This window comes from Anser anser (assembly GCF_964211835.1).
Source record: "Anser anser genome assembly, chromosome: 29".
In the NCBI taxonomy this organism is placed as follows: domain Eukaryota; kingdom Metazoa; phylum Chordata; class Aves; order Anseriformes; family Anatidae; genus Anser; species Anser anser.
Window position 1 is genome coordinate 1,735,059 of NC_139750.1, and position 140,184 is coordinate 1,875,242.

Sequence of the window (140,184 nt, forward strand, 5' to 3'; positions counted from 1 at the left end):
CTGTCTCTCCCATGCCTCACAGAAGCCCACAGGAGTTGGGATTCCTCTTGTCTTGCTTCACGTGGGCACAAACCAGACATGTCTGCTGCGTGTCTCAGCTGCCAGCACATTTAATGGAGGTGGAAGGCAGGAGGGAGATGTTCAGATGCAGACCCCTGGTGACATTGGAGGTGCCAGAGTGACATTTGAGTGACATTTGTGGTGTTAGATTTCTCTGGGTCATAAACAGAGATGATATGAGGAAACTGCTAGCAGCTGTAGCCCAATGGCAAAGAAGTAAAGGCAGGATCTATTCAACTTCTAAAGACTTTATTGCTCCCAGTTCCGTTTAGATATGAAATGTAGATGTGAAATATGACAATATGAACATGTTTGGGGGATATAATTTCTCCACTTAAGTTATTGGGAGGACATGCATTTTTGGAAATATCTATATAAATTTATATTTGCATAGAGGGAACATGTCCTCATCTTGCTAGGACATGTCCCAGACCAGTGAAAAAAACCATAAATCTTCTAGACAAGCTACAAAATTCTGAAAATGAAGACTACTTACACACCGAGAAGAACAACAACACAACGTCTTTTTATTTATTTCACAGAATCACAGAATTGTTGTGGTTGGAAGGGCCCTCCAGAGATCATCTAGTCCAACCCCCCTACTCAAGCAGGCTCACCTAGAGCATGTTACACAGGATCGCATCCAGGTGGATTTTGAATATCTCTAAAGAAGGAGACTCCACAGCCTCTCTGGGCAGTTTGTTCCGATGCTCTGTCACCCAAACTGTAAAGAAGTTCTTCCTCATATGGCAATGAAATCTCCTGTCATTCAATTTATACCCATTACCCCTTGTCCTATCACTCACCACCACTGAGAAGAGTTTGGCCCCATCAACTTCACATTGTCCCCTCAAGTATTTATAAAGGTTGATAAGATCCCCTCTCAGTCTCCTCTTCTCTAGGCTAAACAGACCCAGCTTGCTTAGTCTTTCCTCACAGGACAGTTGCTCCAATACCTTAATCATCTTTGTGGCTCTACGCTGGACCCTCTCTAGAAGTTCTATGTCCCTCTTGTACTGGGGAGCCCAGAACTGGACACAGTACTCCACGTGTGGCCTCACCAGGGCTGAGCAGAAGGGGAGGATCACCTCTTTCGAACTGCTGTCCACACTCCTGATGCAGGCTAGGATCTCATTGGCCTTCTTGGCCACAAGGGCACATTGCTGGCTCATGGCTAACTTCTCCACCACGACTCCCAGGTCCCCCTCTGCAGAGCTGCACTCCAGCAGGTCAGCCCCCAACCTGTACTGGTGCCCGGGGTTGTTCCTCCCCAGGTGCAAGACCCTGCACTTGACCTTGTTGAACCTCATGAGGTTCCTCTCTGCCCAACTCTCCAGCCTGTCCAGGTCTTTCTGAGTGGCCGCACAGGCCTCTGATGTGTCAAAAACTTTGACAAGCTTTGTATTGTCCACAAACTTGCTTAGGGTGCGCTCTGCCCCTTCATCTAGATCACTGATGAATAAGTTGGATGGCACTGGACCCAGTACTGACCCCTAGGAGACACCACGAGCCACAGACCTCCAACTAGACTCAACACCGTTGAGCATAACACAGAGCTCTGCCATCCAGCCAGTTCTTGATCCACCCCACTGTGCACTCATGGATCCCACAATTCCGGAGCTTGCCTAGGAGGATGTTATGGGAGGCAGTGTCAAAAGCCCTGCTGAAGTCAAGGTAGACAACATCCACTGCTCTCCCCTCATCCATCCATCCGTCCATCCATTCATCCATCCATCCATTTAGTCATCTCATCGTAGAAGGCTACCAGGTGGGTTAAACACAACTTCCCCTTGATGAATCCATGGTGACTGTTTCTGATCACTTTCTTTTCCTCCATGTGCTTAGAGATGGCCTCAAGGATGAGCTGCTCCATCACCTTTCCAGGGGTGGAGGTGAGGATGACTGGCCTGTAGTTGCCTGGGTCTTCCTTCTTGCCCTCCTTGAAGACTGGAGTAATGTTGGCTTTCTTCCAGTTCTCAGGCACCGCTCCTGTTCTCCAAGACATTTTGAACATGATAGAGAGTGGCTTAGCAATAATGCCTGCCAGTTCCCTCAGCACTCTCAGGTGCATCCCATTGGGACCCATAGGTTTCTGGGTGTCTACCTTGCCTAAATAACCTCTAACTCAATCCCCTCTAGCCCAGTCCCCCATAAGAAGCAGGGCCTGAGAACATGAGGTAACTTGTAGCTGCCTGCAGAAGTCCTCATCCACTTCCTCTTCCTGATCCGGTGGCCTGTAGTAAACACCCACCACACTGTCACCCCTGTTGGCCTGCCCTTTGATCCTCACCCATAGGCTCTCGACTTGCATTTCGTCCCCCCCTAAGCAGAGCTGCATACATTCCAGTTGCTCACTGACATAAAGAGCAACTCCACCACCTCGCCTTCCTGGCCTGTCCTCACTAAAATCACAAAGCCGTCCATGGCCACATTCTGGTCATGGGAGATGTCCCACCATGTCTCAGTCATTGCAACGAGATCATAACCCTGCAACCGCACACACACCTCCAGTTCCCCTTGGTTATTCCCCATGCTGCGTGCATTTACATAGAGGTGTTTGAACTGGGCTCCCAATGCGTCTGCCTTTCTGGATGGGGCAACTTTAACTCATCCATGTGGGCCTACGGTAGCTCTCCTGTTAAGCTCTGTTCCCTCTCTAGGCTCTGGGCATCCTTTGCCGGCTCTGGTGTTCAGCTGGCGTGAGCGGGATGGCATGTCATCCCGTACCTTATCCCCAGCATCCCTGATGATCTCCCCCTCCCCCATCGATACAAACTGGAGTCAAAGGCAGCCTACTGCTATGCCACAATTGATATCCCTAAAGCATTTTTCTCCATTCCTTTGCCAGCAGCATGCAGGCCACAGTTTGCTTTAATCTGGAGGGGAGTCCAGTCCACCTGGAATCAGCTGCCTCAGGGGTGGAAACACAGCCCTACCATTTGCCATGGACTGATTCAGACCGCCCTGGAACTGGGGGAAAATCCTGAACACCAGCAGTACGTTGATGGCATCATTATGTGGGGTTAGAAAGCAGAGGCTGTTCTTGAGAAAGCGAAGAACATGTACCAAAGCCTTCTGAAATACGATTTTGCACTGAAAAAGAAATAAGAGACCGGCACACTGGATCCTGATGCAGGCTGGCCATGGTCAAGGGGGCCACTGTAAAGGCACGGGCTGGGCATCGTTCAGCACGGTGGTGAGCAATTGCGTTGTGCATCCTTGCTTTGTACATATTATTATTATTATCATCATTATTCTCTCTTCTTTTTCTGTCCTGTCAAACTGTCCTTATCTCAACACGTGAGCTTTTGGGGGGTGAGGGTGAGCTGTGTGATGCTGAGGTGCCTGCCAGGTTAAAGCACAACATGCTTGACAACCAGACTCTAACAGCACAAATCACACTTCTAAAATGCGTCTCTCCCATGTTCAGAGAGGAGCAGTCGGTGATGACTTCAGTCTGCTTCAAACACCACACCCCAGGAGAGACCCTGCTGCCTTCAGGAGCTGTCAGCCCTGAGGCCTTGGGGACACCTCGAGGGAGCCCAACGAGTGATGTTATGGTGAGGTGCTGTGCTGCTGAGCTGGGCTGGGCTCCTGGGACCAAGGGAAGCTCTCCTGGCAAGCGGGCAGCGCTGCAGAGAGACAGCTCTGCCCAGGAGCAGCTCCTCTGCACAGCGCAGCAGGGCTGGGGGCTCTGACCGCAGGTGGCACAGGGAGAGGAGAGAAGGAGAGAGGGCTTGGAGGCAGTGAGGAGCGCAACAACAGAGGGCAGCTTGTGGCAGGACAGATCTACAAGCTGTTGGCACCGTGAGTCTCTGGCATGAGGGCAATGCACATGCAGTTCCCAGCGAGGTCTCCTACAGCTGGCATATCTGATGCCTGATATCATCTTCTGGATAGTTCTCTCTGTTACTCCAGCACAGAGTGGAAGATGCTTCAGAGAATGGAATTTATGATCTGATTTGTTCAAAAGGAACACCAAGGCAGGGGCTACTTGAAGGGTATGGCTGCATTCTGTAGCTTTCAGATTCCTGCAGTGGAGGGGAGGAAGGGATGGGGTCTGTGAGTATGGACAGAGAGGAGAAATGGGGACACAGAACCAGCTCCCAGCAGGGACATGGGCAGGTGGTGAGAGGGAGCTACTGCCAGAAATGCTGTGCAAGGGAGGGCTCAGGCACCTCCCTGCCATCCCCTGCAGGGCAGGCACCTTCCCTGGGACACCCCTTGATCTCCTCTCCCACCAGCAGAGCCTCTGCCCTCAAGCCCCGGGTGTTCCTAGCATGAGCTGCCTCCTCTGCAGGCAGAGCTGCAGCACAGGAGGGTCTGCTGCGTGTCTGTCCCACCTTGGCCTTGCCTTCTGTGGCAGCAGCACGCTGGCATTCCTCCTGGCTTCTCCACCTGGCCGTGCTGCTGCTGTTCTTGTTTCCAGGCTGGCAGGGGATGGGGCTTTCAGATGCACATGGAGTGAGCCCTCGGTGTGCTTGGCTGGTAGGGGGGTACAGGGACAGGGTGCGGGGTCTGGAGATGTGCCCTTTGAACCTGGATTCCTTTACTCCCAGCACTGTCATGGTTTTGTAGGCACTGGAACAGGCACCACAGGGAAGTGGTCACAGCACTGAGGCTGCCAGAATTCAACAAACATTTGGACAACCCCCTCAGGCATACGGACCAGTTTTTGGGTGTTCATGTACCGATTCAGGGCTGGGATTTGGTTATCCTTGCGGGTCCTTTCCATGTCAGGATATTCTTTGAATCTGTGCCTCTATGAACCTCTGAGTGCAATTGTCCTGCACCACAAAATGTTGCCAGCACAGGTCAAATGAGACCAGCCATAGCTGTCCTCTCTGAAGGACACTGCACTGAAGGCTCCATCCCCTTGTGTCTGAGGATCCACAAAGTTTCACTTGAAATGCCCAGGATTTATGCTTTAGAAAAAGTCCTCAGGATGGGGTGGGCAGCTAGACAGAAAACAAAAAAATAAATCCTCACAGCCCTGCCGTGCAGTTGGGTGAATTATGAGTAACAATATGGAAAAGTTCTTTATTATCAGGTGATTGAATCTGAGATTACCCTATGTTCCTCTTTACCTCTGGCTGTGGGGCAAGACTGATTCCTGCAGTGCCCACAGCAGAATCCCTGCTCCCAGGGACACCCTCAGGCAGCATCAAGCAGAGCACATGAAAGCAACCTGCTAAATATCTGCCTGAAAGGGGAAAAATATTTTCAGGGGAGTTATATGAGAAATGGAACAAGTTTTTCTCAGGTATGTCTTCTTGTTTATTAAAGCTTTTTTTTTCCAGGTATGTTGACTTTATTAATGTTTTTTCCTCCTTGGGAAGAACCCCATGCCCAACATCAGCTCAGTGAGCAAGTTCCTCCTCCTGCCATTCGCAGATACACGCGAGCTGCAGCTCCTGCACTTCGGGCTCTTCCTGGCCGTCTACCTGGCTGCCTTCCTGGGCAACGGCCTCATCCTCACAGCCGTAGCCTGCGACCACCGCCTCCACACCCCCATGTACTTCTTCCTCCTCAACCTCGCCCTCCTCGACCTGGGCACTATTACCACCACTGTCCCCAAAGCCATGGCCAATTCCCTCTGGGACAACAGGGCCATTTCCTATGCAGGATGTGCTGCCCAGGTCTTCTTTTTATTCTTCTTGCTTGGAGCAGAGTATTCCCTCCTCACTGTCATGGCCTACGACCGCTACATTGCCATCTGCAAACCCCTGCACTACGGGAACCTCCTGGGCAGCAGAGTTTGTGCCCAGATGGCAGCAGCTGCCTGGGGCAGTGGCTTTCTCAATGCTGTCCTGCACACGGCCAATACATTTTCCCTGCCCCTCTGCCAAGGCAATGCTGTGGACCAGTTCTTCTGTGAAATCCCCCAGATCCTCAAGCTCACTTGTTCACATGCCTACCTCAGGGAAGTTGGGCTACTTGTCTTTAGTCTTTCTTTAGCATTTGGTTGTTTTGTTTTCATTGTGGTGTCCTACGTGCAAATCTTCAAGGCCGTGCTGAGGATGCCCTCTGAGCAGGGCCGGCACAAAGCCTTTTCCATGTGCCTCCCTCACCTGGCCATTGTCTCCCTCTTTGTGAGCACTGGCTTGTTTGCCTACCTGAAGCCACCGTCTATCTCCTCCCCATCCATGGACCTGCTGGTGTCATTTCTGTACTCGGTGGTGCCTCCAGCAGTGAACCCCCTCATCTATAGCATGAGGAACCAGGAGCTGAAGAATGCAGTAAGGAAACTATTTGCATACATGCTTCTTCAGCATTGGTAATATGCCCATCATGTTAACAGTACTAACAGGGTTTCTCACAAAATGTTAGGAAAATATTTTGAAATTGTCTTTATTATTACTTTTTCCAACATGTGATAGTATTATTTTTATTTAAAGAAGTTTCTTCTTATCCTCCTACCTGTTGATTTTTGTTTTGAACCAGTCATCTACGGTACTTTAAGATCCAATCTTCCTGTGCAAAGTCAATAAAGAAGCCATGAGATATTCACTGGTCTCAGGGCCTGTCTCTTCCCATCTCCTCTGCAGCAGGGGGAGCAACTCCAGCACGGAGGAGGGGCTAAGGGCCAAGACCCCAGGGGCTGCCCCTCACTACTCGGTGGGGCAGTCTGCAGCTTCACTGACCTCCATTTCCTGAGCCATAGCTGGCCCCAGCCTGGGGGCTGCTGGGGAGGCCCAGAGCCGCCTTTGTCCCAGCAGCTGCGGTGCCTTGCGAGGGGCTGGGGCTGTGGTGGCTGTGCCCAGAGCCCTGCAGCAGCCCGCGGTGGGCACTGCCCTGGGGCCAGCCCAGCCTGGGCTGCTGGGCTGGGCTGGGCTGGGCTGTGTTGGGGAGAGGGCAGGGAGGTGGGGAGAGGTGGGCAGGGGTTGGGCTGGGCTGGGCAGTGCCTGGCAGAGGGCAACAGCAGCATCAGGAAGCGGTGGCAGCATGCAGGTGAGGGCTCCCAACAGGGCTTGGTGCTGCAGAGCCAGGGCTGTGCAAAGGGAGCCCAGAGCTGCAGAGGCAGGGGAGGGGAGGCCGCTCTGGGCCCTTGCTGGCCTGGGCAGAGCAGGAAGGGGGCCCAGGGCATTCGTCCCCTCACCGCAGCCTGTCAGGACCTGCAAGGCGGTCATGGAGTGTCCAGGGCCAGGCTCTGCACTGTGGCCACAAGTCTTGCCTGCCCTCCTCCTGCCATGCTCCGTGTGGTGGCTGCAGCAGAGGGGACCCCCAGCCAGCCCCTGCATGGGGCTCTGCAACCCACCCACTCTACAGCACCCTCCTTGCTGCTCTCTGATGCACGCCAGGACCTCCCAGTGCATGCTGGCCAGCACATCTGCTGAGGGCCCTTGCAGCCCCCTGCCCTGCATCTGCCTCTCCCCTTGCCCTCGGCCCGGGCCTTGTACCTGTTGGCAGGAGCGCTCTTGGCATGAGCTCCCAGGCCTTCCCTGACGTCCACACAGCTGCTGCCCACTCAGGCTCCTGGCACAAATGTGTGCTCACAAGCAGCACCACCCCTTGGGCTGCTTCTCCTGGCCTCCCCCACCCACTGCCTTGACTCCTTGTCTCTGCTGGGCCCCACCTTCCACACCCACATGTGCCCCTTGGCTGTCAGCTCCCTCTCCCCTGCCCCACAGGATGACAAAGATGGAGTAGGACTTATTACCGTTATGTGTGGAAGTGTTTTTGTAATCTGCATTGGTGATGGCACAAAAAGACAGTTCCTTCACCAGTGACCTACATCCTTCTTCAGGTGAATTTTCAGGATCTACATTCATCACAGGAGAAGAAATACTGATGTTCACCTGTACTTGCATTGTCATCGCTTTGTCCATCATGGTGTACTCCCTCATCTTCCAGGTACTTCCACCCATCTTGAATAAACAATCCCTGTTGAATGTCCCCTTTCCAGCTGCCTGTCTGGATCTATGCACTTCCCATGGTTCTCCTGGTTTGCCCTCACCTTACCCTTTGATCTTTCAGACTGCTCTCACTGACCCAGTTGCTGCTTTGAGCTTCATTGAGTTCAAGCTTGCCCATTTTTAGCAGTTGGCTTAATTGTTTCTGTAGCAAGCTCCTTGTCATTTGACATTGAATTAGGATCATATGGAATAATACATATCTTAATACTTATAATTTCCTATCAATCAGTATAAAATACTTAATTTACAGTCATCCTTTGGGGAAGGTAAACCTCACTGAAGACATACAAGATGAGGAGCTTGCTTTGCTGTTTTGGAAAATTGCTGCATGTTTTCCTGCTGTTTGTTTAAAAATAAGGAAAAACCCCTCTGTGCCTGTGTGCAGCCAGGTCTCTAAGAAAAGCAGGGGGAAGCTGGTGCAAAGGGGCTGTAACATCCAGCTGCAGATTTCAGTGCAGAAGTCTGGTGTAAGGAAAAGTGATGCAAGTGCCAGGTGGCCAAAGAGAGAAATGTCAGGGTTGGGGTGGAGAGGAGCAAGGTTGTCCATGCACTGTCAGACAACAAGAGTCTGCTTTTCCTCCCTATGGATGTCTCCATAGGAGAAGCCCTGGATTAATATCAATTGAAGAAAGATGCTCAAATCTGAAATGCAACAAAATCCACGCTTTAAAATGAGAAAAGATTTTTATTAGGTGCTTTTTGAAATCTTCCTCCTTAACTACACCATGAAAGCTCTCCAATTAGCTGTCCAAGTCTTGAAGACTTGAATAAAACTATGGGAGACATATGTTTCCTTAGGTGTTTCTGCATTTTAATGAATTCCATGGTGGATTTTGGTGCTCAGCCTGTGAACCTCAGGTACTGAGAGGAGAATGATGCAATTGCTTGAGAAAGTAAAGTCAGAAGGAAAAGTTGAAGTAACTTGGAGTATTAATGGGCCCCACTGAGGGCCATTACCAAGAGATTCTCCTCAGGGACTTGTTAGGGCAGATAATTGGAGGCCATGTTTACAGATAGGCAAAGCACTGTGCTGAGAAAACTCTGGGTTTGTTGTGGTGAAGTAAAAGGGCCAGGTCCTGACTCCAGCCACTGGGAGGGAAGATCCTGCACCCCCATGTCTGGCTCAGGGCTCTTGCTGGTGGTCTGTGGGATGTGGTGGGCAGTGTGATGCCACAAGAAGAACAATGGCATGACACCTCCCTGCCTCTGCACAGGGTCTCAAGAAAGTAATGAGGCCCTCTTGCAATGACTATATCTCATCTCCTCAGAAGCTCTATCCAAGGGGACAAAAATGTCAGGGCTGTTGGGGCCTTCTCTTCTTGGCAACACCCACCTCTTTGTCCTCTCCAGGCTTCCCTATGCTGCCCCACACTTTGCCCTATTGAAGGCTGCAGACACCCATCTCTGCTCACCACCTTGTTCTCATCCCGGCATTTCTGTGGTTTCACCAATGTCTCGTCAACCCTCACCAGCTGTTCCCTGAAACACAAAGCCATATTCTGATCACAGACACTCTTTGGGTGACCTCTAGAACCACAGCACAACGCTTTGAGGGACATTTCTTCCTCTTTATGGCCAGTGCCAACCTTCCAAGGTGCACTTTGTAGCAATTTTTTTCTCTCCTGCTCTTTCCTACTACCAAAGAAAGCTCCATCAGGGTGGAAACCACTCCTAAAGTAGCCATCCGAACCCATTGGCCTTCTAGTGGCCTGTCAGCCAACCAGACAGAAGTCACCTCACCAGCATCTTCCAAACCATCGGCCTGCTGCTGGCCTTGCAGATTCTTGTGTAGGCACAACGAAGCCTTGCGCCAGCTGCTGTCCAGTCATGTAATTGAGCAGAGGGGACAGGACAACCCACATTCAGGCCTTCTTTCTGTATGGGTCCTCCTGGGCATGTAGGCAGAGGGGATCCCACAGTCAGCATGCCAATCAGGTGCCTTCTGCTGGCCTTGCAGGACCACTGGCAGATGTCAGCTGAAAAGTACAGATCCTAGGTGAAAGCGTGACCTGTCAGCTACTTCAGACAGAAGTGACCTCACAGTCCCTTTCCGTGACACGTTGCTGCTGCTGCCCTATCAACTGCAGAGACAGAAGTGACCTCACAGTCCCTTCCACAGTCACATTCGTCCTGCTGGGGCAGGAGATCCTGAGGCAGAGCTGAGCTCATCAGAGCATTCCCACCCATCTCCTCCTTGTGGCCTACAAGCTGCTCAGATCCATGGCCCTTCGCATTCACCTTTGAATGCACCGCAATCTCATGATTCCTGCCCTGCCCCAATGGAACAAGAACCTAAAGTTAAGGGTTAGGAAAGGGGTTAAAGGTGAGAAGGTTAATGCACAGGAAGACAGGCTTTGGATGATAGTTGTTCATGTATGGCGTTAGGGACTATGGCGAACCTTTCTGGGTGAGAGATTAAGCAGATGTTTAGTGGGAGGTTTTGGTGTTCTGCTTGGGGTGTCAGGTCTGCGGTTAGGGTATGGGCAAGCTCTTTGGTTGAGGGTTTTGTTTGGGTCTGCAAGAAGACTAGGGTTAAATAGAGCATTTCAATGCTAGTGTTAAGGGCAGGGATCAGGGTGAGCAAGAGAGTAAAGGTAATGGAAAGGGGTTATGGACTAATTTTGGCTTCAAGGGATGTTGTGGTCAAAAGTTAGAGCAGTGGATTCCTGTCAGGGTGTGGAGTGGCTTTTAGATTTAGGTATTAACGTAACAGGTTAAAATAGGGTAAGGGCCTCACATGACTGCTTTGAGTCAGCTTTATGGTGGGATCGACATTACCTGAATATTCTTACCTCTCCAAAATCGTTAGCTTCTGCTCTCCAACTTCCTCTTTCCTCCCCCAAATCTCACATCTCTCCTGGCCAGGCTCCTCCTTTTCCCCCATATCAATCATCTATTTAGGGGCAGCTTTCTGATGGCTTTCATGAACTCAGAGTATCTGTCTCACCTCTGTTGGCTCCTCTGTTCCTGAGAAAGAAGCAGCTCCTAAGCCAGCATGGAGAAGGACACAAAGGCTGTCGGAGCACCCTGCACAATGTGCCCAGCAGCTCTGCAACACCACAAAAGTGCGCTTCCTGCCTACGTGGTTTGGTTCCAGAATGGCTCCTATGGACCCAGGATAAAGTTTTCCATGGCCTCATGAAGGCTTTGTGTTCTCCCAGGCATCTGGGAGGCAGTGGCCCCCTCTGTGTAGATAACTGAAAGCAGCCCTGAAGGATGAATGAGGCAAAAGCTGAAACCTCTGACATGACAACACCTGTTCAAAACCTCTTCCTCAATGGGGCCTACCAGGGACTTAGGGAGAGAGGATCTCACAAACTATGTGCAAAGCAGGTGCATCTGCTGGCCTGTCATGGAGACCAGCAGATGTGAGCCTAGAGGCACAGATCCCAGCCAGGAGTCAAGGGATGACCTGTCAGCTACTTCAGAAAGAAGTCAACTCACAGGCTGTTTAACAGCCATTCGCTTCCTACTGGACTTAGAGCTTCTGAGGCACCACTGCCGTCCTAATACCATACGTACAAAACACCCCCTTCTTGGGCCAGAGTCTGCCCAGGTAGAAGTGAGCTGGTTGTGATCCTTCAAGCCCATGGCACTGCTGCTGGACTCCCAGCCCCTTTGACAAACAGCAGCCAGTTCTGTGCCACTCCTGTGAGGTGCTAGGGCAGGAGGCACCTTGCAGGCAATGTTCCAGCCCCATGCCCGTTGGCGGTCTCTCAGCTCCTTGTGCACAGTGAAGATCACACTCACGTCCAGAAGCCATGTGCCTGAAGCTGGCCTAGAAGACACTCAGGGGAAGTGACCTCCCAGGCCCAGCCCTAGCCCCAACCCCAGCCCCAGCCCCAGCCCCAGCCCCAGCTGGCGGTGCTGCTCTGCAGAGCGAGGGGGCTGTGGGGCCTAAGGCACAGGGGCACTCTGCAGGGCCGTGCTGGGCAGGCTGGGAGGCAGACTCAGCTCATGGGGTCACTGCCATTGCCCCAGGGCTGCAAGGAATCACTCGCCAGACTCCTTTGCTGGGGCTGCTCTGTGCCCTGGGGCTGCAGAGCTCTCCTCTGCCTGCTCACACCAGATTGAGCACTTGAGCTCTGGTCAGTCCACCTTGGACAGCCTCACGCTCTGCGGTTGTCTCCCAGGTTCATATAGCCCCTGCAGATCACCTGGGCTCTCCTGGAAACTCCTGGTTCCCTCCAGGAAAAAAAAAAAAACTCATCTGCCATCAGCACCATCATGTTCTGTGGAGCCCGATAGTCTAGGAATTAGAACTATTCATCAGCTGCATGGCCACTAGCAACTAACAGGGAACTTGTGAACCAGCCCCAGATCCCTAAACTCCATGCTGGACTCTGCTCTCACCACACCGAGCCCATCTGGAAAGCAGCAAAGTACAGAGCCTCTTTGGAGTCTCTTCCTTGGGCTTGTTCTTGACAGCAACTTTGCAGGAAGGCCTCAGCCTTCAGGCAGTGCCCGGAGGAGATCCCCTCTTAGGAGGGAAGTGCTGCAGCAAGTGGAGGCCAGCTGTGCCACTGCCGTGCCCACTGCCTGTCCCTGCCTGCAGTCCCAGCACAGCCCCACAGCAGCACTGGCACCAAGCTACAGGAGCAGCCGGGCCTGACCCCACCAGCAGGGCTCAGCAGGAGAGGGCGGCAGTGGCAAGAGAGCAGCTCTGCAGGCACCAAGTGCTGCTGCTCCCTGGCCGTGCTGCTGGGATGGGGCTCTTTTTCTCAGCACCCCTGCACACAGGCACTGCCCCTGCAGATCCAGACCAGGTCTCAGAGGAAGGACGTCAGACAAAGAAGGCAGTGCAGGCTCCTTTCTTTTTTTTATGTTCACAGAGAGACTGGCTCATTGTGTGCAGAGTCTTTGAACTATGCTCAACAAGTAGATACTGAAACGAAAATGGGATGAATAATACAATTTTAATCTGAAAAATTAGCCAAATTACAAATAAGGAAAGGTTGTAATAAACATACACACACACACAGACACACAGAATATTGACCGTTCCTGTAATAATTGACATTATCATAGAACCACAGAATCACAGAATCATCTAGGTTGGAAGAGACCTCCAAGATAACCTAGTCCAACCTATGACCTAACACTTACAAGTTCTACACTAAACCATATCACTAAGCTCTACATCAGAACGACTTTTTAAGACTTCCAGGGATGGTGACTCAACCACTTCCCTGGGTAGCACATTCCAATGCCTAACAACCCTTTCGGTAAAGAAGTTCTTCCTAACATCCAACCTAAACCTCCTCTGGCGCAACTTTCACCCATTCCCCCTCGTCCTGTCACCAGGAACGTGGGAGAATAGACCAACCCCCACCTTGCTACAGCCTCCTTTAAGGTACCTGTAAAAAGAAATAAGGTCGCCCCTGAGCCTCCTCCAGGCTAAACAACCTCAGCTCCCTCACCTGCTCCTCACAAGACTTGTTCTCCAGACCCCTCACCAGCTTTGTTGCCCTTCTCTGGACTCGCTCGAGCACCTCCATGTCCCTCCTGTAGCGAGGGGCCCAAAACTGAACACAGTACTCGAGGTGAGGCCTCACCAGAGCCGAGTACAGGGGGACAATCACCTCCTTAGACCTGCTGGCCACACTGCTTCTGATACAAGCCAGGATGCTGTTGGCCTTCTTGGCCACCTGAGCACATTGCTGGCTCATATTCAGCCGACTATCAACCAGTACTCCCAGGTCCTTCTCTGCCAGGCAGCTTTCCAACCACTCATCTCCCAGCCTGTAGCGCTGCTTGGGGTTGTTACGCCCCAGGTGCAGGACCCGGCACTTGGCCTTGTTGAAGTTCATACAGCTGGCCTCAGCCCATCGGTCCAGCCTATCCAGATCCTCCTGTAGAGCCTTCCTACCCTCGAGCAGATCAACACATGCACCTAACCTGGTGTCGTCTTCAAACTTACTGAGGGTGCACTTGATCCCCTTATCCAGATCATCGATAAAGATATTGAAGAGAACTGGCCCTAATACTGAGCCCTGGAGGACTCCACTAGTGACCGGCCTCCAACTGGTTGTCACTAGTGGAGTCCTTCATTCACCACAACACTTTGAGGCCAGCTACCCAGCCAGTTTCTAACACAAAGAAGCGTACACCAGAGCAAGCCAAGGACAGCCAATTTCTTCAGGAGAATGCTGTGGGAAACGATGTCAAAAGCCTTACTGAAGTCAAGGTAGACCACATCCACAGCCTTTCCCTCATCCACTACGTGTGTCACTTTGTCATAGAAGGAGATCAGGTTTGTTAAGCAGGACCTGCCTTTCATAAACCCATGCTGACTGGGCCTGATCGCCTGGTTGCCCTGCAAGTGCCACTTGATGATACTCTAGATAACCTGTTCCATGAGCTTCCCTGGTACTGAAGTGAAACTAAGAGGCCTGTCGTTTCCCAGGTCCACCCTCCAACCCTCATTGTAGGCTGGCATCATGTTTGCTAGCCGCCAGTCAACTGGGACCTCCCCTGATAGCCAGGACTGCCGATAAATGATGGAAAGTGGCTTGCTCAGCTCTTCCGCCAGTTCTCTCAGTACCATCGGGTGGTTTCCATCCATCCCCACTGACTTGCTTACATCTAAGTGCTTTAGCAGGTCGCCAAACATTTCCTCTTGGATTATGAGGGCCACATTCTGCTCCCCATCCCCTTCCACCAGCTCAGGGGGCTGGGTAGCCAGAGAACAACTGCTCTTTCTCCTAAAGACTGAGGCAAAGGAGACGTTAAGCACCTCAGCCTTTTCCTCATCTCTTGTCACTAGGTTTCCCCCCGCATCCAGCAAAGGATGGAGATTCTCCTTAGTCCTCCTTTTTGTGTTTATGTATTATCCACGCCGGGTCGTCTTTGGGCACATGGGGACAGACTGCTCCTGAGCCATTAAGATTTCCTTCTTGAAGAGTGCCCAGCCTTGCTGGACTCCTCTGCCCTTAAGAAATGCCTCTTAAGGGACTCTGCCAACCAGTGTCCTGATCGATGCAAAGTCTGCCCTCTAGAAGTCCAAGACAGCACTTTTACTGATCCCCCTACTGACTTCTCCAAGAATAGAGAACTCTACCATTTCACAGTCACTCTGCCCAAGGCAGCTCCCGACCACCACATCTCCCACCAGTCCTTCCCTGTTTGTGAACAGAAAGTCTAGCTGGGCACCGTCCCGGTAGGTTCAGTAACCAGCTTTGTCAGGAAGCTATCTTCCACACTCTCCAGAAACCTCCTAGCCTGCTTCTTCTGAGCTGTACCGTATTTCCAGCAGATACCTGGGAAGTTGAGGTGCCCCACGAGAACAAGTTCTGGCAATTGTGCAACTTCTGCCAGCTGCTTGTAGAACACCTCATCTGTCTCTTCATCCTGGTTTGGCGGTCTATAAGATATCCCCACCAGGATGCCTTCCTTCTTGGCCTTCCCGCTGACCCAAACCCATGGGAACTCAACATTATCATTCCCAGACTCGAGTTCTACAACATCAAAACACTCTCTAATATAGACAGCCACACCACCACCCGTTCTGTGCTGCCTGTCTCTTCTGAAGAGCCTACAGCCAGTCATTGCAGCACTCCAGTCATGGGAGTGGTCCCAACATGTTTCAGTGATGGTAACCAGGTCATAGCTCGCCTTTTATTTCTTTGCTATTGAACAATGGCTACAGCTATATTATATTGGACATGCAATAATAAAATCTCTATGGCCCAGAGGAATTTAGCACTTCAAATGTCACTCAAATGTCACTCTGGCATCTCCAATGTCACCTGGCATCTGCATCTGAACAGCTCCCTCCTGGCCTCTGTCTCCATTCAATGTGCTGGGAGCTGAGACAAACAGCTGACATACAGCTGCCTGATTTGTGCCCACCTGAACCAAAGCAAGAGGAATCCCTGGAGGGTCCCTCTCCAGTGGAGGGAAGGAACATAAACGATTACTTCAGTCTGTTTCAAAGTTGATTCTCCCAGAGGCCCAGGGACTTGTCAAGAGCTCCCTGTGCTGCTGAGCTGGGCTGGGCTCCTGGGCCCAAGGGGAGCTCCTGGCAAGCGGGCAGCGCTGCAGAGAGACAGCTCTGCCCACGAGCAGCTCCTCTGCCCAGCGCAGCAGGGCTGGGGGCACTGCCTGCAGGGGACAAGGGCGGCTGAGAGAAGGGAGGGAGATGTTAAAGGCAGTGTGGAGGGGGGGCTGCTGAGAGCTCACTGCAGGAGAAATCTTCCCAGCCCTGCACAGGGTAAGTCTCTGGCTGCAGGGCAACGCAGCTGTTGTTCCCGGTGCCATCTCCAGATTTGCTGGCAAATTCTGCAGCCTATGGGGTATTTCAAGAAGAATCTCAGAGATTCTCTACTGTAGAGGAGAATGGCAAGTTCCAGACAGGGATTATTTGCCATAAATATCAAAGGGACAGGACATGGTGTTTCCTACTTGTGGAGCTAGCCTCAGGCTTTGCAGCTGGGGTGCAGGAAGGGGTGGTCTTGTCATTTACTTTTTCTCCTAGACAAGTTTCAAATGTGCAGAGGCAGCGAATGTCCAACAGCAGCTACCCCAACGAGTTCCTCCTCCTGCCATTTGCAGACACGCGCGAGCTGCAGCTCTTGCACTTCAGGCCCTTCCTGGCCATCTACCTGGCTGCCCTCCTGGGCAACGGCTTCATCCTCACAGCCGTCGCCTGTGACCACCGCCTCCACACCCCCATGTACTTCTTCCTCCTCAACCTCGCCCTCCTCAACCTGGGCACTATTACCACCACTGTCCCCAAAGCCATGGCCAACTCCCTTTGGGACACCAGGGCCATTTCCTATGCAGGTTGTGCTGCTCAGGTTTTTTTCTTTTTCTTTTTCCTTACAGCAGAGTTTTCTCTTCTCACCATCATGGCCTATGACCGTTACATTGCCATCTGCAAACCCCTGCGCTATGGAACAATAATGACCAGCAGAACTTGTGTCAACATGGCAGCAACTGCCTGGGGCAGTGCTTTTCTCTATGCTGTGCTGCACACTGCCAATAGCTTTTCCCTCCCCCTCTGTCAAGGCAATGCCCTGCACCAGTTCTTCTGTGAAATTCCCCAGATCCTCAAGCTCTCCTGCTCAGATGCCTACCTCCAGGAAATGGGGCTTCTTAGTATTAGTGTCGCTGTAGCATCTGGGTGTTTTGCTTTCCTTGTGGTGTCCTATGTGCAGACCTTCAGAGCTGTGCTGAGGATCCCCTCAAAGCAGGGCCAGCACAAAGCCTTTTCCACATGCCTCCCTCACCTGGCCGTGGTCTCCCTGTTCATCAGCACGGGCACATTTTCCTACCTGAAACCCCCCTCCACGTCCTCCTCCTCCCTGAATCTTTTGCTGGCAGTTCTATACTCGGTGGTGCCTCCAGCAGTGAACCCCCTCATCTACAGCATGAGGAACCAGGAGCTCAAGGATGCAGTTAGAAAAGTGATGAGTGGAGGTTTTTCTGAAACAATAAATGGCCTGTTTTCTTCTGCATATCACTCATAATGTAACTCATTACAGGCCTAGTTGTTGGTGTTCTGTGTCTGTGTGTTACTTTTTTTTCCCCTGCTTTACTTACGACAGTGTTGTCCACAAAGAGATAATATTTTTCATTCATTATGCATTTCACTATCTACCTGTCCTGTGTGACTCTAAGACTTGGTATAAACTAGAAGCCAGGCTATCTGTGTCTTCAAATAAAGAGAAAGCACCGACTTGCTTGCCTGAGATCCTTTCTCGGAGACCTGTGGTGGAGGTGCAGGGGCAATTGGCTGTGTGCAAAAGTTGAAGGGGAGAAGAGTCCTGGCACAGCAGCACTGCCAGGGAGTCCCAGGGCTTGGTCTGTCCCGATCTGCTTTACTTCACCCCCCATGCTCTCCTTCGGAGCCCTTGTGTTGCTGTGAGGACTGATTGCTCTTGTCACTTGCTCACCGTGCTGCTGTGGGGCAGTCCTGTGTTCACAGGCAGGGACAGGCCAGGGGCACTTCTCTAACACAGCTGGCTCTGTACCAGCATCTGCAGCATAAAAGGGGATGTGCTGAGGGCAGTGCCTGAAGGCTCAGCTCTTCTCCCAGACGAGCTGTCATGGGTATTGTAAAGGGATGGACTCGAAGGAGGCTTCTGGCTTTGTTTGTTTCTCTTCCATGAGTCTCTGACTCTGAAGAAGGCCGGCTATCTGTGCACACCCTCCATGGCCAAAGAACCACTTGTGTGGGAGGCAGTCAGTGGCAGTGCCCCCCACCAGCTGGCTCTGCCTTCCCAGCCTGACCAGCACGGCCCTGCAGAGTGCCCCCACGGCCCCACACACCGCAGCCCCCTCGCTCTGCAGAGCAGCACCGCCAGCTCGGGAGCTGTGGGCAGCATGGGCGGGGGCTGCAGGAATGGCTGCTCAGGCCAGCCCAGACGTGGTGGGCTGGGGCAAGGCTGTGTGGGACATGGGGTGTCCCAGGAGCAGGGCAGGGCACTGTGTGTGTGCAGTGGTGCTGCCTGAGGAGCCCCAGGGCCAGCAGTGTTTTGGTGTGCTGTGCTGGGGAAGCGGGACTGGCCTGAGAGGTGTAGGTTTTTGGGGTGAGAGGGTGGGGGCTGTGGATGTCCTGAAGATGACAGCAGCAGAGACACAGAGTATGTGTTTTCCGTGTCCATATGAGATGCTTATGGAGTGGATGTGGTTAGATGAACCTGAGTGAGCCCAATTCAATAAGCCATTCCCTAGGGTTGCCATCAATTCTTTCAGGACAGACGGTTTCTTAAGGTCATTTACTTTTGAGGGTACAGTCCCCCGTGGAACTACTTGAATTATTTTTTCAGCCTTTAAAATAATTTTATGCAAAGGTCTCAACATTTCTCTAAAATGCACATTCAGTGCATGATTCACTTTTCCACACAGAGCTGGCCATTCCCTTCAGGATGCCCTGGAGTTGCTAAAGGCTACACGAAGAAATGTGAGTCTGGACTTGTGGGTGGCCTTCTGAAGCATGAGCTTGTTGGCAGGTAGAGTACCTGAGAGATTGTGCAGGGCATCCCCTGCACCCACTGCTCCTGGGGGCGCTGGGAAGAGGCCTCCTGAGCACAACAGCTCCTTGTGGTCCTGTGGATGCTGGCTGTGAGGTCACTTCTGTTCCAGCCCCTGGCTGGCCAACAGCAGGGAGGCAGAGCCTCTGAGGTCATAAAGGCCATCAAAAAGCTGCCCCCAACACGGTGACACATTAGGGGAGGCCAGAGGAAAGATGGGTGTATAACAGTGGGAGATCTGGGAGAGAGAATAGGGTCCTGGCTAACAGTTAGGAAATATTTGGAAGAGGTGAGAGGGATTCAGGTAAGGCTGCTGCTTCTTCAACACTCACTGGGAAAAACTTCATGTTATGCCCTGGTAATAGTTCTAACTAGTAACCCGAAAATCTAGTGCTATCCTTAATGCTCTCTCTCACCCTGAAAGGCATCCATTGCTCTAATCCTCAACCTCATTTCCTAACTTGAAGTCAAACCCCAAACACATTACTTATTACCATTAGTCACAGAGTCATAGAATCATAAAAACACAGGGTTGGAAAGAACCTACAAGATCATCTAGTCCAACCATCCTCCTATCACCAATACTACCCCCTAAGATACTAAATCTGATCTCGTAGCACCTCGTGCACGCGCTTCTTGAACACCTCCAGGGATGGTGACTCCACCACCTCCCTGGGCAGGCCTTTCCAGTGCCTGACCACTCTTTGAGAGAAAAAGTTTTTCCTGATATCTAATCTAAACCTCCCAAGGTGCAACTTGTAGCCATTTCCTCGAGTCCTATCGTTAGTTATCTGAGAGAAGAGGCCGACCCCTCCTCATCACAACCTCCCTTCAGGAAGTTGTAGAGTGCAATGAGGTCTCCCCTGAGCCTCCCCTTCTCCAGACTAAACAATTCCAGCTCCCTCAGCCGCTCCTCACGGGACTTGTGTTCCAGACTTCTCACCAGTTTTGTTGACCTTCTCTGGACACACTCCAGGGCCTCGATGTCCTTCTTATAGTGAGGGGCCCAAAACTGAACACAGTACTGCAGGTGTGGCCTCACCACAGCTGAGTACAGGGGGATGATCACCTCCCAGCTCCTGCTGGCTACACTATTTCTAATACAGGCCAGGATACCGTTGGCCTTCTTGGCCACCTGAGGACACTGCCAGCTCATGTTCAGCCGAGCATCGATCAACACTCCCAGGTCCTTTTCCTCTTCACAATCTTCTAGCCACTCTGTCCCAAGCCTATAGCGTTGCATGGGGTTGTTGTGGCCAAAGTGCAGGACCCGGAGCTTGGCCTTGTTAAACCTTATCCCATTAGCCTCATCCCAGCCTATCTTGATCCCTCTGAAGGGCCACCCTACCCTCAGGCAGATCGACACTACCTCCCATCTTGGTGTCGTCTGCAAACTTACTGAGGGTACACTCAATCCCCTCATCTAGGTCATCAACAAAGATATTAAACAAGTTAGGCCCCAGTACCAACCCCTGGGGGATGCCACTTGTAACAGGACACCAGCTGGACTTAACTCCATTCATCAAAACCCTCTGAGCACAGCCCTCCATCCAGTTCTTTACCCAGAGAAGAATATGCCTGTCCAGGCCATGGGCAGAGAATTTCCCCGGGAGAATACTGTGGGAGACCATGTCAAAGGCTTTGCTGAAGTCTAAGTAGACTACATCAACAGTCCTTTCCTCATCTACCAGTCTGGTCATACGATCATATAGCAGACCCCCACCAAGATGTCACCCCTACAGGCCTTTCCCATGATTCTTATCCATTGACACTGAACTTTACCATTCCCAACCCCAAGTGCTTCAATATCAAAACACTCTTTAATATAAAGAGCCACACCACCACCCTTCCTTCCTTGTCAATCCCTTCTGAAGAGCTTGTAGCCGTCTATCACAGTAATCCAGTTGTGAGAGTGATCCCACCATGCTTCATTACAGCAACTAGGTCAGAGTTAGCCTGTCTCACAGTCGCTTCCAGCTCCTCCTGTTTGTTGCCCATGCTGTATTCATTGGTGTAGATGCACTTCAGATGAGACATCTGCCTCACCCCCAGCTTCAGCATTGTTCCCCCAGGCACTTCTCTGGTGATCCCTGTTTTATCCCCGTCCCCCGTCATAGCTAAGCTCTCTGGATGGGTCGTGCTAGCTCCTGTGCTAGGATTCATTTCCCCCTTGAAACTCTTTGAATCTCTATGGTTCTACTTAGAGAAGCTCATATGCAGCTGAGTTTTGCATTTGAGACCAAAACAGTGTTGTTAACGGATGAGTGTTTCACTTACTGCTGAACCATATCAATGGGTTCTCCATCCCTCATACTGCCCCCCACGACATGTAGGTTGGGGGTATGCAGGACAATGTAATGGGACGCAGCCAGGACAGCGGCCCCAAAGGGATTAAATAGATGCTCCAATACGTGTTCCAGCCCACCACCCCACTACCAAAAGCACCTCTCAGCCTGGAGCAGAGGAGCCTGCTGGGGAAGAGCTGAAGGGCTGTGGGGACCCACCAGCAGGAGCTGGGAGGGCAGTTTGGGTGCCAAGTCCTGCCCAAGGGTCCAACCTTTCTCCCCATTCAGCTCCTGTAAGAGAGGTATCTCTGTCCATGGGTGCTGGGCAGGCATCCTTGGGCTCCATGGGGGAGAGGAAGAAGTGGGAGAAGTGCCCATCCAGAAGGTGGGCACTGCCAGTGAGTGCCTCATGGGGCTTCACAGAGATCCACTTTGTCTGGAAACTGCCTGTGGCTGGCAGGACGGAAATGTCTCTGTCAGCAGGAATAGTGTCCAGGGACCAGGGCCTCTGGCAGCCCCACAGCCAGACACTGATCCTGCTGGCCCTAAGACGTGACCCTCCCCAACCGCTGTGTTTCTGAGCTCTGCTCCCCTTCATCAGCCTCAAGGAGGTGCCCCGAAACCTAGGCAGGGAAGCACTGGATCTGGGGCAAAGCCCCCGAGGGTTTTAATATAAACATTTGCCAACACACAGCATAAAAACAGGGGAATACCAAGAGGGGAAATACCCATGTGTGTCTGTTGCCTGCTGGAAAAGGGAGACCGTTCCCTGGTGCTCACAGCTCTCCCAGTGGCACTGAGCTCTCCTCCCTCCTGGCTGCACCCAGATGCTCAGCAGGGCTGGGCTCTGCTGGCCTGGGGCTCTGGGACCCTTGTGCATGGGGCTATGGTGACACATCCTGGGTGTCCTCGTGGGGACATGCCAGAGACACCTCTTCAGCATCGTCATAGCCTATGCTTCCCGGGAAGGGGGACGAGGTGTCTCCCTCAGCTCCAGGCTCCCCAGTACTTCTCAGGGAGTGCAGGCTTCCCCCTGTAAGCATCAAGGCAGGCTGTTGTGGTTGGTCCTGTGGGGAGCCCTTTGGGGCTGTACATCACCTTCCTCCTCCTCGCCAGACCTGAGACATTCGGCCCATTCTCCCAGCCCCCAGGAAATCTCCCAGGACAGGTTCCCCATGCAGGGAGATCAGGCTCTCGATACAACATGGACTTGCCTGGCTCTGGGGTTGGCACCAAGGAAGTGGCAGCGCTGCATTGCCCTCTCACCTGTGGCTGCACCCCTGGGCCCATCTCCCTCCTCTGGAGTCCCGGGCACATCCCAGTCCCCCTGCCCAGGGACAGGATCCTCCCCAGGGTCAGAAACCTCCCCAGCATCGTCATAGCCATCTGCTGGGTCACCTCCGTGCAGGACAGGGACATCTGAAAGGAGAGGGCAGGTGGTGGCAGTGAGAAGAGACATCCTGCAGAGCAGAGGATGGAATGGTGTGCAGGGACACAGGGCTGACACGCTGCTGGTGTCAGGGCCACAGCAGAGCCTTCATCCTTGCAGCTCTGATGATGACATTCAGTGGCACTGCTGTCTGTCTATCTGCATGGAGGAGAGATGGAATCCTTCCCTTCCCTCCCCCTCCAATCCCTGGGGCTGGCCCCAGACCATCCTCCTCCTCTCTGTGCCTGGGGTAGGGCTGCAGCTGGATCAGGGACCCTCTGAAAAGGAGCCTGCAGAGAGCTGCAGCGGGTGCTGTGGGGTGAGCCCTGCTGCCCTGATTGGTGCTCAGCACTGCTGGGGATGGGCACCAAGAGAGCTGGGGCTGCTTGGGGAGGAGATCCCCAGCTCCTCTGGGACCAGCCCCTTCTCAGATGGGCTCCCAGAGCTGCCCTGGGACAGTCCCTTCACTCAGCCCTTGGAGGTCCCCAGGGTGCAGGGCCAGGCAGAGAGGGGCTGTCCCCTCTGGGATGGGCAGAGCTGGTGGGGAGGAAGCTCCTCTGTGGGGACCAGCACCTGGATGCTCTCCCACAGAAACGAAAGCCCCAGCATTTCAGGGACCATGGGCAGGAGCTGCAGGGCACAGTCCTGGTCTGGGGCAGGGAGAAAGGGCCCTGCAGATGTGCCCCCACAGGGACATGCACCCACCTGAGAGACTGAACCTCGGCTGCTTCTCCCACGTCAGGCTGTAAGCGATCTCCTCGTACACGGCCTCAGGGAAGGGCTCCCCAGCTCTCCCGGAGCCTGGGGACAGAGGCAGGGCTGGTCTGGGGATGGGCAGAGAGGGACAGGACCCCACTGGGCTCCCCCAGCCCCACTCCCTGGGCCAGCACAGGGCTGCAGGGCTGTCCCCACAGCACAGCCTCACTGTGTTGTGTTGGCACTGTGGCCACAACCCCAGGGAAGGCAGCATCCCCATGGAGATGGTCTGGGGCAACGTCAGCCTCACACCATCCCTTTGGAGACAGCCTTTATGCCCCTTTGGTCTCTGGGTCATGTCCCAGTGCAGACCCTGCACCAGCTCCCACATTTCCCCTCCCCATGGAGCTGCTCCGTCTCTGCCCCACGCGTTAATAACACAGCCCGTGCCTTGTTGGGGGGTGGCTGGAACCACAGTGATGGACCCTGTTGCCCCACGCTCCCAGAGGACTGACAGCAGTGCATACTCCCCGTCTCCCTCAGCCCACCTCTCCCATTTCTCTCCTTCACCCAGGACTCATGTCCTTGTGATCTGGGATCTCTCTACCCCTCCTGCTGCAGCCACATGGTCTATCAATCCGTGGGGCAGCACATGGGGCAGGGGGCAGCACACAGCTCTGCCTGTGCCCCTCACCAACAAACCCAGCACACCCAGCCCTGCCAGGAGGCATCTCCCCACCAGGACCACTGGGGAAGGACCCATCTCTGCGCCGAGCACTGGCACTTCGCACCTGCCCAGCCAGGAGGGCAAGGAGCAGGCAGAGGAGGGCCCCCAGGATGATGCAGATGATGACAGGCACCGAGAGTCTCTCACTGGTGGTGGTCAGAGGGCCCTGAGGGGGATCTGCATGGGCAGGAACATGGGAGGGGCAGCATCAGGCCTGGGAGAGGTTGGGGGCAGGACATGCCACTCCTGACCACACAAGGCAGCAGGGGCTGGGGGGACAGGGCTGGGTGATGGGGCAGCTCCCACCCTGCTGGGTACATCAAAGACTTCCCCCAGCTCCCTCGATTTCCTGGGAGTCTCAGAGCCCAGCAGGGAGCCCCTTCCCCTGGCTGTGGGTCACAGCCTGGCCATGGGCAGACCCAGCCCCAGGGGAAGAACAACTCACCTGCTTGTGGGGGGGGTGTTGCTGTCCTGGATGCAGCTGCAGGGCAGGAGAAGGAGAGCCAGGCTGAGAGGCTGGGGCTGCAGTACCAGGCAGCCTCCCTGGCAGAAGGCCCCAACATGTGCCACCTGAATTGTCCCTCCTGCGGGGCTGGGCAGGGTGGCAGGGACAGGGCCCAGCACCACTGCTCTGGGCCACTCACAGGACAGTGCAGGCAGACCAGGGGATGTGCTGGGACATCCAGCCCCACAGAGGCTGCTCCCCACCCACCACCAGCCTCCAAGTCTGCAGGGACACTCTTGCTTGGGCCCGCACTGGGGCCATGCCAGGATCCATCCTGGGAGATGCCCAAGCCAGCTCCTTGCCAAGCCCCCAGCGATGTCTCCCAGCCCCACTGCTCACCTGAGCAATGCACAGCCACATCTGCCTTATGCTGGCAGGCACCGCTGTCCCCTGGCTGGGCCCAGCAGTCCTGCAGAGACAGCTCCGTTCCCCTGCACTCCATCAGCCAGATGGGGCCCGTCCCCTCTCCAAAGGCAGCCTGGCCCAAGGCATAGACCGCGGGGCCACAGCCCAGCTGCCTGCATGCCACCTCGGCGTCCCGCACGTCCCAGGCATTGTCACACAGCGTCCCCCAGGCGCCGCGGTGCCAGACCTCCACTCTTCCTGAGCAGCCGTCCTCGCCTCCCACGGCGCGGATCTTCTCCCTGTCTGGGGAGGCAGCGACCTCCCATTCCACTGGGACAGCTGGGACAGCCCTGCCAGGTGAGGGGGACACGCGCAGGGGCAGCTCCCTACCTGTGCACCTCGTGGAGTTGGGGCATGCAGCCACCTGTGTCCTTTCTGTCCATGTCCCAAAGGAAAGAGAAGTTGGGCTGAAGGGACTGCTTTGGGGGTAATGCAGGAGAGAGCAGGGATGACCTTTGCTTGCACTTCCCCATGCAGTTACCATTGCAGGTGATGTGGGCCTCATCTCGAAGGTCATCACACGACTGCGGATGCCAGGGAGTAGAAGGACACTGCCTGAAGGAGCTGTTGCTCTTCCCACACTCCACATGATCCACCCACGCGGTGCCAGACAGCTTGGCATAATTAGAAATTGTTTCCAGGGAGCCTTCATTCCCACAGCCCAGCTCCTTGGACACCAGTGACACTGTCTTCGTATTCATCAAGTTGGAGCAAACGCTGCCCCACGTCCCGTTGTAGAAAACCTGCAGGCGCCCGGAGCAGCCGTCGCTGTTCTCCAGCCTCAGGGCCATGAACTCTGGAAGGAGGAAAGGCCCCAGGGACGTCCTTGGATGTCAGCCACTGATGGCCTTGGCCCTAACTGGCTCTGCCCTCACCCCAGCCTCCTAGGCCCCAGCTCCCAGCCCTATTCCCAGCGCAGATGACTCCCACGTCCTCCTTGTGCCCGCAGTCGTGCTGCCCCCACGCCTCAGCAGGGCAGTCCCAGAGAGCAGCTTCGGCCCCGGAGCAGTTGACGCCATCCAGCCAGATCTGCCAGGAGCCCTCCCCGAACCGAGCGGAGCTGGCTGCCTCCACGGCCCCTCCGCAGCCCAGCTGGCGGCAAACGACGGCAGCGTCGGCCAGGTCCCAGGCGTCGTCACAGACGGTGCCCCAGCGCCCCTGGTAGTAGATCTCCACTCTCCCGGCACAGTGCCTGTCCCCGTCCGCCAGCCGGACCTGCCGGCTCCCTGCAGCAGGGAGAAACCCCGGCCGTCAGGGGCTGGCTGCCCACCTGGCCCCACACCTGTGGGACGTGCAGCACCACTCACCTCGGCACACGGCCCCCACGTCCTCTGCAATCCCTGCATACAGCGTGTTCTTGGACAGGGAGCTGTTGCAGAGGCTCAGGTCAGCCTCATGCCCGGTGCACCGCACCCCGTGCAGCCCCACGGGGCCCAGCCCTCACTCAGCCCTCACAGGGGTGTAGGCTGCCTCTGCCTCTCCGCACTGCAGCTGCCGGCACACCACGCTGGCCTCCTGCATGTCCCACTGCTCATCCAGGACTCTGCCCCACGTCCCGTGCTGGAAGACCTCCACGCGCCCGTCGCACCGGCTCCCTCCGCCCACCAGCCACAGGGACATGGGGCGAGCCGGGCCTGGTGAGAGCAGAAATTCAGCCAGGCGCTGCCATGGGGTCCCCAGCTCTGGGTGGCCGTGTCACACACCAGGGGTAAATGGACTTTGCAGCACTGCCCAGCACTCACCTGAGCAAATGACAGCAGCAGCGTTCTCGTGCGAGCACAGCAAGGCCCCCAGGCCAGTCACCGGGCACTGCCCCAGGTGGGCTTCAGTCCCGTCACAGTGGAACGAGTCTCTCCAGACGGGGCCGGTTCCTCTCCCAAAATGCCCTCCTTCAGGAATGGACTCAGCAAAGCCACAGCCGAGGTGCCGACAGAGAACGTGGGCGTCCGAGAGGTCCCAGCGGGAGGCACAGAGGGTCCACCACGTCCCCAACACCTCCACCTCCACCCTGCCCACACACGCTGTGCTGCCATTCAGCAGCCTGAACCCTGTATACTCGAGGACAACAGAGGGTGAGAGAGGCCACATTTGTGCTCTTGCTCCCACAGGAGCTGCAGGAGAGGCCAAAGGGACAACGTGCCTTTCTCCTCCTGCAGCACTCTTTCAGGGCTGCAGACCACTACCTCACCCCACCTGTCCCCCACCCAGCATAGCCCAGTGCCCACCCTGCCCCCACCACAGACCCCAGGGGCACCATCCCACCCTGAGTCCTTACGTGTGCAGGTGACATGAGTGCCATTGCCGTTGGTGCAGGGCTGAATCCTGGGGACCCCTGTGGGGCAGAAGGAGAGGACGGATTCATTCCCCACACACTGCAGCTCTCTGTCCCAGACAGGACTGACCCCTTCTCCCAAGTGAGCTGCCCCATGAACTGACAGGGCTCTGCCACACTGCAGCTCCCTGCAGACCACCTCAGCAGCTTTGGCACCAAAGTGGGAGTCACAGACAGCTTTCCACTGGTCCCTGTCGTAGACCTCCACACTTCCTGAGCAAGGGCTGTTCCCTCCGACCAGCCGGACAAATCCTGGAGCAACCAAGGAGACCTGTGAGTTCCCAGAGCCCTCTGGCACTTCCATGCCCACCTCCCACCTCATCCTGAAGGTGGCCACGTGCAGAGCCCCACGGCCAGCCCAGCAGCTCTCAGTGGGTGCTGATGACACAAAGAGGTCAGGGTCCCCCTGCTGCTCCTCAGAAACCAGCCCAGCACCCATGGGCTGCCCTCTCTCCCAAGCCCCCAGTCGCAGGCACCGCTCAGACAAACTGCTGCTGCCCGGAGCCCCTGGGCTGCCCAGCCCCAGACCCAGCACTGCAGCACCCGCAGCACGTGGGCCCAGGGAAATGGGCCCAGGCACTGGGGGCTGCTGCAGCCTGCTCTGCCCCACCGGGCTCACGCCAGGCTGAGGAACCCCTTGGAGCTGCCAGAAAAGCCCCCTGTTCCCAGGGGCTGCTGGGGCTCTTGGGGAGCTGCTGTTAGATGGGGCACATCTGGGGAGCAGGTAAAGGGGGGTCCTCAGGGAGGGACAGAGTGTGGTGCTGGGCATGCATGTCTCCAGCCACCAGTCGGGCAGCGGGCAGGAGAGCAGGCAGAGAGCAGCCCTGGGCTGACACGAGCTCCCGGTGCAAAGGCAGGCACCGAGGAGAGCCAGGAGGTGCTGGCACAGCCCCTGGGGCACAGGGCAGGCAGGAGAGGCTTGGCAGTAGGCCAGTACTGTCTGGGGGGGGCTCTGTCCCTTGGAGCTGTGTCTCATGGTGTGACCCTGGGACAGGAACAAGGTGCCACTTGCCAGCCTGCTCCTCTGCCCAAGCCCAGTGCTCCTGCCCTCTGAACAGCCCCCCTGCTTTTGCCGAGCTTCTCTTGTCTGCTGGGGGTACAACCCAAAAGGCCTGGGCCATTGCATGCCCTTCCCTGAGGCTGCTGGTGGCTGGGGGAGTTGCTCTAGATTCCCCTGGCATAGGGACCAGCCTGCCAGACAGGGCCTGGGCGAATGGGAGGAGAAAGATGAGAACCAGCCAGCACAATGGGGAAGGGTGGGGGCTTTCCTCTCCCAGCCCCGGGCACCTCCCCAGGGTTGGCTGCTCCAGCTTCAGGGCCAGGCTGGGTGCGCTCCCACTGGGCTTTCCCCAGGGACAAGGGACACCGTCAGTGACAGAGCCAGCTCAGAGTGCAACTTGACACACAGAGCCATATTCTGGTGTCCACTTGTTGCTTCCTGACCTCACAGCCAGGTCCCTTAGAAGTGTCCTGGTCCCAGAGGTAGGGAACAAGTTCAGTCCTTACCTGAACATGTCACTCAGGCATCCCAGCTGTGATTGCAGTCTGTTTGACCCCATCCGTTGTGTGTGCGGTCAGACAGGGCAGACTCGCTGCCATGACATTTAACTTCATCCATCCAAATGGGGCCAGATCCTTCCCCAAAGTGTGCTTTCTGAGGAACTTTGATAGCAACCCCACAGCCCAGCTGCCTACAAACCACTGCAGCATCGGACATGTCCCAGTCGTAATGGCACACGGTCCCCCACTGGCCCTGGTGTTTCACCTCCACTCTCCCAGCACAGCGCCTGCCACCATCCGCCAGCCTCACCTCCGCATCCCCTTCAAACACCAACACAGGAAGGGTCAGGAGAGCTTCAAGCCCACACTGCGGGTCTGTGAGTGCCTCCTGCCCAGGTACAATCACGGGCCCCAGGGTGGGAGCCCTGTCCCCATGGGCTGTCACTGCGTTGTTGGGGTGGGGGGGTCCCTCCTTCCCCCAAGGGCTGTGCTGGGCTAGGGGTGCCCAGCTCTATCCCTCCTGGGCCATTTGCTGCCCCAGAACCCTCAGCACCTCCTCCCACCCCAGTAGCCCCCTGCCCCTGACAATGCCCACCTGCACACCACCACCCTGCACAATGCTCCCACTACTAACCCAGCCCAGCACCCCCTGAAAAGCCCCATGATTTTAGGCCCATACTTCACCCTGTCCATCACCTGTCCCAGGCACCTCCCAAATGCACCAAAACTCCTGGGGCTTCCTGTCTGCCCAGTGGACACCAAGTCAATCACAGGGTTTCCCCACAACCTGCATCCCTTCCTCATCCTTGCTCTCAGCCCAGCCTCTGCGCTTGGCCAGGACCCAAGGAAGGACACCTCTCTGACACCTCTGGGTGCAGAAGCCCCAATCCTCTCCATGGGGCACAACCTGCCCTCCGGGGGTCAGGGTTTCCCCAGATCCCTGGGCAGGGAGCAGCACACAACCCTTCCAGGGCACCCCGGACATTGGTTGTGCCCTGGAGGTTGCTGAGGGCCAATGACACCACCTGGGCCTCCTTCAGCTTCTTAGGTGCAGTCCTGGGGAACAAGGGGTCTCAAAAGGGTACCTTAAGGACAAGGTGTTGGGAAATGCAGCCAGGCATGGGCTGCCATAATCATGGGAGCTGTGGAAATGGATTACCCTCTCCCACAAAGACAGGCACAGATTAAAGAACAGGGCTGAGAGACTGAGAACCTTCTGCCTCTCATTTCAGTGGTGCCTGGAAAACAACCCCACTCCCAGAGGGATCCTGATGACCCCGCTGCTGCTGAGGGGTTCCCAATGACTCTGCTGCTGCCCGCTGGCCCCAGGCTGTGTAACAAAGCACTTACCTCTGCAAGGCTGCACCCAGAGGAGCAGCCACAGCACCCAAGGGGACAGGAGTCCCTCTGTCCCCATCCTGAGGCTCCTGCCCTCACAGCATGGCCCTGCTGCTGGAGTTCCTGGGGACCCACAAGGCAATGGCGATGAAGGGAGGGCAATATATCTGTGCAGATGCTGTCCCAGCTGCAGGAGGAGCCAATCGAAGCAGCAGGCACCTTTTTAGACGTTATCGGCACTTATCTCCCCTCCGACGCAGCCCAGCTCTCCAATGAACTTCTCCAGCGCTCTTCATGACCATATATGAGGGACGGCTCCGCTGCGGGTCTCACGTCACTGCGGTGGGAGATCATCGTGGGGTAGGGCTGGGTGTGGGGGCAGATGGGTCTGACACCCCTTGCAGCCCGCTGTGGGGACCGGGAGCACGGAGCATCTCCTGAGCTGTAGCGTCCAAGAGCCCAAGGTGCGATTGTCCGGCCGTCCCTGCGCCATGGGATCCACGGGGCTGGGCCTGCAGCGGGGCTGTGTCAGGCTGGGAAGGGCCCAGCCCCTGCCCCTGCTACAGCCCCCGCTGTGCTGGCAGCAGCAGCTGGGAAAGGCCCTTGGGCAGGGCCCGAGCCCCATGCCGGGAGCGCTGGCTGGCCCGTCCCTCCCCAGGGAGCCTCCTGTGGGGTCCTGGCAGCAGCCAGAGCTGGTCCAGGGCCTGCCCTGGCAGCAGAGCTGCAGCCCAGAGCCTCAGGCGTCTCCCTGGCTCTCAGCGTGTCACCCAGGGGCCGTTATTCCCCGCGGCGGGTCGGGAGCTGGAGCCTGCCTGCCACTGCAGGTGCACAAACCGCAGCCCACGTGACATGGCGCCCGGGCAGGAAGGCGGTGGTTTCCTCCTGGCCCCGTGCCCAGGCCTGGCCCTGCGCTGCCTCCCAGCCTCCTCACAGCACCAAGCCTGGCAGAGTCCAAGAACTGCTTGGACAATGCTCTCAGACATATAGTTTATTTTATAAATATATATATATAATATTTTCAAATAAAAATATGTATTTTATAAATATATATGTGTTTTACATATATATTGTTATATTATTATATTTTTATTATAGATTATATGTTTATAATATATATTTAAGTTACATATTATATATTGCATTTATTATATTATATATACTATACATTTTATTTATATTTATATAATATATATTATATTATATATCATTAACAATATTTTAATACATATATATAATTTTTTAATAAATATATATATTATTTTTTAATATTTTTAATATATATTTGTAGTTTTTATATTTTTTTTAGATACATCTAGCTTATTTTTTAGTCTGGAGGCTGGAGTTAGATTCACTGATCTTCAGTTCTTTCCAGCGCGGGATATTTCTTGATTCTGTCCAACCCAGCTCCAGGTGATGCCATAGCATCCTCACCCGCCATGGGCCTGCTCCTGGCTTGTATTCAGACAGCAATGATCTCACAAACACCTACACAAGTTCTTGGCCTGCTCCAGGCCTGCCAGCTCCTCAGGCACCAGTGACCTCACAGGTACCTGGACAATCCATGGGCCTTGCCCTGACCTATCAGCTAATTGATCACCAATGAGCTCCCCACAGACCCACACAAGCCAGGTGCTTATTCCTGGCCTACTGGCTTCTCAGGCACCAGGGTCCTCACAGCGTCTAGCACAGGCCATGTTTGCTCTCAGCCTGTTAGTTACACAGGCACCACTGGCATCCAGATGGCATTCACAGGCCAGGGGCCTGCTCCTGGCCTATCAACTCCTCAGCTGACCATGACCTCGTAAGCACGTGTTGCCTAATGGAAGGTGTCCCTGCCTGTAGCAGGGGGGTGTGGACTAGATGGTCACTAGGGTTCTTACAACCCAAACCATTCTACGATTCTGTGATTCTCTGATATCCGTGCAGCTGATGCATACTCGCCATGGAGGTAGTCAGGCTCCAGTGACCTCCCAAGAACTTACACAGCCATGCACCTGCTCCTGGCCTATCAGCTACTCAGCCAAGAGTGGCATCACAAGTCCATTCCCCAGGCATGGGTCTCCTTCCTGCCTGTCATCTTCTCAGGCACCAGTGACCTCACAAGCTCCTACAAGAGCTGTGGGCCTGCTGCTGGTCTGTCAGCTCCACAGGCACCACTGACCTGAGCACCACATAGACACCTATTTGCTTTCTGCACACCTATGAAAAAGTGTGATGCACCAGTAGACAGGAGCCTGGGGTTTCTGTTGGATTGCAGCAGTAATCAAGCATGGGATGCCATCACTGACGTGACATCATAAGCTCCCACAGACCCACACAAGCCATGTGCTTATTCCTGGCCTACAAGCTTCTCAGGCACCAGGGTCCTCACAGTGTCTAGCACAGGCCGTGTTTGCTCAGGCCTGTCAGCTACTCAGGCACCACTGGCATCACAGGAACATTCACCTGCCATGGGCCTGCTCCTGGCCTATCAGATATTCGGTTGACAGTGACCTCATAAGCACAGATGATCTATTGGAAGATGTCAGTGTCCCTGTCCATGACAGTGGGTGGGTGCTCATGTTCAGCTGGCTGTTGACCAACATCCCCAGGTGCTTTTCTGCTGGGCAGCTTTCCAGCCACTCTTCCCCAAGCCTATGCTGCTGCATGGGGTTGTTATGATCCAAGTGCAGGAGCTGGCACTTAATCATTGTTGAATGTCATGTGACTGGACTCAGTCCATCAATCTAGCCTTTCCAGATCCCTCTGCAAACCTTCCCTACCCACAAGAAGATCAACTGTCCCATCTAACTTGTTATCATCTGCAAATGTACTGAGGGTGCACTTTTTCCTCTCATTCAGATCATCCATCAAAATAGTAAACAAAACTGGACCCACTACTGAGGCCTGGGGAGTGCCACCGGTGACTGTCCACCAACTGGACTGATCTCTCTTCACTCAGACTCTTTGAGCATGGCCTTCCAGACAATTCTTCAAGCAGCAACCTGTACACTTGTCCAAGCCATGAGCGGCCAGATGGGTTGTCATTCTGCAGGGCTGCTGCTGCTGAGTCCACACGGAGAAGATGTAGCTCCTTCTTTTATGCTTTTTCTAATGCCCTGTGCTCAGTCCTTTCAAACCAACTAAGCATGAATCTGGTGCTTGTGGTGAGCTGGTGCTCAGCTCATGTTCCAATTACTTGCTAGCATGTATCATTGTCGTTGAGTTTGTACAGCATGGGCATTCTTGCATTCCCTTTTGTCTCTGTTTGCTTGAGTCTGCATTGTCAATGGTAGTTCAGGAAGACTAGAGGAGTGGCTGCTAGGGAAGCACAAGTTTGCATCTGTCATGGTGGGACTTTGGTCAGCATTCACAGTGCAGTGACTCAAGCTGTGACACAGTCAGGAGTTCTGCCCTTTGAGGGAATCGCAAAGGCAGTTCCTTCTTGAAGGGTGATGCCATCCTGAGTCTTGTCCTTGCCTGTGCAGCACCTGTCAAATGGTCGATATAAGTTTCTCCTCAGAAAGGCCCCACCATGAGGGGCTGCCTAGAGCTGGGCTCCTCTCCACAGTTCTGACGCAGTCTTCTCCTGCAGGGGCTCTCCCTGGACTGCAGCCTCCTTCAGGCCACATCCACCTGCTCCCACATGGGGTCTTCCATCAGCTGCAGTGTGGAGATCTGCTCCAACATGATGCACCACAGGCTGCAGGGGAACTTCTTCTCCAGCACCTGGAACACCACCTCACCCTCTTTCTTCACTGACCTTGGTGTCTGCAGGGTTGTTTTCTCTTACATTTTCTCAATCTTCTCTCCCAGCTATTCCTGCATGCCATTTTTACCCGTTTCTTTAAAATGCTCTCACAGATGTACAAACAGCATCACTCATTGGCTGAGGTTGGCCAGCAGCATGTCCCTTTTGGACCCAGCTGGAAGTGGCTCTTCTAACAAGGGACAGCTTCTGGACTCTCCTCACAGACACCAGCTCTGCAGCCCCCCTGCTACAAAACCCTTTCCATGTAAGCCCAATACAACCTCCCACCTGCAAAGTAAAAACAGAGCCCAGACAAGCAGCAGCAGACCCATGAGCAGGCAATGGCAAGGCACTGCTGCTGCTCTGGGGCTGCTAGCAGATGAAAACCCTGGGAGAACTGCTCAGAGCTTTTTTGGCTATTCCCTCCATGGAAGAGATAAGACAAGGAGGGTTTTGGTAGGGGGTGAGCTATTCCTCACTTTTGCTTAGGTGGGAAGTTAGAAATCAGCCCAGGTGTTTGCACCAAACCAAACACACACACACACCCCAGAGCACCAGGGACTGTACTACCATGGGCCACCTCTGCACACCCATGCATTTCACTACAGAAAAAGATGGCTGACACACACCCTGGCCATTCCAGGACCAAGGGGCCACCACAGAGATACTGTAGCTTGTCTCAGGGCATGTGGTAATCCTGGTCTGGGCTGGAAAGTTCCCCAAAGTGCTCACTGCAGTATTTCCTCCCTGTGGAGTTCAAGTAATAGTCAAACAAGCTGTGTGGAGTGTCCTGACACCCATCTGCACAGCCATGGGCCTCCTGCTGCCTCCTGATATCGTGAGGCACATCTGACTTCAGCAAAGCATCCCCACCCATCACCTCCTTGAGTCTTGTGACCTGTCCAGATCCATGTCACCTCACTTGCCTCCTCCAAGACCAAGTGGTTGCTTCAGGACCTCTCAAGCCCTGCCCAGCTTCATGAGGCCAGACTGCTTCAGTTAGGTGACTAGACCATAGGAATGCAGGATTTGGGGATTAGGTGATCAGGTTAGGGTTTAGGGATTAGATCTTGCCTTCCAGGCTTAGTGGTTGGGCAGAGTATTAGAAGGAGGCCTGTGTTTTCTGCTTTGGGTTCCAGTCTGTGTCTAGTGTAGAGACTAGGTTATTTGCTGGGATTTTCTTCAGGGCTCTGTTGAGGAATCATGTTAAGGCTCAAATTCAGTGCTAGGGACAAAAGGCTGAGGAATAGGCTGAGAACTCAGCTAAGAGTAAGGCCTTATGGGCTTGGGACTTGGCTAACCTATGCCAGGTGAGGTTTGAGGTTAGGGGTAAGAGTAGAGGATTCCTTGCAGAGAGAGGGATAACATTTACATGTAGGGGTAGGGCTTATGGCTACTGCTTAGAAATATTGCCAGGGCTTGACGTGAATGTTTTCCTAGTAAGTGTTGCAGCAGCAACAGGCTAACCTGAACCCCTCTCACCTCTTCCAAATCTTTCCTTTCAGTTAGCCAAGCCAATCTTCTCTCCCATAGATTTCCCACCATTATTCTCCCAGCTTTCCCCTGGCCTCCCCAAACGTGTCACCCTGCTGGGGGCAGCTTTCTGATGGCCTTTATGACCTCAGAGGCTCTGCCTCCCTGCTGTTGGCCAGCTGGGTGCTGGGACAGAAGTGACCTCACAGCCAGCATCCGCAGGAACACAAGGAGCTGCTGAGCTCGTGAGGCCTCTTCCCAGCCCACCCAGGAGCAGTGGGTGCAGGGGATGCCCTGCACAACCCCTCAGGTACTCTGCCTGCCAACCAGCTCATGCTTCAGAAGGTCTCCTACATGTTCAGACTCATGTTTCTTCATGTTACCTTTGGTAACTCCAGGGCATCCTGAAGAATGTAGCCCTCCCAGCTCCTGCTGCACCCCCAGCCTGCCCGATGGCAGGACAGAGTGAGAAGCTGAAAAGTCCTTGGCTTAGTGTAAGCACTGCTCTACAGCAATTAAAACATCAGCATGCTATCAGCACTCTTCTCATCCTAATCCAAAACATAGTACCCTACCAGCTACTAGGAGGAAAATTATCCTAACTGAAACCAGGACAATTTCTCAGATCAGCCTCAATTTTGTCTTCCAAACAAAGACTTTTGTACCATCTTCTGTCTTCCAAGACTTGGTCACATGTTAAAGGAAAGATGAAAACAAAACAAACACTCTTCAAGACAGCTGTTGCACAAAGGTTCTTCAGGGCAGAGGTGTTTTAATGCAGAGGGTAACTCGCTTTGAGAGGGTTTAGAAACAGTCATGGAGTGTGTCTGAACAACATTAAGGGTTTCTGTTTCTCATACTGCCGCCCATGACATGTGGGTTGGAGGTGTGTAGAACATTGTGATGGGACACATCCAGGAGAGATAACCCAAGGTGATCAAATTGATGTTTGTCACCATCCAGCACTGACTACTACCTGCCTACCAAAACATGCCATTCACATCAAATACATGTCTTGTGAAGGGCAGCTGAGAGAGCTGGGATTGCTTAGTCATGAAAAGACAAGACTCTGTGAGAAATTATTGTAGCCTTCCAACAAAAAAATGGGACATACCCATGCGTGTAGTGTGAGAGAAGAGAGGAAGAGAAGAGAAGAGAAGAGAAGAGAAGAGAAGAGAAGAGAAGAGAAGAGAAGAGAAGAGAAGAGAAGAGAAGAGAAGAGAAGAGAAGAGAAGAGAAGAGAAGAGAAGAGAAGAGAAGAGAAGAGAAGAGAAGAGAAGAGAAGAGTTGAGTTCATTTGGAAGGGACCTTCAAAAATCATCTAGTCCAACTGCCTGACTTCTTCTGGGCTAAACAAAAGTTACAGCATATTAATGAGGGCAATGTCCAAATGCTTCTTGAACACTGACAGACCTGGGGCAACAACCAGGTCTCAAGGAAGCCTGTTCCGGTGTTTGACCACCCTCACAGTATAGAAAATGTTTCCTGCTGTCCACTCTGAATATCCCCTGGTGCATCTATGTGCCATTCCCACGTTCTGTGATCAGTTACCAGGGAGAAAAGATCATCACCTCCCTCTCCACTTGCCCTCCCCATGAAGTTGCTGAGAGCAATGAGGTCGCCCCTCAGCCTTCTTTTCTCCAGACTAGACAACCCAAAGTGTCCTCAGCCTCTCCTCATAGGACATCTCCTTTTACAAGTATTCCCCCCTTTCCCTTGGTTTCCCAACTGACAAGGTTCCTGGTCAGATAAGCTTGCTGGAAGAAACATGTTCTCTGTCTCCCATGCTCTCACCAGTCAGTGTGACTGACCAGGTCTGGCTCCCTCACTGCCTCCTTTATCACTTGTCTGTCAGGTTTGCGTTATCCCTGGTAGTGTCCAAGGTCAGGTTGTCTGGGACCTTGAACAACCTGATCTAGTGGGACGTGACTCTGCCCATTTCACAGGGACTGGAACTAGACCTTAAGGTCCCTTCTAACCCCAAATATTCTATGATTCTCTGAGCATTCTGGCTAACACTTGGTTGTGTGGTCTGTGTAGACAGAGGGATATCATTTGCTGTGAAAAGGATTGCTTCTCCTGAATATTAACAAGTGCTTGGAGGAAATGGAATACAGCTGTCTGTCAATCTGTGGGTGTCCTAACTAATAACAAGGCAGGAAAAGATGATTCCCATAAGGAACTCCTATTGTGATATAGGAGAAAAGATAGCACTGGAAGCAGGTGTCTCTGTCTAGCTCACAGAAGGAAGAACAGTGATTGCATCAGTCTGTTTCAAAGTTGATTCCCCCGGAGGCCCAAGGACTTGTCAAGAGCTCCCTGTGCTGCTGAGCTGGGCCGGGCTCCTGGGCCCAAGGGGAGCTCCTGGCAAGCGGGCAGCGCTGCAGAGAGACAGCTCTGCCCACGAGCAGCTCCTCTGCACAGCGCAGCAGGGCTGGGGGCACTGCCTGCAGGGGACAAGGGAGGCTGAGAGAAGGGAGGGAGATGTTAAAGGCAGTTTGGAGGGGGGCTGCTGAGAGCTCACTGCGGGAGAAATCTTCCCAGCTCTAACATGGTAAGTGTCTGTGTGAGGGCAGGAAATGCAGTATCCTAGAGGGTTCTCCTACAGCTGCCACTTGCCATGGTCGGTAGGACATGTTACAGGGTCTGTGCTGGCTTCCCTATTGTAGAGGAGAGGGATGTTCCCTGGATAAAAAAATACCTGCCAAAGCTGTCAGAGGGACAGGAGATGAGGGCTCCTTCTCATGGTCCAGCTGCAGGCTGTGCAGCTGGGATGCAGAGCCTGGGCAGGGGTGCCCAGGGCTGTGGTGCAGAGCAGGCTCCCTGCTGTGCCCCAGGGGCTGTGTGCCAGGGCAGGGCCTTTGCCGCCTGCCAGGCTCAGCACTCAGCCTGCCCGGGGAGCTGCCCAGGACGTTGCGGGGAGAAATTGTGGGTGGAAGGAGTACCCCCAGCAGAGCAGGGTAGGGCAGGGTCCTGCTTCTGGCAGGGGGCTGCTGCCTGGGACAGCTGCTCAGAGCTCCACAGCCCCCCCAGGGCATCTCTAGGGGAGATTCTTGAGAGGGAAGACCAACACCTGCAGTACCTGAAGGGAAGGCACTCTTTAAGTTCTCTGCTTTCAGCTTCCTGCTTTGGAGGGCAGTCAGGGGGATGATAATGGTGTTGTCAGGATTGTAGAAGGGTCTGAAACTCATAGAGCATTACACTGAAAGAGATGTGCAGGTCTTTGAGGAACCTCACAACTTCACTCCACACCCTTTAGCCTACAGACAGCACCAACACCACCTTCATTGTTTCTTGTGGGATTGTTGGATATCCTTCTCAGCACTTGTAAATGGGGAGATGTCTCTGGCCAGTGGACGCCTAAGATCCATCCCTGGTGTTCTTTACCGTATACTGTAGGGCAGCACTGACTCCTGCTGAGCCTACAGAGGATCTGCCTAGTCCCTGAGGCACTCTTAGGCAGAGAAACCCAGAGCTCCAGGGAGGAGCAAGTCTTCTTCAGATGAAGACGCAATGAGGATGCAGTCTTGGTGAGGATGTTTTCTATGAAATATGGTTTAGTTTTTGCTCAGAGAAGTCTCTGTAACATGTCTCTGTCTTTTCCTCCATGGACACGCACCCATGCCCAGAGGCAGCAAATGTCCAACAGCAGCTTCCCCAACGAGTTCCTCCTCCTCCCATTCGCAGACACATGCGAGCTGCAGCTCCTGCACTTCGGGCTCTTCCTGGCCATCTACCTGGCTGCCCTCCTGGGCAACGGCCTCATCCTCACAGCCATAGCCTGCGACCACCGCCTCCACACCCCCATGTACTTCTTCCTCCTCAACCTCGCCCTCATCGACATGGGCTCAGTCTCCACCACTGTTCCCAAAGCCATGGCCAATTTCCTCTGGGACACCAGGGCCATTTCCTATGCAGGCTGTGCTACCCAGGTCTTTTTCTTTGTTGTCTTTGTCGCAGCAGAGTTTTCTCTTCTCACCATCATGGCTTATGACCGCTACGTTGCCATCTGCAAACCCCTGCACTACGGGATAATAATGGACGGCAGAACTTGTGCCAACATGGCAGCAGCTGCCTGGGGCAGTACTTTTCTCTATGCTGTGCTGCACACTGCCAATACCTTTTCCCTCCCCCTCTGCCTAGGCAATGCCCTGGACCAGTTCTTCTGTGAAATTCCCCAGATCCTCAAGCTCTCCTGCTCAGATGCCTACCTCAGAGAGGTTCGGCTTCTTGTGGTTAGTGCCTGTTTAGTATTTGGGTGTTTTGTCTTCCTTGTGCTGTCCTATGTGCAGATCTTCAGGGCTGTGCTGAGGATGCCCTCGATGCAGGGACGGCACAAAGCCTTTTCCACTTGCCTCCCTCACCTGGCTGTGGTCTCCCTGTTTCTTATTACTGTAACATTTGCCTACCTGAAGCCTTCCTCCATCTCTTCCTCATCCCTGAATCTTTTGCTGGCAGTTCTGTACTCGGTGCTGCCTCCAGCAGTGAACCCCCTCATCTACAGCATGAGGAACCAGGTGCTCAAGGATGCAGTGTGGAAACTGATGACATGGATTTTTTTTCAGTACTCATAAAGATCCCTTCACTCTCCAGTAATGAACCCCTGTACATCCCCTTCCAGGACTGTGTTTTGCTGCTTCTTCTACTTCTTCTTCTTCTTCTTCTTCTTCCTCTTCTTCTTCTTCTTCTTCTTCTTCTTCTTCTTCTTCTTCCTCTTCTTCTTCTTCCTCTTCTTCTTCTTCTTCTTCTTCTTCTTCTTCTTCTTCTTCTTCTTCTTCTTCTTCTTCTTCTTTTTCTTCTTGCTATTGTTGTTATTATTGTTGTTATTGTTGTTATTATTGTTGTTATTATTGTTAGCATTTGTAAAAACCCATAACCACAGAGTGATTATATGAAGGTACTTTTATTAGGCACCAGAAGTTATGGGCATGTCTTCCCAAATCTAACTTCGTTCGATTTGCACACACAACAAACATTTATACTCTTTAGAAACACACATTTGCATAATATACTCGTAATCATCAGTTATCTTCATATTCTTTGGATGAATGTATATTCCATCCTCTTTAATCACAGCCCCTTTAATTAATCTGATTGGTCCCTTTTTCCGTTACTTAGATACTTTATTGATTACATTGGATTTCAGTGGTATTTAAATTAGTTTCCAAACCATTTATTCACCTAGCAATAATCTCCCAGATACCCCTAATATTTATCCTAACTACTATCTCTAGATCAAAAGAGCATTTATGTTATGCACTTTAGCAGCAATACTGGTTTTACTACTAATAGACCTGTTTCCATGTTAACTTTTACCAACACTTTCCCCCTTTGAAAGTATTTCACTCCTTCAAGGAAGGCGAATGCTTTCACTAACTGATTAAAATGTCTTGCACTCAGCATACATCAATAACATAATCAAGAAAATTACAAAGATTAGGATTGTCACAACATTCCGTAAATCCACTACTTCTGCTTTATGTTGTATTCGCTTTTCTGGCCAGGTTCATTTAATCTGAAATGGATGCCATCTTTAACCTCTGCGTTCCTCAGGTTCTCTCTGAAATCCAAAATTGTCATATGCCGGTGGAGGGTATTGCGGATGTGGCTCCATGTGCCGAGCAATGGTCTGCATCACTTTCCGGTTCCAGGTTGTCTTCTTCAGGATTAGACTTTTCAGCATTACAAATGTTAACCAAATTAATACCCCTACAATTACCAATATAATTACTGTCTCCAGTAAGGATTTGACCCGATTACTAATATTCCATCTGCTAAAAATTTTGTCCAACCAGCTTGTTGTCATATCTTTCTCTTCCTGTTCTGCATCTCGTTCCATTTGAGCCAGCTGTTCTATGTCATGTTCTACATCAATAGTCACATTTGGAATGTGGATGCAGCAATGATCAATACGACCTTTTAGAAATCTGCACACTCCATGCAGTATGTAAATTCCAAGAAATTCCTAATAGCCTGCTTACGTCGTTAACCACAGATGCAATAAAGTACTGTCCCCTATCTGAGGATATTCCTAACGGTACCCCAAACCTCGGAATGATTTCCTGCAATAACCATTTTACTGTCTCTTTAGCTTGATTGGTATGACAGGGAAGGGCCTCTGGCCATCCAGAAAAGGTGTCAACCCCTACTAACAGATACCTATATCCCCTAGTCCTAGGTAACTCTACAAAATCAATTTGCCAGTAATCTCCTGGTTCTATTCCTACTCTCACTCTTCCCATTTCAGCATGTTTTCTTGCTACTGGATTATTTTTCAAACAAATCTCACACTTTGACATTACTGACTTTGCCATTGTTAACACATGTGTAGAGATAATGCCACATTTTAAAAATGTTGCCGTTGCCTCTGTGCCCCAGTGACACTCATTACGTCTTATCTGAAGTATTTCCCGCATCTCCAAAGGGGGTAGTACTACTTGGCCCGTAGCGGTTACATACCATCCATCAGAGTTCTTTCGGGCCTTTAGGAGATTTGCTAATTTCTCATCCTCTGATGAGTATCTTGGTTCCTTGGGAAGATTAAGATGAGTGGGGCCTACCTTGAGTGGTACCAGAGCCATCACACTCCACACCTCCCGAGCAATTTGTCGAGCTGCTCGATCTGCCAACCGATTCCCTTCTGATATTTTCGAGGTTCCTCCTTGATGGGCTTTACAGTGTATAATAGCCACTTGTTTTGGTTTTTGTACTGCATTTATTAAATTTAACACGTCCTCTTGATACCTTATGTTGGCCCCTTGTAAGGACAACAGCCCTCTTTCTTTCCATAATGCTCCATGAACATGAACTACTCCAAAGGCATACTTTGAATCTGTCCAAATATTTACCATCTTTTTTTTGCTCAGTTCCAGTGCTCGAGTTAGAGCTATCAGTTCTGCTCGCTGTGCCGATGTTCCAGGTGGTAAAGGTTTTGCTTCAATCAGTGTTTTCAGGGTTGTCACTGCATACCCTGCATATCGTGTTCCATTTTCCACAAAACTACTACCATCAGTAAAAAGCTCCCAGTCATACCTTTCAAGGGGTACATCCTTCAAATCTTCACGGCTAGCATGAGTATGTTTGATTATTTCCACACAATTGTGTTCCAATGGTCCTTCTTCTGGAACAGTTCCTAGAAATACTGCTGGATTTAACAAGTTAGTCATTTTAGAGGTTACATTATCTTGTTCAGTTAATATTGCCTGGTATTTCATCATCCGGCTGGGTGATAACCAGTGGCCCCCCTTTTGCTCCAAAACGGTTGTTATAAAATGTGGTACAAAAACTTCAATATGTTTTCCCAAGGTAAGTTTCCTTGCTTCCTGGATTAAGAGAACTGTTGCTGCCACTGCTTGCAAACATGAAGGCCACCCTGCACTTACAGCATCCAATTGTTTGGAAAAGTATCCCACAGGCCTTTACCAGCTTCCCAGCCGCTGGGTTAGTACCCCTAATGCTAGTCGTTGTCTTTCATGTACAAATAACTGGAAATCTTTTGATAAATCTGGTAGACCCAAAGCTGGTGACTTTGTTAGAGCGTCTTTAAGTTTCTTAAAAGCTTCTTTCTGTATTTTTCCCCAAATAAAATTCTGTGCCTTCTGAGCTTCATAAAGAGGCTTAGCTATAAGTCCATAATCCACTATCCATAGTCTGCACCACCCAGCCATTCCTAAAAAGGCTCTTAGCTCGTGGAGATTCTGAGGTTCCGGGATAGCACATATAGCTTTTATCCTATTGATGCCCAGACATCTTTGTCCCTGAGAGATCTCACACCCCAAATATGTTACAGTTGAGCAAACTATTTGTGCCTTTTCTTTTGAAACTTTATAGCCACCCATTCCTAACTGATTTAAAATCTCAACGGTTATTTGGGTGCAGAGGGACTCATTCTCTGTGGCAATCAAAATATCATCTACATATTTTAACAACAAATACTGACTTCTGGGTATCTGTATTTGTCCTTGCATTGTCCAGATTTCCAGTTCCTTGGCCAGCTGGCTCCCGAAGATGGTCGGGCTATTCTTGAAGCCTTCCAGAAGTCTTGTCCAAGTTAATTGTGTCTTCCGTCCATTTTGCAGGTTTTCCCATTCAAAGGCAAATAATTTCCTACTATCTTTATCAAGAGGTATGCAAAAGAAGGTATCCTTTAAATCTATTACGGTAAACCATTTGTATTTCTCTCTCACAGATGTTAACAATGTGTAAGGGATAGCTACTACCAGGTGAATGTCCTTTGTTATTTCATTTATTGCTCCAAGATCTTATATCAATCTATGTTTGCCATTCGGCTTCTTTACTGGAAAAAATGGAGTATTATATTCCGATTTACATTCCTCCAAAATCTGATATTGAAAAAATTTGTCAATAATTTTCACTATTCCCTGCCTAGCTTCTATCTTGAGTGGATATTGTTTGATTCAAACAGGTCTGGCTCCGTCCTTTAATTCCACCTTTACCGGTTGTGCCAGTTTTGATTTCCCTGGTATATCTGTTTCCCATACTGCATTTTCTACTTCTCTTGGAATTTTAACAAAGAGTTTATCTTTGATCATCAGGATTTGTCCTATTTTGAACTCAGGTACCTTCATTATTAATTCTCCATCCTCAAAGGTTATTGTTGCATCTAATTTAGCTAATAAATCCCATCCCAAGAGTGGAATTGGGCATTCTGGTACATACAAAAATTCATGGGTTAATTCCTTACCTCCAAAGCGCATATCAAGAGGTTGTAAGAATGGCCGTTCTTCCTGCTTCCCTGTGGCTCCAATTATTGTAGTCATCTTATTTCCTAATTGTCCTTTTAAACTATTTAACACTGAATATGTTGCTCCTGTATCTATCAAGAACCTCACTTCCTTGACCCCTAATTGAATCTTTACTAAAGGTTCTTTAGCTGCTTTATGTTCTGTATCTAGTCAGCTACTAAAATCTCCCAGCACCATTGCCTTAACGGCTTCCTGATTCTGAAGCGAATTTCCCGAGAATTGTTGGTCTCTCCTAAACGGACACTCATTTTTCCAATGCCCTTCCTTTCTACAATAAGCACACTGATTCAATCCTAATCTTCCTCCTGGATTTCCACTAAAGTCTCCACGACCCCTTCCTATACTAACTCCCCATCCTCTAACAAATCCTCTTCCTCTCCCTCTGAATCCTTGTTTTCCTTTGCCTTGAATTACTGCTAAGAAGTTCTGTTGCTGCCTCCTAGTGGAGTCCTTTTCTCTATTGTTATATACTTTCCAGGCTATTTCTAACAACCTATCCATATTTCTCAGATCTGCCCTTGTTCTAGTGGGGCTGATGGTGTTACTTCCAAATCTATATTTCCATCATCCTGTCTATAATACATACCATTTTCTAACACTTGATGCCCTATACAGCGCTTTTCTCCTGTACGTGCCTTGCACTGCTCATCAACAGTTATTTTAGCCAACATTATCCCTCAAGTGCGTTGCCACTCAGGCTTATCCCGCAAATAGAAAAATAGCTCTACATGTGGAATCTCATCCCACTTGCCTTCTCGCTTACAGAACAACATTAATTGTAAGATAGCATTATATTGCAAGGTTCCATTTTCTGGCCAACTCTCTTGATCTTCTAATTCATACTGTGGCCACCAAACATTACAGTAATCAACTAATTTACCTTTTCGTAACTCCTGTCCAAAGCCCCCCTCCTACCAGTGTTCTAGTAAACAGCCCAAAGGGGAAGATCGCGGTATGGGAGTATTGCTACCCAAAATACCTTTAAGTTTTTCCATTATAGCTATAGCTTTTTACCAAACCAAACCAGACACGGAACCTGCAGCAAAACCAGACCACTGATGCCGAACCTGCAGTGCTTTCACAACTGTCTTACGGATGGCACCTAGGCTTACCACGGGAATTCCCTGGACCAACTGTGTGTGGCTTTCGCCACATCTGACCAGCAGGCTACCAGACCAGATCAGTACCGATTACCAGAAAGCACCTTGTTAGCAGCAATACTGATTTTACTACTTATACACCTGTTGCCACGTTAATTTTTACCAACATTATTATTATTATTATTGTTGTTGTTGTTGTTGTTGTTGTTTTGTCATTATTAGTGCTTGTGCGCCTTGTATTCCTACATAAGTGTTTGCATTCCCCCTTTCCCCCCCTTCCCTCCGCCCCCTGCTATAAATGAATGAAACTGTTCCGTCCCATATGGAGACTGTATAAATGTGCATCTAGCACTGTGAGTCAGTGAAGACTCTTTCATGATATCTTCGTAATAAAACGGAATTACCCCAGTGCAACGCCTGAAGTCTGAGCTTTCCTTCCCAAACCACTGCCAAGAATAGGCCCAAAGGATTGCTCCCCACAAGGATCTGTTCCTGCTTCAGTTCAGGAGATAATGGCTCATTGTTGCATTGTGACCTGTCAGAGACCAAGTGTGGGAGTGTGGCCATGGGGGTCGACAAGCCCCATGGTTGGTGATAACATGGGACTCTTAACTATGAGGCCATCAGGAATGTAAAGAGTCTAGGGGGAACAAAGAAGGGCGATTCAGGAGACACCTTGCCGTCTCGGGTTGCTTGTTCTCCAGTCCTTAAGGCATGGAAGTTGCTGGGTGTTTGGGGTTGCTGGGCAAAGTTGTTTGGCCAATGAATAGTTAGTGGAAAAGTACTGCTGTGGGGCAAATGGTATAAGAAGGGAGCCTGTCCTCAATGTGGGGATGCAACAAGGAGAATGAAGTTATGGCCTCCTTATGAGAGATGAAGTTAGGCCCTCGGTAAGAGAGAAGGAAGTTTTGTCATCAATAAAGTAGTAGCAGTTACTGATCCTAAAAGAACCCTGGTGTTCGTGTGGTCATTATGCCACAGGGCATCACACAAGCACCATGCCAGCCAGGTGCCTTCTGCTGGCCTGTGAGAGATGCTGGGAGATGTGAGCCTAAAAGTCCATCTGTCAGCCAGGAGGTGAGGGATGAACTGGCAGACACTTCAGAAAGATGGGACCTCCCAGTGCCTTGCCCAGCCATGCTCCTGCTGCTGGTCTCTCAGCTCCAGAGGCAGAAGTGACCTCGCAGCCCCCATCAAAGCCAATTGCTTCTTACTGGAATCATAGTTTCTCAAACATAGTCGACGCCCTATAAGAACATCCCAAACTGGCACCCTCCTTGACGCTCAGCACCTAATGCAAAAAAAAAACAAGGTCGTTGTCATCCTCTAAGGCCATGTACCTAATGATGGCCTTTCAGCTTCTGTAATGGACAGGAGACACCTATATGCAAGCTCTGTTAGGTACTAGCGCAGGACTGACTTTGAAATAAAGATTTACACTAGCTTCATGTCAGTGGCTCCTCAGTTCCTTATGACATCTAAAATGACATCCTTGTACACCAGCCATGTGCCTGAAGGGGGCCTATTAGGCCCTCAGGCAGAAGTGCCCTGACACCCACCTGCGCAGTCATGGGCGTCCTGCTGCCTCCTGTGATCCTGAGGCAAAGCTGACCTCAGCAGAGCATCCCCACCCATCTCCTCCTTGAGTCCTGTGATCTGATCAGATCCATGTCACCCCACCTGCCTCCTCCAAGACCGAGTGATTGCTGCAGGACGTTTCAAGCTCTGCCCAGAATCATGCCGATAAACTGCTTCAGTTTTGTGATAATAAGCAGGAATTAGGGATTTGAGGATTAGGAGTTCAGGTTAGGGTTTAGGGATTAATTCTTTCAGTCCAGGTTCAGGGATTGGGCAGAGGATAAGTGGGAGGCTTTGGTGTTCTGCTTTGAGTACACAGTCAGTGTCTAGGATATGGGCTAGAGTTTTGGTTAGGGTTTTATTATGTGCTTTTTTACGGAAGGAGGGGTGGTGTTAAAGGCTAGCAATATAATGCTAGGGAATAAGGGCTAGGAATTACTGTGAGCAATAGGTTGAGACTAATGGTAACAGGTAATGTGTCTGGGATTTGACTTCAAGGTAAGATTTGAATTTGGGGATTAGATCAATGGATTTCTTCCAGGGTGAGGGATAGCATTAAGGATAACACCAGGTTTAAAGGTTCCTGGTTAGAAATATTACCAGTGGTCTAACATGAATGTTTTCCCAGTGAGTGTTGCAGCAGCAGCCTTACCTGAACCCCTCTTAACTCTCCAAAATCTTTCCTGTTAGCCAAACCCCTCTTCTCTCCCCCAGATTTCTCACCATTATTCTCCCAGCTTCCCCCTGGCCTCCCGTTAACATGTCGCCCTGTTGGGGGCAGTTTCCTGATGGCCTTTATGACCTCAGAGGCTCTGCCTCCCTGCTGTTGGCCAGCCAGGGGCTGGGACAGAAGTGACCTCACAGCCAGCATCCACAGGGCTACAAGGAGCTGTTGTGCTCAGGAGGCCTCTTCCCAGTGCCCCCAGGAGCAGTGGGTGCAGGGGATGCCCTGCACAATCCCTCAGGTACTCTGCCTGCCAACCAGCTCGTGCTTCAGAAGGCCTTCCACAAGTCCAGACTCAGGTTTTTCCATGTAGCCTTTAGTAACTCCAGGGCATACTGAAGGAAATGGCGACTTCCGTGTGGAAAATTGAATCAAGAACTGAATACATGTTGTAGGAGAATGTTGAGAGCTCTGCAGAGAAGAAATTAGTGTGAAAGTCATGTTGATTAGCATTCGTCATATCCATATCCAGTAAAAATGACCCAGCCCAGACTTCTCTGTGGTTCCCCCCAACCTCTCCCAGCAGGCCAGCACAGCCCATGTCCTCCTCCCCAGCTCTCCACACCTCCCTGTGCTCTTCCCAGCCCAGCCCAGCCCAGCCCAGCAGCCCAGGCTGGGCTGGACCCAAAGCAGCAAATGGAGAAGTGGAGGGCAGTGGCAGTGTCCCTGCCCTGCCATCTACAGGAGATTCCCCACTCCCAGGCAGCCTGCAGCCCTCCAGGACAGTCCCGCTCCCCAGCACAGCACAGCACAGCACCACACTGTTGTCCCTGGGGCTCCTCAGGCAGCACCACTGCACACACACAACGCCCTGCTCTGCTCCCGGGACACCCCATGTCCCACACAGCCTTGCCCCAGCCCACCACGTCTGGGCTGGCCTGAGCAGCCATTCCTGCAGCCCCTGCCCATGCTGCCCACAGCTCCCGAGCTGGTGGTGCTGCTCTGCAGAGCAAGGGGGCTGTGGTGCGTGGGGCCGTGGGGGCACTCTGCAGGGCCGTGCTGGTCAGGCTGGGAAGGCAGAGCCAGCTGGTGGGGGGCACTGCCACTGACTGCCTCCCACACAAGTGGTTCTTTGGCCATGGAGGGTGTGCATAGATAGCCGGCCTTCTTCAGAGTCGGAGGCTCATTCAATAACCCAAGCTGGAAGGGACCCACAAGGGTCATCATGTCCAACTGATTTCCAATATCAGAAGATATTTTGGGGTTATTCACTCAATCCAGTCTATGAAATTTCACCAGAGGTACTAATCAATATAGTCATCAACAACTTGGATGAGGGATTAGAGCGTTCTGTCAGCAAGTTTGGTGATGACACAAAACTTGGAGGAGCGGTTGGCATGCCAGAAGGTTGTGCTGCCACCCAAAGAGACCTAGACAGGCTGGAGAGTTGGGCAGGGGAAACTTAATGAAATATAATGAGGGCAAGTGTAGAGCCCTGCATCTGGGCAAGAAAAACCCTGGACACCAGTGGCTTGTGGTTAGTAGGTCAAGAGTGGTTTCCCCCCCCCCCCACCTCCATCTGCCCTGGTGAGACCACATCTGGAATATTCTGTCTAGTTCTGGGCCCCTCAGTTCAAGGACAGGGAACTGCTCAAGAAAGTCCAGCTCAGAGCCACAAGGATGATTAAGGGAGTGGAGCATCTCCCTTATGAAAAGAGGCTGAGTGAGCGGGGTCTCTTTAGCTTGGAGAAGAGGAGACTGAGGGGTGACCTTATTAATGTTTATAAATATGTAAAGAGTGAGTGTCAGGAAGATGGAGCGAAGCTCTTCTCAGTGACATCTAATGATAGGATAAGGAGCAATGGGTGCACGCTGGAACATAGGAGGTTCCGCTTAAATATGAGACGAAACTTTTTTACGGTAAGGGTGACAGAGCACCGGAACAGGCTGCCCAGGGGGGTTGTGGAGTCTCCTTCTCTGAAGACATTTAAAACCCACCAGGACATATTCCTGTGTGACCTGATCAAGGTGTTCCTGCTTCGGCAGGGGGATTGTGCTAGATGATCTTTCAAGGTCCCTTCCATCTCCTAACAGTCTGTGATTCTGCAATTCTGTGAACTTATTCAGCGGACAGCTTTCCCTATGTTTGCTGTGTTCCTGGAGTTACAGAGCTCTAATTTGCATGTTCCCACCCAGATTTAGCACTTTATTGCTGGGTGGCTCCACTTTGGACACGCTCATACTGTGTGGGCTCCATGCACTGCTGACTCCCAGGAGCAAACGGTCCTTCCCAGTTCCCGTGGCTCTCCTGGCAGCTCCTGCTTCACTCCAGGAAGACACCTGTCTGCCATCAGCCCTCTTGCATGCTGTGGGCACAGGCAGGTGAATTCACCATCTCCATGAATGCTGGGCACCAACAGTCAGGAGTGCAATCAGCCCTCCCTGCCTAAAAGATGATTCTGGGGTTCTGATCTCACGCCCTGGAATCCACAGAGAAACAAGCAAAACAAGGAGCCTCCTTCAGGTCCATTCCTTTGCAATATCCATGAGAGAAACTCTGGGAGAAAAGCTGAACCTTCAGGCAATGCCCTGAGCAGATCCATTTTATGCTGGAGATGCTGGTACAGAGACAGCTGTGTTAGAAAAGTGCCCCTGGCCTGTCCCTGCCCTGACACTGCTGCTGTGCCAGCACTATTTTTCCCTCCACCTCTGTGCACAGCCAAGTGACCCTGCAGCTCCACAACATCCTGTGGAAGGATCCCAGGACATCAAGTCACTGAAGGTTCCTTTCTTTAATTTAAATATACAGAGAGCTTGAATAATCACACATATATATACACCAAACATATAAAGAAGTATCAAATGAGCCAGTAATGAGTTACATTATGTGTTTTATGCAAAAGACAGGCATTTTATTGCTTCTGAAAAACATCCCATCATCACTTTCCACACTGAATTCTTCAGCTGCTGGTTCCTCATGCTGTAGATGATAGGGTTCAGTGCTGGAGGCACCACCGAGTACAGAACTGCCAGCCAAAGATTCACAGATGAGGAGGACATGGATGGAGGTTTTAGGTAGGCAAATGTGCTGTTGCTAATGAACAGGGAAGCCACAGCCAGGTGAGGGAGGCATGTGGAAAACGCTTTGTGCCGTCCCTGCATCGAGGGGATCCTCAGCACTGCCCTGAAAATCTGCACATAGGACAGCACAAGGAAAACAAAACACCCAAATAATAAACAGGCACTAATCACAACAAGCCCAACTTCTCTGAGGTAGGCATCTGAGCAAGAGAGCTTGAGGATCTGGGGAATTTCACAGAAGCACTGGTCCAGGGCATTGCCGTTGCACAATGGTAGTGAAAATGTATTGGAAGTGTGAAGGAGGGCATTGAGAAAGCCACTACTCCAGACAGCTGCTGCCATGTTGACACAAGTTCTGCTGGCCATTATTGTCCCATAGTGCAGGGGTTTGCAGATGGCAACGTAGCGGTCATAGGCCATGATGGTGAGAAGATAAAACTCTGCTGCGACAAAGACAACAAAGAAAAAGACCTGGGTAGCACAACCTGCATAGGAAATGGCCGTGGTGTCCCAGAGGGAATTGGCCATGGCTTTGGGAACAGTGGTGGTAATAGTGCCCAGGTCAAGGAGGGCGAGGTTGAGAAGGAAGAAGTACATGGGGGTGTGGAGGTGGTGGTCACAGGCTACGGCTGTGAGGATGAGGCCGTTGCCCAGGAGGGCAGCCAGGTAGATGCCCAGGAAGAGCCCGAAGTGCAGGGGCTGCAGCTCGTGCGTGTGTCTGCGAATGGGAGGAGGAGGAACTCATTGGGGAAGCTGCTGTTGGACATTTGCTGCCTCTCGGCATGGTTGCCTGTCCATAGAGGAAAACACACACACAGTGAGGACGGTCTCTAAGCAGAATCCACTCCATTTCTCACTGACTCATTGCATACTCACTTCCATTCTCCCCTGATCAGGATGGCATACTTCCAGCTCCTCAGCTAGCACTCTGCCTTGTGCTGGGTGAGTGCGCTCTAAGGAAGAAAACTCCCTGCCTAGGGGCTCCTTCACAGGATGTTGAGTGCCAAAATCTGCTCCTCAGCTGAACCCCATCTTGCTGCCCCAGAGAGCTGACATATCCAAGAACCGCAGTGTAAGAGAAAGAGGAACACAGAGGGGTGGAGGGAAAAGGACAAGCAGCATGACTGAGAGAGGGGAGGGACAGGTGAGCAAGCAGAAAGGGGTCACCCTGCCCAGCTGTGCCTGCCGCCTGCCAGGCAGCACCATGGAGAGCAGTAGCTCTCAGCCCTTTGCCAGGCAGTGGGACAAGGCACATAACTGGAGAGACAGACCTTCCTTCTTCTGGGCCTCTGGCTACCTAGGAGGCAGCTCCTGCCTGGGTTCCTGCAAGCTAGGAGGGCAAAGGCTCTGCAGGGTGGGAGAGGAGAGCTGAGTGGGGTTGCTCAGGGGGTTGCACCTCTGCAGCAGGGTTTCCTTTTGCATTTCCCTTTCTCCCTGCCCGTTTCTGCTGCCTGCAGCTGTTCCTGCAAGGAGGTGCTTCTCTGTCCCCACGTCTGTGCCCTGCCAGTGCTTCCAGAACCCATCCCATCTGCTGTGTGCTCAGCTCTGCCCTGCACCCTCTCAGTGTGTGCAGGTGCTGAAGAGCAGGTTACACAAGCCCTGATCAAACTGGGAAGGTGATGCTGCTGCCTTCTGAAGGTTTGCAGCTGCTGACGGTCCTTTCTGAGGTTCCTCATAAAATTCGAGGTGACAGAAACTCAAAATCTTCTCCACTCTGTACAGCTCTGTTTCCATTCCCATCCTGATAAACCAAAGAGAGGTGAAAGTGCAGTTTCAGGAAAGCCCAGACCACAGCAGGCAGCCTTAGCCTTGACCTTCCTTCTGAAGAGTCCCCTCTGACATGGTTTGGGAGTGCTGTGGAGCTGTGAGCAGCCTGCCCCAGGCAGCAGCCCCCTGCCAGCAGCAGGACACTGCCCTGCTGGAGGGGCTCCTTCCACCCACAGCTTCTCCCCGCAGCACCCTGGGCAGCTCCCCAGGCAGGCTGAGTGCTGAGCCTGGCAGGCGGCAGAGGCCCTGCCCCGGCACACAGCCCCTGGGGCACAGCAGGGACCCTGCTCTGCACCACAGCCCTGGGCACCCCTGCCTGCACCCCGGCTGCACAGCCTGCAGTTGGCCCATGAGAAGGAGCCCTCCTGTCCTGTCCCTCTGTAGGTTTGGCAGGTAGTTTTGTATCCAGGGAACATCCCTCTCCTCTACAATAGGGAAGCCAGCACAGACCCTGTAACATGTCCTACTGGCCATGGGAAGTGGCAGCTGTAGGAGAACCCTCTAGGATACTGCATTTCCTGCCCTCACACAGACACTTACCATGTTAGAGCTGGGAAGATTTCTCCCGCAGTGAGCTCTCAGCAGCCCCCCTCCAAACTGCCTTTAATATCTCCCTCCCTTCTCTCAGCCGCCCTTGTCCCCTGCAGGCAGTGCCCCCAGCCCTGTTGCGCTGGGCAGAGGAGCTGCTCCTGGGCAGAGCTGTCTCTCTGCAGCGCTGCCCGCTTGCCAGGAGCTCCCCTTGGGCCCAGGAGCCCGGCCCAGCTCAGCAGCACAGGGAGTTCTTGACAAGTCCCTGGGCCTCCAGGGGAATCAACTTTGAAACAGACTGATGCAATCACTGTTCTTCCTTATGTCAGCTAGAGACAGACACCTGCTTCCAGTGCTATCTTTTCTCCTATATCACAATAGGAGTTCCTTATGGGAATCATCTTTTCCTGCCTTGTTATTAGTTAGGACACCCACAGATTGACAGACTGCTGTATTCCATTTCTTCCAGTCTCTTATTAATACTCAGGAGAAGCAATCTTTTTTCACAGAAAATGAAATCCCTCTGTCTACACAGACTACACAACCAAATGTTGGCCAGCATGCTCATAGAGTCATAGAATATTTAGGGCTGGAAAGGAACCTTAAGGTCTAATTGCAGTCACTTTGAAATGGGCAGAGCCACCTCCCACTAGAACAGTTTGCTCAAGGTCCCAACCAGCTTGACCTTTGACACTACCAGGGATGATGCATCCACCACTTCTCTGGGCAACCTGTTTCAGGGCCTCACCACCCACTACGTGAAGAATTTCTTCTTTAGACCTGATCTAAATCTACTCTCTTCTAGCTTAAAAGCACTGCCCCTTGTCCTATCACTACACTCCCTGATACAGTCTCTCCACATCTTGCTCCTATGTCTCTCCCCCTGTTCTGTTAAGAATGGGAAGGGAGAGAGCAGCTGTGTGATTCTTGGCTACCTCCTGGGGATAAATCACAACACAGCCAGGGACATAAACCTGACCGACAAGTGGTAAAGGAGGCAGTGATGGAGCCAGACCTGGTCAGTCACACTGCCTGGTGAGAGCATGGGAGACAGAGAAAATGTTTCTTCCAGCAAGGTTATCTGACCAGGAACCTTGTCAGTTGGGAAACCAAGGGAAAGGGGGGAATACTGGTGAAAGGGAATGTCCTATGAGGAGAGGCTGAGGACACTTCGGGTTGTCTAGTCTGGAGAAAAGAAGGCTGAGGGGAGACCTCATAGCTCTCAGCCACTGTCTTAGGAGGGCAAGTGGAGAGAGAGGTGATGATCTTTTCTCCCTGGTAACTGATCACAGAACGTGTGGGAATGGCATGTAGATACACTAGGGGATATTCAGAGTGGACAGCAGGAAACATTTTCTGTACTGTGAGGGTGGTCAAACACTGGAACAGGCTTCCTTGAGACCTGGTTGTTGTTCCAGGCCTGTCAGTGTTCAAGAAGCATTTGGACATTGCCCTCATTAATATGCTGTAACTTTTGTTTAGCCCAGAAGAAGTCAGGCAGTTGGACTAGATGATTTTTGAAGGTCCCTTCCAAATGAACTCTTCTCTTCTCTTCTCTTCTCTTCTCTTCTCTTCTCTTCTCTTCTCTTCTCTTCTCTTCTCTTCTCTTCTCTTCTCTTCTCTTCTCTTCTCTTCTCTTCTCTTCTCTTCTCTTCTCTTCTCTTCTCTTCTCTTCTCTTCTCTTCTCTTCTCTTCTCTTCTCTTCTCTTCTCTTCTCTTCTCTTCCTCTCTTCTCTCACACTACACGCATGGGTATGTCCCATTTTTTTGTTGGAAGGCTACAATAATTTCTCACAGAGTCTTGTCTTTTCATGACTAAGCAATCCCAGCTCTCTCAGCTGCCCTTCACAAGACATGTATTTGATGTGAATGGCATGTTTTGGTAGGCAGGCAGTAGTCAGTGCTGGATGGTGACAAACATCAATTTGATCACTTTGGGTCAGCTCTTCTGGCTGTGTCCCATCACAATGTCTTGCACACTCTCAACCCACATGTCATGGCGGGCAGTATGATAAATAGAAACCCTTGATGCTATGCTTACATGGGTCAGCACTAAGTGAACATCTAATATCTAATCTAAAACTACTCTCTTTTAGTTTTATAGCCATTGCCCCTTGTCCTGTCACCAAATTCCCTGATAAAGTGTCCCTCCCCAGCTTTCCTGCAGGCCCCCTTTAGGTACTGGAAGGTTGCTGTAAGGTCTCCTCAGGCCCTTCTCCTTTCCATCTTGACAAACCCCAATTCTCCCAGCCTGTCTTCATAACAGACCTGCTCCAGCCCTCTGAATGATTTTGTGGCCATGCTCTGGACCTGCTCTACTAAGTTGATGTGTGTCTTATGCTGAGCTGAGACAGAAATTAAATGATAGGTATTTATTGAGCTATAGAAGAAACACTAAAAAATTCTGTATTTTTCTTCTATTTGTGGTGTGAAGAATATTGGGTCATATTGCATCTTCCTTTGCAACTAATGGTTACACTTGATGAAACACGGTTTTCCTACAAATGGCTGAACTTCTGTTCGTCAATGGCAAATAGTGAATAATGAGTTCTTTTTATTTTATTTTATTTTATTTTATTTTATTTATTTTATTTTATTTTATTTTATTTATTTTATTTTATTTTATTTTATTTTATTTATTTTATTTTATTTTATTTTATTTATTTTATTTTATTTTATTTTATTTTATTTTATTTTATTTTATTTTATTTTATTTTATGTTATGTTATGTTATGTTATGTTATTTTATTTTATTTTATTTTATTTTATTTTATTTTATTTTACTTTGCATGTGTGCACAGCTCTTGCTTTACTTACTAAACTGTCTTTATCTCAGCCCACAAGGTTTCTCACTTTTAGACCCACTGGGTGGGAGGACCAAGCTAGCTGCTGTGTGGTGCTTAGCTACTTCCAGGTTAATCCACAACAAAACCTTACTGAAGTCAGAGTAGATCTATATGCACTGCTCTGCTCTCATCTGCCAGGCCAGTCATTTCATCATGGACATTTCATGCCCAAATTGATTAGATGTGGCTTCCCCTACCTGAAGATGTCCCAACTGCTCCGGATGATTTTCTTGTCATTCCAGAGCCTGGAAAAGGGTTCCAGAAGGAGCTGTTCCATCGCCTTCCCAGGGATGAAGTGGAGCCTGAACACCCCGTACTTCCCTGGGCCCTCATCCTTGCCCTTCTTGCAGCTAGGAGAGACATTTGCTTTACTCCAATCTTGGGGCACTTCTGCTGGTCACCAGGATTGATCCCAGATGACCAAGAGTGACCTTGCAAGATCATCAGCCAGCTCCCTCTGCTCTCATGGGTGAATCCCATCAGGTCCCATAGACGTGTATCCCATTTGTTCTAGTATGCCCTGACCTGACCCACTCCCAGCAAGTGTACATCTTCCTTACCCCTGACTTTCCCCAGTTCTCTATGGCCTGGGATTCCAAAAGGACAGTCTTGACAGTAGGGACCGATGTGAAGAAGGAATTCAACACTTCAGCCTTTTCCCTGTCCTGTGTCAACAGATCCTGGGCCTCATCCAGCAGTGGGTCCACATATTCCCAAACCTCCCTTTTGCCATCTATGTATTTCTAGAAGCTGTTCTTACTGCCTTAGACATCCTTGGCCAAATTCCAATGGAGTTGGGTGTTAGCTTTCCGGTATTCTTCCCTACATGCTCAGACAAGGCCTCTGTAATCCTCTTAGGTTATCTGTTCTTGTTTCAACCGTCTCTATGCTTCTTTTCTGTGTTGGAGTTTGGCCAGCATCTCCTGGTTCATCTATGCAGGCCCCTTGCCATTTTTGCCTGATTTCATCTTTCCTGGGATGGACTGCTCTTGATGTTGGAGGAGGTGATCCTGGAATATTAACGACCTTTCTTGGACCGCTCTTCTCTCCAGGGCTTTATCCCACGGGACTCTTCCAAGTAGATATTGAAGAGGCCAAAGACTGCTCTCCCAAAGACCAGAGTTGTGAGCTTGCTATTTGTCAGCTATGCTGCCCTCCTGCAGGATCAACTCCACCATGGTCACTGCAGGGAATATTGTTGACTCATCCAGAGCTTACCATGAAGCACAGCCCCCAGATCCCTTTCTGCAGAGTTATGCTCCATCCACTTGTCCCTCAATCTATATGTACATCCAGGAATACACGGTCTGATGTGCAGAATCTGACACTAGTTCTTGTTGAATTTGATACTGTAGGTGACTGACCAATGTTCCAATCTATCAAGACATCTCTGTAAGGCCCCTCTACCCTCAAGGAAATTGATAGAGCCTCCTAATTTAGTGAATGTAGGGCAGTCCACTCATGTGCCTAAGCTCCCAAACACCTTTTAGAAAGTACTGTCTCTAAATTACCCTTTCTCCATTAGTTTTCTCCCACTTTTGGGGAGGAGAGTGAGATGTTATAGGGGAGGTTTATATTATTTAGCTAACTGCCAAGGGACAGCTCCCAGGTTAGTGACAAGGCACAAAGGGAGGCAACATTTTTAGGCAGTATACACTGACAAAACTCTAATACCTATATTCTCAGTCTCTAAAGTCTTAACTTTAAGGATTACTGCTAACTCAGACATCCTCTGGCACCTCAAATGTCAAATGGTGTTTGCATTTGAACAACTCACTGCTCTTCTCTATCTCCTGTAATTACTGAGGGAGCTTAGTCTAGAGTATTTTGTACATATCTGAACAGAGGTGAGAGAAATCCCAAACCGTGTGGGTTTGTGGCTGATAAGGAAGGTCCTGGGCCCTATTTCAGGCCAGGACATCAAACTCAGAATGAGATGCATCAATTGACTCACTGTGATCACTTCCCTCAACTTGGGAAAATGTGATCCCTGCCAGTCACAGTCTGGGTGCCCTGCCTTTAAATTGGAAGAGGACAAGGTGATTCTTTGATGAAACTTCTCCCAGTAGGAGAAATGACACTGCTGGAAGTAAGTGTTGCTCCTCAGCTGTGGGAGGGAACATCAGGGATTGCTTCAGTCTGTTTCAAAGCTGGTTCCCCTGGAGGCCCAGGGACATCTCAAGGGACACAAGAGAGGGCAGAGACAGAGAGGCCTTGGTCTGAATCTGTGCTGCTGAGCTGGGCCAGGCTCCTGGGCCCAAGGGGAGCTCCTGGCAAGCGGGCAGCACTGCAGAGAGACAGCTCTGCCCAGGAGCAGCTCCTCTGCACAGCGCAGCAGGGCTGGGGGCACTGCCTGCAGGGGACAAGGGCAGCTGGGAGAAGGGAGGGAGATGTTAAAGGCAGTGTGGAGGGGGGCTGCTGAGAGCTCACTGCGGGAGAAATCTTCCCAGCTCTAACATGGTAAGTGTCTGTGTGAGGGCAGGAAATGCAGTATCCTAGAGGGTTCTTCTACAGCTGCCACTTCCCACAGCCGGCAGGACATGCTACAGGGGCTGCCCTGGCTTCTTTAGTGTGGAGGACAAAGATGTTCCCTCGATCAATGATTAGCTGCCAAAGCTGTCAGAGGGACAGGATATGAGGATTTATTCTTGCATTTCTGGCTTCAGGCTGTGCAGCCGGGGTGCAGGCAGGGGTGGCCAGGGCTGTGGTGCAGAGCAGGGCCCCTGCTGTGCCCAAAGGGCTGTGTGCTGGGACAGAGCCTCTGCTGCCTGCTAGGCTCAGCACTCAGCCTCAGCACTCAGCCTGCCTGGGGAGCTGCCCAGGGCGCTGTGGGGAGAAGCTGAGGGTGGAAGGAAAGGAAGGAGCTGCAACAGAGGAGGGCAGGGTCCTGCTGCTGCCCAGAGGCTGCTCCGTAGATCAGGCTGCTCACTGTTCTACAGCACCCCCACTGCACGTCCGGGGCAGATTCTTCACAAGGAAGACCAACATCTGCTGTACCCGAAGGGAAGGCACTCTCTGGGGTTTCGGCTTTCACTTTCCGCTTTTACTTTGAAGGGTAGCTAGGGGGATGGTAATGGAGTTGTCAGGTTTAAATGAATGACTGAAGATCAGAGGACATTACACTGAAAGGTCTGTCGGTCTTTGAGGAAACTCACAGTTTTGCTCCACACCCTTTCACCTTGAGAGAGCACCAAAACCACCGTCATTGTTTCTTGAAAGATGTTCTGCTCAGGATCTGCAAATAAGGAGATGCCTCTGGCCAGTGTGCACGTGAGATCCATCCCTGGTGCTCTTTACCAGATGCTGTAAAGTAGGGCTGACTTCTGATCTCACAGAGAATCTGCCTGGTCCCTGAGGCACACTTAGAAAATAAAAACAGACCTCACAGGGAAGAGGCAGTTGCTGAGGAGGGTTCTGTGAAACATGTTAGAGGTTTTGCTCACATAAGTCTACCTAACTTGTGTCTGTCTTTTCCTCCATGGACAGCCAAGCATGCCCTGAGGCAGCAAATGTCCAACAGCAGCTTCCCCACAGAGTTCCTCCTCCTGCCATTCGCAGACACACGCAAGCTGCAGCTCCTGCACTTCGGGCTCTTCCTGGCCATCTACCTGGCTGCCCTCCTGGGCAACGGCCTCATCCTCACAGCCGTAGCCTGCGACCACCGCCTCCACACCCCCATGTACTTCTTCCTCCTCAACCTCGCCCTCCTCAACCTGGGCACTATTACCACCACTGTCCCCAAAGCCATGGCCAATTCCCTCTGGGACACCACGACCATTTCCTATGCAGGTTGTGCTACCCAGATCTTTATGTTTGCTCTCTTTGTCGCAGCAGAGTTTTCTCTTCTCACCATCATGGCCTATGACCGCTACATTGCCATCTGCAAACCCCTGCACTATGGGACAATAATGGCCAGCAGAACTTGTGTCAAGATGGCAGCAGCTGCCTGGGGCAGTACTTTTCTCTATGCTGTGCTGCACACTGCCAATACCTTTTCCCTCCCCCTCTGCCAAGGCAATGCCCTGAACCAGTTCTTCTGTGAAATTCCCCAGATCCTCAAGCTCTCCTGCTCAGATGCCTACCTCAGAGAAGTTGGGCTTGTTGTGATTACTTTATGTTTACTCTTTTTGTGTTTTGTTTTCATTGTGCTGTCCTATATGCAGATCTTCAGGGCTGTGCTGAGAATGCCCTCAGAGCAGGGACGGCACAAAGCCTTTTCCACGTGCCTCCCTCACCTGGCTGTGGTCTCCCTGTTCATCAGCACTGGCACATTTTCCTACCTGAAACCCTCCACCATGTCCTCCTCCTCCCTGAATCTTTTGCTTGCAGTTCTGTACTCAGTGGTGCCTCCAGCAGTGAACCCCCTCATCTACAGCATGAGGAACAAGGAGCTGAAGGATGCAGTGTGGAAACTGATGATGGGATGTTTTTCAGAGGCATTGAACTTTCTGGTTTCTTCTGCATATCACTCATAATGTAACTTGTTACTAGCCCTGATGTTCTATTTTTAATTTTAATTTTAATTTTTATTTTTATTTTGTTTTTATTTCTTATTCTTTTGCTGTAGTTGTGATAGTGTTTTCCACAAACATATGACATTATTCATTCCCTTCTACAGGCAAATAAGAGCTCTGCTGTACCAGGTAGCACATCAGGCATAGAGAAAGGAGTCTGGTGAATTATTTGCTATTCCTCTAGTGAAATTAGTGGATCTAGTGAATCACCCCAAAAGGCTTTGGAAATGGTGTGGACTCTATGATCCATATGATCCATAGATTCTGTGATTCTTCAGAATCCCTTCCAACTCGGGATATTCCATGTGTGAAGAGTAGTTAGACTTGTTTGTGTCACTGATAAGCACCAACACTGGGCAAAGGGGAGTTGAACAGCTTGTTCCTACTTTCTCTTATATAAACTTAAAGATGGTGAGCCCCAAGCTTGGTGTGAGAGGTGGCTGAAGGAGGGAGTGTTCTAGTGGCAGGACGACCCTGTTTGGTGACAAAACAAAACATTGACAGCTATAGTGCCCAGAGTGAAAGCTTTTGCATGATTATGTGTAAAATTAATGTTGATGTTAACACCTCTGAATATGATAATGAGCTCAATGAAGTACGTGATAAACATGTGACTATAGTAGTCAACTCTGCACCCAAATCATGCTAAATGTCACTTTGGGGGAAGGGGGGGCGTGTAACAGATAACAGTAGGATATGAAAGAGTGTTAGCCTTAGGAACATAAGTTAGAGATAGGGAAAATAAAAGGAAGAGTGAGGAAAAAGAAGGGGGGGTGGGAGGAAGAAGAACCTGGGGACCCAGAAGAGGAAGCAAACCAGGAAGGAAGCAGACCCAAAATCCAAGGCAGCAGAGGACAGTGACAGGCAAGCCTTCTTGGTAAGCTCTGCACCCTCATCTTTTGGTAAGGAATACCAGGGACAGCAGGGTCTGCCCCACAAGGGGCTGAGTTGAGTGAAAGACATCTCAAGTGTTTCTATACATGCACACACAGCACGAGAGATAAGCATTTCAGCTCCCTGAAACGCTTGTATACTAATGCGCCTACTATGGGAAACAAACAGGAAGAACTGGAGATCTGCATGCGGTCACAAGGCTATGATCTCACTGCAATCACAGGGACATGGTGGGATAGCTTGCATGAGTGGAATGCTGTCATGGAAGGCTACGTGCTTTTTAGAAAAGACCAGCCAGGAAGGTGAGGTGGTGGAGTTGCTCTTTATGTGAGAGAGCAACTGGAATACGTGGAGCTCTGCCTAGGGGTGAATGAAGAGCGAGTTGAGAGCCAACAAGGAGAGTTGTGCTGCTGGACCTTGGACTGACGAATGAGGAAAGACTAGTTGGAGATGTGAAGGTCAGAGGCAGCCCTGACTGCAGCGACCATGATATGCCAGAATTCAGGATCTTGCGAGAAGGAAGCAGGGTATAAAGTAGGATTGCGACCCTGGGTTTCAGGAGAGCAAACTTTGGCCTCTTCAGGTATCTACTTGGAAGAATTCCATGGGTTAGTACCCTGGACGGAAGGGCGTTCCAAGACAGCTGGTCAGTATTCAAACATCACTACCTCCAAGGTCAAGCTGGGTGCCTCCCCATGAGCAAGAAGGCAAGCAAAGGGGGCAGGAGACCTGCATGGATGAGCAGGGAGCTCCTGGTGAAGCTCAGACAGAAGAAGGAAGTTTACAGTATGTGGAAAAAGGGACAGGTCACTTGGGAGGAAGATAGGGATGCTGTCAGAGTATGCAGGAATGTGACAAGGAAGGCCAAGGCCCATTTAGAATTAGATCTGGCAAGGAATGTCAAGGTCAACAAGAAGGGCTTCTTTAAATACATCAGTTGAAAATGGAAGACTTGAAAATGTCAGCCCGCTGCTGAATGGGGTGGGTGCCCTGTTGACAAGCGATACGGAGAAGGCAGAGTTACTAAATGCCTTTTTTGCTTCAGTATTTACTGCTGAGATCAGCCCTCAGGAATCGCAGATCCTGGAGACAAGAGAGGAAGTCTGCAGAAAAGAGGACTTTCCCTTGGTTGAAGAAGATCAGGTCAGAGGTCAGCTAAGCAAACTTGACATCCACAAATCCATGGGCGCCGAAGGAATGCACCCACTGGTGCTGAGGGAGCTGGCCGATGTTATTGCTAGACCACTCTCCAACATCTTTGAAAGGTTTTGGAGAACAGAAGAGGTGTCTGAGGACTGGAGGAGAGCCAATATCATGCCAGTCTTCAGAAAGGGTAAGGAGGACTCTGGCAACTGCAGCCAGCCTCACTGACATCCCTGGAAAGGTGATGGAGCAGCTCATGCTGGAGGTCATCTCCAAGCATGTGGAGGAGAAGACGGTGATCAGAAATAGTCAGCATGGATTCACCAAGGGGAAGTCATGTTTCAGCAGTCTGATATCCTTCTATGATGAGATGACTAGCTGGGTAGATGAGGGGAGAGCAGTGGATGTGGTCTACCTTGACTTCAGTAAGGCTCTTGACACTGTCTCCCATAACATCCTCATTAACAAGCTCAGGAAGTGCAGCCTAGATGAGTGGACGGTGACGTGGACTGACAATTGGCTGGACGACAGAGCTCAGAGAGTTGTGCTTGGTGGTGCAGAATCTAGTTGGCGGCCTGTAGCTAGTGGTGTCCCCCAGCGGTCAGTACTGGGTCCAGTCTTGTTCAACTCATTCATCAGCAACTTGGACGATGGAACGGAGGGCACCCTCAGCAAGTTTGCTGATGACACAAAGCAGGGAGGAGTGGCTGATACCCCACAGGGCTGTGCTGCCATTCAGAGGGACCTCAACAGTCTGGAGGGTTGGGCCAAGAGGAATCTCATGAAGTTCAACAAGGGCAAGTGCAGGGTCCTGCAAATAGGTATGAAAAACCCCATAAACCAGTACAGGCTGGGGGGGGGTCCTGCTGGAGTGCAGCTCTGCAGAGAGGGACCTGGGAGTCCTGGTGGACAGCAGGCTGCCCATGAGTCAGCAATGTGCCCTTGTGGCCAAGAAGGGCAATTGTATCTTGGGCTGCATTCGGAAGAGTGTTGCCAGCAGGTCAAGGGAAGTGATCCTCCTCCTCTGCTCAGCCCTGGTGAGGTCCCACCTGGAGTATTGTGTCCAGTTCTGGGCTCCCCAGTACAAGAGATATGTAGAACTACTGTAGAACTACTGGAGCAAGTTCAGAGGAGGGCTACAAAGATGATGAGGGGCCTGGAGCACCTCTCGCACGAGGACAGGCTGAGAGAACTGGGCCTGTTTATCCTGGAAAAGAGAAGACTGCGGGGAGACCTCATTAATGTATATATAAATACCTGAGGGGAGGCCGTCAAGAGGATGAAGCTGGTCTCCTTACAGTTGTGCTCAATGGCCTCAGAAGAGCTTGTGTGGGAGGCAGTCAGTGGCAGTGCCCCCCACCAGCTGGCTCTGCCTTCCCAGCCTGACCAGCACGGCCCTGCAGAGTGCCCCCATGGCCCCGGTAACCACAGCCCCCTCGCTCTGCAGAGCAGCACTGCCAGCTCGGGGGCTGTGGGCAACATGGGCGGTAGGGGCTGCAGGAATGGCTGCTCAGGCCAGCCCAGACGTGCTGGACTGGGACAAGGCTGTGTGGGACATGGGGTGTGCTGGAAGCAGAGCAGGGTGCTGTGTATGTGCAGTGGTGCTGCCTGAGGAGCCCAGGGCCAGCAGTGTTTTGGTGTGCTGTGCTGGGGAGCGGGGCTCGCCTTGGTGGTTGCTGGCTTCCCTGTTGAGTAGCATACAGGGGGGTCTCCTACAGATGGCAGCAGCAGCAGGGACACTGCCACTGACCTCCACTTCTCCATTTGCTGCTTTGGGGCCAGCCCAGCCTGGGCTGCATTGCTGGGCTGGGCTGGGCTGGACTGGGCTGGGCTGGGCTGGGGAGACGGCAAGGAGGTGTGGAGAGCTGGGGAGGGTCTGGGCTGGGATGGCCTCCTGGGAGAGGCAGGGAGGACCAACAGAGTGGACACTGCCACTATTTCCACGTGCCTCCCTCACCTGGCCGTGATCTCCCTGTTTGTGAGCACTGGCTTGCCTACCTACCTGAAGCTCCCCTCGTACTCCACCTCATCCAAGGACCTGCTAGTGGCAGTTGTGTACTCGGTGGTGCCTCCAGCAGTGAACCCCCTCATCTACAGCACAAGGAACCAGGAGCCTAAGGATGCAGTGAGGAAACTCTTTGGATACATGCTTCAAGCAAGTATTTGCACACATTACTCTTCAACATAAGTCATGTGCCAATAATCCTATCAGGACACTGATATTTTCTGAAATAAACTGTTAGGACAATCTTCTTTAATTTTATTTCTTTCTTAATATTGTCTAAAGCTTGTGAATTTGACTTAATGTTATTCTTGGTGTCCGATATGTAATGTTTTTTTTTAGTTTTGACCCAATCCTCTAATGTACTTATAGAACTGGGCATCTCGTGCAGATAATGACAATAAAGAAGAGAGTAGAAATTTACTGGTCTCATGTCCCATCTCCTCCCATCTCTTCTGCAGCTGGGGGAGCAGCCCCAACATGCACGAGGAGCTCAGGACCGAGAGCCCAGCTGCCACACGGAGGAGCAGCCCCGGTGGCCCTCAGGGCTGCCCCTCACTGCCCGCTGGGCTCTGCCTCTCTGCTGCCTTTGGGTCGGGGCTGCTGCTTCCCTGGAGCCATGGCCATGGCCAGCAGCAGGACGTGGCCTTTTCACTGCTGCTCTCTTTTGGCTTCCACTTTGTTCTCTTGTTCCCTTGCATTTCTCTTAGCCCTCAGATCACGTGTGCCTTGGTGACAGTCCTGATGTCTCTACAGTGGCATCTCTGCCACATGTCTGCACTCGTCTGCCAAAGATAGTGTCAGAAATACAACCAAGGACACCTTCCCTGGACAGGCCTCTTGTTTTTCTGGGCTTCACCATGGGTCAGAGTCCCATAATGATCACTGAAGGACTGTGGGATGCCTTCTTGGTTGTACATAGCCTAGCAAATAGTAGCTGGCCTTTCACTGGCCTGGGAGTGTCCCACTGGTGCTGGGCCTGATGGCAAATCGCATCCTGGAGAGGAATCTGGAGCTGCTCTGTGCCTGGGGCAGGCCTCTTGTGCTGGCCTGGGGAGCGGGGCTGGCCCTGCGAGGCACAGAGACTCTGTGCTGGGGATCTCCCAGGCAAGAGACCAGGGCTCCTCCAGCTTCACGGACCTACATTTCCTGAGCCATGGCTGGCCCCAGCCCGGGGGCTTCTGGGGAGGCCCAGAGCCTCCCTTGTCCCAGCAGCTGCGGTGCCTTGCGAGGGGCTTTGGGCTGTGTTGGCCATGCCCAGAGCCCTGCAGCAGCCTGCGGTGGGCACTGCCCTGGGGCCAGCTCAGCCTGGGCTGCTGGGCTGGGCTGGGTTGGGCTGTGTTGGGGAGAGGGCAGGGAGGTGGGGAGAGGTGGGCAGGGGCAGGGCTGGGTTGGGCATTGCCTGGCAGAGAGCAACAGCAGCTTCAGGGAGTGGTGGGAGCATGCAGGGGAGGGCTCCCAGCAGGGCTTGGTGCTGCAGAGCCAGGGCTGGGGAAGGGAGCACAGAGTTGCAGGGGCAGGGGAGAGGAGGCCGCTCTGGGCCCTTGCTGGCCTGGGCAGAGCAGGAGGGGGCCCAGGGCATTCGTCCCCTCACCGCAGCCTGTCAGGACCTGCAAGGCGGTCATGGAGCATCCAGGGCCAGGCTCTGCCCCTTGGCCACGAGCCCTGCCTGCCCTCCTCCTGCCATGCTCCGTGCGGTGGCTGCAGCAGAGGGGACCCCCAGCCAGCCCCTGCATGGGGCTCTGCCAACCACGTCGCCACGGCCCTCTCCAGCGCCCTTCTTGCTGCTCTCTGATGCATGCCAGTACCTCCCAGTGTGTGCTGGCCAGCACATTTGCTGAGGCCCAGCGCAGGGGCAAGAAGGTCAGCAGTGCCTTTGCAGCCCCCTGCCCTGCACCTGCCTCTCCCTTTGCCCTCAGACCCAGCCTTGCCTCTGCTGGCAGGAGCGCTCTTGGCATGTGCTTCCTGGCCTCCCCTCGCCTCCGGACTGCTGCTGCCCACTGAGAGTCCTGGCACAAACATGTGCTCAAATGCAGCACCACCCCTTGGGCTGCTTCTCCTGGCCTCCCCCACCCCACTGCCTTGACTCCTTGTCTCTGCTGGGCCCCCTCTTTGACACCCAAATATGTCCCTTGGCTGTTGGCTCTATCTCCCCTGCCCCACAGGATGACAAAGATGGGGTGGGATATATTACTGTTGTGTGGAAGTGTTTTTGTAATCCACATTGGTGATGGCACAAAAAGACAGTTCCTTCACCAGTGATCTACATCCTACTTTAGGTGAATTTTCAGGATCTATATTCATCACAGGAGAACAAATACTGATGGTCACCTGTACTTGCATTGTCATCGCTTTGTCCATCATGGTGTACTCCCTCATCTTCCAGGTACTTCCACCCGTCTTGAATAAACAATCCCTGTTGAATGTCCCCTTTCCAGCTGCCTGTCTGGACCTATGCACTTCCCATGGTTCTCCTGCTTTGCCCTCCCCTTACCCTTTGACCATTCAGGCCTCTCTCACTGACCCAGTTGCTGCTTTGAACTTCATTGAGTTGAAGCTTGCCCATCTATTAGCAGTCTGCCTAATTGTTTCTGTAGCAAGCTCCTCATCATTTATCATTGAATTAGGATCATATGGAATAATACTAATCTTAATACTTTTAATTTCCTATCAATCAGTATAAAATACTTAATTTACAGTCATCCTTTTGTGAGGATAAACCAGTGAGGCAAACCTCACTGGAGACATACAAGATGAGGAGCTTGTTTGCTGTTTGGAAAATTGCTGCATGTTTTCCTGCTGTTTGTTTTAAAATAAGGAAAAACCCTTCTGTGGCTGTGTGCAGCCAGGTCTCTAAGGAAAGCAGGTGGGAGCTGGTGCAAAGGGGCTGTAACATCCAGCTGCAGACTTCAGTGCAGAAGTCTGGTGTAAGGAAAAGTGATGCAAGTGCCAGGTGGCAATGAGAGAAATGTCAGGGTTGGGGTGGTGAGGAGCAAGGTTGTCCATGCACTGTCAGACCTCAAGAGTCTGCTTTTCCTCCCTATGGATGTTTCCACAGGAGAAGCCCTGGATTAATATCAATCGAAGAAAGATGCTCAAAGCTGAAATGCAACTAAATCCACCCTTTAAAAAGAGAAAAGATTTTTATTAGGTGCTTTTTGAAATCTTCCTCCTTAACTACACCATGAAAGCTCTCCAATTAGCTGTCCAAGTCTTGAAGACTTGAATAAAACTATGGGAGACATATGGTTCCTTAGGTGTTTCTGCATTTTAATGAATTCCATGGTGGATTTTGGTGCTCAGCCTGTGAACCTCAGGTACTGAGAGGAGAATGATGCAATTGCTTGAGAAAGTAAAGTCAGAAGGAAAAGTTGAAGTAACTTGGAGTATTAATGGTCCCCACTGAGGGCCATTACCAAGAGATTCTCCTCAGGGACTTGTTAGGGCAGATAATTGGAGGCCATGTTTACAGATAGGCAAAGCACTGTGCTGAGAAAACTCTGGGTTTGTTGTGGTGAAGTAAAAGCGACTGGGAGGGAAGATCCTGCACCCCCACATCTGGCTCATGGCTCACGCTGTCTGTGGGATGTGGTGGGCAGTGTGATACCAGGAGAACAATGGCATAACACTTCCCTGCCTCTGCACAGGGTCTCAAGAAAGCAATGAGCCCCCTTGCAATGACTATATCTCATCTCCTCCGAAGCTCTATCCAAGGGGACAAAAATGTCAGGGCTGTTGGGGCCTTCTCTTCTTGCCAGCACCCACCTCTTTGTCCTCTCCAGACTTCCCTATGCTGCCCCACACTTTGCCCTATTTCCTTGAAGGCTACAGACACCCATCTCTGTTCACCACCTTGCTCTCATCCCGGCATTTCCGTGGTTTCACCAATGTCTCGTCAACCCTCACCAGCTGTTCCTTGAAACACAAAGCCATGGTCTGATCATAGACACTCTTTGAGTGATCTCTAGCACCACAGCACAACCCTTTGAGGGACATTTCTTCCTCTTCATGGCCAGTGCCAACCTTCCAAGGTGCACTTTGCGGCAGTTTTTTCTCTCCTGCTCTTTCCTACTACCAAAGAGAGCTCCATCAGGGTGGAAACCACTCCTGAAATAGGCATCCCAACCCATTGGCCTTCTAGTGGCCTGTCAGCCAACCAGACAGAAGTCACCTCACCAGCATCTTCCAAACCATGGTCCTGCTGCTGGCCTTGCAGCTTCTTGTGTAGACACAACCAAGCCTTGCGCCAGCTGCTGTCCGGTCATGGACTCAAGCAGAAGGGACAGGACAAGCCATATTCAGGCCTTCTTTCTGTATGGGTCCTCCTGGGTATGTAGGCAGAGGGGATCCCACAGTCAGCATGCCAACCAGGTGCCTTCTGCTGGCCTAGCAGGACCACTGGCAGATTTCAGCTGAAAAGTACAGATCCTAGGTAGAAGTGTGACCTGTCAGCTACTTCAGACAGAAGTGACCTCACAGTCCCTTTCCGTGACACGTTGCTGCTGCTGCCCTATCAACTGCAGAGACAGAAGTGACCTCACAGTCCCTTCCACAGTCATATTCTTCCTGCTGGGGCAGGAGATTGTGAGGCAGAGCTGAGCTCATCAGAGCGTTCCCACCCATCTCCTCCTTGTGATCTACAAGCTGCTCAGATCCATGGCCCTTCACATTCATCTTTGAATGCCATGTGACTGCACCGCGATCTCACGGTTCCTGCCCTCCCCCAAGGGAACAGGAACCTAAAGTTAAGGGTCAGGAAAAGGGTTAAAGGTGAGAAGGTTAATGCACAGGAAGACAGGCTTTGGATGATAGTTGTTCGTGTATGGCATTAGGGACTATGCGAACCTTTCTGGGTGAGAGATTAAGTAGATGTTTCGTGGGAGGTTTTGGTGTTCTGCTTGGGGTGTCAGGTCTGTGGTTAGGGTATGGGCAAGCTCTTTGGCTGAGGGTTTTGTTTAGGTCTGCAAGAAGACTAGGGTTAAATAGAGCATTTCAATGCTAGTGTTAATGGCAGGGATCAGGGTGAGCGAGAGAGTAAAGGTAACGGAGAGGGGTCATGGACTAATTTTGGCTTCAAGGGATATTGTGGTCAAAAGTTAGAGCAGTGGATTCCTGTCAGGGTGTGGAGTGGCATTTAGATTTAGGTATTAATGTAACAGGTTAAAATAGGGTAAGGGCCTCACATGGCTGCTTTAAGTCAGCTATATGGTGGGATCAACATTACCTGAATATTCTTACCTCTCCAAAATCGTTAGCTTCTGCTGTCCAAGCTCCTCTTTCCTCCCCCAAATCTCACATCTCTCCTGGCCAGGCTCCTCCTGCCCTCCCGATATCACTCATCTTCTTAGGGGCAGCTTTCTGATGGCTTTCATGAACTCAGAGTATGTGTCTCACCTCTGTTGGCTCCTCTGTTCCTGAGAAAGAAGCAGCTCCTAAGCCAGCATGGAGAAGGACACAAAGGCTGTCGGAGCACCCTGCACAATGTGCCCAGCAGCTCTGCAACACCACAAAAGTGCGCTTCCTGCCTACATGTTTTGGTTCTAGAATGGCTCCTATGGACCCAGGGTAACTTCTTCCATGGCCTCATGAAGGCTTTGTGTTCCCCCAGGCATCTGGGAGGCAGTGGCCCCCTCTGTGTAGAAAACTGAAAGCAGCCCTGAAGGATGAATGAGGCAAAAGCTGAAACCTCTGACATGCCAACACCCGTTCAAGACCTCTTCCTCAATGGGGCCTACCAGGTACTTAGGGAGAGAGGATCTCACAAACTATGTGCAAAGCAGGCGCATCTGCTGGCCTGTCATTAAGACCAGTAGATGTGACCCTAAAGGCACAGATCCCAGCCAGGATTCAAGGGATGACCTGTCAGCTACTTCAGAAAGAAGTCGACTCAGAGGCCATTTAACAGCCATTTGATCCCTACTGGACTTAAAGCTTCTGAGGCACCACTGCCTCATATGCCTTATACCATACGTACAAAACACTCCCTTCTTGGGCCAGAATCTGCCCAGGTAGAAGTGAACTGGTTGTGATCCTTCAAGCCCATGGCACTGCTGCTGGACTCCCAGCCCATTTGACAAACAGCAGCCAGTTATGTGCCAGTCCTGTGGGGTGCTAGGGCAGGAGGGACGTTGCAGGCAATGTTCCAGCCCCGTGCCTGTTTGTGGTCTCTCAGCTCCTTGTGCACAGTGAAGATCACACTCACGTCCAGAAGCCATGTGCCTGAAGCTGGCCTAGAAGACACTCAGGGGAAGTGACCTCCCAGCCCCCGCCCCAGCCACAGTCCCAGCTGGCGGTGCTGCTCTGCAGGGCGAGGGGGCTGTGGTGCCCGGGGCACAGGGCCATTCTGCAGGCCCGTGCTGGTCAGACTGGGAGGCAGACCCAGCTCATGGGGTCACTTCCATTGCCCCAGGGCTGCAAGGAATCACTCGCCAGACTCCTTTGCTGGGGCTGCTGCGTGCCCTGGGGCTGCAGAGCTCTCCTCTGCCTGCTCACACCAGATTGAGCACTTGAGCTCTGGTCAGTCCACCTTGGACAGGCTCACGCTCTGCGGTTGTGCGGTTGTCTCCCAGGCTCATATTGCCCCTGCAGATCACCTGGGCTCTCCTGGAAGCTCCTGGCTCCCTCCAGGAAAACAAAACAAAACAAAACAAAACAAAACAAATCAAAACAAAACAAAAAACCCTCATCTGCCATCAGCGCCATCATGTTCTGTGGAGCCCGATAGTCTAGGAATTAGAACTATTCATCAGCTGCATGGCCACTAGCAACTAACAGGGAACTTGTGAACCAGCCCCAGATCCCTAAACTCCATGCTGGGACTCTGCTCTCACCACACCGAGCCCTTGTGGAAAGCAGCAAAGCACAGAGCCTCCTTGGAGTCTCTTCCTTGGGCTTGTTCTTGACAGCAACTTTGCAGGAAGGCCTCAGCCTTCAGGCAGTGCCCGGAGGAGATCCCCTCTTAGGAGGGAAGTGCTGCAGCAAGTGGAGGCCAGCTGTGCCACTGCCGTGCCCACTGCCTGTCCCTGCCTGCAGTCCCAGCACAGCCCCACAGCAGCACTGGCACCAAGCTACAGGAGAAGCGGGGCCTGACCCCACCAGCAGGGCTCAGCAGGAGAGGGTGGCAGTGGCAAGAGAGCAGCTCTGCAGGCACCAAGCGCTGGTGCTCCCTGGCCGTGTGCTGGGATGGGGTTCTTTTCCTCAGCACCCCTGCACACGGGCACTGCCCCTGCAGATCCAGACCAGGTCTCAGAGGAAGGACGTCAGACAAAGAAGGCAGTGCAGGCTCCTTTCTTTTGTTTATATTCACAGAGAGCCTGGCTCGTTGTGTGCAGAGTCTTTGAACTATGCTCAACAAGTAGATACTGAAATGGAAATGGGATGAATAATACAATTTTACTGTGCAAAATTAGCCAAATTAAAAATAAGGAAAAGTTGAAATAAACATACACACACAGACACACAGAATATTGACCATTCCTATAATAACTGACATTATCACAAAACCACAGAATTGTCTATGTTGGAAGAGACCTCCAAGATCACCTAGTCCAACCTATGACCTAACGCTAACAAGTCCTCCACTAAACCATATCTCTAAGCTCCATATCTGAACGAGTTTTAAAGACCTCCAGGGATGGTGACTCAACCACTTCCCTGGGCAGCCCATTCCAATGCCTAACAACCCTTTCAGTAAAGAACTTTTTCCTAACATCCAACCTAAACCTCCCCTGGCGCAACTTTAGCCCATTCCCCCTCATCCTATCACCAGGCACATGGGAGAATAGACCAACACCCACCTCGCTGCAGCCTCCTTTAAGGTACCTGTAGAGTGTAATAAGGTCGCCCCTGAGCCTTCTCTTTTCCAGGCTAAACAATCCCAGATCCCTCAGCCACTCCTCGTAAGACTTGTTCTCCAGAACCCTCACCAGCTTCATTGCCCTCCTCTGGATATGCTCCAGCACCTCCATGTCCCTCCTGTAGTGAGGGGCCCAAAACTGAACACAGTACTCGAGGGGCGGCCTCACCAGAGCCGAGTACAGGGGAACGATCACTTCCCTAGTCCTGCTGGCCACACTGTTTCTGATGCAAGCCAGGACGCTGTTGGCCTTCTTGGCCACCTGAGCACAATGCTGGCTCATATTCAGCCGACTATCAACCAATACTCCCAGATCCTTCTCTGCCAGGCAGCTTTCCAACCACTCATCTCCCAGCCTGTAGCGCTGCTTGGGGTTGTTGTGCCCCAAGTGCAGGACCCAGAACTTGGCCTTGTTGAATTTCATACAGTTGACCTCAGCCCATTTGTCCAGCCTATCCAGATCCTCCTGCAGAGCCTTCCTACACTCAGGGAGATCGACACATGCACCTAACTTGGTTTCGTCTTCAAACTTACTGAGGGTGCACTCGATCCCCTCATCCAGATCATCGATAAAGATATTAAAGAGAACTGGCCCTAATACTGAGCCCTGGAGGACTCCACTAGTGACCGGCCTCCAACTGCTGGTCACTAGTGGAGTCCTCCATTCACCACAACTCTTTGGGGCCAGCTACCCAGCCAGTTTCTAACCCAAAGAAGTGTACGCCAGTCCAAGCCATGAGCAGCCAGTTTCTTCAAGAGAATAATGTGGGAAAGGGTGTCAAAAGCCTTACTGAAGTCAAGGTAGACCACATCCACAGCCTTTCCCTCATCCACTAAGTGCGTCACTTTGCCATAGAAGGAGATCAGGTATGTTAAGCAGGACCTACCTTTCATAAACCCATGCTGACTGGGCCTGATCGCCTGGTTGCCCTGCAAGTGCCACTTGATGATACTCTAGATAACCTGTTCCATGAGCTTCCCTGGTACTAAAGTGAAACTAAGAGGCCTATAGTTTCCCAGGTCCACCCTCCAGCCCTCATTGTAGGTTGGCTTCATGTTTGCTAGCCGCCAGTCAACTGGGTCCTCCCCTGATAGCCAGGACTGCCGATAAATGATGGAAAGTGGCTTGCTTAGCTCTTCCGCCAGTTCTCTCAGTACCCTCGGGTGGATTCCATTCGTCCCCACTAACTTGCATACATCTAAGTGCTTTATCAGGTTGCCAACCATTTCCTCGTGGATTACGAGGGTCACGTTCTGCTCCCCATCCCCTTCCGCCAGCTCAGGCGGCTGGGTAGCCAGAGAACAACTGCTCTTTCTCCTAAAGACTGAGGCAAAGAAGACATTAAACACCTCAGCCTTTTCCTCCTCTCTGGACACTAGGTTTCCCCCCGCATCCAGTAAAGGATGGAGATTCTCCTTAGTCCTCCTTTTTGTGTTTACGTTTTATCCACTCTGGGTCATCTTTGGGCACATGGGGACAGACTGCTCCTGAGCCATTAAGATTTCCTTCTTGAAGAGTGCCCAGCCTTCTTGGACTCCTCTGTCCTTCAGAAATGCCTCCCAAGGTGCCAGCCAGTGTCCTGAACAGCTCAAAGTCTGCCCTCCAGAAGTCCAAGACAGCAGTTTTACTGATCCCCTTCCTGACTTCACCAAGAATAGAAAACCATACCATTTCACGGTCACTCTGCCCAAGACAGCTCCCGACCACTACATCTCCCACCAGTCCTTCTCTGTGAACAGAAAGTCTAGCTGGGCACCGTCCCGGTAGGTTCACTAACCAGCTTTGTCAGGAAGCTATATCCACGCTCTCCAGGAACCTCCTAGACTGCTTCCGCTGAGCTGTATTGTATTTCCAGCAGATACCTGAGAAGTTGAAGTGCCCCATCAGAACAAGTGCTGGCGATTGCACGACTTCTGCCAGCTGCTTGTAGAATGCCTCTCCTGTCTCCTCATCCTGTTTTGGCGGTCTATAAGAGACCCCCACCAGGATGCCTGCCTTGCTGGCCTTCTCTCTGATCTTAACCCACAGGAACTCAACCTTATCATTCCCAGACTCGAGTTCCACAACCACAAAACACTCTAATACAGAGAACCAAACCACCACCTCTTCTGCGCTCCTGTCCCTTCTGAAGAGCCTATAGCCAGTCATTGCAGCACTCCAGTCATGGGAGTGGTCCCACCCTGCTTCGGTGATGGCAACCAGGTCATAGCCAGCCTTTTATTTCTTTGCTATTGAACACTGGCTACAGCTATATTATATTGGACATGCATCAATAAAATCTCTGTTTATGACCCAGAGAAATATGACACCACAAATGCCACTCAAATGTCACTCTGACACCTCCAATGTCACCAGGGGTCTGCATCTGAACAGATCCCTCCTGCCCTCCACCTCCATTAAATGTGCTGGGAGCTGAGACATGCAGCAGACATGCAGATGTCTGGTTTGTGCACACATAAACCAAGTAAAGCGGAATCCCAACTCCTGTGGGCTTGTGCGAGGAGGCTTGAAGCCTCCTTCTAGCCTCTGGACTGCAAATAAAGAAGGAGATGCCTTGACTGACTCAGCTGAAACCCTTTCCTCTACAGGGAGAGGGAGATCCCTCCCGGTCCTTGTGTGGGTGTTCTGCCTAAAACCAGGACATGGAAAAGTGATTCTTGGACATCATACCTCTTCTGAAATGAAAAAGGACAGTGTTCCCTGTCCAGTGGAGGGTAACAACGTAAATGTTTACTTCAGTGTGTTTCAAAGTTGATTCTCCCAGAGGCCCAGGGACTTGTCAAGAGCTCCCTGTGCTGCTGAGCTGAGCTGGGCTCCTGGGACCAAGGGGAGCACCTGGCAAGCGGGCAGCGCTGCAGAGAGACAGCTCTGCCCACGAGCAGCTCCTCTGCACAGCGCAGCAGGGCTGGGGGCACTGCGTGCAGGGGACAAGGGCGGCTGGGAGAAGGGAGGGAGATGTTAAAGGAAGTGTGGAGGGAGAGCTCACTGCGGGAGAAATCTTCCCAGCCCTGAACAGGGTAAGTGTCTGTGTGAGGGCAGGCAGGTGCAGTATCCTACAGGTTCTTTTACAGCTGCCACTTATCATGGCTGGTAGGACATGTCACAGTGTCTGTCCTGGCTTCTCTAGTGTAGAGGATGGGGATGATTCCTGGGTAATGATTATCTGCCAAATTGTCAGAGGGACAGGACATGAGGGCTCCTTCTCACAGGGCAAGCTGCAGGCTGTGCAGCCGGGGTGCAGGCAGGGGTGCCCAGGGCTGTGGTGCAGAGCAGGGTCCCTGCTTTGCCCCAGGGGCTGTGTGCCGGGGCAGGGCCTCTGCTGCCTGCCAGGCTCAGCACTCAGCCTGCCCGGGGAGCTGCCAAGGGTGCTGTTAGGGGGGGGAGATGTTAAAGGCAGTGTGAAGGGGGACTGCTGAGAGCTCATTGTTGGAGAAATCTTCCCAGCCCTGAACAGGGTAAGTCTCTGGCTGCAGGGCAACACAGCTCTTGTTCCTGGTGCCATCTCCAGATTTGCTGGCAAATCCCACAGCCCATGGGAGCTTACAGGAGGACTCTCAGAGTTTCTTTGGAGAAGAGAATAACAAGGTTCAGAGCAGGGATTACCTGCCCAAGCTCTCAGAGGGACAGGACATGAGGGTTCCTTCTTGCAGGGCCGGCTGCAGGCTGTGCAGCCAGGGTGCACGCAGGGGTGGCCAGGGCTGTGGTGCAGTGCAGAGTCCCTGCTGTGCCCCAGGGGCTGTGTGCCAGGGCAGGGCCTCTGCCACCTGCCAGGCTCAGCACTCAGCCTGCCTGGGGAGCTGCCCAGGGCGCTGTGGGGAGAAGGTGTGGGTGGAAGGAGCCCCCCCCCCATCAGTGCAGGGCAGGGTCTTGCTGTTGCCCAGAGGCTGCTGCCTGGGGCAGGCTGCTCACAGCTCCAGAGCACTCCCAGGGCATCTCAGAATGGACTCCACAAGAGAAATGCCAGAGCAAGGGATTCTTGAAGAGAAGCATTCTGTGCTTTGAGATTTCTCCTCTTGCTTTGCTGGGTGGCAGATGACGAAGGGAATTTATTTTTCCATTATGATAAAGACACTGAGTCCCCAGTTCTTGTTACCTTCTGTTAGGTTAGAGCTGCTCCTTAGACTCTGAACTTGAGGAGTTGTCCCTGAAAAGTGCCCTGGGACAGGAGGTGTCTGCAGGGCAGAGCTGAGCACACAGCAGGTGGGACAGGGTGTGTGAGCAATGGCAGGGAGGAGATGTGGGGACAGGGAAGCAGTTGGCAGTAGGGACAGCTCCAGGCAGCAGAGACGTGGGCAGGGAGGGAGAGGGAGCTGCTGCCTGAAACGCCAAGGGAGGGGGGATTCAGGCACTCCCTGCCAGGCCTGCAGTGCAGGCACCTTCTCTGCAGCAACCCCCTGCTCTCCTCTGCCACCCAGCACAGCTTCTGCCCTCAGGGGCTTTAGGGCATGAGCCACCTCCTCCTCAGCTGGACCTCCAGAAGAGGAGAGGAGCCTGTGTCCTGCAAGGTGATACACAACAATGAGGCTAAGAATACCTGCCTTGCAGTGTCACTAGGTGGCATGCAAGCTTGGTAAGTTCAAGGCTCCACTGTGTGCCCATCTGCCTTTCTCTGTGTCAGTGGGTTGGAGCACTGTGGTATTCTTTCTTATTTCTCCACCTGTGTGTGGTTCTCCTACTCTGTCTGGTATGCAGGTGGGTGTAATCTTCTGTTCTGACAGAGACTGCTTTCATCCCCATATCCCTTCAAGGGTGTCTTCATGGGAACAAGATTCCCAAGGTCCATTTTAAGTCAGGCATGCTGTCATTCAGTTGAGTGAGCTGGAGAATGAGCTGACTCATTCAACTCAGGGAACGGTGATTTCCTGTGATTCCTCTGAGACAAGGAGTGGGTTTTTCTCAGAGAAATCTCTCTAACATATATCTGTCTTTTCCTCCATGGAGAGTCAAATATGTGAAGAGGCTGCAAATGTGCAACAGCACCTTCCCCACAGAGTTCCTCCTCCTGCCATTCACAGATACACGTGAACTACAGCTCCTGCACTTCGGGCTCTTCCTGGGCATCTACCTGGCTGCCCTCCTGGGCAACGGCCTCATCCTTACAGCCGTAGCCTGCGACCACCGCCTCCACACCCCCATGTACTTCTTCCTCCTCAACCTCGCCCTCCTCGACCTGGGTTCCATCTCCACCACTGTCCCCAAAGCCATGGCCAATTCCCTGTGGGACACCACAGCCATTTCCTTCATTGGCTGTGTTACTCAGGTCTTTATGTTTGTCATGTTTGTCACAGCAGAGTTTTACCTTCTCACCATCATGGCTTATGACCGCTATGTTGCCATCTGCAAACCCCTGCACTACAGGACAATAATGACCAGCAGAACTTGTGTCAACATGGCAGCAGCTGCCTGGGGCAGTACTTTTCTCTATGCTGTGCTGCACACTGCCAATACCTTTTCCCTCCCCCTCTGCCAAGGCAATGCCCTGGACCAGTTCTTCTGTGAAATTCCCCAGATCCTCAAGCTCTCCTGCTCTGATGCCTACCTCAGAGAAGTTGCATTCCTCATCTTCTGCTTTTGTTCAGGTACTGTATGTTTTGCTTTTCTGTTGCTGTCCTATGTGCAGATCTTCAGGGCAGTGCTGAGGATGCCCTCACAGCAGGGACAAAACAAAGCCTTTTCCACATGCCTCCCTCACCTGGCTGTGGTCTCCCTGTTCATCAGCAATATCATGTTTGCCTATCTGAAGCCCCTCTCCATGTCCTCCTCATCCCTTGACCTTTTGCTGGCAGTTCTCTACTCAGTGGTGCCTCCAGCAGTGAACCCCCCTCATCTACAGCATGAGGAACAAGGAGCTCAAGGATGCTGTTAGTAAACTGCTTTGGGGGATGTTTTTCAGTACTCGTAAAGTCTTTTTCACTCTCCAGAAGTGAAAATTGTGCATCCCATTCCAATACACTTTTTGCTTCTTTGTTTGTTTTTATCAGTATTAATAAAATTGTTTTTTCCTTATTGGCATTTTTACTGCTTTTGCTTCTTGCATTCCCACATAAATCTTTGGATTCCTCCCACTGCAATGAATGAGTGAAACTGCTCCGTCTCATATAAATGCTTTATACATGTACAAGTAACTGTAAGTCAGTGAAGACTCTCGCAACACCTTTGTAATAAACAGGACAACTTGTGTGCACTGCCTGAAGGCTGAAATTTCCTACCCAAGCCAGTGCAAAGAATAGGCCCAAAGAACTGGTCTATACAAGAGTCTGTCCCTGTTTTGGTTCAGAAGGGAATGGCTCATTGTTGCACTGTGACCTGTCAGAGACCAAGGGCTAGATTTAACACTCACCCATAGGTGTCTGCTGACAGCAAAGACAGCGAATGGTCACTGCATTACATAGCCAGGGCTGTTCCCACATGTGACCCGTAGATGATGTCCTTCAGGAGAGGAATCTGGAGCTACCTGCAGAGCCCAGGGTACTTCCAGGGATAGCAGAGCCTGGCTTGGGCAATGACCGCAGCCCCTCTGAAAGTGAGCGACCTCTCACTGTGGGCTCAGCCACAGGGAAAGAACTAAAGCCAGGTATTCTCAGGGAACCTGTGACTCTGCAGTCTCGGAGAAGAAAGTCTCTGAGCCCAGCCCTGAGCTCTACAACATCGAAACACTCTCTAATATGAAGAGCCACACCACTGCCCCTCTGTTGTTGCCTGTCCCTTCTGAAGAGCTTATAGCCATCCTTTGCAGCACTCCAGGAAAGATCATACACAGAGAAAATGAGGAGGTGATTGGTGACAGCCAACATGTCTTCACTAAGGGCATATCATGCCTGACAAATCTGGTGGTCTTCTACGATAAGGTTACAGCATTGGTAGATAGGGGAAGAGCAACTGACCTAATCTACCTGAACTTGTACAATGAATTTGACAATGGCCCCCATGATATTCTCATCTCTAAATTGGAGAGACATGGATTTGACGGGCGGACCACTCACCGGGTAAGGAATTGGCTGGATGATCATACTCAAACAGTTGCAGTCACTGTATCAACAACAAACTGGAGATCAGTAAAGAGTGGTATTCCTCAGGGGTAAGTATTGGGACCAGCACTGTTTACCATCTTTGTTGGTTACATGGACAGTGGGATCGAGTGCGCCCTCATCAGGTTTGCCGATGACACCAAGCTGTGCGGTGCAGTTGACACGATGGGGAGAAGGGAAGCCATCCAGAAGTACCTTGACAGGCTTGAGACATGGGCCTGTGCAAACCTCATGGAGTTCAACCAGGCAAAGTTCAAGGTCCCGCATGTGGTGTGGGGCAATCCCAAGGACAAATACAGGCTGGGCAGAGAATGGATTGAAAGCAGGCCTGAGGAGAAGAAGGTGGGGGTGCTGGTGGATGCAAATCTCACCATGAGCCGGCAGTGTGTGCTTGCAGCCCAGAAAGCCAACCGTATCCTGGGCTACATCAAAAGAAGCATGGTCAGCAGGGCAGGGGGGGAGATCCTCCCCCTCTACTCTGCTCTCATGAGACCCCACCCAGAGTGCTTTGTTCAGCTCTGGGGCCCCCAGCAAAAGAAGGAAGTGGAAATATTAGAATGAGTCCAGAGGAGGGCCACAAAGATGATCACAGGGCTCAAGGACCTCTCCTATGAAGACAGGCTGAGAGAGCTGTGGTTGTTCAGCTTGCAGAAGAGAAGGCTCTGGGGAGACCTTCTAGCAGCCTTTCAGTACCTAAAGGGGGACTACAGAAAAGCTGGGGAGAGACTCTTTGTCAGGGAGTGTAGTAACAGGACAAGGAGTAATGTCTTTAACCTAAAAGAGAGTATGATTAGATTAGGTATAAGGAAGAAATTTACTCTGAGGATGCTGGGACATTGGAACATGTTGTGTAGAGAAGCTGTGGATGCCCCATTCCAGGAGGTGTTCAAGGCTAGGTTGTGTGTGGTTTTCTTACACTAGGGCCCTAAAGCAGGATGCAGGTGGGGTCTCACACATATGGAGAAGAGGAGGAGAATCACTTCCCTAGACCTGCCACCTATGGTATTATGATGCAGTCCAGGATACGATTGGCTTTCTGGGCTGCAAGTGAACATTGCCAGCTCATATCCAGGTTTCCGTCTACTAATATCCCCAAGTGCTTCTCTGCAGGTCTGCTCTCAAACCAGTCATCACCCAATCTGCACTGATGCTGGGGAGTGTCCTGACCCAGGAGCAGGACCTTGTGCTTGGCCTTGTTGAACTGCAGGAGGTTCACATGAGCCCACTCCTCAAGACTGTCTAGGTTCCTCTGCATAGCGTCCCTTCCCTTTTCTGTATCAACTGCACTTCTGGCTATCTCAAATCCCCTCCCTGTCTTCCATGAACCTTAGCATGCTTTCCAGGAGGTTCTGCTCCAACATCTTCCCAGGCACAGAGGTGAGGCTGACCAGTCTGTAGGTCGCTGGGTTGTCATTTTTAGCCATTTAAAAGATAGGTGTTATATTTTCAGACTTCCTGGGACAGCACCTGACCCCAACAACTTTTCCAAAATGATGGATAGTGGCTTAGGAACTTCATCTGCCCGTTCCCTCAGAACCCTGGCATGCACCTGATTGGGTCTCATGGAGTTTGCACCCTCAGGTTCCTCAGGTAGTTTCAAACCTGTTCTCTCTCTACAGTGAGTGGACTTCATCTCCCCCGTCCCTGCCTTGACATTTTGTGACTTGGGAGGTGTGGAATGGGCTGGTGAGAAAGTCCAAAATGGTGTTGAGTACCTCAGCCTTTTCCATGTCAGTTTTAGTCAGGTCCCCTGTGATGCTTTTTACGGAGGATACAATTTCTTTGCTGCCTTATCTATCTGCAGAAACCCTTCTTGTTATTCTTTGCATCCCTAGCCAAGTTTCTCTCCAGCTGTGCCTTGGCTTTCCTGATCCCATCCCTAAACTCCTGGGCCATATCCCTATAAACTTTCCAATTTGTTTGTCCCTACCTCCACTGCCTTTGCTTTTCCTTTCTATGCTTTAGTTTGATTATGACATCCTGACTCAGACAATGGTCTCCTGCCTCCCTTGCCTCATTTCTTCACTGCCCCAGGAGACACTGGCAGTGCATTCAGGATACTGGTTTTTTCCAGAGATGCTAGTAGGGAGGTCAGGTCTTGGGCAGCATTCAAAGCATTTGTGACAGGTTCAGAGATGATTGGATGAAGCCTCAAGAGAAGTGGTGTAAACCTAAAGAATAACACATTAGTACGATTATCTACAGGAAAAGACAAACTCTGAGATCTGTGCATAGAAGAGGAAGCAAGTTCTTGGTGATGGTACAAGGTTCCTTGTGGTCAATTTCTCGGTGCTTCCCGGAACTCGTAGTTCCTCATACTGCAGATGAGGGAGTTCAATGTCAGAGACATCACCGAGTACAGAACTGCCAGCACCCAATCTGATGATGGGAAGCAGATGGAGAGGACCTTCAGGGAGGAAAAAATGAGGTGCTGGATGCATAGGGAAAATGCTCTGCATTGATGCCTGGGCTCTGCACTGAAAAAAAAAAATCCTTTTTAAATGAATAGAAGAAACACAGAAGGCCACCTGTCGTGTGACAATAGGCGCAGTTACAGAAGGACTCTGAGTGAGTCTGACTGTGTGCGTGTCCCTGCAGAAGTAGAATGAATGCAAGCACTTGTGTGCAACCATGGTTAACAATGACAGAATGCTCCAAAGCACATAATTTGTCTGTGATCAATTGGAGATTTCTTGTGAAGAAAGACAGACAGCTTATTCTTTCTTAATTACCACCAGTAGGATCAATTCCTTCAGTGCTCCTTTGATCTCCTAGTTCCTCGTGCTGTAGATGAGAGGGCTCACTACTGGAGGCACCACCAAGTACAAAACTGTCACCACAATGTTCAGGGATGGGGAAGAGGTGGAAGGGGGCTTCAAGTACACATGATATACACATGATAGTGCTGAGAAACAGGGAGACCACAGCAAGGTGAGGGAGGCATGTGGAAAAGGCTTTGTGCCGGCCCTGCTCTGAGGGAATCCTCAGCACAGCTCTGAAGATCTGCACATAGGACAGCACAAGGAAAACAAAACATACAAAGAGTAAACACGCTGAAAACCCAACAACGCCAATTTCTCTGAGGTAGGCATCAGAGCAGGAGAGCTTGAGGATCTGGGGAATTTCACAGAAGAACTGGTCCAGGGCATTGCCTTGGCAGAGGGGGAGGGAAAAGGTATTGGCAGTGTGCAGCATGGCATTGAGAAAGCCACTGCCCCAGGCAGCTGCTGCCATTTTGACACAAGTTCTGCCACCTATGAGGGTCCCATAGTGCAGGGGTTTGCAGATGGTAACATAGCGGTCATAGGCCATGACAATGAGAAGTAAATACTCTCCTCCAAGTAAAAAAGCTAACAGAAAGACCTGTGCAGCACATCCCAAGTAGGAGTTGGTCCTGGTGTCCCACAGAGAGTTGACCATGGGCTTGGGGAGAGTGGTGGAGATGGAGCCCAGGTCAAGGAGGGCGAGGTTGAGGAGGAAGAAGTATATGGGGTTGTGGAGGCGGTGGTCGCAGGCTACGGCTGTGAGGATGAGGCCGTTGCCCAGGAGGGCAGCCAGGTAGATGCCCAGGAAGAGCCCAAAGTGCAGGAGCTGCAGCTTGCGTGTGTCTGCAAATGACAGGAGGAGGAATTCTGTGGGGAAGCTGCTGTTGGACATTTTCTCTCTGTGGGCCCTGACAACTGTCCCAAGAGAAAAAGACGGTGAAGAGTTAGAACAGATTTCTCTGCACAAAACCAAAGCTATTTCTCATAGACTCTCCCCCACAACACGCCTATCCTCTGTCCTATTTGGCAGGACCTTGCTGCAGTTCTCTGCCGGGAGCTCTGCTTTCTGCTGTCTGAGTATGCCATGAGGGGCAAGACCTCTGCCCATAGACTCCCGAGGAGTAGGTCATGCTCTAATTCTGTGGTATCTGGGAGCAGGGGGGATGCAGGGGCCAGGTCCGATATTCAGGATCTCTCAGGTAAAATCCCTCTGAACACTGACGAGCTTGTCAGTATCTGCACCCAGGAGTGCTGGGACACCACAACCCCATGGCCACATGGCTGGGGTAGAAGCCACAAGGTTAGTGCCTGACTCTGCAGCTGAAACTGCTGACTGCCCTGCTGGGAGCTCCACAGGTTAGAAAGGCCCTTTGGCACCTTGTTCCCCTGCAGACACCTCCTCTGCAGGATGCTGAGCACCAGTGCCTGATCCTCAGCTGAACTCCTCCCCACCACTCCAAGGAGCTGACATACCCAAGAGCCCCAGCATAAGAGAAAGACTGAAACAGGTGGAGGGAAAAGGACAAGCAGGATGACCGAGAGAGAGGAGAGACAGATGAGCAAGCAGAAAGGGGTCACCCTGCCCAGCCATGCCTGTTGCCTGCCAGGCAGCACCATAGCAGAGCAGCAGCTGTCAGCCCTTTGGTGGGCAGTGGGACAAGGCACATAACAGGAAAAGAAGATCTGCCTTCTTCTGGGGCTCTGGCTACCCAGGAGGCAGCTCCTGCCCAGGAACTCTGGATCATTCCAGCCTGTCTGTCCTGAAGTCTGTATCCATCCATTGAAGTACCCCATAACTGCATGTCCTGTCCCACCATGCCTTGGCAGTGACTCCATGGATGTCAGAAATCACAGGCTCCAGCTTGTCCTGGTCCAACTCCTGGCTGAGGGCGTTGGTACATCTTTGAAATGTTACACCTCAGACCATGCCTAAAACTTAATGCTCTCTGCAATGACAATGAGAAACAGAACTGGGATGGACAGTGGGAAGAAAATTCTTCTGTCCTCATCTGCCAGGCCAGGGAAGAAATCACCCTGGGAAGAAATAGGTTTGCTTTCAGTCTATCTCTGCAGCCCCTGAGGGCCATTGGTGGAGGTTATGCAGCTCTCCAAGGACCCCAAGGTAATGCTGAGCGGCACACTCTGAAAATGGTTGGTCTGTTCCTTGACAGATACATCAAGGGATAAGTAAAGAATGGAGGAGAGAAAAAAATAGGTGTTTGAGAGCATAGGCACATGAGTGGACTGCCCTACATCTACTAAATTAGGAGGCTCCTTCAATTCTTTTGATGGTATAGGGGCCTTACAGAGACGTCTTGATAGATCTGAACGCTGGTCAGTTGCCTACCATATAAAAATTAACAAGAACTAATGCCAGATTCTTCACCTGGAACAGTATATTTCTGGATGTACGTATAGACTGGAGGACATGTGGATGGAGCATAACCCTGCAGAAAGGGATCTGGGGGTTGTGGTTCATGGTACGTTCAGGAAGAGTCAACAATGTTCCCTGCAGTGACCAGGAGATGGTGGGACTGATCCTGTGGGAGGACAGCGTAGCTCAGAAAAAGCAAGCTCACAACTCTGGTCTTCAGGAGAACAGTCTTTGGCCTCTTCAATATCTCCTTGGAAGAACACTATGGGATAAGGCCCTGGAAAGAAGAGCAGTCCCAGAAAGCTTGTTAATATTCCAGGGTCACCTCCTCCAACATCAAGAGCAGTCCATTCCAAGAAAGACAAAGTCAGGCAAAAATGGCAAGAGACCTGCATGGATGAACCAGGAGATTCTGGCCAAACTCCAACACAGAAAAGAAGCATAGAGATGGTTGAAACAAGAACAGATAACCTGGGAGGATTACAGAGGCCTTGTCTGAGCATGTAAGGAAGAATATCAGAGAGCTGAAGCCCAACTGTAATGGAATTTGGCCAAGGATGTCTAAGGCAGTAAGAAGGGCTTCTAGAAGTACATAGGTGACAAAAGGAAGGTTCGGGAATATGTGGACTCACTGCTGAATGAGGACCAAGATCTGTTGACACAGGACAGGGAAAAGGCTGAAGTGCTGACTTCCTTCTTCACCTCAATCAGTACTGGCAAGTCTGGCCTTTGGGAATCCCAGGTCACAGAGAATGGGGGTAAAGTCTGGGGCAAGGAAGATGTACACTTGGTGGGAGTGGATCAGGGCAGGGCATACTTGACCAAATGGGATAAACAGGTCTATGGGACCTGATGGGATTCACCCATGAGAGCAGAGGGAGCTGGCTGATGTCCTTGCACAGCCACTCTTGGTCATCTTGGATCAATCCTGGTGAGTAGCAGAGTGTTCCTCCTAGCTCCAAGAAGCATTACTTGCAAAGGCAAATGCCATATTTCCTATCATTCCTCACACCATCAATAAAAGAAAAATACATTTTTTCAGTGTTGTTTAAATAACTCAATAAATGAATATTTTTTATTTATGTCTCAGCTCAGCCTCAACTTTGCCTTCCAGACAAAGCCTTTTGTAGCATCTTCTGTCTTCCAAGACTTGGTCACATATTAAAGGAAAGATGAAAACAGAACAAACACTCTTCAAGACAGCTGTTGCACAGGGGTTCTCCAGGGCAGCTGTGTTTTAGTGCAGGAGGAAACTGGCTTTGAGAGGGTTTAGGAACAGTCATGGAGTGTGTCTGCACAGCATGAAGGCTTTCTGTTTCTCATACTGCCCCCACGCCATGTAGTTTGGAGTTGTGCAGGACATTGTGATGGCACACAGCCAGGAGAGCTAACCCAAAGTGTTCAGATTGACGTTCCTCACCATCCAGCACCCCCTGCAGCCTACCACATGAATACCAAAGGCACACCAAATACATGTCCTGTGAAGAGTGGCTGAGAGAGTTGGGATTAGCCTGAAGAAAAGGAGACTCCAGGAGACATTATTGTGGTCTTCCAATACATAAATGGGGCCTACACACGTGTGTAGTGACTAGACTAGACTAGACTAGACTAGACCAGAATAGTTCGGTTGGAAGAGACATTCAAAGATCATCTAGTCCAACTGCCTGACTTCTTCAGGGCTAAAGAAAAGTTACAGCATATTAATGAGGGCAATGTCCAAATGCTTCTTGAACACTGACACTGGCCTGGAACAAGAACCAGGTCTCAAGAAAGCCTGTTCCAGTGTTTGATCACCCTCAGAATACAGAAAATTTTCCCTGCTGTCCAGTCTGAACATCCCCCGGTGCATCTATGTGCCATTCCTACACGTTTGGTTATCAGTTAACAGGGAGAAGAGATCATCACCTCCCTCTCTACTTCCACCCTCATGAAGTTGCTGAGAGCAATGAGGTCTCCCCTCAGCCTTCTTTTCTCCAGACTAGGCAACCCAAGTGTCCTCAACCTCTCCTCATAGGACATCACCTTTTACAAGTATTCCCTCTTTTCCCTTGGTTTCCCAACTGACATGGTTCTTGGTCAGATAACCTTGCTGGAAGAAATGTTTTCCCTCTCTCCCATGCTCCCACCAGTCAGTGTGACTGACAAGGTCTGGCTCCCTCACTGTCTCCTTTAGCACTTGTTGGTCAGGTTTGTGTCCCTGGATGTGTTGTGCTTTATCCCCAGGAGGTAGCCAAGCACCACACAGCCACTCTCTCCCTCCCCATTCAAGAACAGGGGGAGAGACATAGGATAAAGATGTGGAGAGACTGTATCAGGGAGTGTAGTGATAGGACAAGGGGAAGTGCTTTTAAGCTAGAAGAGAGCAGATTTAGATCAGATCTAAAGAAGAAATTCTTCACGCAGTGGGTGGCAAGACCCTGGAACAGGTTGCCCAGAGAAGTGGTGGATGCCTCATCCCTGGTAGTGTCCAAGGTCAGGTCGGATGGGACCTTGAGCAAACTGTTCTAGAGGGAGATGACTCTGCCCATTTCACAGGGACTGGAACTAGACCTTAAGGTCCCTTCCAACCCCAAACATTCTATGGTTCCATGAGCTTGCTGGGTTGTGTAGTCTGTGTAGACAGAGGGATATCATTTGCTGTGAAAAAAAAATTCCTTCTCCTGAATATTAACAAGTGCTTGAAAGAAATAGAATACAAATTGGGGGGGTCCTAAATAATAACAGGACAGGAAAAAAAGACTCCCATAAGGAACTCCTATTTTGATTCAGGAGAAAAGATAGCACTGGAAATAGGTGTCTCTCTCTAGCTGACAGAAGGAAGAACAGTGATTGAATCAGTTTGATTCAAAGCCGATTCCCCTGGAGGCTCAGGGACTTGCCAAGAGCTCCCTGTGCTGCTGAGCTGGGCCGGGCTCCTGGGCCCAAGGGGAGCTCCTGGCAAGCGGGCAGCGCTGCAGAGAGACAGCTCTGCCCACGAGCAGCTCCTCTGCACAGCGCAGCAGGGCTGGGGGCACTGCCTGCAGGGGACAAGGGCGGCTGAGAGAAGGGAGGGAGATGTTAAAGGCAGTGTGGAGGGGGGCTGCTGAGAGCTCACTGCGGGAGAAATCTTCCCAGCCCTGAACAGGGTAAGTCTCTGGCTGAAGGGCTGCGCAGCTGTTGTTCCTGGTGCCATCTCCAGATTTGCTGGCAAATCCCACAGCCTATGGGATCTTTCAGGAGGACACTTAAGAGTTCCTAAGATAAGAGAAGAACAATAAGTTCCAGAGCAAGGATTACCTGCCAAAGCTGTCAGAGGGACATGGGATGATGGTTTCTTTCTGTGGGGCTGGCTATAGGCTGTGCAGCCAGGGTGCAGGCAGAGGTGGCCAGGGCTGTGGTGCAGAGCAGGGTCCCTGCTGTGCCTCAGGGGCTGTGTGCCGGGACAGGGCCTCTGCCGCCTGCCAGGCTCAGCACTCAGCCTGCCCAGGGAGCTGCCCAGGGCGCTGCAGGGAGAAGCTGCGGGTGGAAGGAGTCCCCTCAGAAGGGCAGAGCAGGGCAGGGTCCTGCTGGTGCCCAGAGGCTGCTGCCTGGGGTAGGGTGGCTACAGCTCCACAGCATCCCCAGGGAATCTTTGGGGGAGATTCTTGAAATGGAAGAGGGTAACATAGCTTTAGGGTATGAGCCACCTCCTCCTCAGCTGGACCTCCAGAAGAGGAGAGGAGCCTGTGTCCTGCAGTGTGATACACAACAAGGAGGCTAAGAGTCCCTGCCTTGCAGTGTCACTTCTCTAGGCAGCATGCAGGCTTGGTAGGGTGAAGGCTTCATTGCATGCCCATCTGATTTTCTCTCTGTCAGGTGGTTGGAGCATTGTGGTATTCTTTCATATGTCTCCACGTGTGTGTGCTTCTCCTACTTCTTTGTCTAGGGTGCAGATGGGTGTAATCTTCTGTTCTGAACTGGACTGCTGGTGAACAATGTGCCCAAACTGCATTGTATGTTGTCAGGCACAGTGTCATTCACTTGGGAGGGTTGTTGAAAGAGCTGACTCATTCCTCGTTCCACACAACGAATAGTAATATCTCTGAAGGAGTACTGGGTTTTGCTCGGAGAAGTCTACCTAACTTCTCACTTTTTTCTTCTCCTGCAGCAGGTCTGCATGACCCGAGGCAGCAAATGTCCAACAGCAGCTTCCCCCAACGAGTTCCTCCTCCTGCCATTTGCAGACACACGCGAGCTGCAGCTCCTGCACTTCGGGCTCTTCCTGGGCATCTACCTGGCTGCCCTCCTGGGCAACGGCCTCATCCTCACAGCCGTAGCCTGCGACCACCGCCTCCACACCCCCATGTACTTCTTCCTCCTCAACCTCGCCCTCCTCGACCTGGGCACTATTACCACCATTGTCCCCAAAGCCATGGCCAATTCCCTCTGGGACACCAGGGCCATTTCCTTCTTTGGTTGTGCTACCCAGGTCTTTATGTTTGTCACATTTGTCACAGCAGAGTTTTCTCTTCTCACCATCATGGCTTATGACCGCTACATTGCCATCTGCAAACCCCTGCACTATGGGATAATAATGACCAGCAGAACTTGTGTCAACATGGCAGCAGCTTCCTGGGCCTGTACTTTTCTCTATGCTGTGCTGCACACTGCCAATACTTTTTCACTTCCCCCTCTGCCAAGGGAATGCCCTGGACCAGTTCTTCTGTGAAATTCCCCAGATCCTCAAGCTCTCCTGCTCAGATGCCTACATCAAAGAGGCTAGGCTTATTGTGGTTAGTGCCTGTTTACTATTTGGGTGTTTTTTCTTCCTTGTGGTGGCCTATGTGCAGATCTTCAGGGCTGTGCTGAGGATCCCCTCAGAGCAGGGCAGGCACAAAGCCTTTTCCACATGCCTCCCTCACCTGGCTGTGGTCTCCCTGTTTATCAGCACTGCCATATTTTCCTACCTGAAGCCCCCCTCCATGTCCTCCTCCTCCCTGAATCTTTTGCTGGCAGTTCTGTACTCGGTGGTGACTCCAGCAGTGAACCCTCTTATCTACAGCATGAGGAACCGGGAGTTGAAAGATGGGGTGTGGAAACTGATGAATGGATGTTTTTCAGAAGGCATAATCTGCCCATCTTAGAATCATAGAAACATAGAAACATAGAACAGCGTGGCTTGGAAGGGACCTCAAAGATCATCTAGTTCCAACCCCCCTGTCATGGGCAAGTATGCCACCCACTAGATCAGGTTTGCCAGGGCCCCATCCAGCCAGGCCTTGTAGACCTCCAAGGATGGGGCATACACAAGTTCTCTGGGCAACGTGTTCCAGTGCCTCACCACTCTCTGAGTGAAAAATTTCCTCCTAACCTCTATTCTAAATCTCCCCTCTTTTAGTTTAAAAACATTCCCCCTTGTCCTGTCGTTATCTGACTGAGCAAAAAGTCGTTCTCCATCCTTTTTTATGCCCCCTTTATTTAGTGAGAAGATGCAATCATCACAGACATCCCCTCGTAACCACCGTTCCCTGCACTGGGCTCTTGCTCCAGCTCAGACAGGTGGTTTGTAGGCAATGAATTCGCCCTAAAGCCTTCTCTTCTGTAGGGTGAACCACCCCAACTCTCTCAGCCTTCCTTCACAGGAGGGGTGCTCCAGCTCCTTGATCATCTTTGTGGCCCTCCTCTGGACCTGTTTTAACAGATCAACATCCTTCTTGTGCTGGGGCCCCAAACCTGGATTCAGTAGTCCAAGCAGGGCCTCACAATAGCAGAGTAAACGGGACCAATCACCTCCTTCGACCTGCTAGCCACTCCTCTTTTGATGCAGCCCGGAATGCAGTTGGCCTTCTGGGCTGCAAGCACGCACTGATGGCTCGTGTTGAACAGTTCATGTCCACCAGAACAAGAACCTTCTCTGCAGGGCTGCTCTCAATGCATTCTTCTCCCAGTCTGTCCTCATGTCTGCAATTGCTGCGAGACAGGTGCAACGCCTTACACTTGGACTTGCTGAACATCTTTAGTTTCTCATGGGCCCACTTCTCAAGCTTGTCCAGGTCCCTTTGGATGGCATCCCTTCCTTCTATTGCATCAACTGCACCACTGAGTTTAGTGTCATCTGCAAACTTGCAGAGGATGCACTCGATCCCCCTGTCTTGTTCTTTTTCTGCATATCACTCATAATGTAACTCATTAAAAGCCCAGATGCAGGTTTGTTTGTTTTTTATTTTGCTTGTGAGTATATTTTTTCTCTTTATATTGCTTGTGAAATTATTGTCCACAAAGATATGTCTTTGTTCATATTCTTTCATTTCAGTATCTACATGTTCCCTGTGACTCTCAGACTTGGTGTAAACAATGAGCCAGGCTCTCTGTATTTAAATAAAAAAAGGACCCTGCAGTGACTTGCTTGCCTGAGATCCTTCCTCAGAGAGTTGCAGTGGAGCTGCAGGGGCACTTGGCTGTGTGCAGAGGTGGAGGGGAAAAGTGTCCTGGCACAGCAGCACTTCCAGGGAGCCCCAGGGCTTGGTCTGTCGCAAGCTGCTCTCCCTTTCACCTCCCACACTCTCCTTCAGAGCCCTTATCTTGCTGTCAGGACTAATTGCTCTTGTCACTTGCTCACCGTGCTGCTGTGGGGCAGTCCAGTGTCCACAGGCAGGGACAGGCCAGGGGCACTTCTCTAACACAGCTGGCTCTGTACCAGCATCTCCAGAATAAAAGGGGATCTGCTGAGGGCAGTGCCTGAAGGCACAGGTCTTCTCCCAAAGCTACTCTCATGGATGTTGCAAAGTAAAGATAATTTTCTGAAGTACAGACAAAGTGCTAAATCTGGGTGGGAACAGGCAAAGGAGAGCTCTGCCACTCCAGGGAACACAGCAGGTAGAAGGAAAGCAGTCTGCTGAGATTTTATACCTGTGTTAAAATTTCGTAGACTGAATACAGTGAACTACCCCAAAACATCTAATGACATTGGAAATAAGTTGGACTTGATGATCCTTGTGGGTCCGTTCCAGCTCAGGCTATTCCATGAGTCTCTGACTCTGCAGAAGGCCGGCTATCTGTGTGCACCGTCCATGGCCAAAGAACCACTTGTGTGGGAGGCAGTCAGTGGCAGTGCCCCCCACCAGCTGGCTCTGCCTTCCCAGCCTGACCAGCATGGCCCTGCAGAGTGCCCCCACGGCCCCATGCACCACAGCCCCCTCACTCTGCAGAGCAGCACCGCCAGCTCGGGGGCTGTGGGCAGCATGGGCAGGGGCTGCAGGAATGGCTGCTCAGGCCAGCCCAGACGTGGTGGGCTGGGGCAAGGCTGTGTGGGACATGGGGTGTCCCGGGAGCAGAGCAGGGCGCTGTGTGTGTGTGCACTGGCGCTGCCTGAGCAGCCCCAGGGCCAGCAGTGTGGTGCTGTGCTGTGTCTCCGAGCGGGGCTGGCCTGGGGGGCTGCAGGCTGTGTGGGGGAGGGGAATGTCCTGCAGATGGCAGCAGCAGAGAAACTGCCACTGACCTCCACTTCTCCATTTGCTGCTTTGGGACCATCCCAGCCTGGAATGCTCTGCTGGGCTGGGCTGCGCTAGGCTGGACAGAGGACAGGGAGGTATGGAGAGCTGGGGAGGGGCTGGGCTGGGCTGCCTTCCTGGAAGAGACAGGGGGGAACCACAGAGCAGTCTGGGCTGGGCCCTTGTTCACTGGATATGGATATGACCAATGCTAGTCATCATGACTTTAACACTAACTCCTTCTCTGCAGAGCTCTCAACGTTTTCCTAAAATATATATTCAGTTCTTGATTCAATTTTCCACACAGCAGTGGCCATTTCCTTCAGGATGCCCTGGAATTTTTAAAGGCAGCAATGGGAAACATGAGTCTGGATGTGTGGGAGGCCTTCTGAAGTATGAGCTGGTTGGATGCCTGCTGGATGCTTGAGGGAGGGTATTCTCCTGCAGACGGCAGCAGCAGGGACACTGCCACTGACCTCCACTTCTCCATTTGATGCTTTGGGGCCAGCCCAGCCTGGGCTGCACTGCTGGGCTGGGCTGGGGAAAGGAGAGGGAGGAATGGAGAGCTGGGGAGGGGCTGTGCTGGCCTCCTGGGAGAGGCAGGGAGGACCAACAGAGTGGACACTGCCACTGTCTATTTCCACGTGCCTCCCTCACCTGGCCGTGGTCCCCCTGTTTGTGAGCACTGGCTAGTCTGCCTACCTGAAGCTCCCCTCATTCTCCACCCCATCCACGGACCTGCTGGTGGCAGTTCTGTACTTGGTGGTTCCTCCAGCAGTGAATCCCCTCATCTACAGCATGAGGAACCAGGAGCTCAAGGATGCAGTGAGGAAACATTTGGATACATGCTTCAAGCAAGTAGTTGCACACATTCTTCAACATTAATCATGTGCCTATAATCCTATCAGGGCACTGACGTTTTCTGAAATAAACTGTTAGGACAAACTTCTTTAATTTTATTTCTTTCTTAATATTGTCTAAAGCTTGTGAATTTGACTTGATGTTATTCTTGGTGTCCGATATGTAATGTTTTTTTAGTTTTGACCCAATCCTTTCATGTACTTATAGAACTGGGCTTCTCCTGCAGATAACGACAATAAAGAAGAGAGTAGAAATTTACTGGTCTCATGTCCCATCTCCTCCCATCTCTTCTGCAGCTGGGGGAGCAGCCCCAACATGCACGAGGAGCTCAGGACCGAGAGCCCAGCTGCCACATGGAGGAGCAGCCCCGGTGGCCCTCAGGGCTGCCCCTCACTGCCCGCTGGGCTCTGCCTCTCTGCTGCTTTGGGTCGGGGCTGCGGCTTCCCTGGAGCCATGGCCATGGCCAGCAGCAGGACGTGGCCTTTTCACTGTTGCTCTCTTTTGGCTTCCACTTTGTTCTCTTGTTCCCTTGCATTTCTCTTAGCCCTCAGATCACGGGTACCTTGGTGACAGTCCTGATGTCTCTACAGTGGCATCTCTGCCACATCTCTGCATTCGTCTTCCAAAGATAGTGTCAGAAATACAACCAAGGACACCTTCACTGGTAAGGCCTCTTGCTTTTCTGGGCTTCACCATGGATTAGAGTCCCATAGTGATCACTGAAGGACTGCGGGATGCCTTCTTGTTTGTACATAGCCTAGCAAATAGTAGCTGGCCTTTCACTGGCCTGGGAGTGTCCCAGTGCTGCTGGGGCTGATGGCAAATCACATCCTGGAGAGGAATCTGGAGCTGCTTTGTGCCTGGGGCAGGCCTCTTGTGCTGGCCTGAGGAGCGGGGCTGGTCCTGAGAGGCACATAGACTCTGTGCTGGGGATCTCCCAAGCAAGAGACCAGGGCTCCTCCAGCTTCACTGACCTCCATTTCCTGAGCCATGGCTGGCCCCAGCCCAGGGGCTGCTGGGGAGGCCCAGAGCCACCTTTGTCCCAGCAGCTGCGGTGTCTTGCGAGGGGCTGGGACTGTGGTGGCCGTGCCCAGAGCCCTGCAGCAGCCTGCGGTGGGCACTGCCCAGGGGCCAGCCCAGCCTGGGCTGCTGGGCTGGACTGGGCTGGGCTCTGGAGAGGGCAGGGAGGTGGGGAGAGGTGGGCAGGAGCTGGGCTGCGTTGGGCAGTGCCTGGCAGAGGGCACCAGCAGCGTCAGGGAGCGGTGGGAGCATGCAGGGGAGGGCTCCCAGCAGGGCTTGGTGCTGCAGAGCCAGGGCTGGGGAAGGGAGCCCAGAGCTGCAGGGGCAGGGGAGAGGAGGCCGCTCTGGGCCCTTGCTGGCCTGGGCAGAGCAGGAAGGGGGCCCAGGGCATTCGTCCCCTCACCGCAGCCTGTCAGGACCTGCAAGGCGATCACGGAGAGTCCAGGGCCAGGCTCTGCACTATGGCCACAAGTCTTGCCTGCCCTCCTCCTGCCACGCTCCGTGCGGTGGCAGCAGCAGAGGAGACCCCCAGCCAGCCCCTGCACGGGGCTCTGCTAACCACGTCGCCCCAGCCCTCTCCAGCACCCTCTTTCCTGCTCTCTGATGCATGCAAGTACCTCCCAGTGCGTGCTGGCCAGCACATCTGCTGAGGCCCAGTGAGGTTGCTGCAGGGGCAGAGAGCTCAGCATGGCCCTTGCAGCCCCCTGCCCTGCGCCTGCCTCTCCCCTTGCCCTCAACCCCAGTCTTGTCTCTGCAGGCAGAAGCGCTCTTGGCATGGGCTTCCTGGCCTCCCCTCGCCTGCGCACAGCTACTGCCCACTCAGGCTGCTGGCACAAATGTGTGCTCACAAGCAGCACCACCCCTTGGGCTGCTTCTCCTGGCCTCCCCCACCCCACTGCCTTGACTCCTTGTCTCTGCTGGGCCCCACCTTCCACACCCACATGTGTCCCTTGGCTGTCAGCTCCCTCTCCCCTGCCCCACAGGATGACATGATGGGGTGGGATGTATTACCGTTATGTGTGGAAGTGTTTTTGTAATCCGCATTGGTGATGGCACAAAAAGACAGTTCCTTCACCAGTGATCTACATCCTTCTTCAGGTGAATTTTCAGGATCTATATTCATCACAGGAGAAGAAATACTGATGGTCACCTGTACTTGCCTTGTCATCGCTTTGTCCATCATGGTGTACTCCCTCATCTTCCAGGTACTTCCACCCATCTCGAATAAGCAATCCCTGTTGAATGTTCCCTTTCCAGCTGCCTGTCTGGATCTATGCACTTCCCATGGTTCTCCTGCTTTGCCCTCCCCTTACCCTTTGATCATTCAGGCCGCTCTCACCGACCCAGTTGCTGCTTTGAGCTTCAGGGAGTTCAAGCTTGGCCATCTATTATCAGTCTGCCTAATTGTTTCTGTAGCAAGCTCCTCATCATTTATCATTGAATTAGGATCATATGGAATAATACTAATCTTAATACTTTTAATTTCGTATCAATTAATATAAAATGCTTAATTTGCAGTGAAACTTTTGGGAAGGTAAAAATCACTGGAGACATTCCAGATGAGGAGATTGCTTTGCTGTTTGGAAAATTGCTGCATGTTTTCCTGTTGTTTGTTTTAAAATAAGGAAAAACCCTTCTGTGCCTGTGTGCAGCCAGGTCTCTAAGGAAAGCAGGTGGGAGCTGGTGCAAAGGGGCTGTAACATCCAGCTGCAGACTTCAGTGCAGAAGTCTGGTGTAAGGAAAAGTGATGCAAGTGCCAGGTGGCCAATGAGAGAAATGTCAGGGTTGGGGTGGTGAGGAGCAAGGTTGTCCATGCACTGTCAGACCTCAAGAGTCTGCTTTTCCTCCCTATGGACATCTCCATAGGAGAAGCCCTGGATTAATATCAATTGAAGAAAGATGCTCAAAGCTGAAATGCAACAAACTCCACCCTTTAAAATGAGAAAAGATTTTTATTAGGTGCTTTTTGAAATCTTCCTCCTTAACTACACCATGAAAGCTCTCCAATTAGCTGTCCAAGTCTTGAAGACCTGAATAAAACTATGGAAGACATATGGTTCCTTAGGTGTTTCTGCATTTTCATGAATTCCATGGTGGATTTTGAAGCTCAGTCTCTGAACCTCAGATACTGAGAGGAGAATGATGCAATTGCTTGAGAAAGTAAAGTCAGAAGGAAAAGTTGAAGTGACTTGGAGTATTAATGGTCCCCACTGAGGGCCGTTACCAAGAGATTCTCCTCAGGGACTTGATAGGGCAGATAATTGGAGGCCATGCTTACAGATAGGCAAAGCACTGTGCTGAGAAAACTGTGGGTTTGTGGTGGTGAAGTAAAAGGACCAGGTCCTGACTCCAGCCACTGGGAGGGAAGTTCCTGCACCCCCATGTCTGGCTCAGGGCTCTTGCTGGGGGTCTGTGGGATGTGGTGGTCAGTGTGATGCCACAAGAAGAACAGCGGTATGACACCTCCCTGGCTCTGCACAGGGTCTCAAGAAAGCAATGAGCCTCCTTGCAATGACTATATCTTATCTCCTCAGAAGCTCTATCCAAGGGGACAAAAATGTCAGGGCTGTTGGGGCCTTCTCTTCTTGCCAGCACCCACCTCTTTGTCCTCTCCAGGCTTCCCTATGCTGCCCCACACTTTGCCCTATTTCCTTGAAGGCTACAGACACCCATCTCTGTTCACCACCTTGCTCTCATCCCGGCATTTCCGTGGTTTCACCGATGTCTCGTCAACCCTCACCAGCTGTTCCTTGAAACACAAAGCCATGTTCTGATCACAGACACTCTTTGGGTGACCTCTAGCACCAAGGCACAACACTTTGAGGGACATTCCTTCTTTATGACCAATGCCAACCTTCCAAGGTGCACTTTGTGGCAATTTTTTTCTCTCCTGCTCTTTCCTACTACCAAAGAAAGCTCCATCAGGGTGGAAACCACTCCTAAAGTAGGCATCCCAACCCATTGGCCTTCTAGTGGCCAGTCGGCCAACCAGACAGAAGTCACCTCACCAGCATTTTCCAAGCCATTGTCCTGCTGCTGGTCTTGCAGCTTCTTGTGTAGACACAACCAAGCCTCGCGCCAGCTGCTGTCCACTCATGTACTCAAGCAGAAGGGACAGGACAAGCCATATTCAGGCCTTCTTACTGTCTGGGTCCTCCTGGGTATGTAGGCAGAGGGGATCCCACAGTCAGCATGCCAACCAGGTGCCTTCTGCTGGCCTTGCAGGACCACTGGCAGATATCAGCTGAAAAGTACAGATCCGAGGTAGAAGTGTGACCTGTCAGCTACTTCAGACAGAAGTGACCTCACAGTCCCTTTCCGTGACACGTTCCTGCTGCTGCCCTATCAACTGCAGAGACAGAAGTGACCTCACAGTCCCTTCCACAGTCACATTCGTCCTGCTGGTGCGGGAGATCCTGAGGCAGAGCTGAGCTTTGGATGACAGGCTTTGGATGATACTTGTTCATGTATGGCATTAGGGACTACGGCGAACCTTTCTGGGTGAGAGATTAAGCAGATGCTTAGTGGGAGGGTTTGGTGTTCTGCTTGGGGTGTCAGGTCTGCGGTTAGGGTATGAGCAAGCTCTTTGGTTGAGGGTTTTGTTTAGGTCTGCAAGAAGACTAGGGTTATACAGAGCATTTTAATGCTAGTGTTAAGGGCAGGGATCAGGGTGAGCAAGAGAGGGTCATAGAAAGGGGTTATGGACTAATTTTGGCTTCAAGGGATATTGTGGTCAAAAGTTAGAGCAGTGGATTCCTGTCAGGGTGTGGAGTGGCATTTAGATTTAGGTATTAATGTAACAGGTTAAAATAGGGTAAGGGCCTCACATGGCTGCTTTAAGTCAGCTATATGGTGGGATCAACATTACCTGAATATTCTTACCTCTCCAAAATCGTTAGCTTCTGCTGTCCAACCTCCTCTTTCCTCCCTCAAATCTCACATCTCTCCTGGCCAGGTTCCTCCTGCCTTCCCCATATCAATCATCTACTTAGGGGCAGCTTTCTGATGGCTTTCATGAACTCAGAACATCTGTCTCACCTCTGTTGGCTACTCTGTTCCTGAGAAAAGAGCAGCTCCTAAGCCAGCATGGAGGACACAAGGGCTGTCGGAGCACCCTGCACGATGTGCCCAGCAGCTCTGCAACACCACAAAAGTGCGCTTCCTGCCTACGTGGTTTGGTTCCAGAATGGCTCCTATGGACTCAGGGTAACTTTTTCCATGGCCTCATGAAGGCTTTGTGTTCCCCCAGGCATCTGGGAGGCAGTGGCCCCCTCTGTGTAGAAAACTGAAAGCAGCCGTGAAGGATGAATGAGGCAAAAGCTGAAACATCTGACATGACAACACCTCTTCAAGACCTCTTCCTCAATGGGGCCTACCAGGGACTTAGGGAGAGAGGATCTCACAAACTATGTGCAAAGCAGGTGCATCTGCTGGCATATCATGGAGACCAGCAGATGTGAGCCTAAAGGCACAGATCCCAGCCAGGAGTCAAGGGATGACCTGTCAGCTACTTCAGAAAGAAGTCAACTCACAGGCCGTTTAACAGCCATTCGCTTCCTCCTAGACTTAGAGCTTCTGAGGCACCCCTGCCCTCCTAATACCATACCTACAAAACACCCCCTTCTTGGGCCAGAATCTGCCCAGGTAGAAGTGAGCTAGTTGTGATCCTTCAAGCCCATAGCACTGCTGCTGGACTCCCAGCCTCTCTGACGCACAGCAGCCAGTTCTGTGTCACTCCTGTGAGGTGCTAGGGCAGGAGGGACCTTGCAGGCAATGTTCCAGCCCCGTTCCTGTTTGTAGTCTCTCAGCTCCTTGTGCACAGTGAAGATCATGCTCACGTCCAGAAGCCATGTGCCTGAAGCTGGCCTAGAAGACACTCAGGGGAAGAGCCATCACAGACCTAGCCCCAGCCCTAGCCCCAGCCCCAGCCCCAACCCCAGCCCCAGCTGGCGGTGCTGCTCTGCAGAGCGAGGGGGCTGTCGTGCCCGGGATACGGGGGCAATCTCCAGGGCTGTGCTGGGCAGGTTGGGAGGCACAGCCAGCTTATGGGGTCACTGCCATTGCTCCAGGGCTGCAAGGAATCACTCGCCAGACTCCTTTGCTGGGGCTGCTGCATGCCCCGGGGCTGCAGAGGAATTTACAAAGAGGATAATGCACTTAATGCAGCCTTCCACTGTCATCAGGTGGTGGAGGCTGTGGATGAAGGGAGAGCAGTGGATGTTGTCTGTCCCAACCTTAGGAAAGTGTCTGTCACTCTCACAACACCCATATAAACAAGATGATGAAGTAGCAACCACACAGGTGGAAAGTGAGGTTGATTAAAAGCTCACAGACTGCCTGGGTTCACTGGGTTGTGACCAGTAGAAAAGAATCCAGCCCGCCCCCAAAATTGGGGCCAATAAACTTTGAAAATCCCATAAACGATCTGGGTGATGGCGCAGAGTGTACCCTCCGCAAGTTTGCTGATGATATGAAACTGAGCAGAGCAGCTGGAACACAAGATTTGGAATGATGTAATCAAGCTAGAGAAATGGGCAGAGAGGAGCCTCATGACATACAGCAAAGGAACAAGAAGGAACAACACCAGGCACCACTACCTGCTGGGGTCAACTGCCTGGAGGTGAACTTTACCGATAAATGACGGGGTTTTCTGGTGGACAACTACCTAAACATTATCCAGTACTGTGCCCTCACAGCAAAGAAGGCCACCAGCATCCTGGGCTGCACTACTAAAAGCATTGATGGCACCTTGCTGGAGGTGGTCCTTCCCCTCTGTTCAGCACTGGTGAGACCACACCTGGAGTGCTGTCTGGTTCTGGGGTCGCCATTAAGGACAAAGGTAACTAACAGGAAGAAATGTAGCAAAGGGCCATGAAGATGATAAAGTGACTGAACTATCTTTCATGTGAGGAGAGGTTCGGTTTGCTGGAAGTATTTAGCCTGGAGAAGGGAAGGCTCAGATGAGATCTTATCAATGTGTCTAAGGTTGTGAGGGGAGGGAAGGAGAACAATACAGACACGGTCTTCTCAGTGGTGCCCAGAGACAGGGCAAGAGGCAATGGGTACCAAACAAGATGTTGTAAATTTCATCTGAACTCAGGAAAGTATTTCTTCACAATGAGGGAGGTCAAACGTCAGAACAGGTTTCCCAGAGAGGTTGATTCATTTCCATTTACAAATATACTCAGAATCCATCTGGAAATGGTCCTTAGCAGCCTGCTCAAGAAAGCTGGACTTGTGAGATCTTCTGGGACTCTTTCTTTCTCAAACAAATGTGTGATTAAGTCATTCTGGAATGTATTGCAGTATTTCTGAGAACTTTTCTGTAGTGTTCTTGCACCCATTGTACTCCAGGTTCCCACGGGGCAGAGATTCATTTTGGAAATTACCCCACTCACCAGGTAACCTTGAGGACCATGGATTACAAGCACCAGCAAGGCCTCAAAACACAGGATTGTCATGCACACTAATTCCACAGTCTAGCCCCTTGTCCCCTGAGTCAGAAGGGACCTCTGGAGGTGTCCACTACCATCATCTTCTCTGAGCAGTGATAGCTTTACAGGTAGATCAGGTTAGTCAGTGCTTTCTGCAGCTGGGTTTTGAAAATCTCTGGGCCCATGACCAAGTGCTGATCCATTGTCTTGGTGGCTGTTCTCCCAGTATAGACACTGATGCCAGCAGAAGGACGGAGCTGGTCAAATTTCAAAGATCAGCTCCCCTTGGGCAGTGGGGAATGGCCGTCCCTGTGCTCCCCACATGTGATCCCCAAGCTGTTGGTGCAATTGTGCAGAGCAAATGGGCTGTGGTGCTGTGGGGTGAATCTACATTGCTGTGCTGGTCAGGGGGGGAAACAGACTCGGAGAGCTCCGGATCACTGGGTTGGACCAGGCAGAGGTACTTCACGAAGGGCGAAATGGATCACTCCCAAGTTTCCCTCCCGTCTGCCCGCTGGTTGCCCACTTCCTTCTCTGAGATTGCAGGGTCGCAGGTTCCCTGTGAATACCTGGCTTTAATTCTTTCCCTGTGGCTGAGCTCACAGTGGGAGGTTGCTCACTTTCAGAGGGGCAGGAGTCACTGCCCACACCAGGCGCCGCTGTCCCTGGAGGTACCCTGGGCTGTGCAGGTAGCTCCAGATTCCCCTCCTGAAGGACATCATCTACGGGTCACATGTGGGAACAGCCCTGGCTATGTAATGCAGTGACCGTTCGCTGCCTCTGCTGTCAGCAACCCATGGGTGAGTGTTAAATCTAGCCCTTGGTTTCTGACAGGTAACAATGCAACAATGAGCCATTCCCTCCTGAACTGAAGAAGGAACAGATCCTTGTGGGAAGCAATTCTTTCGGCCTATTCTTGACACTGGTTAGGGAAGGAAAGCCCAGACTTCAGTCAGTACACTCTGGTGATTCCGTTTTATTACGGAGATGTTATGCGGGAGTCTTCACTGACTCACAGTGTTAGATGCACATTTATACAGCTTCCATATGGGACAGAACAGGTTCATTCATTCACTGCACTGGGGGGAATCCAAATATTTATGTAGGAACACAAGAAACCCAAGTAGTCAAAATGACAACAAGAAAAAAATATATATATATCTGCTAAGGACAACGAAAATACAAGCCTGGAAGGTGACGTACTAGGCTTCATTACTGTAGAGTGAAGGTATCTTTATGAGTACTGAAAAACATCCCCCAAATCAGTTTCCTAACTGCATCCTTCAGCTCCTTGTTCCTCATGCTGTAGATGAGGGGGTTCACTGCTGGAGGCACCACCGAGTACAGAACCGCCAACAAAAGATTCAGGGATGAGGAAGAGATGGAGGGGGGCTTCAGGTAGGCAAACATGACAGTGCTGATGAACAGGGAGACCACAGCCAGGTGAGGGAGGCACGTGGAGAAGGCTTTGTGCCGTCCCTGCTCAGAGGGCATCCTCAGCACAGCCCTGAAGATCTGCACATAGGACAGCAGAAGGAAAACAAAACATCCAATACCTGAAGAAAAACAAAACATTATGAACCCAAGTTCTCTGAGGTAGGCATCTGAGCAGGAGAGCTTAAGGATCTGTGGAAGTTCACAGAAGAACTGGTCCAGGGCATTGCCTTGGCAGAGGGGGAGGGAAAAGGTATTGGCAGTGTGCACCAAAGCACTGAGAACACCAGCACCCCAGACAGCTGCTGCCATGGTGACACAAGTTCTGCTGGTCATTACGGTCATATAGTGCAGGGGCTGGCAGATGGCAACATAGCGGTCATAGGCCATGACAGTGAGAAGATAAAACTCTGCTGTGACAAAGACAACAAACATAAAGACTTGAGTAGCACATCCCAAGTAAGAAACGTCCCTGCTGTCCAAAAGGGAGTTGGACATGGCTTTGGGGACAGTGGTGGTAATAGTGCCCAGGTCGAGGACGGCGAGGTTGAGGAGGAAGAAGTACATGGGGGTGTGGAGGCGGTGGTCGCAGGCTATGGCTGTGAGGATGAGGCCGTTGCCCAGGAGGGCAGCCAGGTAGATGCCCAGGAAGAGCCCGAAGTGCAGGAGCTGCAGCTCGCGTGTGTCTGCGAATGGCAGGAGGAGGAACTCGTTGGGGAAGCTGTTGTTGGACATTTGCTGCCCCTGGCCATGTGGACCTGTAGATGGAGGAAGAGACAGAGACAAGTTAGAGAGACTTCTCTGAGTAAAACATACTACTCATACACACAAATCACCATTCCCTGAGCTGAATGAGGAATGAGTCCACTCATTCTCCAACCCTCCCAACTGAATGACAGTGTGCCTGACTGTTTCAAACAGATCTTGGGCACCTTGTTCCCATGAAGACACCCTACAGCAGGGCCCAGCAGTCACTGTCAGAACAGAAGCTTACACCCACCTTCAATCCAGACAAAGAGAGTAGGAGAACCATACACAGGTGGAGAAATTACAAAGAATACCACAACGCACCAACCTGCTGACAAAGGAAAATGTAGATGGGCATGTAGGGAAACCTTCAGGTTACCAAGCTTCAATGCCACCTATGGAAGTGACACTGCAGGGAAGGCCCTCTTAGCCTCAACGTTGTGCATCAACTTGCAGAACATAGGCTCCTCTCCTCTTCTGGAGGTCCAGCTGAGGAGGAGGTGGCTCATGCCCTAAAGCCTCTCAGGGCAGAGGCTGTACTGGGTGGCAGAGGAGAGCAGGAGGTTGCTGCAGAGAATGTGCCTGCACTGCAGGCCTGGCAGGGAACGCCTGAATCCCCCCTCCCTTGGTGTTTCAGGCAGCAGCTCCCTCTCCTGCTCAGGTCTCTGCTGCCTGGAGCTGTCTCTGCTGGCAGCTGCTTCCCTGTCCCCACATCTCCTCCCTGCCATTGCTCACACACCCTGTCCCACCAGCTGTGTGCTCAGCTGTGTGCCCTGCAGACACCTCCTATCCCAGGACACATTTGAGGGACAACTCCCCAAGTTCATAGTCTAAGGACCAGCTCTAACCTAACAGAAGGTAACAAGAACTGGGGACTCAGTGTCTTCATCATAATGGAAAAATAAATTCCCTTCGTCGTCTGCCACCCAGTAAAGCAAGAGGAGAAATATCAAAGCACAAAATTCTTCTCTTCAAGAATCCCTTGCTCTGACATTTCTCTTGTGGAGTCCATTCTGAGATGCCCTGGGAGTGCTCGGCAACTGTGAGCAGCCTACACCAGGCAGCAGCCTCTGGGCACCAGCAGGAACCTGCCCTGCCCTGATAGGGGGGGCTCGTTCCACCCACAGCTTCTCCCCGCAGCACCCTGGGCAGCTCCCCGAGCCGGCTGAGTGCTGAGCCTGGCAGGCAGCAGAGGCCCTGCCCCGGCACACAGCCCCTGGGGCAAAGCAGGGACCCTACTCTGCACCACAGCCCTGGCCACCCCTGCCTGCACCCCGGCTGCACCAACCTGCAGCCAGCCTCACAAGAAGGAACCCTCATGTCCTGTCCCTCTGAGAGCTTAGGCAGGTAATCCCTGCTCTGAACCTTGTCATTCTCTTCTCCAAAGAAATTCTGAGAGTCCTCCTGAAAGATCCCATAGGCTGGGGGATTTGCCAGCAAATCTGGAGATGGCACCAGGAACAACAGCTGCGCTGCCCTGCAGCCAGACACTTACCCTGTTCAGGGCTGGGAAGATTTCTCCTGCAGTGAGCTCACAGCATCCCCCCTCCACACTGCCTTTAACATCTCCCTCCCTTCTCTCAGCCGCCCTTGTCCCCTGCACGCAGTGCCCCCAGCCCTGCTGTGCTGTGCAGAGGAGCTGCTCCTGGGCAGAGCTGCCTCCCTGCAGCGCTTCCCGCTTGCCAGGAGCTCCCCTTGGGCCCAGGAGCCCAGCCCAACTCAGCAGCACAGGGAGCTTTTGACAAGTCCCTGGGCCTCCAGGGGGATCGACTTTGAAACAGACTGAAGCAGTCACTGATTTTTCTTCTCTGAGCTGGGGATGGACACTTACTTCCAGTGGTGTCTTTTCCCCTAATTCAAAAGAAGAGTTTGGCATGGGAATCATCTTTTCTTGTCCTATTGTGAGACCGGATACCCACAAATCATGCAGGCTGCATTCCATCTCTTCCAGGCACTTGTTGTTTTTCAGGGAGAGGAAACTTTTTCACAGAAATAGAAATCCCTCTGTCTTCACAAGCTACACAACCAATTTTGTGCCTCCACTCTCATAGAACTACGGAATGGCTTGGGTTGGAGGGGACCTTAAAGACCTTCTTGTTCCAGCCCCGCTGCCATGGTCAGAGGCACATTCCACAAGACCAGGTTCCTCACGGTCCCATCCACCCTGGCCTTGAACACTGCTAGGGAAGCGGGGTTCTACTTCTCTGAAGAACCTTTTCCAGTGCCTCACCAACCTCATAGTGAAGATTTCCTTCTTTAGATTTCAAGTAAATTTTCCCTATTGTATTTTAAAAAGATTGCACCTTGGAAGGGTATGGGATCTCCTGCAGATGGCAGCAGCAGGGACACTGCCACTGACCTCCACTTCTCCATTTGCTGCTTCGAGGCCAGCCCAGCCTGGGCTGCTCTGCTCTGCTCGGCTAGGCTGGGTTGAGGAGAGGACAGGGAGGTGTGGAGAGCTGGGGAGGGTCTGGGCTGTGCTGGCCTCCTGGGAGAGGCAGGGAGGACTGGCAAAGCAGGGGCTGGGCTGGGCCCTTGCTCTCTAAATGCTGAATGAGGAAATATGAATCTGGACATGTGGGAGGCCTTCTTGAGCATGAGCTGGTTGACAGGCAGAGTACCTGAGGGATTGTGCAGGGCATCCCTTGCACCCAGTGCTCCTGGGTGGGCTGGGAAGAGGCCTCCTGAGCACAACAGCTCCTTGTAGCCCTGTGGATGCTGGCTGTGAGGTCACTTCTGTCCCAGAACCCGGCTGGCCAACAGCAGGGAGGCAGAGCCTCTGAGATCATAAAGGCCATCAGAAAGCTGCCCCCAGCAGGGTGACACGTTTGGGGAGGCCAGGGGAAAGCTGGGAGAATAATGGTGGGAAATCTATGGGAGAGAAGATTGGCTTGGCTAACTGAAAGGAAAGATTTGGAAGAGGTGAGAGGGGTTCAGGTTAGCCTGTTGCTGCTGCAACACTTACTAGGAAAACATTCACGTCAAGCCCTGGCAATATTTCTAAGCAGTAGCCATAAGCCCTACCCCTACATCTAAATGCTATCCCTCTCTCTGCAAGGAATCCACTACTCTTATCCCTAACCTCAAACATCATCTGGCATGGGTTAGCCAAGTCCCAAACCCACAAGGCCTTACCATAGCTCATTTCTCAGCCTATTCCTCAGCCTTTCGTCCCTAGCATTGAATTCCAGCCTTAACATGATTCCTCAACAGAGCCCTGAAGAAAATCCCAACAAATAAAATAGTCTCTACACTAGACACAGACTAGAACCCAAAAAGCAGAAAACACAGACCTCCTTCTAATACTCTGCCCAACCACTAACCCTGGAAGGCAAGATCTAATCCCTAAACCCTAACCTGATCACCTAATCCTCAAATCCTGCATTCCTATGATCTAGTCACCTAACTGAAGCAGTCTGGCCTCATGAAGCTGGGCAGCGCATGAGAGGTTCTGCAGCAATCACTTGGTCTTGGAGGAGGCAGGTGAGGTGACATGGATCTGAACAGGTCACAGGGCTCAAGGAGGCGATGGATGGGGATGCTCTGCTGAAGTCAGATGTGCCTCACGATATCAGGAGGCAGCAGGAGGCCCATGGCTGTGCAGATGGTTGTCAGGGCACTCCACACAGCTTGTTTGACTATTACTTGAACTCCACAGGCTGGAAATACTGCACTGAGCACTTTGGGGAGCTTTCCAGCCCATACCAGGGTTAGCACATGCCCTGAGACAAGCTACAGTATCTCTGTGGTGGCCCCTTGGTCCTGCAATGGCCAGGTGTGTGTCACCCATTTTGTCCTGTAGGGAAATGCACGGGTGTGCAGAGGTGGCCCATGGTAGTGCAGTCCCTGTTGCTCTGGGGTGTGTGTGTGTGTGTTGGGTTTGGTGCAAACACCTGGGCTGATTTCTAACTTTCCACCTAAGCAAAAGTGAGGAATAGCTCACCCCCTGCCAAAACCCTCCTTGTCTTATCTCTTCCATGGAGGGAACAGCCAAAAAACCTCAGAGCAGTTCTCCCAGGGTTTTCATCTGCTAGCAGCCCCAAAGCAGCAGCAGTGCCTTGCCATTGCCTGCTCATGGGTCTGCTGCTGCTTGTCTGGGCTCTGTTTTTACTTTGCAGGTGGCAGGTTGTATTGGGCTTACATGGAAAGGGTTTTGTAGCGGGGGGGCTGCAGAGCTGGTGTCTGTGAGGAGAGTCCAGAAGCTGCCCCTTGTTAGAGAAGAGCCACTTCCAGCTGGGTCCAAAAGGGACATGCTGCTGGCCAACCTCAGCCAATGAGTGATGCTGTTTGTACATCTGTGAGAGCATTTTAAAGAAAGGGGTAAAAATGACATGCAGGAATAGCTGGGAGAGAAGATTGAGAAAATGTGAGAGAAAACAACCCTGCAGACACCAAGGTCAGTGAAGAAAGAGGGTGAGGTGGTGCTCCAGGTGCTGGAGAAGAAGTTTCCCTGCAGCCCATGGCGCACCATGTTGGAGCAGATCTCCACACTGCAGCTGATGGAAGACCCCATGTGGGAGCAGGTGGATGTGGCCTGAAGGAGGCTGCAGTCCAGGGAGAGTTCCTGCAGGAGGAGACTGCGTCAGAACTGTGGAGAGGAGCCCAGCTCTAGGCAGCCCCTCATGGTGGGGCCTTTCTTCTGAGGAGAAACGGATATTCAACCCTTTGACAGGTGCTGCACAGACAAGGACAGGACTCAGGATGGCATCGCCCTTCAAGAAGGAACTACCTTTGGGATTCTCTCAAAGGACAGAACTCCTGGCTGTGTCACAGCATGAGTCACTGCACTGTGAATGCTGACCAAAGTCCCACCATGACAGATGCAAACTTGTGCTTCCCTAGCAGCCACTCCCTCTGGTCTTCCTGAACTACCATTGACAATGCAGACTCAAGCAAACAGAGACAAAAGGGAATGCAAGAATGCCCATGCTGTACAAACTCAACGACAATGATACATGCTAGCAAGTAACTGGAATACGAGCTGAGCACCAGCTCATCACAAGCACCAGATTCATGCTTAGTTGGTTTGAAAGGACTGAGCACAGGGAATTAGAAAAAAAACATAAAAGAAGGAGCTACATCTTCTCCATGTGGACTCAGCAGCAGCAGCCCTGCAGAATGATAACCCATCTGGCCGCTCATGGCTTGGACAAGTGTAGAGTTTGATGCTTGAAGAACTGTCTGGAAGGCCATGCTCAAAGAGTCTGAGTGAAGAGAGATTAGTCCAGCTGGTGCACGGTCACCGGTGGCACTCCCCAGGCCTCAGTACTGGGTCCAGTTTTGTTTACTATTTTGATCGATGATATGAATGAGAGAAATAAGTGCACCCTCAGTACATTTGCAGATGATAACCAGTTAGCTGGGACAGTTGATCTTCTTGTGGGTAGGAAAGGTTTGCAGAGGGATCTGGAAAGGCTAGATTGATGGACTGAGTCCAATCACATGACATTCAACAATGATTAAGTGCCAGCTCCTGCACTTGGATCATAACAACCTCATGCAGCAGCATAGGCTTGGGGAAGAGTGGCTGGAAAGTTGCCCAGCAGAAAAGCACCTGGGGATGTTGGTCAACAGCCAGCTGAACATGAGCACCCACCCCCTGTCATGGCCAGGGACACTGACATCTTCCAATAGAGCATCTGTGCTTATGAGGTCAGTCAGCTGAAGATCTGATAGGCCAGGAGCAGGCCCATGGCAGGTGGTGCCTGAGTAGCTGACAGGCCAAGAGCAAACATGGCCTGTGCTAGACACTGTGAGGACCCTGGTGCCTGAGAAGCTTGTAGGCCAGGAATAAGCACATGGCTTGTGTGGGTCTTTGGGTGCTTATGATATCATGTTGGCGATGGCACCCCATGCTTGATTACTCCTGCAATCCAACAGAAACCCCAGGCACCTGTCTACTGGTGCATCACACTTGTTCATAGGTGAGCAGGTAGCAAATAGGTGTCTATGTGGTGCTCAGGTCAGTGGCTGCACGGATGTCAGAGAATCACAGAATCGTAGAATGGTTTGGGTTGTAAGAACCCTAGTGACCATCTAGTCCACACCCCCCTGCTACAGGCAGGGACACCTTCCATTAGGCAACCCGTGCTTATGAGGTCATGGTCAGCTGAGGAGTTGATAGGCCAGGAGCAGGCCCCTGGCCTGTGAATGCCATCTGGATGCCAGTGGTGCCTGTGTAACTAACTGGCTGAGAGCAAACATGGCCTGTGCCACATGCTGTGAGGACCCTGGTGCCTGAGAAGCCAGTAGGCCAGGAATAAGCACATGACTTGTGTGGGTCTGTGGGGAGCTCATTGGTGATCAATTAGCTGGTAAGTCAGGGCAAGGCCCATGGACTGTCCAGGTACCTGTGAGGTCACTGGTGCCTGAGGAGCTGGCAGGCCTGGAACAGGCCAAGAACTTGTGTAGGTGTTTGTGAGGTCATTGCTGTCTGAATACAGGCCAGGAGCAGGCCCATGGCGGGTGAGGATGCTATGGCATCACCTGGAGCTGGGTTGGACAGAATCACGAAATATCCCATGCTGGAAAGAACTGAAGATCAGTGAGTGCAGCTTCATCTTCCAGATTAAAAAATAAACTATTTGTATCTAAAAACCTATAAAAACTATATATATATATTACAAATATTAATATATTAAAAATATAATATATATATTTAAAAAACATTATATATATGTATAAATAATATAATAAAATATATAATATAATATAATATAATTAATATTATATATTCTATAATATAATACTGTATGTAATATAAATATATATCATATAGAGTAATATATAAATTAATATAATATATAATATGTAGTAATATAATAATATATATGTAAAATATATATTTTCTATATATTTATATGATATATTTTTTAGTTAAGACTAATATATATATATACACATACAGGCCCATGACAGGTGAGGATGCTATGGAATCACCTGGAGCTGGGTTGGACAGAATAATGAAATATCCCGCACTGGAAAGAACTGAAGATCAGTGAATCCATCTCCAGCCTCCAGAATAAAAAATAAATTAGATGTATCTAAAAAACTTTAAAACCTATAAATATATGTTAAAAATCTTTAAAAATATAAAATATACATTTATAAAAAATAAACGTTTTTAATATATGTATAAAAATAATAATATTTATAAAATAAACTATATGTCTGAGAGCATTGTCCAAAGATTTACTGGACTCTGCCAGGCTTGGTGCTGCGAGGAGGCTGGGAGGCACCGCAGGGCCAGGCCTGGGCACGGGGCCAGGAGGAAACCACCGCCTTCCTGCCCGGGCGCCATGTCACGTGGGCTGCGGTTTGTGCACCTGCAGTGGCAGGCAGGCTCCAGCTCCCGACCCGCCGCGGGGAATAACGGCCCCTGGGTGACACGCTGAGAGCCAGGGAGACGCCTGAGGCTCTGGGCTGCAGCTCTGCTGCCAGGGCAGGCCCTGGACCAGCTCTGGCTGCTGCCAGGACCCCACAGGAGGCTCCCTGGGGAGGGACGGGCCAGCCAGCGCTCCCGGCATGGGGCTCGGGCCCTGCCCAAGGGCCTTTCCCAGCTGCTGCTGCCAGCACAGCGGGGGCTGTAGCAGGGGCAGGGGCTGGGCCCTTCCCAGCCTGACACAGCCCCGCTGCAGGCCCAGCCCCGTGGATCCCATGGCGCAGGGACGGCCGGACAATCGCACCTTGGGCTCTTGGACGCTACAGCTCAGGAGATGCTCCGTGCTCGCGGCCCCCACAGCGGGCTGCAAGGGGTGTCAGACCCATCTGCCCCCACACCCAGCCCTACCCCACGATGATCTCCCACCGCAGTGACGTGAGACCCGCAGCGGAGCCGTCCCTCATATATGGTCATGAAGAGCGCTGGAGAAGTTCATTGGAGAGCTGGGCTGCGTCGGAGGGGAGATAAGTGCCGATAACGTCTAAAAAGGTGCCTGCTGCTTCGATTGGCTCCTCCTGCAGCTGGGACAGCATCTGCACAGATATATTGCTCCCTCATCACCCCCATTGCCTTGTGGGTCCGAGGAGCTCCAGCAGCAGGGCCGTGCTGTGAGGGCAGGAGCCTCAGGATGGGGACAGAGGGACTCCTGTCCCCTTGGGTGCTGTGGCTGCTCCTCTGGGTGCAGCTTTGCAGAGGTAAGTGTCAGCTGCTTTTTTCAACAGCCTGGGGTTAGTGGGCAGCACTGGGGTCATTGGGATCCCCCTGGGAGTGGGTTTGCTTTCCAGGCACCAGTGAAATGAGAGGCAGAAGGTTCTCAGTCCCTCAGCCCTGTGCTTTAATCTGTGCCTGTCCGGGTGGGAGAGGGTAATCCATTTCCACAGCTCACATGATTATTGCAGGCCATGCCTGGCTCCATTTCCAGACACCATGTCCTCGTGTACCCTTTTGAGACCCCTTTTTTCCCAGCGCTGTGCCTCTGCATCTGGAGGAGGCCCAGACAGTGAGTGGCCCTCAGTTATCTCCAGGGTACAGCCAATGTCTGGGGTGCCCCAGAGGGGTTGTGTGCTCTTCCCTGCACCTGGGATCTGGGGAAACACTGACCCCAGGAGGGCAGGTTGTGTCCCATTAACAGAAGAGGACTGGGGCATCTGCACCCAGAGGTGGTAGAGAGGTGTCCTTCTTGGGGGCCCTGGTCAAGCACAGGGGCCGGTCTGGCAGCAGGGACAGGGAAGGGACATGGGTTGTTGGTACCCTAGTGATCAACTCGGACGGTGGGTTTGGGAGGTGCCTGTGGCAGACAATGGGAAATGGAAGCTGCTAAGGGGCATGGGGCTGTTTGTGGGACACTGGGATGGGGCGGAGTGGAAGCCCTGTGCAGGGCTGGGGGTGGTGTGTGGGTGGGCATGGGAAGGGGCTGGGAGCCACTGGGGTGGGAGGAGGTGCTGAGGGCTGTGGGGCAGCAAATGGCCCAGGAGGGATAGAGCTGGGCACCCCCAGACCAGTGTAGCCCATGGGGAAAAGAGGGAGTCCCCGCTGCCCCTGGGACAGCCCGTGGGGACAGGGCTCCCACCCTGGGAACTGTGAGTCTGCCTGGGCATGGGGTTCTCACAGACCTTCAGTGTGGGGCTCGAAGCTCTCCTGACCCTTCCCCTGTTGGTGTTTGAAGGGGCTGCGGAGGTGAGGCTGGCGGATGGCAGCAGGCGCTGTGCTGGGAGAGTGGAGGTGAAACTCCAGGATCATTGGGGGACCGTGTGTGGTTATTCGTGGGACAAGGACGATGCTGCAGTGGTTTGTAGGCAGCTGGGCTGTGGGGTTCCTCTTGAAGCTCCTCAGTATGGGCACTTTGGAGAAGGATCTGGCCCCATTTGGATGGCTGCTGTTGAATGTCATGGCATCGAGTCTGCCCTGTCTGACTGCACATACGCAGAATGGGGTCAAACACGATGTATTCACAGATGGGATGCTGGAGTGACATGTTCAGGTAAGGAGTGAACTTGTTCCCTACCTCTGGGACCAGGACACTTCTAAGGGACCTGGCTGTGACCTCAGGAAGCAACAAGTGGACACCAGAACATGGCTCTGTGTGTCAAGTTGCACTCTGAGCTGGCTCTGTCACTGATGGTGTCCCTTGTCCCTGGGGAAAGCCCAGTGGGAGCGCACCCAGCCTGGCCCTGAAGCTGGAGCAGCCAACCCTGGGGAGGTGCCCGGGGCTGGGAGAGGAAAGCCCCCACCCTTCCCCATTGTGCTGGCTGGTTCCCACCTTTCTCCTCCCATTCGCCCAGGTCCTGTCTGGCAGGCTGGTCCCTATGCCAGGGGAATCTAGAGCAACTCCCCTAGCCACCAGCAGCCTCAGGGAAAGGGCGTGCAATGGCCCAGGCCTTTTGGGTTGTACCCCCGTCAGACAAGAGAACCTCGGCCAAAGCAGGAGGGCTGTTCAGAGGGCAGGAGCACTGGGCTTGAGCAGAGGAGCAGGGTGGCAAGCGGCACCTTGTTCCTGTCCCAGGGTCACCCCTATGAGAGCCAGACCCTGGAGACATGGCCCCTCCAGGCCATGCTGACCCACTGCCCAACGTCTCCTGCCTGCCCTGTGCCCCAGGGGCTATGCCCAGCACCACACTCTGTCCCTGCCTGAGGACCCCCCTTTACCTGCTCCCCAGATGTGCCCCATCGAACAGCAGCTCCCCAAGAGCCCCAGCAGCCCCTGGGAACAGGGGGCTTTTCTGGCAGCTCCAAGGGGTTCCTCAGCCTGGCCTGAGCTCGGTGGGGCAGAGCAGGCTGCAGCAGCCCCCAGTGCCTGGGCCCATTTCCCTGGGCCCACGTGCTGCGGGTGCTGCAGTGCTGGGTCTGGGGCCGGGCAGCCCAGGGGCTCCGGGCAGCAGCAGTTTGTCTGAGCGGTGCCTGCGGCTGGGGGCTTGGGAGAGAGGGCAGCCGATGGGTGCTGGGCTGGTTTCTGAGCAGCAGCAGGGGGGGCCTGACCTCTTTGTGCCATCAGCACCCCCTGAGAGCTGCTGGGCTGGCCGTGGGGCTCTGCATGTGGCCACCTTAGGGATGAGGTGGGAGGTGGGCACGGAAGTGCCAGAGGGCTCTGGGAACTCACAGGTCTCCTTGGTTGCTCCAGGATTTGTCCGGCTGGTCGGAGGGGACAGCCCCTGCTCAGGAAGTGTGGAGGTCTACGACAGGGACCAGTGGAAAGCTGTCTGTGACTCCCACTTTGGTGCCACAGCTGCCGAGGTCATCTGCAGGGAGCTGCAGTGTGGCACAGCCCTGTCTGTCCATGGGGCAGCTCACCTGGGAGAAGGGGCTGGTCCTTTCTGGGACAGAGAGCTGCAGTGTGTGGGGAATGAATCCACAATCCTCTTCTGCCCCTGGGGGGCCCCAATGGACGAGGCCTGCACCCACGGCAATAGCACTCATGTCACCTGTACACGTAAGGACTTGGTGTGGCATGGTGCCCACGGGGTCTGTGGTGGGGGCAGGAGGGCAGGGTGGGCACGGGACTGTGCTGGGTGGGGGACAGGTGTGGTGAGTTGGTGGTCTGCAGCCCTAAAAGAGTGCTGCAGGAGGAGAAAGGCACGTTGTCCCATTGGCTTCTCCTGCAGCTCCTGTGGGAGCAAAAGCACAAATGTGGCCTCTCTCACCCTCCTTTGTCCCCAGAGTACACAGGGTTCAGGCTGGTGAACGGCAGCACAGCGTGTGCGGGCAGGGTGGAGGTCGAGGTGCTGGGGACGTGGGGGACCCTCTGTGCCTCCCGCTGGGACCTCTTGGACGCCCACGTTCTCTGTCGGCACCTCGGCTGTGGCTTTGCTGAGTCCATTCCTGGAGGAGGGCATTTTGGGAGAGGAACCGGCCCCGTCTGGAGAGACTCGTTCCACTGTGACGGGACTGAAGCCCACCTGGGGCAGTGCCCGGTGACTGCCCTGGGGGCCTCGCTGTGCTCCCACGAGAACGCTGCTGCTGTCATTTGCTCAGGTGAGTGCTGGGCAGTGCTGCAAAGTCCATTTGCCCCTCGTGTGTGACACGGCCACCCAGAGCTGGGGACCCCATGGCAGCTCCTGGCTGAATTTCTGCTCTCACCAGGCCCGGCTCGCCCCATGTCCCTGCGGCTGGTGGGCGGAGGGAGCCGGTGCGACGTGCGCGTGGAGGTCTTCCAGCACGGGACGTGGGGCAGAGTCCTGGATGAGCAGTGGGACATGCAGGAGGCCAGCGTGGTGTGCCGGCAGCTGCAGTGTGGAGAGGCAGAGGCAGCCTACACCCCTGTGAGGGCCAAGAGAGGAATGGGCCCTGTGGGTCTGCGTGGGGTGTGGTGAACAGGGCACGAGGCTGCCCTGAGCCTCTGCAACACCTCCCTGCCCGAGAGCACGCTGTCAGCAGGAATCATGGAGGACGTGGGGGCCGTGTGCCGGGGTGAGTGGTGCTGCATGTCCCACAGGTGCGGGGCCAGGTGGGCAGCCAGCCCCCGACGGCTGGGTGTTCTCCCCGCTGCAGGGAGCTGGCAGGTCCGGCTGGCGGACGGGGCCGGGCGCTGTGCCGGGAGAGTGGAGATCTACTACCAGGGGCGCTGGGGCACAGTCTGCAGCAACGCCTGGGACTTGGCCGACGCCGCCGTCGTTTGCCGCCAGCTGGGCTGCGGAGGGGCCCTGGAGGCAGCCGGCTCCACTCGGTTCGGGGAGGGCTCCGGGCAGACCTGGCTGGACGGCGTCAACTGCTCCGGGGCTGAAGCTGCTCTCTGGGACTGCCCTGCTGAGGCCTGGGGGCAGCAGGACTGCGGGCACAAGGAGGATGCAGGAGTCGTCTGCTCAGGTCTGTGCTGGGAGTGGGGCTGGGAGTGGGGGCCTGGGAGGCTGTGGTGAGGGTAGAGCCAGTTAGAGCCAAGGCTGTCAGTGACTGACATCTAAGGCCATCCTTGCGACCTTTCCTCCTTCCAGAGTTCATGGCCCTGAGGCTGGAGAACAGCGACGGCTGCTCCGGGCGCCTGCAGGTTTTCTACAACGGGACATGGGGCAGCGTTTGCTCCAACTCGATGACTACTGAGACGGTGTCACTGGTGTGCAAAGAGCTGGGCTGTGGGGATAGAGGGTACCTGGAAACAGGTTCTGCCGATGCCCAGCTGTCTGGCACCACGTGGCTGGATCATGTGGAGTGTGGGAAGAGCAACAGCTCCTTCTGGCAGTGTCCCTCTGCTCCCTGGCATCCGCAGTCGTTTGATGACCTCCGAGAAGAGGCCCACATCACCTGCAATGGTAAATCTGAACCATCAAGGCACCAGGTCCTGCTCCCCACTGGGTATGGTCAAATGCAGAGAAGGAACCCAGAGGGGCTTTGACTTTCTGCGTTAGACCCTGTTGCTGCTGGTGGCACAAAGGTGACTTCAGCTCTCAGAGCCATCCACGTCCACCAGCAGCAGTCAATAGTCAGGCTGCCAGCAGCCCCTGGGGTTTTGGTGCATTTGAGAGGTCCCTGGGGCAGGTGATGGACAGGAGGATGTATGGGCCCAGCTTCATGGGGTTTTTCAGGGGGTGCTTCTCAGGGGAGGAGTGGAAGCCCTGTGCAGGGCTGGGGGTGGTGTGTGGGTGGGCATGGGAAGGGGCTGGGGGCCACTGGGGTGGGAAGAGAGGGTTATGAGGGCTGTGGGGCAGCAAATGGCTCAGGAGGGATAGAGCTGGGCACCCCCAGACCAGTGCAGCTCATGGACAGAGGAAGGACCCCCCTAATACTCCAGTGACAGTCTGTGGGGACAGGGCTCCCACCCTGGGAACTGTGAGTCTGCCTGGGCATGGGGCGCTCATAGACCCGAAGTATGAGGCTCGAAGCTCTCCTGACCCTTCCCCTGTTGGTGTTTGAAGGGGCTGCGGAGGTGAGGCTGGAGGATGGTGGCAGGCGCTGTGCTGGGAGAGTGGAGGTGAAACACCAGGGCCAGTGGGGGACCGTGTGCAGTGACTCCTGGGACAAGGACGATGCTGCAGTGGTTTGTAGGCAGCTGGGCTGTGGGGTTCCTCTTGAAGCTCCTCGGGATGCACACTTTGGGCCAGGATCTGGTTCCATTTGGATGGATGATGTTGAATGTCATGGCACCGAGTCTGCCCTGTCTGACTGCACACACAACGGATGGGGGCAAACAGACTGCGATCACAGCTGGGATGCTGGAGTGACATGTTCAGGTAAGGAGTGAACTTGTTCCCTACCTCTGGGACCAGGACACTTCTAAGGGACCTGGCTGTGACCTCAGGAAGCAACAAGTGGACACCAGAACATGGCTCTGTGTGTCAAGTTGCACTCTGAGCTGGGTCTGTCACTGATGGTGTCCCTTGTCCCTGGGGAAAGCCCAGTGGGAGCGCACCCAGCCTGGCCCTGAAGCTGGAGCAGCCAACCCTGGGGAGGTGCCCGGGGCTGGGAGAGGAAAGCCCCCACCCTTCCCCATTGTGCTGGCTGGTTCCCATCTTCCTCCTCCCATTCGCCCAGGTCCTGTCTGGCAGGCTGGTCCCTATGCCAGGGGAATCTAGAGCAACTCCCCTAGCCACCAGCAGCCTCAGGGAAGGGCGTGCAATGGCCCAGGCCTTTTGGGTTGTACCCCCGTCAGACAAGAGAACCTCGGCCAAAGCAGGAGGGCTGTTCAGAGGGCAGGAGCACTGGGCTTGAGCAGAGGAGCAGAGTGGCAAGCGGCACCTTGTTCCTGTGCCAGGGTCACCCCATGAGAGCCAAACCCTGGAGACATGGCCCCTCCAGGCCATGCTGACCCATTGCCCAGCGTCTCCTGCCTGCCCTGTGCCCCAGGAGCTGTGCCAGCACCTCCTGGCTCTCCTCGGTGCCTGCCTTTGCACCGGGAGCTCAGGTAAGCCCAGGGCTGCTCTCTGCCTGTTCTCTTGCCCTCTGCCTGGCTGATGGGTGGAGACGTGCAAGCCCAGCACCATACTCTGTCCCTGCCTGAGGACCCCCCTTTACCTGCTCCCCAGATGTGCCCCATCGAACAGCAGCTCCCCAAGAGCCCCAGCAGCCTCTCGGAACAGGGGGCTTTTCTGGCAGCTCCAAGGGGTTCCTCAGCCTGGCCTGAGCTCGGTGGGGCAGAGCAGGCTGCAGCAGCCCCCAGTGCCTGGGCCCATTTCCCTGGGCCCACGTGCTGCGGGTGCTGCAGTGCTGGGTCTGGGGCCGGGCAGCCCAGGGGCTCCGGGCAGCAGCAGTTTGTCTGAGCGGTGCCTGCGGCTGGGGGCTTGGGAGAGAGGGCAGCCGATGGGTGCTGGGCTGGTTTCTGAGCAGCAGCAGGGGACCCTGAGCTGTTTGTGCCATCAGCACCCCCTGAGAGCTGCTGGGCAGGCTGTGGGGCTCTGCATGTGGCCACCTTAGGGATGAGGTGGGAGGTGGGCACGGAAGTGCCAGAGGGCTCTGGGAACTCACAGGTCTCCTTGGTTGCTCCAGGATTTGTCCGGCTGGTCGGAGGGAACAGCCCCTGCTCAGGAAGTGTGGAGGTCTATGAGAAGGACCAGTGGAAAGCTGTCTGTGACTCCCACTTTGGTGCCACAGCTGCCGAGGTCATCTGCAGGGAGCTGCAGTGTGGCACAGCCCTGTCAGTGCATGGGGCAGCTCACGTGGGAGAAGGGGCTGGTCCTTTCTGGGACAGAGAGCTGCAGTGTGTGGGGAATGAATCCGTCCTCTCCTTCTGCCCCTGGGGGGCCCCAATGGACCAGCCCTGCACCCATGGCAATAGCACTCATGTCACCTGCACAAGTAAGGACTCGGGGTGGGATGGTGCCCACGGGGTCTGTGGTGGGGGCAGGAGAGCAGGGTGGGCACGGGACTGTGCTGGGTGGGGGACAGGTGTGGTGAGTTGGTGGTCTGCAGCCCTAAAAGAGTGCTGCAGGAGGAGAAAGGCACGTTGTCCCATTGGCTTCTCCTGCAGCTCCTGTGGGAGCAAAAGCACAAATGTGGCCTCTCTCACCCTCCTTTGTCCCCAGAGTACACAGGGTTCAGGCTGGTGAACGGCAGCACAGCGTGTGCGGGCAGGGTGGAGGTCGAGGTGCTGGGGACGTGGGGGACCCTCTGTGCCTCCCGCTGGGACCTCTCGGACGCCCACGTTCTCTGTCGGCACCTCGGCTGTGGCTTTGCTGAGTCCATTCCTGGAGGAGGGCATTTTGGGAGAGGAACCGGCCCCGTCTGGAGAGACTCGTTCCACTGTGACGGGACTGAAGCCCACCTGGGGCAGTGCCCGGTGACTGCCCTGGGGGCCTCGCCGTGCTCCCACGAGAACGCTGCTGCTGTCATTTGCTCAGGTGAGTGCTGGGCAGTGCTGCAAAGTCCATTTGCCCCTCGTGTGTGACACGGCCACCCAGAGCTGGGGACCCCATGGCAGCTCCTGGCTGAATTTCTGCTCTCACCAGGCCCGGCTCGCCCCATGTCCCTGCGGCTGGTGGGCGGAGGGAGCCAGTGCGACGTGCGCGTGGAGGTCTTCCAGCACGGGACGTGGGGCAGAGTCCTGGATGAGCAGTGGGACATGCAGGAGGCCAGCGTGGTGTGCCGGCAGCTGCAGTGCGGAGAGGCAGAGGCAGCCTACACCCCTGTGAGGGCCAAGAGAGGAATGGGCCCTGTGGGTCTGCGTGGGGTGTGGTGCACAGGGCACGAGGCTGACCTGAGCCTCTGCAACACCTCCCTGCCCGAGAGCACGCTGTCAGCAGGGATCATGGAGGACGTGGGGGCTGTGTGCCGGGGTGAGTGGTGCTGCATGTCCCACAGGTGCAGGGCTGGGCCAGCAGCCACCCCCCGACGGCTGGGTGTTCTCCCCGCTGCAGGGAGCTGGCAGGTCCGGCTGGCGGATGGGGCCGGGCGCTGTGCCGGGAGAGTGGAGATCTACTACCAGGGGCGCTGGGGCACCGTCTGCGACGACGCCTGGGACCTGGCCGACGCCGCCGTCGTTTGCCGCCAGCTGGGCTGCGGAGGGGCCCTGGAGGCAGCCGGCTCCGCTCGGTTCGGGGAGGGCTCCGGGCAGATCTGGCTGGACGGCGTCAACTGCTCCGGGGCCGAAGCTGCTCTCTGGGACTGCCGAGGCCTGGGGGCAGCACGACTGCGGGCACAAGGAGGATGCAGGAGTCGTCTGCTCAGGTCTGTGCTGGGAGTGGGGCTGGGAGTGGGGGCCTGGGAGGCTGGGATGAGGGTAGAGCCAGTTAGAGCCAAGGCTGTCAGTGACTGACATCTAAGGCCATCCTTGCAACCTTTCCTCCTTCCAGAGTTCATGGCCCTGAGGCTGGAGAACAGCGACGGCTGCTCCGGGCGCCTGCAGGTTTTCTACAACGGGACATGGGGCAGCGTTTGCTCCAACTCGATGACTACTGAGACGGTGTCACTGGTGTGCAAAGAGCTGGGCTGTGGGAATAGAGGGTGCCTGGAAACAGGTTCTGCCGATGCCCAGCTGTCTGGCACCACGTGGCTGGATCATGTGGAGTGTGGGAAGAGGAACAGCTCCTTCTGGCAGTGTCCCTCTACTCCCTGGCATCCGCAGTTGTGTGATGACCTCCGAGAAGAGGCCCACATCACCTGCAATGGTAAATCTGAGCTATCAAGACACCAGGTCCTGCTCCCCACTGGGTATGGTCAAATGCAGAGAAGGAACCCAGAGGGGCTTTGACTTTCTGCGTTAGACCCTGTTGCTGCTGGTGGCACAAAGGTGACTTCAGCTCCCAGAGCCATCCACGTCCACCAGTAGCAGTCAACAGCCAGGCTGCCAGCAGCCCCTGGGGGATGCAGACACATCTCCAGGCAAGGTCTCAGAGGAGACCATGCAGGGCTTGCAGGAGCCCTCCATCCAGGGAAAGCCTCCTGCTGCTCTGTGAACCAGGGACCCTGTGGGGATGCGCACTCAGGTGCCCCCCACAGTGCCGTGCATGTCCCCTGAATGAACGGGGTTCTGCTGCTGCCCTGACCCAGGCAGCATGGGGACGTGTGAGCAGAGGTCAGCCCTGCTCTCTTCTGCACGACCCCCAAAGCAGTCCCTTCAGCCCAACTTCTCTTTCCTTTGGGACATGGACAGAAAGGCCACAGGTGGCTGCATGCCCCAACTCCACGAGGTGCACAGGTAGGGAGCTGCCCCTGCATGTGCTCCCCTCACCTGGCAGGGCTGTCCCAGCTGTCCCGGTGCAATGGGAGGTTGCTGCCTCCACAGACAGGGAGAAGATCCGCACCGTGGGAGGCGAAGACGGCTGCTCGGGCAGAGTGGAGGTCTGGCACCGTGGCGCCTGGGGGACGCTGTGTGACAATGCCTGGGACATGCGCGATACCAAGGTGACATGCAGGCAGCTGGGCTGTGGCCCCGCGGTCTATGCCCTGGGCCAGGCTGCCTTTGGAGAGGGGACGGGCCCCATCTGGCTGATGGAGTGCAGGGGAACGGAGCTGTCTCTGCAGGACTGCTGGGCCCAGCCAGGGGACAGCGGTGCCTGCCAGCATAAGGCAGATGCAGCTGTGCATTGCTCAGGTGAGCAGTGAGGCTGGGAGACATTGCTGGGGGCTTGGCAAGGAGCTGGCTTGGGCGTCTGCCCTGCTGGATCCTGGCATGGCCCAGCAAGGGTGTCCCTGCAGAGTGGGAGGCTGGTGGTGGGTAGGGAGCAGCCTCTGTGAGGCTGGATGTCCCCGCACATCCCCTGGGCTGCCTGCACTGTCCTGTGAACAGTCCCGGGACAGTGGTGCTGGGCCCTGTCCCTGCCACCCTGCCCAGCCCCGCAGAAGGGACAATTCAGGTGGCACACGTTGGGGCCGTCTGCCAGGGAGGCTGCCTGGTACCGCAGCCCCAGCCTCTCAGCCTGGCTCTCCTTCTCCTGCCCTGCAGCTGCACCCAGGACAGCAACACCCCCCCCACAAGCAGGTAAGTTGTTCTTCTCCTGGGGCTGGGTCTGCCCATGGCCAGGCTGTGACCCACAGCCAGGGGAAGGGGCTCCCTGCTGGGCTCTGAGACTCCCAGGAAATCCAGGGATCTGTGGGAAGTCTTTGATGTACCCAGCAGGGTGGGAGCTGCTCCATCACCCAGCCCTGTCCCCCCCAGCCCCTGCTGCCTTGTGTGGTCAGGAGTGGCATGTCCTGCCCCCAACCTCTCCCTTGCCTGATGCTGCCCCTGCCATGTTCCTGCCCATGCAGATCCCCCCCGGGGCCCTCTGACCACCACCAGTGAGAGACTCTCGGTGCCTGTCATCATCTGCATCATCCTGGGGGCCCTCCTCTGCCTGCTCCTGGCCCTCCTGGTTGGGCAGGTGCGAAGCGCCAGGGCTCAGCACAGAGGTGGGTCCTTCCCCAGTGGTCCTGGTGGGGAGATACTTCCTGGCAGGGCTGGGTGTGCTGGGGGTGTTGGTGAGGGGCACAGAAACAGAGCTGTGTGCTGCCTTCTGCCCCATGTGCTGCCCCACTGACGGATAGACCATAGGGTGCCAGCAGCAAGGGGTGGAGAGAGCCCGGACCCTGAGGACATGAGTCCTGGGTGAAGGAGAGAAATGTGAGAGCTGGGCTGGGTGAGACAGGGACTGTGCACTGCCGGCAGTTCTCTGGGCAGCACTGGCAGGAGGAGCGTGGGGCAGCAGGGCCCATCAGTGTGGTTCCAGCCACCCCCCAACAGGGCACGGGCTGTGTTATTGATGCATGGGGGAGAGATGGAGCAGCTCCATGGGGAGGGGAAATGCGGGAGCTGGTGCAGGGTCTGCACTGGGACATGACCCAGAGACCAAAGGGGCACAAGGGCTGTCTCCAAAGGGATGGTGTGAGGCTGACGCTGCCCCAGACCATCTCCATGGGGATGCTGCCCTCCCTGGGGTTGTGGCCGCAGTGCCAACACAACACAGTGGGGCCGTGCTGTGAGGACAGCCCTGTGCTGGTCCAGGGAATAGGACTGGGGGAGTCCAGCAGGGTCCTGTCCCTCTCTGCCCATCCCCAGACCAGCCCTGCCTCTGTCCCCAGGCTCCGGGAGAGCTGGGGAGCCCTTCCCTGAGGCCGTGTACGAGGAGATCGCTTACAGCCTGGCGTGGGAGAAGCAGCCGAGGTTCAGTCTCTCAGGTGGGTGCAGGTCCCTGCGGGGGCACATCTGCAGGGCCCTTTCTCCCTGCCCCAGACCAGGGCTGTGCCCTGCAGCTCCTGCTCATGGTTCCTGAAATGGTTGGGCCGTGAGGTCTGTGGGAGAGCATCCAGGTGCTGGGCCCCACCGAGGAACTTCTTCCCCACCAGCTCTGCCCATCCCAGAGGGGACAGCCCCCCTCTGCCTGGCCCTGCACCCAGGGAACAGCCAAGGGCTGAGCAAAGAGACTGTCCCAAGGCAGCTCTAGGAGCCTCTCCAAGAAGTACCTCGTCCCAAGGGAACTGGTCTCCTCCCCATTCAGTCCCAGCTCTGTTGGTGCCCATCCCCAGCAGTGCTGACCACCAATCAGGGCAGCAGGGCTCAGCCCACAGCACCCGCTGCAGCTCTCTGCAAGCTCCTTTTCAGAGGATTCCCTGACCCAGCTGCAGCCCTACCTCAGGCACAGTGAGGAGGAGGATGGTCTGGGGCCAGACCCAGGGGTTGGAGGGGGAAGGAGAGGAAGGGCTCCATCTCTCCTCCCTGCAGACAGACAGACAGCAGTGCTGCTGAGTGCTATCATCAGAGCTGGAAGGATGAAGGCTCTGCTGTGGCCTGACACCAGCAGCGTGTCAGCCCTGTGTCCCTGCACACTCTCCCATCCTCTACTCTGCAGGACGTCTCTTCTCACTGCCACCACCTGCCCTCTCCTTTCAGATGTCCTTGTACTGCCTGGAGGTGACCCAGCAGATGGCTATGATGATGCCCGGGAAGTTTCTGACCCTGGGGAGGATCCTGTCCCTGGGCAGGGGGACTGGGATGTGCCCAGGATTCCAGAGGAGGGAGATGAGCCCAGGGATGCAGCCACAGGTGAGAGGGCAATGCAGCACTGCCACTTCCTAGGTACCAACCCCAGGGCTAGGAGAATCTATGAAGTATTGAGAGCCTGATCTCCCAGCAAGGGGAACCTGTCCTGGGAGATTTCCTGGGGGCTGGGAGAATGGGCCGAATGTCTCAGAGCTGGCGAGGACGAGGAAGGTGATGTACAGCCCCAAAGGGCTCCCCACAGGCCCAACCACAGCAGCCTGCCTTGATGCTTACAGGAGGAAGCCTGCGCTCCCAGAGAAGTACTGGGGCCCCTGGAGCTGAGGGAGATATCTCATACCCTCTCCTGAGGACCATGGGCTATGATGATGCTGAAGAGGTGTCCCTGGCATGTCCCCACGACATGGGACAGGATGTGACACCGGAGCCCCATGCACAAGGGTCCCAGAGCCCCAGGCCAGCAGAGCCCAGCCCTGCCGAGCAGCTGGGTGCAGCCGGGAGGGAGGAGAGCTCAGTGCCACTGGGAGAGCCGTGAGTGCCAGGGAACGGTCTCCCTTTTCCAGCAGGCAGCAGACACACATGGGTATTTCCCCTCTTGGTATTCCCCTGTTTTTATGCTGTGTGTTGGTATTTCCTCATATTAAAACCCTCTGGGGGCTTTCCCCTAGATCCAGTGCTTCCCTGCCAATGTGTCGGGGCGTCTCCCTGAGGCTGATGAAGGGAAGCAGAGCTCAGAAACAGAGAGGTTGGGGAGGGTCACATCTTAGGGCCAGCAGGATCAGTATCTGGCTGTGGGGCTGCCAGAGGCCCTGGTCCCTGGACACTATTCCTGCTGACAGAGACATTTCCGTCCTGCCAGCCACAGGCAGCTTCCAGACAAAGTGGATCTCTGTGAAGCCCCATGAGGCACTCACTGGCAGTGCCCACCCTCTGCTGCCTTGGGCCCCCATGGAGCCCAAGGATGCCTGTCCAGCACCCACAAGCGGAGATACCTCTCTTACAGGAGCTGAACGGGGAGAAAGTTTGGACCCTTGGGCAGGACTTGGCACCCAAACTGCCCTCCCAGCTCCTGCTGGTGGGTCCCCACAGCCCTCCAGCTCTTCCCCAGCAGGCTCCTCTGCTGCAGGCTGGGAGGTGCTTTTGGTAGTGGGGTGGTGGGCTGGAACACGTATTGGAGCATCTATTTAATCCCTTTGGGGCCGCTGTCCTGGCTGCGTCCCATTACATTGTCCTGCATACCCCCAACCTACATGTCGTGGGGGGCAGTATGAGGGATGGAGAACCCATTGATATGGTTCAGCAGTAAGTGAAACACTCATCCGTTAACAACACTGTTTTGGTCTCAAATGCAAAACTCATCTGCATATGAGCGTCTCTAAGTAGAACCATAGAGATTCAAAGAGTTTCAAGGGGGAAATGAATCCTAGCACAGGAGCTAGCAGGACTCATCCAGAGAGCTTTAGCTATGACGGGGGAAGGGGATAAAACAGGGATCACCAGAGAAGTGCCTGGGGGAACAATGCTGAAGCTGGGGGTGAGGCAGATGTCTCATCTGAAGTGCATCTACACCAATGAATGCAGCATGGGCAACAAACAGGAGGAGCTGGAAGGGATTGTGAGACAGGCTAACTCTGACCTAGTTGCTGTAATGAAGCATGGTGGGATCACTCCCACGACTGGGGTACTGTGATAGACGGCTACAAGATCTTCAGAAGGGATTGACAAGGAAGGAAGGGTGATGGTGTGGCTCTTTATATTAAAGAGTGTTTTGATGTTGAAGAGCTTGGGGTTGGGAATGGTAAAGTTGAGTGTAAATGGATAAGAATGAGGGGAAAGGCCTGTAGGGGTGACATCTTGGTGGGGGTCTGTTATATGATCGTAAGACCAGACTGGTAGATGAGGGAAGGGCTGTTGATGTAGTCTACTTAGACTTCAGCAAAGCCTTTGACATGGTCGCCCACAGTATTCTCCTGGGGAAACTGGCTGCCCGTGGCCTGGACAGGTATATTCTTCTCTGGGTAAAGAACTAGCTGGAGGGCCATGCCCAGCGAGTTGTGGTTAATGGAGTTAAGTCCAGCTGGCGTCCCGTTACAAGTCGCGTCCCCCATGGGTTTGTACTGGGGCCTATTTTGTTTAATATCATTATTGATGACCTAGATGAGGGGATTGAGTGTACCCTCAGTAAGTTTGCAGACGACACCAGGTTGGGAGGTAGTGTCGATCTGCCTGAGGGTAGGCTGGCCCTTCAGAGGGATCAGTATACGCTGGGATGAAGCTAATGGGATGAGGTTTAACAAGGCCAAGCACCGGGTCCTGCACTTTGGCCACAACAACCCCATGCAACGCTATAGGCTTGGGACAGAGTGGCTAGAAGATTGTGAAGAGGAAAAGGACTTGGGAGTGTTGATCGATGCTCGGCTGAACATGAGCTGGCAGTGTGCTTAGGTGGCCAAGAAGGTCAATGGTATCCTGGCCTGTATTAGAAATAGTGTAGCCAGCAGGAGCTGGGAGGTGATCATCCCCCTGTATTCAGCTGTGGTGAGGCTGCACCTGGAGTACTGTGTTCAGTTTTGGGCCCCTCACTACGAGAAGGACATTGAGGCCCTGGAGCGTGTCCAGAGAAGGTCAACAAAACTGGTGAGAGGTCTGGAGCACAAGTCCCATGAGGAGCAGCTGAGGGAGCTGGGATTGTTTAGTCTGGAGAAGAGGAGGCTCAGGGGAGACCTCATTGCACTCTACAGCTTCCTGAAGGGAGGTTGTGATGAGGAGGGGGTCGGCCTCTTCTCTCAGATAACTAATGATAGGACTCGAGGAAATGGCCAGAAGTTGCGCTTTGGGAGATTTAAATTAGAAATCAGGAAAAACTTTTTCTCTCAAATAGTGGTCAGGCACTGGAAAGGCCTGCCCAGGGAGGTGGTGGAGTCACCATCCCTGGCAGTGTTCAAGAAGTGCCTGGACCAGGTGCTACGAGATAAGATTTAGTAGCTTACGGGGTAGTATTGGTGATAGGAGGATGGTTGGACTAGTTGATGTTGTAGGTTCTTTCCAACCCTGTGTTTTTATGATTCTATGACGCTGTGACTAATGGTAACAAGTAATGTGTTTGGGGTTTGACTTCAAGGTAGGAAATGAGGTTGGGGATTAGAGCAATGGATGCCTTTCAGGGTGAGAGAGAGCATTAAGGGTAACACTAGATTTTCGCATTACTAGTTAGAAATATAGACATAACATGAATATTTTCCTAGTGAGTGTTGCAGAAGCAACAGCCTTACCTGAACCCCTCTCACCTCTTCCAAATCTTTCCTTACTGTTATCCAGGACCCTATTCTCTCCACCAGATTTCCCACCTTTATTCACCCAGCTTCCCCCTGGCCTCCCCAAATGTGTCACCGTGTTGGGGGCAGCTTTCTGATTGCCTTTATGACCTCAGAGGCTCTGCCTCCCTGCTGTTGGCCAGCCGGGTGCTGGGACAGAAGTGACCTCACAGCCAGCATCCACAGGGCTACAAGGAGCTGTTGTGCTCAGGAGGCCTCTTCCCAGCCCCCCCAGGAGCAGTGGGTGCAGGGGATGCCCTGCACAATCCCTCAAGTACTCTGCCTGCCAACCAGCTCATGCTTCAGAAGGACTCCTACATGTCCAGGCTCACTTTTCTTCATACAGCCTTTAGCAACTCCAGCGCATTCTGAAGGGAATGGCCACCTCTGTGCGAAAAAGTGAATCAAGCACTGAATGTGCATTTTAGAAAAATGTTGAGAACTTTGCAGAAAATTATAGTAAAGGCTGAAAAAGGGACTGTACCCTCAAAAGTAAATGACCTTAGGAAACTGTCTGTCCTGAAAGAATTGATGGCAACCCTTGGGAATGGCTTCTGGAATTGGGCTCACTCAGATTCAGCCCGCATCCTCTTACCCCAAAAACCCTGCAGCCCCCCAGGCCAGCCCCACTCTGAGACACAGCACAGCACCACACTGCTGGCCCTGGGGCTCCTCAGGCAGCACCACCGCACACACACAGAGCCCTGCTCTGCTCCCGGGACACCCCATGTCCCACATAGCCTTGCCCCAGCCCACCCCCAGGCCAGTCTGGGCTGGCCTGAGCAGCCATTCCTGCAGCCCCTGCCCATGCTGCCCACAGCCCCCGAGCTGGCGGTGCTGCTCTGCAGAGCGAGGGGCTGTGGTGCGTGGGGCCGTGGGGGCACTCTGCAGGGCCGTGCTGGTCAGGCTGGGAAGGCAGAGCCATCTGGTGGGGGGCACTGCCACTGACTGCCTCCCACACAAGTGGTTCTTTGGCTATGGAGGGTGCACACAGATAGCCGTCCTTCTTCAGAGTCAGAGACTCATGGAATAGTCTGAGCTGGAAGGGACCCACAAGGATCATCTAGTCCAACTCATTTCCAATGTCGGGAGCTGTTTTTCACTATATCCAGTCTATGAAATTTCACCAGAGGTATAAGAACCAGTTCATCAGAGTGTTTTCCCTATGCCTGCTGTGTTTCCTGAAGCTGCAGAGATCATCTTTGCCTGTTCCCTCCCAGATTTAACACCTTATCTCTGGGTGGCTCCACCTGGGACATGCCCGTGCTCTATGGGCTGCACGCTCTACTGACTCCCTGGCACGCACTGTCCCTGCTGAACTGTTGACCTCTCCTGGAAGCTCCCGCTTCGCTCCAGACAGACGCCTGCCTGCCATCAGCCCTCTCGCATATTGTGGACAGAGGCAGGTGAATTCACCATCACTGTGGGTGCTGGACAAAACCAGGGAACAATCACAGGTGCACCCTGACAGAGCTGCTGTGCCTTCTCCTGCACACTGTCACGTGCTCCTGAAGCTCCACCACAGGTATACTAGGAAGCATATCAGGCAAGTGAGTCAATGCATTGTCCTTTCTTTTATTAAAATACACAGAAAGCCTGACCCACCATTTATACAAAGCCTTGGAGTCACATTAGACAGGTACATACAATGTAATAAGGTATGAACAATGACATTTCTTTGTGGGAAACACTATGAGAAGTAAGGCAAAGTAAAAAAAAAAACAAACAAACAAAAAAAAAACATTTCTGGGTCTTTATAAAGTTAACATTGAGAAGACAGGCAGTTTATTCCTTCTGAAAAACCTCCAGTCATCACTTTCCACACTACATCCTTGAGCTCCTTGTTCCTCATGCTGTAGATGAGAGGGTTCACTGCTGGAGGCATCACCGAGTACAGAACTGCCAACAAAAGATTAAGGGAGGAGGAGGACATAGAGGGGGGCTTCAGGTATGCAAAAAAGGCAGTGCTGATGAATAGGAAGACCACGGCCAGGTGAGGGAGGCATGTGGAAAAGGCTTTGTGCTATCCCTGCTCAGAGGCAATCCTCAGCACAGCCCTGAAGATCTGCACGTAAGAAAGCACAAGGAAAACAAAACACCCAGATGCTAAACAGACACTAGCCACAATAAGCCCAACTTCTCTGAGGTAGGCATCTGAGCAGGAGAGCTTGAGGATCTGGGGAATTTCACAGAAGAACTGGTCCAGGGCATTGCCTTGGCAGAGGGGGAGGGAAAAGGTATTGGCAGTGTGCAGCACAGCATAGAGAAAAGTACAGCCCCAGGCAGCTGCTGCCACGTTGACACAAGTTCTGCTGGTCATTATTGTCCTGTAGTGCAGGGGTTTGCAGATGGCAATGTAGCGGTCATAGGACATGATGGTGAGAAGAGAAAACTCTGCTGAGATGAAAAAGAAAAAGAGAAAGACTTGTGCAGCACATTCCAAGTAGGAGATGGCCCTGGTGTCCCACAGGGAATTGGCCATGGCTTTAGGGACAGTGGTGGTAATAGTGCCCAGGTCGAGGAGGGCGAGGTTGAGGAGGAAGAAGTACATGGGGGTGTGGAGGCGGTGGTCGCAGGCTACGGCTGTGAGGATGAGGCCGTTGCCCAGGAGGGCAGCCAGGTAGATGCCCAGGAAGAGCCCGAAGTGCAGGAGCTGCAGCTCGCGTGTGTCTCCGAATGTCAGGAGGAGGAACTCAGTGGGGAAGCTGCTGTTGGACATTTGCTGCCTCGGGGCATGCAGACCTGCTCTAGGAGAAGAAAAAAGTGAGAAGTTCGGCAGAATTTTCTGAGCAAAACCCAGTCCACCTTCAGAGATACTACTATTCCCTGTGTTGAATGAAGAATGAGTCACCTCATTCAACAACCCTCCCAAGTGAATGACAGTGTGCCTGACAGTGTAGAATGGAGTTTGGGCACATTGTTCACCAGCAGTGCAGTTCAGAACAGAAGCTTACACCCACCCGCACCCTAGACAAAGAGAGTAGGAGAACCACACACATGTGGAGAAATAAGAGAGAGTACCACAATGCTCCAACCAGCTGACAGAGGGAAAAGCAGACGGGCACGCAGTGAAGCCTTCACTCTACCAAGCTTGCATGCCACCTAGAGAAGTGACACTGCAGGGCAGGTACTCTTAACCTTCTCGTTGTGTATCACCTTGCAAGACTCAGGCTCCTCTCCTCTCCTGGAGGTCCAGCTGAGAAGGAAGTGGCTCATGCCCTAAAGCCCCTGAAGGCAGAGGCTGTGCTGGGTGTCAGAGGAGAGCAGGGGGTTGCTGCAGGCCTGGCAGGGAGTGCAGAATCCCCCCTTCCTTGGTCTTCCAGGCAGCAGCTTCCGTGTCCCCACATCTCCTCCCTGCCATTGCTGACAGACCCTGTCCCACCTGCTGTGAACTCAGCTCTGCCCTGCAGACACCTCCTGTCCCAGGACACTATTCTGGGACATATTCCTGTATTCAGTGTCTAAGGAGCGGCTCTGACCTGTCCTGAGAGCCCTTCAGGGCAGGAAAGTGAAAGAGAAGACTTAGGAGGAGGAGATTTATGGCAGATAATCCCTGCTCTGGAGCTTGTCATTCTCCTCTTCTCCAAAGAAACCATGAGAGTCCTCCAGAAAGATCTCAGAGGCTGTAGGATTTGCCAGTAAATCAGGAGATGGCACCAGGAACAACTGCTGTGTTGCCCTGCAGCCAGAGACTTACCCTGTTCAGGACTGGGAAGATTTCTCCTGCAGTGAGCTCTCAGCAGCCCCCCTCCACACTGCCTTTAACATCTCCCTCCCTTCTCTCAGCCGCCCTTGTCCCCTGCAGGCAGTGCCCCCAGCCCTGCTGCGCTGTGCAGAGGAGCTGCTCCTGGGCAGAGCTGTCTCTCTGCAGCACTGCCCGCTTGCCAGGAGCTCCCCTTGGGCCCAGGAGCCCAGCCCAGCTCAGCAGCACAGGGAGCTCTTGACAAGTCCCTGGGCCTCCAGGGGAATCAACTTTGAAACAGACTGAAGTAATCATTTATATTCCTTCACTCCACTGGAGAGGGACCACTGCCCTTCCTCATTTCAGAAGAGGTATGACGTCCAAGGATCACCGTTCCAGGTCCTGGTTTTAGGCAGAACACACACCCAAGGATCTCCCTCCCCCTGCTGAGGGATTTCAGCTGAGTCAAACCAGGCATCTCATACTTGTTTGCAGTTCAGAGGCTAGAAGGGGGTTTAGCTGCCTCTCCCATGCCTCACAGAAGCCCACAGGAGTTGGGATTCCTCTTGTCTTGTTTCAGGTGGGCACAAATCAGGCAGCTGTATGTCAGCTGTTTGTCTCAGCTCCCAGCACATTGAATGGAGACAGAGGCCAGGAGGGAGCTGGTCAGATGCAGACACCAGGTGACATTGGAAATGCCAGAGTGACATTTGAGTGACATTTGACGTGCCAAATTCCTCTGGGCCATAGAGATTTTACTATTGCATGTCCAATATAATATAGCTGTAGCCATTGCTCAATAGCAAAGAAATAAAAGGCAAGCTATGACCTGTTTGCCATCACTGAAACCTGGTGGGACCACTCCCATGACTGGAGTGCTTCAATGACTGGCTGTAGGCTCTTCAGAAGGGACAGGCAGCACAGACAGGGTGGTGGTGTGGCTGTCTATATTAGAGAGTGTTTTGACGTTGTAGAACTCGAGGCTGGGAATGATAATGTTGAGTCCCTATGGGTTTGGGTCAGCGGGAAGGCCAAGAAGGAAGGTATCCTGGTGGGGATATCTTATAGACCTCCAAACCAGGATGAAGAGACAGATGAGGCATTCTACAAGCAGTTGGCAGAAGTTGCACAATTGCCAGAACTTGTTCTCGTGGGGCACCTCAACTTCCCAGGTATCTGCTGGAAATACAATACAGCTCAGAAGAAGTAGTCTAGGAGGTTTCTGGAGAGTGTGGAAGATAGCTTCCTGACAAAGCTGGTTACTGAACCTACCGGGACGGTGCCCAGCTAGACTTTTTGTTCACAAACAGGGAAGGACTGGTGGGAGATGTGGTGGTCGGGAGCTGTCTTGGGCAGAGTGACCATGAAATGGTAGAGTTCTCTATTCTTGGAGAAGTCAGGAGGGGTATGAGTAAAACTGCTGTCTTGGACTTCCGGAGGGCAGACTTTCCATCGATCAGGACACTGGTTGGCAGAGTCCCTTAAGAGGCAGTTCTGAAGGGCGGAGGAGTCCAGGAAGGCTGGGCACTCTTCAAGAAGGAAATCTTAATGGCTCAGGAGCAGTCTGTCCCCACGTGCCCAAAGATGACCTGGTGTGGATAATACATAAACACAAAAAGGAGGACTAAGGAGAATCTCCATCCTTGACTGGAGGCACAGGGAAACTTAGTGTCCAGAGATGAGGAGAAGGCTGAGGTGCTTAATGTCTTCTTTGCCTCAGTCTTTAGGAGAAAGAGCAGTTGTTCTCTGGCTACCCAGCCCCCTGAGCTGGTGGAAGGGGATGGGGAGCAGAATGTGGCTCTCATAATCCAAGAGGAAATGTTTGGCGACCTGCTAAAGCACTTAGATGTAAGCAAGTCAGTGGGGACGAATGGAATCCACCCAAGGGTACTGAGAGAAGTGGCGGAAGAGCTGGCCAAGCCACTTTCCATCATTTATCGGTAGTCCTGGCTATGAGGGGAGGTACCAGTCGACTAGCGGCTAGCAAACATGGTGCCAATCTACAATGAGGGTTGGAGAGTGGACCTGGGAAACTATAGGCCTCTTAGTTTCACTTCAGTACCAGGGAAGCTCATGGAACAGGTTATCTAGAGTGTCATCAAGTGGCACTTGCAGGGCAACCACGCGATCAGGCCCAGTCAGCATGGGTTTATGAAAGGCAGGTCCTGCTTGACAAACCTGATCTTCTATGACAAAGTGACGAGCTTAGTGGATGATGGAAAGACTGTGGATGTGGTCTACCTTGACTTCAGTAAGGCTTTTGACACCTTTTCCCACAGCATTCTCCTGAAGAAATTGGCTGTTCTTGGCTTGGGCTGGTGTACGCTTCTTTGGGTTAGAAACTGGCTGGGTAGCTCGTCCCAAAGTGTTGTGGTGAATGAAGGACTCCACTAGTGACCAGCAGTTGGAGGCCGGTCACAAGTGGAGTCCTCCAGGGCTCAGTTTTAGGGCCAGTTCTCTTTAATATCTTTATCGATGATCTGGATGAGGGGATCAAGTGCACCCTCAGTAAGTTTGAAGACGACAACAGGTTAGGTGCATGTGTTGATCTGCTCGAGGGTAGGAAGGCTCTGCAGGAGGATCTGGATAGGCTGGACCGATGGGCTGAGGTCAACTGTATGAACTTCAACAAGGCCAAGTTCTGGGTCCTGCACTTGGGGCACAACAACCCCAAGCAGCGCTACAGGCTGGGAAATGAGTGGTTGGAAAGTTGCCTGGCAGAGAAGGATCTGGGAGTATTGGTTGATAGTCGGCTGAATATGAGCCAGCAGTGTGCTCAGGTGGCCAAGAAGGCCAACAGCGTCCTGACTTGTATCAGAAGCAGCGTGGCCAGCAGGGCTAGGGAAGTGATTGTCCCCCTGTACTCGGCTCTGGTGAGGCCGCCCCTTGAGTACTGTGTTCAGTTTTGGTCCCCTCACTAGAGGAGGGACATGGAGGTGCTCGAGCGAGTCCAGAGAAAGGCAACGAATCTGTTGAGGGGTCTGGAGAACAAGTCTTGTGAGGAGCGGCTGAGGGAGCTGGGGTTGTTTGGCCTGGTGGAGGCTCAGGGGCGACCTTATCTCTTTCTATAGGTACCTTAAAGGAGGCTGTAGCAAGGTGGGGGTTGGTCTATTCTCCCACGTGCCTGGTGACAGGACGAGGGGGAATGGGCGAAAGCTGCGCCAGAGGAGGTTTAGGTTGAATGTTAGGAAGAACTTCTTTACTGAAAGGGTTGTTAGGCATTGGAATGGGCTGCCCAGGGAAGTGGTTGCGTCACCATACCTGGAGGTCTTAAAAAGTCGTTCTGATGTAGAGCTTAGTGATATGGTTTAGTGTAGGACTTGTTAGTGTTAGGTCATAGGTTGGACTAGGTGGTCTTGGAGGTCTCTTACAGCCTAGATGATTTTGTGGTTCTGTGATAATATCAATTATTATAGGAACGCTCAATATTATGTGTGTCTGTGTGTGTGTATATACTTATTACAACGTTTCCTTATTTTTAATTTGGCTAATTTTGCACATTAAAATTGTATTATTCTTCCCATTTCCATTTCATTATCTACTTGTTGAGCATAGCTCAAAGACTCTTCACACAACGAGCCAGTCTCTCTGTGAATGTAAACAAAAGAAAGGAGCCTGCACTGCCTTCTTTGTCTGACGTCCTTCCTCTGAGACCTGGTCTGGATCTGCAGGGGTAGTGCCCGTGTGCAGGGGTGCTGAGGAAAAGAGCCCCATCCCAGGAGCACGGCCAGGGAGCAGCAGCGCTTGGTGCCTGCAGAGCTGCTCTCTTGCCACTGCCGCCCTCTCCTGCTGAGCCCTGCTGGTGGGGTCAGGCCCGGCTGCTCCTGTAGCTTGGTGCCAGTGCTGCTGTGGGGCTGTGCTGGGACTGCAGGCAGGGACAGGCAGTGGGCACGGCAGTGGCACAGCTGGCCTCCACTTGCTGTAGCGCTTCCCTCCCAAGAGGGGATCCCCTCCGGGCACTGCCTGAAGGCTGAGGCCTTCCTGCAAAGTTGCTGTCAAGAACAAGCCCAAGGAAGAGACTCCAAAGAGGCTCTGGCCTTTGCTGCTTTCCAGACGGGCTCGGTGTGGTGAGAGCAGAGTCCCAGAATGGAGTTTAGGGATCTGGGGCTGGTTCACAAGTTCCCTGTTAGTTGCTAGTGGCCATGCAGCTGATGAATAGTTCTAATTCCTAGACACTCGGGCTCCACAGAACAAGATGGTGCTGATGGCAGATGAGGTTTTTTTGTTGTTGTTTGTTATATTTTTTCCTCTGGAGGGATCCAGGAGCTTCCAGGAGAGCCCAGGTGATCTGCAGGGGCAATATGAGCCTGGGAGACAACTGCAGAGCGTGAGCCTGTCCAAGGTGGACTGACCAGAGCTCAAGTGCTCAATCTGGTGTGAGCAAGCTGAGGAGAGCTCTGCAGCCCCAGGGCACGCAGCAGCCCCAACAAAGGAGTCTGGCGAGTGATTCCTTGCAGCCGTGGGGCAATGGCAGTGACCCCATGAGCTGGGTCTGCCTCCCAGCCTGCCCAGCACAGCCCTGCAGAATGCCCCCGTGTCCTGGGCACCACAGCCCCCTCGCTCTGCAGAGCAGCACCGCCAGCTGGGGCTGGGGCTGGGGCTGGGGCGGGGGCTGGGAGGTCACTTCCCCTGAGTGTCTTCTAGGCCAGCTTCAGGCACGTGGCTTCTGGACGTGAGCATGATCTTCACTGTGCACAAGGAGCTGAGAGACCACAAAGAGGCACGGGGCTGGAACATTGCCTGCAAGGTCCCTCCTGCCCTCGCACCCCACGGGAGTGACACAGAACTGGCTGCTGTGCGTCAGAGAGGCTGGGAGTCCAGCAGCAGTGCCATGGGCTTGAAGGATCACAACCAGCTCACTTCTACCTGGGCAGACTCTGGCCCAAGAAGGGGGTGTTTTGTAGATATGGTATTAGGAGGGCAGTGGTGCCTCAGAAGCTCTAAGTCCAGGAGGAAGCGAATGGCTGTTAAACAGTCTGTGAGTTGACCTCTTTCTGAAGTAGCTGACAGGTCATCCCTTGACTCCTGGCTGGGATCTGTGCCTCTAGGCTCACATCTGCTGGTCTCCATGACAGGCCAGCAGATGCACCTGCTTTGCACATAGTTTGTGAGAGCCTCTCTCCCTAAGTACCTGGTAGGCCCCATTGAGGAAGAGGTCTTGAACGGGTGTTGGCATGTCAGAGGTTTCAGCTTTTGCCTCATTCATCCTTCAGGGCTGCTTTCAGTTTTCTACACAGAGGGGGCCACTGCCTCCCAGATGCCTGGGGGAACACAAAGCCTTCATGAGGCCATGGAATAAGTTACCCTGGGTCCATAGGAACCATTTTGGAACCAAAACATGTAGGCAGGAAGCGCACTTTTGTGGTGTTGCAGAGCTGCTGGGCACATTGTGCAGGGTGCTCCGACAGCCTTTGTGTCCTTCTCCATGCTGGCTTAGGAGCTGCTTCTTTCTCAGGAACAGAACAGCCAACAGAAGTGAGACAGATACTCTGAGTTCATGAAAGCCATCAGAAAGCTGCCCCTAAGAAGATGATTGATATGGGGAAAAAGGAGGAGCCTGGCCAGGAGAGATGTGAGATTTGGGGGAGGAAAGAGGAGCTTGGAGAGCAGAAGCTAACGATTTCGGAGAGGTAAGAATATTCAGGTAATGTTGATCCCACCATAAAGCTGACTTAAAGCAGTCATGTGAGGCCCTTACCCTATTTTAACCTGTTACATTAATACCTAAATCTAAACGCCACTCCACACCCTGACAGGAATCCACTGCTCTAACTTTTGACCACAATATCCCTTGAAGCCAAAATTAGTCCATAACCCCTTTCTATGACCCTCTCTTGCTCACCCTGATCCCTGCCTTTAACACTAGCATTAAAATGCTCTATTTAACCCTAGTCTTCTTGCAGACCTAAACAAAACCCTCAACCAAAGAGCTTGCCCATACCCTAACCACAGACCTGACACCACAAGCAGAACACTAAACCCTCCCACTAAAACTCTGCTTAATCTCTCACCTAGAAAAGTTTGCCGTAGTCCCTAATGGCGTACATGAACAACTATCATCCAAAGCCTGTCTTCCTGTGCATTAACCTTCTCAGCTTTAACCCTTTTCCTAACCCTTAACTTTAGGTTCTTCGTCCCTTGGGGCAGGGCAGGAATCGTGAGATTGCTGTGCAGTCACATGGCGTTCAGTGATGAATGTGAGAGGCCATGGATCTGAGCAGCTTGTAGGCCACAAGGAGGAGATGGGTGGGAATGCTCTGATGAGCTGAGCTCTGCCTCAGGATCTCCCGCACCAGCAGGAGGAATGTGACTGTGGAAGGGACTGTGAGGTCACCTCTGTCTCTGCAGTTGATAGGGCAGGAGCAGGAACGTGTCACTGAAAGGGATTGTGAGGTCACTTCTGTCTGAAGTAGCTGACAGGTCACACTTCTACCTAGGATCTGTACTTTTCAGCTGACATCTGCCAGTGGACCTGCTAGGCCAGCAGAAGGCACCTGGTTGGCATGCTGACTGTGGGATCCCCTCTGCCTACATACCCAGGAGGACCCAGACAGAAAGAAGGCCTGAACATGGGTTGTCCTGTCCCCTCTGCTCAATTACATGAGTGGACAGCAGCAGGAACAAGGCTTGGTTGTGTCTACACAAGAAGCTGTAAGGCCAGCAGCAGGACCATGGCGTGGAAGATGCTGGTGAGGTGACTTCTGTCTGGTTGGCTGACAGGTCACTAGAAGGCCGATGCATTGGGATGCCTACTTCAGGAGTGGTTTCCACCCTGATGGAGCTTTCTTTGGTAGTAGGAAAGAGCAGGAGAGAATAAACTGCCGCAAAGTGCACCTTGGAAGATTGGCGCTGGTCATGAAGAGGAAGAAATGTCCCTCAAAGGGTTGTGCTGTGGTGCCAGAGGTCACCCAAAGAGTGTCTGTGATCAGACCATGGCTTTGTTTTTCAAGGAACAGCTGGTGAGGGTTGATGAGACATCGGTGAAACCACAGAAATGCTGGGATGAGAGCAAGGTGGTGAACAGAGATGGGTGTCTGCAGCCTTCAAGGAAATAGGGCAAAGTGTGGGGCAGCACAAGAAAGTCTGGAGAGGGTGAAGAGGTGGGTGCTGGTAAGAAGAGAAGGCCCCAACAGCCCTGACATTTTTGTCCCCTTGGATAGAGTTTGTGGGGAGATGAGATATAGTCATTGCAAGGGGGCTCATTGCTTTCTTGAGACCCTGTGCAGAGCCAGGGAGGTGTCATACCATTGTTCTTCTCCTGGCATCACACTGACCACCCCATCCCACAGACCCCCAGGAAAAGCCCTGAGACATACATGGGGGTGCAGGATCTTCCCTCCCAGTGGCTGGAGTCAGGACCCGGCCCTTTTACTTCACCGCAACAAACCCAGAGTTTTCTCAGCACAGTGCTTTGCCTATCTGTAAGCATGGCCTCCAATTATCTGCCCCAACAAATCCCTGAGGAGAATCTCTTGGTAATGGCCCTCAGTGGGGCCCATTAATACTCCATGTCACTTCAACTTTTCCTTCTGACTTTACTTTCTCAAACAATTGCATCATTCTCCTCTCAGTACCTGAGCTTCAGAGACTGAGCACCAAAATCCACCATGGAATTCATTAAAATGCAGAAACACCTAAGGAACCATATGTCTTCCATAGTTTTATTCAAGTCTTCAGGACATGGACAGCTAATTGGAGAGCCTTCATGGTGTACTTAAGGACGAAGATTTCAAAAAGCACATAATAAAAATCTTTTCTAGTTTTAAAAGGTGAATTTTGTTGCATTTCAGCTTTGAGCATCTTTCTTCAATTGATATTAATCCAGGGCTTCTCCTATGGAGACATCCATAGGGAGGAAAAGCAGACTCTTGTTGTCTGACAGTGCATGGACAACCTTGCTCCTCTCCACCCCAACCCTGACATATCTCTCATTGCCACCTGACACTTGCATCACTTTTCCTTACACCAGCCTTCTGCACTGAAGTCTGCAGCTGGATGTTACAGCCCCTTTGCACCAGCTCCCACCTGCTTTCCTTAGAGACCTGGCTACACACAGGAACAGAAGGGTTTTTTCCTCATTTTCAAACAAACAACAGGAAAACATGCAGCAATTTTCCAAACAGCAAACAAGGTCCTCATCTTGAATGTCTCCAGTGAGGTTTACCTTCCCAAAAGGATGACTGTAAATTAAGTATTTTATACTGATTGATAGGAAATCATAAGTATTAAGATTAACCTGGCAGGCACCTGAGCACCATACAGCTCACCCTCACCCCCCAAAAGCTCACGTGTTGAGATAAGGACAGTTTGATAGGACAGAAAAAGAAGAGAGAATAATGATGATGATGATAATAATAATAATAATAATAATATGTACAAAGCAAGGATGCACAATGCAATTGCTCACCACCTGCTGAACGATGCCCATCCCGTGCCTCTGCAGTGGCCCCGTTGACCACGGCCGACCTGCATCAGGATCCAGTGTGCCTGTCTCTTGACCTTATTTTTTCCAGTGCAAAATCATATTTCAGAAGGATTTGGTACATGTTCTTCCCTTTCTCAAGAACAGCCTCTGCTTTCTAACCTCACATAATGATGCCATCAATGTACTGCTGGTGTTCAGGAGCTTCCGCCTGCTCCAGGGCGGTCTGAATCAGTTCATGGCATATAGTAGGGCTGTGTTTCCACCCCGGGGCAGTTGATTTCAGGTGGACTGGAGTCCCCTCCAAATTAAAGCAAACTGTGGCCTGCATGCTGCTGGCAAAGGAATGGAGAAAAATGCTTTAGGGATACCAATTGTGGCATAGCAGTAGGCTGCCTTTGACTCCAGTTTGTATCAATGGGAGATATCATCAGGGATGCTGGGGATAAGGTACGGGATGACATGCCATCCCACTCACGCCAGCTGAACACCAGAGCCGGCAAAGGATGCCCAGAGCCTAGAGAGGGAACAGAGCTTAACAGGAGAGCTACCGTAGGCCCACATGGACGAGTTAAAATTGCCCCATGCAGAAAGGCAGATGCATTGGGAGCCCAACTCAAATGCCTCTATGTAAATGCACGCAGCATGGGGAATAACCAAGGGGAACTGGAGGTGTGTGTGCGGTTGCAGGGTTATGATCTCGTTGCAATGACTGAGACATGGTGGGACATCTCCCATGACCAGAATGTGGCCATGGACAGCTTTGTGATTTTAGTGAGGACAGGCCAGGAAGGCGAGGTGGTGGAGTTGCTGTTTATGTCTGTGAGCAACTGGAATGTATGCAGCTCTGGCTAGGGGGGGACGAAGTGCAAGTCGAGAGCCTATGGGTGAGGATCAAAGGGCAGGCCAACAGGGGTGACAGTGTGGTGGGTGTTTACTACAGGCCACTGGATCAGGAAGAGGAAGTGGATGAGGCCTTCTGCAGGCAGCTACAAGTTGCCTCACGTTCTCAGGCCCTGCTTCTTATGGGGAACTTCAACCACCCAGATATTTGCTGGGGAGACAACACAGCTCAGAACAAATGGTCCAGGAGGTTACTGCAGACCATGGCAGATAACTTCTTGATGCAGGAAGAAAGTAAGCCAACAAGGAGAAGGGCGCTGCTGGACTTGGTGCTAGCAAACAGAGATGGTCTAGTTGGAAACATGAAGGTTGAGGGCAGTCTCGGCTGCAGTGATCATGAGATGTTGGAGTTCAAGATCCTGCGAGGAGGAATTAGGGCAAAAGGCGGACTGCAACCCTGGATTTCAAGAGAGTTAACTTTGACCTCTTTGGAGACCTAATTGGAAGAATCCTCTGGGCCAGGACCTGGGGGGAAAGGGTGTCCAGGAGAGCTGGCTAATATTCAAGCACCACTTCCTCCAAGCTCAGGGTTGGTGCATCCTTACAAGAAAGAAGTTGAGCAAGGGGGGCAGGAGAACTGCATGGATGGACAAGGAGCTCTTGGGAAAACTTAAGCAGCAGAAGAAGATGTACGTGATGTGGAAGAAGGAACAGACAACTTGGGTGGAATTTAGGAACATTGTCAGAGAATGCAGGGATGCAATGAGAAAGGCCAAGGCCCAGTTAGAATTACATTTAGTGAGAGACATCAGGGATAACAAGAAGGGCTTCTTCAAATACATCAACAGCAAAAGGAAGACTGAGGAAAATGTGAGTGCTCAGCTAAAGGAGGTGGGTACCTTGGTGATGGCGGATACAGAGAAGGTAGAGTTACTGAATGCCTTCGTTGCTTTGGTCTTTCACTGCTAAGGCTAGAACCCAAGCACTACTGAGCCTGGAAACAAGAGGGAAAACCTGGAGGGAAGAAGACTTTCCCCATGTTGAAGGGGATTGGCTTAGAAGTTATTTAGGCAAGGTAGACACCCACAAACCTATGGGCCCCAATGGGATGCACCTGAGGGTGCTGAGGAAACTGGCAGGCATTATTGCTAAGCCACTCTCTATCATGTTCAAAATGTCTTGGAGGACAGGAGAGGTGCCTGAGGACTGGAAGAAAGCCAACATTACTCCAGTCTTCAAGGAGGGCAAGAAGGAAGACCCAGGCAACTACAGGCCAGTCATCCTCACCTCCATCCCTGGAAAGGTGATGGAGCAGCTGATCCTTGAGGCCATCTCTAAGCACATGGAGGAAAAGAAGGTGATCAGAAGCAGTCACCATGGATTCATCAAGGGGAAGTTGGGTTTAACCCACTTGGTAGCCTTCTAC

General features: G+C 52.6%; 8 protein-coding genes and 4 pseudogenes across 12 annotated transcripts in view; 8 read left to right on the forward strand and 4 right to left on the reverse strand.

The window, feature by feature from the left end:
* Positions 1–17,446, forward strand: part of LOC310887863 (olfactory receptor 14A16-like) — a gene marked incomplete at its 3' end in the record, with an annotated part of 89,666 nt that extends 72,220 nt beyond the window's left edge. The window contains exon 2 of the mRNA XM_083814041.1: positions 17,360–17,446. Coding sequence (XP_083670167.1) covers positions 17,360–17,446 — 87 coding nt within the window. The remainder of the gene's footprint in view (positions 1–17,359) is intronic.
* LOC310887867 (olfactory receptor 14J1-like) lies at positions 5,148–6,468 on the forward strand. The gene has a single exon (XM_083814046.1). It carries the CDS (start codon positions 5,406–5,408, stop codon positions 6,339–6,341), a length of 936 nt encoding a protein of 311 aa, XP_083670172.1. The 5' UTR covers positions 5,148–5,405; the 3' UTR covers positions 6,342–6,468.
* Positions 17,447–37,857: 20,411 nt separating the features above from the next.
* On the forward strand, positions 37,858–40,192 carry LOC310887821 (olfactory receptor 14I1-like). Its single transcript, XM_083813999.1, has one exon. It carries the CDS (start codon positions 38,909–38,911, stop codon positions 39,944–39,946), a length of 1,038 nt encoding a protein of 345 aa, XP_083670125.1. The 5' UTR covers positions 37,858–38,908; the 3' UTR covers positions 39,947–40,192.
* Positions 40,193–50,371: 10,179 nt separating this feature from the next.
* On the reverse strand, positions 50,372–51,447 carry LOC310887760 (olfactory receptor 14C36-like; annotated as a pseudogene). The gene has a single exon. The product of its transcript is annotated as an olfactory receptor 14C36-like (transcript).
* A 7,328-nt stretch (positions 51,448–58,775) lies between these two features.
* LOC310887762 (olfactory receptor 14A16-like) lies at positions 58,776–60,176 on the forward strand (the record flags this gene model as incomplete). The annotated part of the gene is made up of 1 exon (XM_083813933.1): positions 58,776–60,176. Exon 1 carries the CDS (start codon positions 59,211–59,213, stop codon positions 60,174–60,176), a length of 966 nt encoding a protein of 321 aa, XP_083670059.1. The 5' UTR covers positions 58,776–59,210.
* Positions 60,177–76,785: 16,609 nt separating this feature from the next.
* On the forward strand, positions 76,786–78,037 carry LOC310887763 (olfactory receptor 14C36-like; annotated as a pseudogene). The gene has a single exon. The product of its transcript is annotated as an olfactory receptor 14C36-like (transcript).
* A 3,872-nt stretch (positions 78,038–81,909) lies between these two features.
* On the reverse strand, positions 81,910–82,897 carry LOC310887764 (olfactory receptor 14C36-like; annotated as a pseudogene). Its single transcript has one exon. The product of its transcript is annotated as an olfactory receptor 14C36-like (transcript).
* Positions 82,898–88,292: 5,395 nt separating this feature from the next.
* Positions 88,293–89,737, forward strand: LOC310887839 (olfactory receptor 14A16-like; annotated as a pseudogene). Its single transcript has one exon. The product of its transcript is annotated as an olfactory receptor 14A16-like (transcript).
* Positions 89,738–100,997: 11,260 nt separating this feature from the next.
* On the reverse strand, positions 100,998–102,481 carry LOC310887851 (olfactory receptor 14C36-like). The gene has a single exon (XM_083814029.1). The coding sequence runs from the start codon at positions 102,207–102,209 to the stop codon at positions 101,253–101,255; it is 957 nt and encodes a 318-aa protein (XP_083670155.1). The 5' UTR covers positions 102,210–102,481; the 3' UTR covers positions 100,998–101,252.
* Positions 102,482–113,179: 10,698 nt separating this feature from the next.
* LOC310887765 (scavenger receptor cysteine-rich type 1 protein M130-like) lies at positions 113,180–117,970 on the forward strand (the record flags this gene model as incomplete). The annotated part of the gene is made up of 4 exons (XM_083813934.1): positions 113,180–114,462; positions 114,588–114,902; positions 117,073–117,210; positions 117,609–117,970. Exons 1-4 carry the CDS (start codon positions 114,039–114,041, stop codon positions 117,968–117,970), a joined length of 1,239 nt encoding a protein of 412 aa, XP_083670060.1. The 5' UTR covers positions 113,180–114,038.
* On the forward strand, positions 117,401–118,837 carry LOC310887766 (scavenger receptor cysteine-rich domain-containing protein DMBT1-like; the record flags this gene model as incomplete). Its single annotated transcript, XM_083813935.1, has 1 exon — positions 117,401–118,837. The coding sequence occupies exon 1, from the start codon at positions 118,046–118,048 to the stop codon at positions 118,835–118,837; it is 792 nt and encodes a 263-aa protein (XP_083670061.1). The 5' UTR covers positions 117,401–118,045.
* Positions 118,838–127,536: 8,699 nt separating this feature from the next.
* On the reverse strand, positions 127,537–128,663 carry LOC310887887 (olfactory receptor 14C36-like). The gene has a single exon (XM_083814064.1). The coding sequence runs from the start codon at positions 128,528–128,530 to the stop codon at positions 127,835–127,837; it is 696 nt and encodes a 231-aa protein (XP_083670190.1). The 5' UTR covers positions 128,531–128,663; the 3' UTR covers positions 127,537–127,834.
* Positions 128,664–140,184: the final 11,521 nt, after the last annotated feature.

Bases quoted from the DNA above. Each gene is read 5' to 3' on its own strand.
- LOC310887867 (XM_083814046.1), top strand. From the start codon at position 5,406: ATGCCCAACATCAGCTCAGTGAGCAAGTTCCTCCTCCTGCCATTCGCA.
- LOC310887821 (XM_083813999.1), top strand. From the start codon at position 38,909: ATGTTTTCTATGAAATATGGTTTAGTTTTTGCTCAGAGAAGTCTCTGT.
- LOC310887851 (XM_083814029.1), bottom strand. From the start codon at position 102,209: ATGTCCAACAACAGCTTCCCCAACGAGTTCCTCCTCCTGCCATTCGCA.
- LOC310887887 (XM_083814064.1), bottom strand. From the start codon at position 128,530: ATGTCCAACAGCAGCTTCCCCACTGAGTTCCTCCTCCTGACATTCGGA.